At 41.7% G+C, this 144,179-nt stretch overlaps 3 long non-coding RNA genes across 3 annotated transcripts; 1 reads left to right on the forward strand and 2 right to left on the reverse strand.

The window, feature by feature from the left end:
- Nucleotides 1–35,777: 35,777 nt before the first annotated feature.
- LOC127007613 (uncharacterized) lies at nucleotides 35,778–38,191 on the reverse strand. Its single transcript, XR_007760306.1, has 3 exons — nucleotides 37,725–38,191; nucleotides 37,217–37,294; nucleotides 35,778–36,931 (listed from the first exon to the last, which is right to left on the reverse strand). It is a non-coding gene; the product is annotated as an uncharacterized LOC127007613 (long non-coding RNA).
- Nucleotides 38,192–53,870: 15,679 nt separating this feature from the next.
- LOC127007612 (uncharacterized) lies at nucleotides 53,871–84,724 on the reverse strand. Its single transcript, XR_007760305.1, has 3 exons — nucleotides 84,598–84,724; nucleotides 54,472–54,546; nucleotides 53,871–54,334 (listed from the first exon to the last, which is right to left on the reverse strand). It is a non-coding gene; the product is annotated as an uncharacterized LOC127007612 (long non-coding RNA).
- A 198-nt stretch (nucleotides 84,725–84,922) lies between these two features.
- Nucleotides 84,923–88,495, forward strand: LOC127007611 (uncharacterized). Its single transcript, XR_007760304.1, has 2 exons — nucleotides 84,923–85,010; nucleotides 87,688–88,495. It is a non-coding gene; the product is annotated as an uncharacterized LOC127007611 (long non-coding RNA).
- The last annotated feature ends 55,684 nt before the right edge of the window (nucleotides 88,496–144,179 follow it).

The raw sequence follows: 144,179 nt of genomic DNA on the forward strand, positions 1-144,179 counted from the left end.
AGTTGGTAGAGTTTGGTGAGAGATAAACAGCACAGATGTATTTAGTAATAGAGTAACAATGGAGTCTTAGCCAGATGGTGGAAAATTCAGAAGAGGCAAGGTCGTGGGCACGAGAGCAAGTGACGTGCGCAACATCCAGCTTTGGATTGAAATTTAAAATAGAGATAGTAAGAGGGAACAGAGTAGAGATTGCTGTCAGTAGCCTCAGAAACCTGTGTTTCAGTAAGGAAGAGAAGGTGAGGTTTAGAGGAGGAGAGATGATGTTCCACAGAATGAAAATTAGAGCGAAGACCGCGAATGTTGCAGAAATTGAGAAGAAAGAGGTTCGAGGAGTTCCTACTAAAAGAAGGAATAAACACCAGCAACACAAGAGGACACAGTAAAAATTTGAGGTAAGGAAGATGCTTGAGAGACATTAAGAAATATAGCTTCCCACAAAGAAATATAGAGGTTTGGAACAGACTAAGTGAGGATGTAGTATCGGCGAAGAGTGTGCAAAACTTTAAGGAAAAGTTGGACAAATACAGATATGGAGACGGGACCACACGAGCGTAAGCCCAGGCCCTGTAAAGCTACAACTAGGTAAATACACACACACACACAACTAAGAGGACACGTTAAGAAATTGAGAAAGGGGACTTGTTTGAAAGACCTAAAGAAGTTCAGTTTTCCATACAGGAGTGTGGATACATCAAATGGACTTAGCTAAGACATTGTTGAAGCGGGCAGTGTCCATAAACTGAAGGAAAAGCTGGACAAATACAGATTGGGAGACAGGACTGACTGAGCTTGAGCTCAGGCCCTGTATACTACAAATAGGTAAACACACACACACACACACACACAACTAGGTAAAACTAGGTAAACACACACACACACACACACACACACACACACACACACACACACACACACACACACGGAGGTTTGAGCCCCACTCAGGCCGGGATTTTTCCACTGACAAGAAGTGGTAACTGTTCCCCCTTAAGCAAGATGGGGTGTGCGGTGTGTGAGGGTCCTGGTGACGTGCCCAAATCAGTGCAGGCATCCTGATTTGTCCCAGGCAGAAGATTCTTACGTGCTTTTGTCTTATATGGGTATGTATGTTCTTAATATAAGTTGGTATTGGCAGAAAGTGTTTCACTAATGTCTGTGTCATGTGTTGGAGTTAAAAATGACCCAATAAACATGTTAACATGATTTATTTTTTATTTATTTTTTTATTTTTTATTTTTACAGCTAAAGAAACAGCTCAAGTGCAACAAAAAAAGGTGTAAAAAAAAGCCCATTAATCGCTGTTCCCTACATACTTCTTTTTATAAACTGTCACATGTATTCATTTTAATCGCCATGCATCGGCTTACATTGGCAGAAAGTGTTTCTCTGGTGATTGTGTGAAGTAATGGAACTAAAAAGGACTCGATAAACAGTAGTAGTTCATGAACAATAGCATGTCAATATGATACAGACTTCTTTTTAGAAACTGACACATTTATTAGGTTTAATCACCATGCATCGGCTTACATAGGCTGAAAGTCTTTCTCTGGTGTCTGTGTGATGTGTTGGAACTGAAAATGATCCAACATACAGTTGTGCAGTGGTACAGCTGTATGGAGGAGAGAGGTGGGCACCACGGGCCTGTCCTGGCTGGGGTATAATCAACCTGTCTGTCTTTGGCCTATTATGTCATGAGAACCTGTGCCAGGGTCTGATTAAAGATGTAGTCACCCCACTGTCGAGTTGAGGTTGGGTGAGAGGCTAGTTGGGTCTCTCATTTTTAACCTCCATACAGCGGGGGTGACGGCGGGCGCCATGCCTGTGGTTCGAGTCCTGGCTGGGATATAATCAACCTGTCTTTTTTTGGCCCATACATAATAATATTATGTGTATAGGATTACTTGTTTCTGAAAGCATGGGTATAGACAAGACACAAAGTTATAAGTTACTGAAATATCACTATCTAAAAGTTTTATGACTCTGGGCTGCCATTTTGGATTAACACCAATATATAGGTACTAGAGGTCATTAATTTTGCTTGCAATGTGTTTGATGAGTTAAAGTACCTGAGGGTAGACAACAAAATCAATATTCTAGGTGCAATAGTTCATTAAATAGGTGAACTTGCTAGTATTTTGCAATTAACCCCTTCACTATGGCCGGGTGAAAATGGCGCCCCCGCACCATATCTGGGCTGGCCGCGCGCGCCAAATTTCAAACGTCACTTATGCTTATAACAAGTTTTCAGCCATAAAATCAACATAATCATCATGTATTATATATAAAAACATGCAGAATTAAATGGTGCACATAAAGAAACAAATTATTTGATAATTATGAGATGTATGCATAAATATACAGAAATTTGCATTATTCGTAGATGATGTGTGTCTGCTGAATTTTATTTCCTTATGTTAGTTGTGATAAACAAATAGATTTGTGGAGAAAAGTGGAGGAAAGGGAAGGGAAGGACACAAACGTAAGTAAGATCATGGAAAATATCCACTGATTCACCGGCAATACACCGCACAGATATTACAGAGTAAAAGGGTGAAATGCCGTGTGTGTGTATGTATGTATGTGAGAGAGAGAGAGAGGGAGGGGGGGTCAAAAGATTGACACCTCAGTGATGCAAAGGGAGAGAGGGAGAGTAGCATTTTTCTCTCTCTCTCTCTCTCTCTCTCTCTCTCTCTCTCTCTCTCACACACACACACACACACACACACACATTTACCTAGACTTAATGAAGGCATTTGACAAAGTTCCACATTCAAGACTGCTGTGGAAACTAGAAAATAAAGGAGGATTGAGAGGGAAAATGAAGTGCTGGATGGAAAGCTACTTAAGAGGAAGAGAGATGAGAACCGTGGTTAAGGACACTAGATCAGAATGGAGAACGGTGGAAAGCGGAGTGCCCCAGGGGTCGGTTTTAGCACCAGTACTCTTCCTAGTCTATATTAATGATATGCCAGAGGGAATAAACAGCTACATGAGCCTGTTCGCGGATGATGCTAAACTGCAAAGACATATAAGAAACAGTGAAGACTGCAAGGAGCTGCAAGAAGACCTAAACAAGATTTGGAAATGGAGTCAGAAATGGGAGATGAAATTCAACGTGAAGAAATGTCATGTTATGGAAATGGGAAAAAGTGTAGAAAGACCAAAATGGACATATAAAATGGGAGATGGTGAAATATTAAAGAAAGTAAATGAAGAGAGAGACCTGGGAGTAATAATGCAAGATTATATGCAACCAGGGAGTCATATAAATCGGATCTTCGATGATACATATAACATGGTGAGAAATATAGGCATAGCATTCCACTACATGGACAAAGAAATGATGAAAAAATTAATTACTACTATAATCAGACCTAAACTAGAATATGAAGAAACATAATAAAACTAGAAAGAATACAGAGGATGGCAACAAAAATGGTTCCAGAACTGGAGGGACTGACATATGAAGAGAGACTAAAGGAAATGGACTTGCCAACACTAGAACAAAGAAGAGAAAGAGGAGACCTAATACAAATATATAGGCTATTGAGTAAAATGGAAGAAGCAGATAACGAGAAATTGCTACTAAAAGAGGAACCTTCCAGCAGGAATACTAGAGGACATAGTAAAAAGTTGAGGAAGGGAAGATGCTCAAGAGACATAAAGAAATATAGCTTCCCACAAAGAAATATAGAGGTTTGGAACAGATTAAGTGAAGAAATGGTATCGGCGAAGAGTGTGCAAAGTTTCAAGGAAAAGTTGGATAATTATAGATACGGAGACGGGACCACATGAGCGTAAGCCCAGGCCCTGTAAAATTACAACTAGGTAAATACACACACACACACACACACACTGAAGGGAGAAGGTATAAGGAAGAAAGTAAGGAAAAAATGAAGAACGAACGAGAATGGAGACAGTGGGATGAATATGAGGTGGAGGCAGGGAGGGGGAGACTGGAGCTCCCGCGTTGAGCCGAGGGGGCGGTGAGACAATGTAGCACTTGGCAACTTGAGGGAAGAGGAACTCCACACACATACAAATGTATCATTTCTTTCTTACTATTTTTGTTATTTTCAGTTGGAATTGATTGTTACCATTGAGTACAAATGCACGCAAAACACACTAACAGTATTACACAATAATAACAGTGAAAGTCAAATAAGACACCATATCATATCCGACCTATATCCTAAAAACAATCATACAATATCCGGGATGAAGTAACTCGTGTGCTGGCTAAAGCGAGCCAGGGCACAGTATACGCGTCCTTGAATATGCTACGGAGGACGCAAGGACGCCGCACACGCGTCCTTGTGTTGAAGGGATTAATAATAGTGGTTTGGCATCTATCTTGAATTGGGATTCTTAAAGACTTTTTTATTTCAATATGGTCCTTATGTAGGAATTTAGCTTAACCCCCAAAATTTGGTTTGAAATCCAAAAATAGGTGGATTGTCCATGATGCCCACATATAACAAACCAGGTAAAAGGTAACCCCACTCCATAGAAGAAAAACAGGCCTGATGTTTAATATTTGGGTAATACTTTTACTTATTACTCCCTTGGATAAATTGTTTTGTAGAAAGATTGTGAAACTACAGAGGGATGACACTTGAAGCTCTATTAAGTTTTGAGGATGTTTAGTTGTTAAAAACATGTTGTTTTGGATTTTTGGGGAATAGTCTTACTTTGTTGTCACAGAGATAACTTCAGCTTCAGATTCACTTATGTAGATTCCCTTCTGGTTGCTGCTCTACCTTTCTACACTTATGTTGCCACTTGGCCAGAAAACTCCTTCCAGAAAGCTTTGTGGAGCCACAGAATGCATTTGCAAAGTTTTGGTGGCTTTTCGAAGATCATATTTTTTGCTTCTTACAGTGAGTGTTCAAACAGGAGTAGAAAGGTAGTTCAATAAATATACAAAAATACCTACAAGCATAAAGTATCTTTTGAAGTGCTAAGGAAAAGCTACCAGTACTTTCTGATTAGACAGCAAGAATGAAGCAATTTTTTTTTTTTTATAGGGGCTCAGGCTACACAATGGCCCCCTTGGAGGTAATGCTGAGGACTTTCTACATCACCTTGAAGACAAAATTCACCCCCTGGAACACTGGTTGCCCCCACCCACATCCTCAGGTGCCCTAGCACTGCCCTGCCCTGACTCAGGACTCTATACAAGCCGAGGGATACTCACACCAGCAGCTGTGTCCTTTCCTTCACAGCAACTCTACCTTGGCACCACCAACATTGCTATATCCAGCCATCCAGAGCCTAACCCCAGTTCACTCTTCTGCTCCTATTGCTCCTTTATGCCACGGAATATCAGGGAACTTGTTACCCACCACCAGTCAAATCACTGGGGTGCCACACAGCCCAGGCAGCCTATACAGCTCAAGCTGCCTTCTGCTTCTTCGAGAATGCTCACGGAAGAGGAGCGTGACCAGCAGATGTTCAAGTGCCCCTACTGTGATGTGAAAGCCAAAGGAAGGCAGGCCATAGAGAATCATGTTATTAATCACTCAGCTGGGGAGGAAGGACATGAGCGGCTCTATTGGTGCTCCTTCTGTACTCTCAAGTGTAGGTCTGCCCCAGGACTCTCTTCCCACATGAAAAGACATGAATTACAAGGGGATTGTTAGCACTGGGTGTGCAGCTGCAGAAGGGGATTAAAATGACACTCCCAGGGGCTGTGTATGTGTATTTATCTAGTTGTGATGTAAGGAAAGGAGTTATGCTTGTATTCTGGATTCAGGGCATATTCCTCCCTCTCATCCCCCCTCTGACTCCATTATGCCTGTTATTAAAATTCTTAAGTGCGATGTTTTCTATGCCCTCTCTGGCCTCAATCATCAAAAGACTTATGGACCTGACGGAGTGCCTCCTATTGTCCTTAAAAACTGTGCTTCCATGTTGACACCCTGCCTGGTCAAACTCGTTCATCTCTGCCTTTCAACATTTCCAACATCCCAACATGACCCTAAGTGAATGACTCATGGGCTAAAACACGAGATAGGTGTAAAGAAGGGAATTTATAAGAAAATAAAGAATGGTGAAACACATCTCAGGGGCCGGTATGTCGAACTATCTACATTAGTGAAGAAAAACACCAGGGTAGCAAAAAGGAACTATGAGATTAAAATAGCAAAAGACTGGAAAAGTAATCCTAAGGGCTTCTTTCAGATCTATAGAACAAAAACAAGGGAGAAAATTGGACCACTGAAAGCAAACACAGGGGAGCTAGTGGAAAATTACGAAAATATGAGCACATTGTTGAACGACTACTTCCTTTTAGTATTCACACAAGAGGATCAAACAACTATTCTGGAAAGGGTTCAGGTGTATGAGGGCGGGGATGGCGACAAATTGGGGGATGTAATCATTACCAGGCAAGTAGTTCGGGATGAGATAGATAAGCTTAAGAAGAATAAGTCGCCAGATCCTGACGAGGTATTTCTGCAAGTGTTGAAGGAATACAAGGAGCTACTCAGTGACCCACTAACGGACATCTTTGAGATGTCGGTAAATGCACTGGCTATGTGCCCAGCCTATGGAAAGTACCTAATGTGATGCTGATTTTCAAAAAGGGGGACAGGTCAGCTGCTTCAAACTATCGCCCAATTAGCTTAACATCGGTTATAGGCAAGATATTGGAGTCCATAATAGCCAGGAACATTCGGGAGCATTTAGAGAAACATAGCTTAATTTACGACTCGCAGCATGGGTTCATGAAAGGTAGGTCATGCCTCACCAATCTCTTGTCCTTCTACAATAAAGTATTTGAGGCGGTAGACAGAAATGAAAATTATGACGTAACTTATCTTGGTCCTCTCTGTCCAAATGTCCTCTCCACTCCACTCGCCACCCTGTACACCGCTATCAGGTCTCTTTCTCTTCTTCTCTCCAGGGTTGTGAGCCCCATGCTATTGAGTCTCTCCTCATAAGTCTGATCTCGAAGTTCCGGTACCATCTTAGTTGCCACTCTGCACTCTTTCCAGCTTCCTTATATTTTTCTTTTCTTGAGGAGACCAGACCACTGCTGCACACTCTAATCTTGGCCTTATCATTGTGACTATTATTTTCATCATCTCCTCATCCAAGTATATAAATGCCGTCCTTATGTTCCTCAGCAAATTCAGAGTTTGTCCCGTTATCCTGTTGATGTGTTTGTCCGGTGACATGTTCTCTGAGACAGTCACTCCCAAATCTTTTTCTTCCACTCCTCTGCATATTATCTCACTTCCCATCTTATAATTATATTCACATCTTCTACCGCTCCTACCAAACTCCATTTTTTTACATTTCCCAAGGTTGAACTCCATCTGCCATGTACCACTCCACTCCCATATTCTACCCAGGTCCTTCTGCAATGCCTCACAGTCCTTCACATCATTCACTCGTCTCAATAGTTTTGCATCATCTGCAAACAAACTCACATAGCTGAACACTCCGTCCACCATATCATTTATATAAACAGCAAACATTATTGGCGCCAGCACCGAGCCTTGTGGGACCCCACTCATCACAGGGCACCAGTTGGAAACCTTGTCCCTGATTATCATCCTCATTTCCCAGTTAGTTAGGAAGTCCTCCAGCCACTTAATCTGTCCATCACCCACTCCACTCGTATTTTTAATTTTCCAAATTAGTCTTTTGTGCAGTACTTTGTCAAATGCCTTTTTCATATCCAGGTACACTCCATCCCACCAGCCTTCTCTCTCTTGTAATAAATCTGTCACCCTTGAGTAGTAACACAACAAGTTGGTGACACAAGATCTCCCTCTCCTGAATCCAAACTGGCAATCTGAGATACTAATTTTCTCACTTTCTAAGAAATCCGACCAACTCTCGCATATCTTTGCAACCACACTAGTGAGTGATACCGGTCTGTAATTTAATGGGTCCTCTCTCTTGCCTCCCTTAAAAATTGGTACTATGTTTGTTCTCTTCCAATCTTGCGGTAACTTTCCTTCACTCAGGGAGGCATTCATTATGGAATGCAGTTTCTCTGCAAGTTGTTCACTACATTCTTTCAAGATCCACCCTGATACTCCAGCCAGCCCCGTTGCCTTTCTCACATGCAGCTTGTTCAAACTTTCCTTGACCTCCTGCACCATTAACTGTATCTCTTGCATAACCCTTCCTCTTTCCTGGCCCGGGGGTTGTACAAATACTTTTTTTTCAGTTTATCGATTTTCTCTACTCTTTAACACATTCCATGTGACTTGACCCACCGGTGGGTCAGGTGGTTTATTCCCTCGTTGCGGCCTGACCCACTGGTGGTCATTTTGACTCTATTTACTATCCTCTTAATTATCCAATATAGTATCCACCTATTAATATTTTTTTGTATTAAAGATTCTCTTTCTATAGATAAGGCATTAAAGAAAGATAATCAATAAAAATAATATTGTTTGTTGACCATTAAACCATATCAATTTTACCTTGAATTGAGACTATTATGAAATATGGTAAATTACATTTAATTGGTCTTTTTTTAACTTGAGTGGTTCAAAATTATTTTTTTCTCAAATATCCCCCATAGCTTTCCATCATAGAGTATTAGAACCGAGGTTATGGCCAAAATGATGTTTTGTGCAACCTTGACCTTGACCTTTGACCTCTAACATCAGGCCATGCAAGGTGCATCATTTGGAAGCATTTGTTTTGCAATTTGATGAAAATCTGTTACTCTTGGAAACTGACCTTGGGTGAACTTTTCAAGGTTAAGGTCAAGGCCATGCAAGGTGCATCATATGGAAGCATCTGTTTTGAAATTTGATGAAATTCTATTTTTTGGAAACTTTGACCTTGGGCAAACTTTTCGAGTTCAAGGTCAAGGCCATGCAAGGTGCATCTTTCCATGAGCTGAAATATGAACCAGGTCGGAAGGCTCTACGATAATTAGAACCAAAAATATGGCCAAAATGACGTTTTGTGCGACCTTGACCTTTGACCTTTGACATCCGGCCATGCAATTTAGGTGCATCATATGGAAGCATTTGTTTCGAAATTTGATGAAAATAATTTTTTTGGAAATTTTGACCTTGGGCGAACTTTTCGAGGTCAAGGTTAAAGGTAAAGGTCAAGGCCATGCAAGGTGCTTCTTTCCATGAGCTAAAATATGAACCACGTCTGAAGGCTCTACGATGAGGAGAACCGAAGTTATGGCTAAAATGACGTTTTGTGCGACCTTGACCTTGCCTTTGACCTTTGACATATAAAATTTAATGGGTTCTATTCTGGATAGACATGAAGCTTCCCTGAAAAATTGGTTGAGATATCCGCAAAATTGTACACAGGAAACTGTTAATGAACAAACAAACAAATAAATAAATAAATAAATAAATAAATAAATAAATAAACATACCGACCCGACCGAAAGTATAACCTCCTCCAAATTCGTTGGCGGAGGTAATAAACAAAAGATGTTTTGAGTTCATTGTTCTCCCCTCACATATTAGCCATGATGTTTCACAGTGAAGCAATCCAGGCACATGAATGGACTGCCCTCACAGCCAGCACAAAAGGTTGACACTTCCTTTGCTATTTTTGCTACAATTTTCCATCCTTCATTCAATGAGGAGTCATAATTTGAAGATGGACTGTAGAATTCACAACAAGAATCTTCATCACCAAAGCCATATTCTGGAATGACACTCTTCGCCTTCTTCACGGTAGACAAATTGATGGGTTCCATTACCAGTAAAAAATACAAGTAGAATTGGTTAATTTGCTGTATTGTAAGGTAATCAGTTGAACAATTGTAATAACAAATCATAAACAGTAGCTTATATTCATATATATATGCACAGAAAAGCCATCTTGATGGCCTGCCCCAAAATGGCTCAGGCCACAACAGATTCATAAAACATAATATTGTTTCGGCCCGCCCCCATGTGGGTCAGGCTTTCTGCTGGCGCAGTTATGCTCTACAAGCCGCCAGCATAACACCCACCTCTTCTCTGTCCGGTGGCTACCGGCAAACTGGAGATATTCACATTCAAAATCATCGCAACATCGTGGTGGCGCAGTTGCTGCCAGCTGCAAGATATGTGTTAATTTGCCATTCACATGTCTATAGAATAGTTTGGGTTGGTCTTTGCACTTGTTGATTATATCTTTTTCATATTTCTTTTTTTCTTCTCTTCTAATCTTTGTACATTCATTCCTTGCTTGTTTGAAATCGTTCCACGAGTTGATTATTCTTCGTCTCCTCCATCCCTTCCAAGCTTCCTCTTCTCTCTTTCTAGCTGCCTCGTATCTTTTGTTAAACCACTCCTTTTTACCAACATCCTTTTTGGTTGCCTTGGGGACATCTATTTTTGGCTCCTTGTATAGCTTTAAATACTCCTCCCACTTATCCTGTGTACTCTTGGCTTTGTACAGCCCACTCCAATTCGCATTTTCAAAAAAGGTTCTCATAAGAACATAAGAACATAAGAATGCAGGAGTCTGCAAGAGGCCGGTAGGCCTGTACGAGGCAGCTCCTTTGACCCTAAGCTCCCGTGTATCTAACCCCACCTGCTCATGCTAGCAAAGTCTGCCTTACAGTAGTTGCTTCTCCCAATTTTGTGATCCTCTTTTTCCTGTGAACAAGATATTGGTTCATCTAGAACAGCGGTCGGCAACCTGCGGCTCTGGAGCCTCATGCAGCTCTTTCAAGAGACCTGTGTGGCTCCAGCCACCTACTTAAAAATGTCCAAATAATCGTAGAAAATAAGAGCAAATGCTCCAGACATCGAGCAGCTCTCCAATGAAGCTCAGGAGCAGAAGTCACGTTAAAATTTAACCCTTTCCATCCGTGATGCAGACGTCGGCGTCACAGTATGAAAAGGGTCAAGAGAAAATGGAAGAGGATTAATCCTCTTCTAAACCTCTCAATCCTCCTCTAAATTCCTCTTAATCCTCTTCCATTTCCTCTTAAGAGGATTAGAAGAGGATTAAGAGGAAATGGAAGAGGATTAAGGGGAAATGGAAGAGGATTAAGAGGTCTAGAAGAGGACTAACGGTGACACTGTCGGACGGTGGCGGATCTAGAAAATAATTTTGGGGGGGCACTTTTTTTTAATATATATCAGTGACAGCCATAACAAAATTTTCAATTAGATCACCGTTGGTCAGTTCATGGTGTATGCATAATTTTGCAAGCCCATTCAATCTCTCCTCACCCATAGTTGACCGTCTGTATGATTTATATGTTTAAGTGTACAAAAACTTTGTTCAGCTGTATACCAGATGGAATGGGCAAAGTGGCATAAATAAGTAAATAATTTCTTTGTAACAGGATAAAGTTGTGAGCACTGCTCATATGTATCAAGTACAGTATTTGGCAAGGAGCTTTTATGTACAGAAGACCAACGTGATCTCCACATTCTGAATTCAGTGACAATCATGTAAATCCTCCTGGCCCAGAATTGGATCATTTAAGAGGTAGTCTTTGTACACCAATAGCGACCAGCCGCAGCTCTCTGAACCTCTCTCCACCTTGTCCAGTACCCGCCCGATACGCGTACCTAACCAAGGTGCGTACCTACTAGACAAGTCAGCGAGGCAAAACTCCCAGAGCGTGAATAAACTGTGTAGATACTTGTTCTGGGGGAGTATTTCACGTTTTTTTCTTTTTAGCTTTAAAACATATGTTAACGCGAACTAGTAGATAAACATTCATTTATGCATTTTAATAATAATAATAATAATAATAATTATTATTATTATTATTATTATTATTATTATTATTATTATTATTATTAAAAATATAATATTTTATCTTGCGGGGGGGGGCACATGACCAGGTGTCCCCACCCTGGATCCGCCACTGCTGTTGGACGCCTGTTGGATGCCGGCGTTGGCGTCGCTGGAGTGAAGGGGTTAAACCCACCATGGTGACCTTGCAGAAATATTATGTACAGTTGGCATGTTGTTTAAAAGTATGTAATACCTGTGCAGTCATGGTAACAAACTATAAACGACTGACAATATGTTGGTGATATATTAAATTAAAGGAGGGGCATCATCAATATAATAGTTTATTTTATGACAGCTGCTATTATAATTATTATTATTATTATTATTATTATTATTATTATTATTATTATTATTATTATTATTATTTTAATGTAATTTACTACCTTGTCTTGTCTGTGGATATATTACCTAGCTCTCATATGGAGGAGGAAATATTAATGTTTCGTAATTTCCATTCACAAATTCACAATTTACACTGCGGCTCCAGAAGGACTGCTTTTCTGCCAAGTTTGAAGAAACTGTCTCTTTTCAAATTATGGATTGCTGACCTCTGATCTAGAACATCATGTATATCAGTGGAGATGTCAAGACTACGCTCAGCATGCAGACGACGAGCAGAAATTAAAGGAAGACCGCCGAAACAGATCGGCTGAGGGAACATAATTGCTCTGCAGACACCATGATGCGTAGGCAGGAATTGTAAACTATTTTTAGCGCGGAGTCGTCTGAGGGACAAAAGATGTGCCAGTTAGTCACTTAGCATCGACAGATACATAGTTACGCGCGCTGTTCAATTCAATTTTCCATCGTCATTATTAAGGGGTTAATCGGTCTATTTTTCCCTTCCTCATATTTCCTAGTTTTATCACCTCATCCACCTCCCCTGTCAGCTTCCTGGCTTCATCTAGGCTTGTCAGTATTTCTTTCACTTTAGTGATTTCATAGCTCTCTCTGTGCCCTCATTGGGATCTTCTCCTTAACACCCATGATTGTCACACTTTTCTTCTTTTCTGCCAATTCTCAAACCAAGTCTTCCTTATTTCTCATTACCTGTGTGTTGCCTTCAGCTTCGATCTTCTTTTTTTAATATCTTACTATCAAGTGTGCTTCCTGGTTGTTAGGGTTACGCAACACAAGGTTAAATTATTATGAAGTTTGTTCACATTCTGTTGGTGATGGTAGCGAGCTTACTGAAGTTAAGTAACAATATTATTGACAACTCATTATTCTGTTGGTAATGGTAGCAAACTTAATGAAGTTAAATAACAAGATTATTTACAATTCATCATTCTGTTGGTAATGGTAGCGAGCTTACTGACTTTAAGTAACAATCCTAATTATCACTCCTCACTCCTATTCACCGTACAAGGGCTCACTCATCTCTTCAGACTATTACAACTATATATTATATATGGTACACTGGCCATAGCTTAAACACCTAACCGTTGCTAAATAACAAGCTACCCTAATCATGGTTCAATGATACATAATTATTACAGAAAAATGTTTTCCTACCACCGATATGTGTTCACAGGGATGATCTTGGAAGCAAGGTAGTCGTGGGGGTTCAAGACACCAAGGTGGTCATGAATCCACACAAACATTGGAATATACAAAAGACACTAAAAATTTCTCCTTTTCTATTACTGAGTTAATCATGGGATGAGACATTTGTGCGGGTCTAGGATACCAGAGGGTGACCATAGATCGGCACAACAAAGGGAAATTTCACATACTTTACTACACAACAAGGGGGTAGCCGCTCAGTCAGTTGGGGACCTGCGTAGGGAGAGGCCAGAGCTCGTCTGAGTTTAACCGTTATAGGTATAATAATAACATTGTAACACACTAAATAATCACTGTCCGTAGGAGTTAATTTCACACGTACCTGCATAGGGAGAGGCCAGAGCTCATCTGATAGGCGGCTCTCAACGCCTTCCCTACTCGCCTCCTCCTCCCCCCTTTGGCGTGGCCGCCGGCTAAACTAGGATACTACCGGTGGTTGTAGTTACAGATACTTGGCTTGTTCTGCTAACTCAGGAGTTCAGAGACAGATGTTTCTCTCTTCCACGTGACTTAGTGAAAAATTCCTCCTTGTTGTTCCCCGTGATAAAAAAAAAAAAAACTAACTAACAATCATTCGGCACCTTCACGATGAGTCAGAATCACATGATGCTGACCCATCACTGGTTTGTCTGTCTGTCTGAATGTCTGCCCTGCCGCACCATCACATAATTCACAGTTAGTCAGTTAATACCTTAATTATTTAAGATGATCGATTGTTCTGGTTTTCCCCGCATTACACCTAGACTTCATCTCCACTCTTCTCTCCCTTTCCTGTTCCTCCAAGATTTCTTTGAAACTTCCTCTCTCCTTGTAACTAATTATTATAATTAGTGAGTAATCACCAAGAAAAGAATCAAAGGAAGTGGGTACCTTCAAACTTCTCCCATAAACTCCTATCCGGAACTAAGGCAAAACTAGCATTGGCCAATCCTATCTTGTAGATGAAGGTAACGCGGACACGGTTGCGTGACGGTAGGGTGGCCCTCGATAAAGAGAATAGAAGATAGGTTCACCAGGAGGGGGCAGGTACCTAAATTTGTCTCTTCTGCGCATTACGTCACGTGAAATATGACTGAGGGGTCCGGGCATGGAAGAGAGCTCAGTCTCGCGTGCACCAGCCTCCTGACCTGAGCTCCTCATTCACTCAATGGGAAACTTAGCTAAAGGAAACAGTAATACAGTTGTCCCTCAAATAGTACGGGGGTTAGGGACCCAGGACCCCCATACTATTAAAAAAATCTGTATAAAATTAGTGCCCCCCTAGAAACACTCCTGGTCACTCCTATGGCCTTGCTCAGCTGTTACCCGTGGGCCCAAGTTGCCAGTTATGCATTTTCTGCCACAGTCACAGTGCAGTGTCGAGGGCGGCGAAAGCCCCCTCGTTAGAGGTCAGGTTATTTAAAGTTTAGTTGGAGTAGTTTAATTAAATATGCTTCCCTTTACTATATAATATGGAGGCGTAATGTCGTATTTTGGAGGCGCGAAGTCAATCTCCACAATTACCGTTTAGTATCTTATTTCAAGTATGATTTAGAGAGCAATAGAAACTGTGGTAGAGAGTAAGAGAGAGTGTGAGTGTATGACAAGGCTTGCTTGCTGACCCCTGCAACAATAAACTATCAATCAATCAGGGAGCGCTGCCAATATGGCTCTGTTGCCAAGCGTGGTAACACTACAGCAGAAAATGCATAACAGGCAACTTTGGCCAGTGAGTAGAAGCTGAGCCAGTCGGGACCTGGATTCACGTGGTATGCTCTCCCTACCGCAACTGAACTCATACCAAAACGTAACTTCTCCTAAATCTGAATTTTTCTGCAAGGTGAATACCTTTCTCAAATGCTTTGGGGTGCTTTCAGCAAGTGTTTTGGCTTGTCTCTTAGGTCCCATGTTCATGTTATGTGGTAATGGAGAAGCGTAGCTCAGGTTATGCACACACACGGACTGAGGGAGAGCACATAGATTTCAATCTGGCAAAACAGTGTTCCTGATGTTGTGCACACACATGGACTGAGGAGATGCACATGGGTGGCAGTCTGGTAGAACAGTGTTGCCACCACGCCATGGCTACTTGGTGCGACAAGTGGGAAATTTAAAAATCCTAAAAAAATCTTCCATGACAATCTGTATAAAACCGAAACCGTACTATTGGAAACCGTACTATTTGAGGGATGACTGTATATGGTTTCATCGGCTGCCAAGATATTAAGAACTTAGAAAGAAATGGATGGAAAGATGCTGGAGCGTATAGGTTGGAGTCCTACCATTGCCGTTTCGATGTGAGTGTGTCCCGTGTTCTCTAATATTTTTTTTGTTTTTTGTTTTAATGCATATCTTTGTGAAAAATATATTTTTTCTGTAATAAATAATGGTTTTTCAACATTAATATTTTATAAACATCATCAAATTAGACATAGAAAAGAGAAAATAAATAAGATACAGTACCCTCACGAGTTTCGCGATCCATGAGTTTCGCGGTTAGTCCTAAATTCTTACCATCCCGACTTTCGCGCATTATCATCCCGAGTTTCACGCTGCTTTGACATGTACGAGTCACGTCTACTTACCATTGGCGTCACGCATGCTACCTTTAAAGGTAGTATCACAGTGGACGTTTTACTCCAAACATTGTGGCTATGGCAAGAAAGAGAGAGAGAGAGAGAGAGAGAGAGAGAGAGAGAGAGAGAGAGAGAGAGAGAGAGAGAGAGAGAGAGAGAGAGAGAGAGAGAAAACGGGTCGTTTTGAAGCCGCAGTTGAAGCTGGCTGCCTTACAATTGGCTGACATTTCTGAAAACACGCTTGTGATTCGCTGGGAGTCCGATGATGTCATCGCCGACGCTCACCCTATCAGCGGCTGCACTGCCTTAACCCCTAAAGGGCCGGCCTGGGTGGTCATCTACAACATCCACAGGACCGGCACCTCAGCACCAAACACCGAAAATAGCCTATATTCACACACTTGATTCTGCTGAACTACAATGCAATAACAAATTACATTGTCGTCATAGTCATCATCAACTCTTCTTCTTTTTAATTATTGCATGAAAACGTTTCTATGTGCTGTGGTTTTGGAGAAATATTGAGTTGAAGAGGAGAGACTTTTGGAGTTAGCGAGGCTCTTGCCCGCTCTGCGTTCGTTTCGCTTGTGTGGCCTTGACTAGTGCGTAATGGAAACGGATGCCCCCATGCTCTAATTCTTATATATAGTCAATACTCTAAGCTTTCTCTATGTAACACAGTCTTGTGATGTGTGGTTTGGGAGTCATTGTAGCATACTCTTCTCATTCTCGTGTTGCTCTGCTGGGCTCGGCAGGGTCTGGCAGGAAATCGGACGCGTCAGAATCCGTGTAAGTACGCCTGTCCATCGTGAGAGCGGGCAAGATTCTGAAGCAGTAGCCTAAACATATCTCTGGCAGTGTTGCCAACGAATGGTCATCGAAAATTACCGAAAAGTAGATAAATTTAGCGCGAAAAAAGCAAAGCGGCTATAACCGCCCCCGGCCCTTCCGTGGAAAAGCGGCTATAGCCGCCTCCGGCCCTTTAGGGGTTAAGGCAGTGTCACAATGGCCATTTTCGTCCAACCGTTGGAGCTACGGGCAACACCCGAGGTCAAGGTCTGTTGCCTGTAAGTTGGTGTCACACTGGGCTTTTTTCTTCCCACCGCGTTGGCGCCGGCTAGGGCAACCGGCAACTCCAACTTTTCCTGGTGTGCGTCTCACACAGCCAAGGTCGGTTGCCCGTATCCACATCCACAACGTCAACAAAGCACTTGCCCTGTATCAACATGGCGTCGTCTACTAAAGTAAGGGCTGTCGCGGCTTGTGCTGCCATTACCCAAGTTATGGACTTGTTGCTGAAGTTAAATGGAAGGAAGAAACAGTTGTGGGTGTGGCGTGCCTGTGGTTCCTCCATGCCAGTTCTCATTGTCACCACTGCGCATGCGCGGCCAACCCACCCATCTTGACTCAACCACATAAACACATGGATCGCATAACAACACACACACACACACACACACACGCACACACCAGACTCATTAGAAACCATTGCAGATGTTTCTGACAAACAGAAACGACTTCACCATTTCTTGAGTGTGTTAGAACGTATTTGGTGAGTGGCTCACATGAACCAAACCTAGCTCTTGGCAAGAAGAGAGCAGTCGTCTTTAACACTGCTCTCTTCTTGCCATTGGGTATGTTTGGTTTGTAGGAACCACTCACCAATTAAGTTCTTACACACTCTACGAAATGGCGAAGCTATTTTTGTTTGTGAGAAACATCTGCCATGGTTCATGATGAGTCTGGTGTGTGCGTGTGTGTGTGTGTATCTTTGTTGTTACTCGATGCACGTGTTTGTGGTCGGAGTCTAGATGGGTGGGCCGGCCGCTCACGCGCAATGGTGACAATGAGAACTGGGATGGAGAAACCACAGGCATGCTACACCCACAACAGCTTATTCCTTCCATTTAATTGCAGCAACAAGTCCATAACTTGGGTAATGGCAGCAAAAGCCGCGGCAGCCCTTACTTTAGCTGACGACGCCATGTTGATACAGGGCAAGTGCTTTGTTTACGTTGTGGATGTGGATACGGGCAACCGACCTTGGCCGTGTGTGACACACACCCGGAAAAGTTTGATTTGCCGGTTGCCCAAGCTGCCGCCAACGCGGTGGGAAGAAAAAGGCCCAGTGTGACACCAGCTTACGGACAACAGACAACTTGCTCCCGGATGGGCGCACGGGCGTTGCCAGTAGCCACAACGGTAAGAGGAAAACGGCCAGTGTGACACCACCCCAAGGCAGCGAGGCCGCTGACCGGGTGAGCTCTGGCGATGACATCATCGGACTCCCAGCGAATCACAAGAGTGTTTTCAGAGGGAAAAAAAGTGAGCTCCGGGGGACACCATGAGCCATTTATAATGGCGTCACTATAAACAGTTGTCTGCGCCATGACGGGCTCGGACCGACCATCAGGCCCAGATGAATAGCCTACCGGCGCCATTGCCCACATGTAAAAAATAAAAAAAATAAAAAAAAATTTAAAAAATCCACGGGTCGGAACAGATAAGCGCTTTTTCAGTGTTTTCGATACCTCGAGTTTCGTGATCCTCAAGTTTAGTGCTATACCTTTGGAACGAAGCGAGTGCGAAACTCGAGAGGGTACTGTATATATATATATATATATATATATATATATATATATATATATATATATATATATATATATATATATATATATATATATATATATATATATATATATATATATATTACATGGTACCTTATGATTCCTCTAATTCGAATGTGCGTCGAAATTCGAACACAAACAAACGGCTGCAGAGGAAGCCACCGTTGTAGCCAGGTCGGTGAATGTGATACCGTGGACTCCAGCCTCAAAAACCGTCAACCCGTGTCTGCCACTTTGTCCCGCACACTCCCTTGAAAAATTTCCCAATTGCGTGGGATAACAATGTGTATAACAGTAGTACTTACCATTACCTCATGTGAAATGACACCGATCAGGGAGCAAATTAAGTGACTTAATGCTTGTACCTAAACAAACTAGTGGATGGCTGTACATCAAACCTGACAACACGCGCAAGACACGCTATGTTTCCTAAATAGACAGGGATCATTGAGGTAAGACACATAAAACTGTTTTAACTTTGTTTGATTGATAAACACAAACAATTTATTGATACTACTGAAGAGATATTGAAAAGATTGGTTATTATTCTATATTTACAAGTGCCTGTTTTTCCATTTCGCACTTATCTTTTAACATTCTTTCTTTACATACGAGTTCAACAAACACTGAAGCACATTCAAGTTTGTAATATCACACTTTGTTAAGTTTTAAAAAATACACTACACCTTTTCACCTTCAAATTAAAAAAGTTGAAATTCAAATGAAAAAAGTTGCATTTCAAATTAAAAAGTTGAATTTCAAATTAAAGAAGTTGAATTTCAAATTTAAAAAGTTGAAATTCAAATTTAAAAAGTTGAAATTCAAATTAAAAAAAGATGAATTTCAAATTAAAAAAAGTTGAAATTCAAATTTAGAAAGTTGAATTTCAAATTAAAAAAGTTGAATTTCAAATTTAAAAAGTTGAAGTTCAAATTAATAGATGAATTGCAAGTCGTAGAAAGAGATATATGTACATACATACATACATAAATTCATACATCCACAAACTTATCATATATATATATATATATATATATATATATATATATATATATATATATATATATATATATATATATATATATATATATATATATATATATATATATAGTGTGGGGGGGCTCCACTCACACAGCTCTTCTGGACAGAGTGGAGGCTAAGGCTCTTCGTCTCATCAGCTCTCTTCCTCATACTGATAGTCTTCTACCTCTTAAATTCCGCCGCAATGTTGCCTCTCTTTCTATCTTCTATCGATATTTCCACGCTGACTGCTCTTCTGAACTTGCTAACTGCATGCCTCCCCCCTCCCGGCCCCGCTGCACTCGACTTTCTACTCATGCTCATCCCTATACTGTCCAAACCCTTATGCAAGAGTTAACCAGCATCTTCACTCTTTCATCCCTCACGCTGGTAAACTCTGGAACAATCTTCCTTCATCTGTATTTCCTCCTGCCTACGACTTAAACTCTTTCAAGAGGAGGGTATCAGGACACCTCTCCTCCCAAAGCTGACCTATCTTTCGCCACCTCTTTGGATTCTTTTTAGGAGCAGTGAGTAGCGGCTTTTTTTTCATTAATGTTTGCTTTTGTGTGCCCTTGAACTGTCTCCTTTGCTGTAAAAACAAAAAACCATATATCTCTATATATATATATATATATATATATATATATATATATATATATATATATATATATATATATATATATATATATATATATATATATATATATATATATATATATATATATATATTGTTATGCCGGACGTATTACTTGGGTTCCGTGTCGCCGTCACAACACTCCGTGGGAGGGAGATATGTAAACACTTTGCACAACATGGTATGAGTGCTTGTGGAATGAGTGCTTGTGGAATAAGTATTTGTGGAATGAGTGCGTGTGGAATAAGTATTTGTGGAATGAGTGCATGTGGAGTGAATATTTGTCGAATGAGTCTTTAAGGAATGAGTGCTTGTGGAATGAGTGTTTGTGGTATAAGTGAGTGTGGAATGAGTCCTTGTCGAATGAGTGCGTGTGGAGTGAATATTTGTGGAATGAGTGCGTGTGGAGTGAGTCTTTGAGGAATGAGTGCTTGTGGAATGAGTGCATGTGAAATGAGTGTTTGTGGAATGAGTGCGTGTGGAATGAGTGTGTGTGGAATGAGTGTTTGTGGAATGAGTGTTAGTGGAATGAATGCATGTGGAGTGAGGGGGTCTGGAATGAGTCCTGGGAATGAGCGAATGTGGAATGAGTGAGACAAAGAAAACAAAATAACTACAGAGTTCCCATTCAATTACTATGGTGGAGGCGCCGAGTGCGGGTCATTTAATATAGCGGCCGGCAGCCGAACGCTGACGGGGGAGATAACCCCTCCATGTGTATTAGAGCTCAGTGGGAGAGAGGCGCACTATTACGCTATGCGTAGCAACGTAAAAAATAATGAAACATAGAATACCTTCATATATATATATATATATATATATATATATATATATATATATATATATATATATATATATAAATATATATATATATATATATATATATATATATATAAGTTTGTGGATGTGTGCATTTATGCATGTAGACATGCACATATATCTTTCTATGACTTGCACTTCATCTATTAATTGAACCTCAACTTTTTTTATTTGAACTTCAACTTTTTAAATTTGAAATTCAACTTTTTTAATTTGAAATTCAACTTTTTAAATTTGAAATTCAACTTTTTAAATTTGAAATTCAACTTTTTATTTGAATTTCAACTTTTTAAATTTGAAATTCAACTTTTTAAATTTGAATTTCATCTTTTTTAATTTGAAATTCAACTTTTAATTTGAAATTCAACTTTTCAAATTTGAAATTCAACTTTTTAAATTTGAATTTCATCTTTTTTAATTTGAAATTCAACTTTTAATTTGAAATTCAACTTTTCAAATTTGAAATTCAACTTTTCAAATTTGAAATTCAACTTTTTTAATTTGAAATTTAACTTTTTAATTTGAATTTCAACTTTTTAAATTTGAATTTCAACTTTCTTAATTTGAAATTAAACTTTTTTAATTTGAGGGTGAAAAGGTGTAGAATGTTACAAGAACTAGACTTATGATGAAGAATAATAATAAAGAAATATGATGCATAAACTTTATACCCATTACCCCTCTGAATGTTCATGTCTCTGCCATGTTTGTTTACATCTCAAAGCAGTGCCATCGAGTCTATAAGACAGACCATTTTTGGTAGGTCCCAGCAAATATTAAGTGTTTTAAATGTATTTATCAGAGGTGGGCGCGGTACTGAAAAATCAGTAGTGCGGTTGCACTACAGGGACAATCTTAAGTGTGTCATTAACAACTCAATCAAGGAAGATAGTAATACAGAATCCCTCTGGGTAGAAACAATAGGTAGGAAGGAGAAGCTTGTCATCGGAGTACTATACAGACCGCCCAACCTTACCAGGGACAGTAGCCAACCCCTTTTACAAGAAATTAGTAGGGCGTCAAGATATAGGAATGTGTGTGTAATTGGGGATTTCAATTATAGGAACATAGAGTGGGATACTTTATCCGGAGACCAAGAGGCACAGGATTTGTTAGATGTGATACAGGATAGTTTCCTTAAGCAGTTAATTAGAACACCAACGAGGGAAGAAAATATTTTGGATTTGTTGTTAACTAAAAGAGAGGACATAATGAGCAACATTGAGGTTGGGGATTCATTAGGTAACAGTGATCATAAGGAAATTAGATTTAATATTAAATGGGAGGACAGAGTCAGCAGTAACAACACATTAATGCCTGACTTCAGGAAGGTAGACTATGAGGGGTTAAGAAAGCAGCTGCAGAAGCTTAGGGGAGTGAGATCAGAAGTAGGTCAGGACCCAGAGCAGGGAGGGGCAGTAATCTCTGGTGAGGTCAGTAGTCAGGTCAGTAGCTAGGAGGGTGAGTACAATAGTCTGGTCAGGGAGATTAAATTAGGACAGAAACAGTTTATACCTCACAGGGAAGTCAGGTCAACAGGTAATTACCCGAGATGGATGACAGACAGGCTAAAAACTGAAATAAGAAGGAAAAGAGGACTATATGTTAGAATTAAAAGGGGGGAAACTCACCTAAGGGATTGCTACAACGATTTAGCTAGAGCAGTAAAGAAAAACACACGTATGGCAAAACATAATTATGAGATTAGAATTGCCAGGGAAGCAAAGACCAATCCAAAGGGCTTCTTTCAGCTTTATAAGACCAAGGTTAGGGATAAGATAGGGCCGCTTAAGTCAGGAGAATCACTGATTGATAGAGATGAGGAAATGAGCGAGGCGTTAAATAGATATTTCTTAACTGTATTTACCAAAGAAAGATTAGATGATATACCTCAGGGAGAACAGATCTACAGGGGAGAAGAGGTAGAAGAATTAACCGACATCAACATAAGTAGGGAGCTCGTGATTAGACAGATAGATGGACTTAAAGTCACTAAGGCGCCAGGGCCAGATGAACTTTTCCCCAGGGCAATAAAGGAATGCGAAACAGAGATAAGTGGCCAGTTAACAGAAGTATTTAGGAATTCTCTAGACACAGGGGTGATGCCTGTTTCATGGAGGCAGGCACACGTTATTCCAATATTTAAGAAGGGAGACAAATCTATGGAAAACTATAGGCCGATTAGTTTGACGTCAGTTATAGGTAAAATGATTGAGTCAATAATAGCTGATAGTATTAGGGACCATATTAACAAACATAATTTAATTCACGACTCACAGCATGGGTTTACTAAAGGAAAGTCGTGCCTCACTAATCTTATATCCTTTTACAATAGAGTATACGAGGCAGCTGACAATGATGAGAGCTATGATGTGGTTTATCTTGATTTTAGTAAGGCCTTCGATAAGGTACCTCACCAGAGACTGTTAAATAAAGTCAGGGCTCATGGGATAAGAGGGAAGGTATTTGATTGGATTAAGGCGTGGATTAGCGACAGGAAACAGAGGGTTACCATTAACGGTAAAAAATCCGAATGGGGTAATGTTACCAGTGGGGCTCCTCAAGGTTCAGTTTTAGGCCCGCTTCTATTCATTATCTACATCAATGACATAGACAATGGGATAACTAGTGACATAGGTAAATTTGCAGATGACACCAAAATAGGATGCACTATTAGGACAGGGGAGGATGCTAGAGCACTGCAGGAGGATCTCAACAAACTGTCAGCTTGGTCAGTGAAATGACAGATGAATTTTAATATCACCAAGTGTAGCGTACTTAGTGTAGGAACACGCAACCCATTACACGGGTATAGTTTAGACTCCACAGCGATAGGCAGGTCTGAGTGTGAAAGGGATTTGGGAGTGTTAGTGAACTCTGACCTAAAACTAAGGAAGCAATGTATTAGTGCGAGGAATAGGGCTAACAGGCTATTAGGCTTTATTAACAGGACGGTAACCAACAGGAGTGCAGAGGTCATCCTTAGACTCTATTTAGCGTTAGTTAGGCCACACTTAGATTATGCTGTCCAGTTTTGGTGCCCACACTACAGAATGGACATTAACTTGCTAGAATCAGTTCAGAGGAGGATGACTAAGATGATTCAGGGGCTGAGGAACCTCCCATATCAAAATAGGCTGAAACATCTAAACTTACATTCACTAGAGAGACGAAGAGTGCGGGGTGATCTGATAGAAGTATTCAAATGGGTCAAGGATTACAACAACGGCGATATAAGTAAAGTACTGAGAATTAGCCAGCAGGATAGAACTCGCAGTAATGGATTTAAATTAGAAAAGTATAGATTTAGGAGAGATATAGGCAAGCATTGGTTCAGTAATAGGGTGGTGGGGGAATGGAATAGACTCAGCAATCACATAGTTAGTGCAGGGACGATAGCTTGTTTTAAGAGTAGACTGGATAGTTACATGGACGAGGACGACAGGTGGCAGTGAGGTGTGGGTGCAGTAAGGTGACGGGGTGCTGGATGCGTGCCTGGGTACCGCCGAAGTGATAGCGTACTGGACCCACATTCGCCGCGTGATGGACGACGCGGGTTCGAATCCTCACGCTACCACTCGGATTTTTCAGTCACCGCCGAGTGGCTTAAAACTACCCACATGCTGTCCTGAAGACCACCCATCAACCCGGACTCTAGAGGAAGCCGTCCAAGCGAATCAAGAACGAGTTCCGGGGGGCAGCATGAGCCAATGCAAGATGGCGCCACTATAAACACTCGCCTGCGCCAGAACGGGCTGGGCCGACCATCAGGCCCCACCTGGAAGAAGCCTTGGGCCGACCATCAGGCCCCACCGGGAAGATGCCTACCGGCGCAATAGGCAACAACGTAAAAAAAAAAAAAAAAAAAAAAAAAAAAAACCCTGTAACAGCACCTCACCCATCGTGAGTAGTGGGGGGGATTCTGGAGCTGCCCTGTGTAGGCCACCCGGCCTCTTGCAGTTTCCCTATGTTCTTATGTTCTTATGGTACTTTTTCCGGAGTAGTGCGGTCCCATTTTTTTTCTTTCCCAATGTGGTACGCGGTGTGTGGTACTGCGGTAGCGGTAGTCACTAGTCAATAAAAAAAAATACTTCAGTGCCTATCCTGGCTATCCATTGACTAACTAAAAACTTGATACAAAAAATAAAAAATAAAGGAGGACTGGGGGAGGGAGAGAGGGAGGTAAGGGAGGAGGAAGGGGGGGACAGGGGAGTAGAGGACGGGAAGGGGAGGAGGGGGAGGGAAGGGAATGCAACTTTCCGAGGGAGGAGGGAGGGGACAGGGAAGGGGGAGGAGGAGATCCGCGTCATGTGTGAGAGGAGGAAGTCGGGGGTGGGAAGGAAGGAAGGAAGGATGATGATGATTATTAGGGCGGTCTGTCTTGGCGCCGCAAATTCGGGGTCATTTGGGGCCGAAGGAAGGAAGGGTGCTGCGAGCTGCAGTAGCAACAGCTATGGAGGAATGATAGGGAGGATATGGGGGAGTGAAGGGGAAGGGGAGGAAAGGGAGGAATTCTCCAGCGTTCGAGCGAAAACGAAAGATTACTAATACAGTAAAACCTCACCATTTGCGCACTCACTATTTGCGCCTTCGCCATTTGCATGGCCTTAATTTGCGGCCATCTTCCCACCATTTGCGCAGGTGGTCTTGCCATTTGCGCACCTCGCCGCTATGGTATCAGTAGACTCTTTATGTGATTTAAAACCAATTCTGGGTCCCAAGTAGTATGATGTCGAGCAAGGGATGGCTTCTCCTGGAAGACTGCCTTCATGAACCTGCTAACTATGGGGTGCCTCCCTGCAGGCTGGTCATTGATACAGGCTATTGCTGAGATGGCTAACTGTATTGTGTTCATAGAGCTCTAAAAGCAGAAAATCTAACAAAATACTTAGAGATGGCGAAAAAGGATCAGTTTCCCTGCGGAAACAAAATGACACCCATCTTTCAATATGTTTCCCATACTGTAGTTTAGTATTTTATCTCCATGAGTTAAGTAAAAATCCAGCCACCTCCGGCAAAATGCCTTGGTTTTGGAAAGCTTGCCCGATAAGATCATTGCTGTGAGGATTAACCTTGGGGCCTGTGGGTGTACAAGAGATGGATTTTGTGGCAGGATTAGAGAATTTCAAGGAAGCAGTAGAGGAGTCTCTGCCAGTAAGTGGAGGGCTTTCGGGAACCATACCTGGGTTGGCCACAAAGGGAGGATTGTCATAATTGTTGCCTCATCGTCCTGGATTTTCTTTAGAACTCTGCCAATAACCATGAAAGGTGGGAAGGCGTATAAATCCCTATTGGCCCAATCGAGTGTAAATGCATTAACATACGTTGCCGAAGGGTCTGGTTTCCAGGAAACATAGATAGGCAGCTGAGCATTAAGTCTTGTGGCAAAGAGATCAATATCTGACATATCTGATAAAGTAATTTTTGGGGCGGAGCAGCTGGATGACGTTACTCGGAGCTAAAAAAAAATAAATAAATAAATAAATAAAAAAATAAATAAATAAAAAAATTAGAAAAAAGTCAAATACCCGCCAGTTCAGGGTGACTAAAGGTGGGGCCGTATGTGCACTCTGGATGTGCATTCTCGCCTTCTTTCACAGCGCGTTCAGGCAAGCCACTGACGAAAAATGTCTTTTTTTATTGTGCTATTGTGTGACTAATTCCAATGCCTACAAACGGTGGTGTGGGGTGTGAGGGAGGGCATGTTGAAGTGATTGATTTAAATTAGTCTGCCTTTCTTCGTTTTCTCTAAATCCCTGTTTCTACATTCTCTAGTTTGGCTCCAAGCAGTGACATCACGCATAAACCACGCCTCTGCCGTGTCTCCTCCCACAAAGTTGCGTATGACTTGACTTGGTGTATATAGACTTAGAGCATATGGGCGTTGCCCGTAGCCCCAACGGTTGGACGAAAACGGCCATTGTGACGTACACCGCCTTAGGGCAGTGAAGCTGCTGATAGGGTGAGCGTCGGCGATGACGTCATCGGACTCCCAGCGAATCACAAGCGTTTTCAGAACTGTCAGCAGCCGCCTTCAACTGCGGCTTCAAAATGACCCGTCCTCTCTCTCTCTCTCTCTCTCTCTCTTGCCATAGCCACAATGTTTGGAGTAAAACGTCCAGTGTGATACTACCTTTAAAGGTAGCGTGCGTGACGCCGATGGTAAGTAGACGTGATCCGTATGTGTCAAAGCAGCGCGAAACTCGGGGTGATAATGCGCAAAAGTCGGGATGGTAAGAATTTAGGACTAACCGCGAAACTCGTGGATCACGAAACTCGGATAGCGCGAAACTCGAGAGGGTACTGTATGTGTTTGTTTGGGCCGCCATATTTGCTTATGACGTCATCACAGCACGAAGGCGCTCCACCTCTCAAAGCCGGGAGCCAGCGGACGTGCCGAGTTGGCAACTCGTGCTGCCGCGTCACGCGTCTGAGATCACTCGGGACGTTCTGAGTCCCGATTCCCTCTCTCAAACGCAGCCCAGGAATGTTTTTAAGGGGGGCACTAATTTCATACGGATTTTCGAATAGTACAGGGATCCTGGGTCCCTAACCCCCGTACTATCTGAGGGACGACTGTAGTTCTTAATTCTAAAACATTGATGTTATCTAGTTCTGCATGAGCCCGATGACCTCTTGTCTTGGCGTCTCCTGCTGTTGCACCCCAACTGGTCATACAAGCATCAGAAAACATTTCTAGTTGGGGAGAACAATACCACAGTGATTAAGGGGAGGCGCCGCCAAAAATGGATATTTTTCACTATTTCAGCCAAATTTTAAAAGTTACTCCAAAACATAGCTGAACATGTCACACGTTCCCTGTGAAAGATTAGCAGCTGGACGATAATTCTTTCCCTTTCAAATAATTTGATTTGTATTACTAATTTCGTGGTCCCCTCCCTGCAGAAACCTCTGTTTTCTGTAGAATACTCATATATGTTACATTTTGCCTTTTTTTGTCCGATTTTTCCACTTTTTTCACGAAAAAGCATGTCATCATACATCTGGCAAAATTCTAGTGGCAGCCAGCAAGCCTTGGAGAGTGTGGGTAAGTAAATCAGTCAATCAGTTACTTAGTGTGTTGCGACTGCTCCTCAGAGGTACATTTGTACTTGTACTTTGGCAGGTTTGGACACCTAGGAAAAGAAATGAATCCCAAAAGAGAAAAAAGTGACGAAGGAGAAGTAACAGGAGGTATCCACAGATCACTACAGCCCAGGAGATGTCTAGTGCACACACACACACACACACACACACACACACACACACATATAGGTAAATACACACACACAGGTGCCAATTGTGATTGTTTTTTTATATCATTCATTGTCATTCATAAATATAACTGCATAGGTATCTAAGTTGTATTTTACCACTGTAAAATCCTCTAAAAATGATAACTTTATACGCTAACTGCACGTACATACAAAATAGCCGATATCTCAAAAGTGCAGTTTTTGTATTTTGGTGAATAATAATTCCATTAGTTGTGAAGATAATAAAAAAACTCAACCATATGCTGAAAGACGAGTGGATGGTAAAAAAATTGCCTGTCAGGTTTTTTTTATAAACAGAAAAGCACTACTGATATGATTTATTGAAGGTAAAAAAAGTGGTAGAATTATGGGACACATCAAATGGTGATTTTGGTAATTTTTTTGCCAGGAACAGTGAGACATTAAAAATTTGAACGGATAATTTTTAACTAGTGGTGCCATGAGTAAAACTACCCAATATCATACGTACTGAGTGAACATGCTGGCCCTCATTAACGTTTTTAGCTCTGCTTTTATTACAAGTAATAAATTTCGTTTGTAATTTTTTTCATACAGAGGCATGAAAACCATTATGCTGATACATGCAGATCTTATTGCATTTACCCAAGTCTTCAAAGAAAAAATACCTTAGAAAAATTGAAATAAAATGAATGTACCCTCCACTAATACTAGGCGGCGCCTCCCCTGAACTTGAGAGTCCATGTTGTGAACCCACCACTTTATGAAATCCCCGGCATGATAGTCCAAGGTAATTTTAGAGTGATAATTTCCATGGTTTCTAGCCAGTTCTCTGTTTCTAATAATCTCCAGATATTTATATCTCAGCGGGGTCAACTCTACGGCAGGGTCAGAGGCCACGGTCATACCAATAAATGAGGCTAGGTCGTGCAGCGTAACTACTCCCTTTGGTAATAACCTGCCTTGCTCTTTGATGTGCGCTTTCCTACGGATGCAATGTAGCAATCATATTGGTAGAATTCAAAATGATTCCCAGGAATTCCACCTCTTGGGTTGGTTCCAGCACTGACTTTTGTACATTAATTGTGAGCCCTAAGGAATCAAAAAGCTGCATAGCATAACTAATATTGGTCCTCAGTTCCTCTGCTGATGTTGCAATAAAAATGCAGTCATCTATATAACATGTCACAAGAACTCCAAGTTTCCTAAGGTGAGAGAGGGCTGGTTTTAGCAGTTTTGTAAAAATGCGAGGAGCTGAGGTAAGTCCCTGGGGGAGACATGTAAAACGAAAAAAGCTCGTTCCAAAAGAATTGAAGCCATTTTCTGTCATCTGGGTTTATGTACACAGAGAAATAAGCATCTTTGAGATCTATAGTCATGAAGAAACAATTGGGTTGAATTAAGTGAATCACATCCTTGATGGAATCCATTTTAAAATGTATATGAGGAATATGTTCATTTAGTTCTATCAAATTCACAATAACTCTGACTGTGCCATCTTTCTTAATAGTTGCAAACACGTTAGAGAAAAAAAGCCTGTTCCCCTGGCTCACATCTTTCTACTATCTTGTGTCTGATGAAATCAATCATAGCAGTATCCAGGGCTGTACAGTCAGCCACAGAAAAATGTAGAGAGGAAGGTATTTCCTTCTGCCTGGGTAAGGTAGTAAGTTCTAGAACTCTGCCATTCACAACATCATGGATCCATTTGTCCTTGGACAGAGCCCGCCATTGTGATTGGGCATCATGAATTTTCCCACCCACAAAATTGTTAGGAGTGTTTACCGGAGAGAAGTTTGAGTCGCTCACCAAAGGTCGGTTTACTGGGGAGTTGTTAGCCTGTGCGTCCCCCTCCCCTGGGACGGCCTCTGGCCTAAAAAAGGCCTTGCCTCGTTCCTTGGTCTTTCCTGTTGGGGGTGGGTGAGAATGCCTAGGTGACTGGTGGGTGCATGAGTGCTGAGGAGCTTGTCTGTGTTGGGTGTACCTCCTAGGGCCAGTTGTCTTATAGGGACAGAAGAAGGGCCTTCCTAACTTTGTTTTGTGAATTTCGTCACACTTTTTAACCACACTGAAAGGAAGGACGTCATCTTTCCCAACCTCACAGTCCCACTTGCAGAGTTCCGCCAGGGCTGAATCATGCACGTGGATACGCGCCACTTCTTTCCTCAGCTGGTTAATATAATTCACTGTAGAGGTCAAGAGTCTGAGGCTGTTAATTAGTTCTTGAAGGTAACTGTTGATGGTGTTGCCTTTCTTCTCCCCAATATCACTTATGCATTGGGCAATGGGTACCAGCGCTTTAGTAACCAAGCCATTTGTATGGGCAAGTCGGGTGTCGATAAGGTGACCCCCTACACTCATGGCTTTGGCAATGGCAGTGTTGGTTGACGGCAGTCATGTTTGGTACATTACTAGGAAGCTTGACGTGGGCCGCTGTCTCAGACTTGTATTAAGTATCGTAGCTAAACGCTCAGAGAGAGGGTCACCTTTAACTTCCTCACCGCAGAAGTGGCCTGAGAGTTCCTCAAGAGCCTTAAGGAAGTCAGAGTTGTCCTCGTTCGTATCAAGGTCAGGCTGCACGCAGCCGAACTTGCCCAGGTCATCCAAGCAGTCCGGTGCATGATCGGAGATTTCTCTTCTTCTTCTTCTTCTTCGTGGGTGTTTTATGGGGCTATTTAGGCTGTGGACCCACAGCCTCTAGAGCCCCGTCAGTGGTAGTTGTTATCAGGAGTTGTTGGTTGTGCTGGCCGTCCTGTCACCAGGGCGGGAGTTAGATCCTGTCGAGTTGCCCCGACTTCTGCAGGAAGGTTTGCGTGCACTTGAGGGCGTGGAAGGCAGTGGTGGGGCTGAGGGCGTCGCTGCCCAGCAGGTCCTCTAGGGTTGGCCTGTGAATACGGAGACTGGTTAAGGATGCTTTGAGGGTGGTGCGGAGGGAGTGGAATCTTGGGCAGTGGAGGAGGTGTTCTGGTGTGTCAGGTTGTGTGGGGCACCATGGGCAGTGTGGGTCTTGGACTATGTTCAGTCTGTGCAGGTGGGCATTGAGGCGGGTGTGTCCAATCCTGAGACGGGTGATGGCTGTGTCCAGGGGGCGAATGGGGGAGAAGGGGCGCCAGTGCTGGGCGGGGGAGTGTCTGTAGTGGCCGAGGGTGAGCTGTCTGAGGTCTATCGTTAGTCTGGTGGTCCAGTGGCTGTTGGAGGACTGTCGGAGGTGGATCTTGAGGTCACTGTGGTCCGGAGGGCTGTGAATTGGCTGGGGATGTGTGTGTGCCAGGTTGGCAGCTTGGTCCTCCTTCCTCATCCTCAGAAGGGGAAAGGTCTTGGAAGCCACTAAAGTTGGCGAAAGTGCCCCTCGAGACTTCTGTCTCTGGTCCCCTGTCAAGCTTGTCGATTAAACCACTCACTAATGCAGTCAGGCGATCGTACTTGTCATCCACAGGTGTGCTGTTGACATTACTAGGCCCCGCCACCGGCGATGGCGAAGCGCCCCCTACTGTCAGCCCAGCCTCCACCCTAGGGTGTGCACTGCAGGCTACAAGGCCATCCTTCCTCTTCTTAGCGTCCTTCTCAGGGGGAGCCTTCTCACGCCGTTTCCTATCTGAGGATGAGGAGGAGGAAGAGCAATGCCTTGGCGTCTCTGGTAACATCTCTCAGTCCGCCATCTTGATGTCCAGTGACCTGCAAGCGAGAGCATAACTCCAGGTCACGAAAAAGAGTTTAAGCACCAAAAAATTATCCTTGGATTATACAAACATTTATCTTCCACCAGGTAGCTAACAGCTTGCTGTAGCACCAGAAAAAACAGGTGAGGTGAAAGCTGACCAGGTCAAACTCCTTGGAGGATGCCAGTACCGAAACAAGTCGACGAAAAGGCAGGAGCCCTCACGGACGGCAATGTTGACGGTGCGAAGGCTAGGAGCGAACTGATGCGGGGCAAGCTGCGCGGGCATTTCATTGAATACCATGGTGATGTCAGCTAAAATGTTGTGAAGCTTTGACAAGGAGCAAGTCTCCATAACACTACATTGGACTGGCCACCCATTGGTGGCCTCTAATACGTTTATCGAGTTTTTAGAGGCAGGAGCGATGCCCAGAGGGCGGCAGAAGAGAAAGGAATGTATGAGACTGGTGTCTATTAATGTAAATGGTTTAGGTGGTGAGGAAAAGAGGAGAGTGATGATTGAAAATTTTGTAAATGGTAGAGTGGATGTGTTGGGAATGAGTGAAACACATATTCGAGAAACTGGTGTGAGTGATGGTAGAGAGGGCACGTGGGAGGGTGTGCCTGGGGGGGTTGTATGGACGGGGATAGATGAGAAGTATAGAGGCAGGAGTAAGGAAGGATGTGCTATTGTGATGTCTGAAAGAGTGTGGAATGGTGTGACTGATTATGGTTGGAAGGGATCAAGAATTGTGTGGGTGAAAAGAAAAGTATGTTTAGTAAAGTATGCATGGGTGTGTATTTATGCACCAGTAAATGTGAAAAGTTAAAAAGGACTGAGAGAAAGGAAAGCTTTTTGGGAGCGTGTTTGAAGAGTTTTGAGAAAGGAAACTTATTATGATGGGAGATATGAATGCTAAAGTGGGTGATGAATGTGTGATGGATGTGGTGGGAAAATGGGGGATACCTGGGAAGAATGAAAATGGAGAGTGCCTGGTGGATGTCTGTGCTGAGAGGGGAATGTTCCTAGTGAACACCTTCTTTCAGCACAAGAATATTCACCAATACACATGGAGGAGGGGAGAAGATAATGAGCAAAAAGGATTGATTGATTATGTGGCAGTAGATGAAAGGCTTAGAAAAGAAATTTGTGACGCAAAGGCAGTAAGAGGAATGTTCGATGGATCTGACCATCTTGCAGTGCTGGCAAAGTTAAAGCTGAAAGAAAAGTGGGTGTTTGAAAAGAAAGGTGAAGTAAAAAAGGAAATACTGAAGATAGAAAAGTTACAGGAAAAAGAAATAAAAGATGAGTATAACCGTGAAATGGCAGAGGCCTTAAGTGAAAAATGGGAAAGTGTAAAAGATAATACAAATATTGAAAAAGGTTTTGGAACATTTAAAGAAATAATGGTAACTACAACAAAAAAAGGGTTGGGGATGAAAATGGTGAGAGATGGAAAAAGGAAAGGAAATTCATGGTGGACAGAAGAGATAAGGAGGATAGTAAAAGAGAAAAGGGAACTTTTTAAGAAAACTCAAGAAAGAAATGTGGCTGAATAAGTATAAAGGGAAAGGAAAAAGAAATATAGAGAATGTACAATGAAATTAAAACAAGCAATAAAAGAAAGTAAGAAGAGAGTTGATGAAGACTTTGGAAAAAGACTAAGTGAAAAATATAAAGGGAACAGGAAATCATATTGGAAAGAAGTAAAAAATGAAAGAAATGCAGAAAATATCTCCTCAAGTAAAATAAATGAAGTTATGGATGAGAATGGAAAGATGTTGAAAGACGGGGAAGCTGTGAAAGAGAGATGGAGAGAATATTTAAAAAAACTTAATGAATTTTGAGGATGGACGTCCAGCAGCTGTAACAGCAGCAGTTTTGAGTAGAGGTAGAGGAGGAGTATATAAAGAAAGAAGTATAACATATGAAGAAGTAAATCAGGCAATAAAAAGAAAAAAAAATGGAAAGGCAGCAGGAATTGATGGAATCACAACAGAAATGTTGAAGTGTGGAGGAGATGTAGTTGTTAAATGGATGGTCAAGATATGTGAAGTAGCATGGGAGGGGGGGGGGGGGTGCCAGCAGACTGGATAAAAGCCATCATTGTCCCAGTTTATAAGGGGAAGGGCAGGAGAGGGAAATGTGGGAGCCCAGAAAGGTATATGGAAAAGTCATAATAGAGAGGGTGCAAAGACTTACAGAAGAGAAAATCAGTGAAGAGCAAGGAGGCTTCAGGAAGGGAAGGGGATGTGTGGATCAGATATTTGCCTTCAGGATGGTAGTAGAAAAAATATTAGCAAAAGGAAAGAAACTATACGCTGCCTTCATGGATTTGGAAAAAGCTTATGACAGAATCGATTGGATTGCATTGTGGGATGTTTTAAAGATTTATGGTGTGGGAGGAAAACTGCTTAGTGCAATAAAGTCTTTCTATGAGGATGCATCTGCATGTGTCAAAATTACTGGAGAAACAAGTGAACATTTTGAGATAAAAGTGGGCTTAAGACAAGGGTGCGTCATGTCACCATGGTTATTCAATATTTATATGGATGGTGTCATTAGAGAAATTAAGGGCAAAGTTGGAGAAGTTTGAGTAAGACTGTTCGATGAGGGAAGGAAGTGGGTACTGAATTCGATACTGTTTGCTGATGACACGGTGCTCATTGCAGAAAATGAAAGTGACCTACAAAATTTGGTCAGTGTTTTTGATAGTGTCTGTAACAGGAGAAAGCTGAAAGTAAATGTCAACAAAAGTAAAGTGATGGTTTGTGAGCGAAGTAGAAGTGAGGTTGTAGATTTTATATGCCCATATAGAGTGGGAATTGAATGTGAAAAAGAATGCAAAATAATTTTGAGTGGTGAAGAAATGGAGAAGGTCAATGAGTTAAAGTACCTTGGATCAGTTATGTGTAAGCATGGTGGTATGGAGGGAGATATAAGAGAAAGGGCATTGCAAGGAAGAAGGGTGGTAGGGTCTTTGGGATGAATCATGAATGGCAGAAGTGTGAGCATGGAGGTAAAGAGGGATTTGAGAAATACAATAATAGTACCAACCCTCACGTATGCAAGTGAAACGTGGGCCTGGAATGAAAGTCAGAGGTCTAGAGTGCAGGCAGTGGAAATGAGTTATTTGAGGAGTGCTTGTGGTGTGAGTAGAATGGATGGAATGAGTAATGAAAGTGTGTTTGAGCATTTTGGAATGTGTCACAGGGGTGAAGGGAAGAAGTGTGGAGTGGTGGAAGAAGTGAAGCGACAGACTTTAAAGTGGTTTGGCCACATGGAGTGAATGGAGGAGAGTAAGATGACCAGAAGGGTGTATGTGAGTGAGATAGAGGGAGGGAATGCTAGAGGACGACCTCCAGTGAAATGGAGGGATAGGGTGCAAGAGTACGTTAGGGAGAGGGGGGAAAGATCTTTGAGAAACTTTGAGCAGGCAAGGAGGGAGTGTCTGGATAGAGAAAGTTGGAAGCCCTTTTGCCATGGCTATCCCCTGGTGGGAGCTCCTAGGAGCAGGCGTCGATGAAATGAATGAATGAATGAATTAAATAATTCTTAAACAAACATGCATTTTTTTTTTTTTTTCTAAGAACATAAATATAAGAGATCCTTCAAGGCACTGCCTCAAACTAAAACCACATTAATTGACAGGAAAGAAAACTAATACATTTTTTTATTTTATTTGTAGTAAGAAAAACTCCTATTGCAATTTGACAGACCTGCTTGGAAATAAATAAATAAATAAATAAATAAATAAATATATATATATATATATATATATATATATATATATATATATATATATATATATATATATATATATATATATATATATATTTAAGTTATACAGAGAGAGAGAGAGAGAGAGAGAGAGAGAGAGAGAGAGAGAGAGAGAGAGAGAGAGAGAGAGAGAGAGAGAGAGAGAGAGAGAGTGTTTCCAACTTGCCATTTGGCTATCATTATCACCCCACCCTACCTATTTATAGATATGGTATTTCCTGCTGCCATGCAGTGCAAACAAAAAAGTCAGCAGAAAACTCCACACAGGTAGAATGATACATGCTGTTACACAACACTCTATCAAACTACCATCTTCATACTTGGGCCTCCTACACTTTAAACACAAATCCATAACATGATACTTGCTACTTGTAGGGGTAATGATAGAGGGAAAGACTGGGAAAGGTTCCAGTACCCACTTCTGAAAGCAGGATGCAAGGTGGCTCTTCATTTCTTTCTGAACAAAATTTTGAGTCGCAGGTTGGATGCCAAAACAAAGACTGGTAGCAAAACCAACAGCAAACAAACCACATTCTGAGTATCTCTCCTGCTGCTGAACTTTTATAACTTCTACTTTTACTTGTGAACTACAGTTCACTAGAGCAGCCAGCTGGCAACCAAATTTGTTTGTGATTTCCAACCTGCTGTTTAAGCTGTCATACACCTTGACAGTGTTATTATCACAATGAAGGTTACTTACTGTAAGCCAGTGACTTTTGCATACATGTAACATTTGGACAAAGGAACTACTGGGACTTTTAACATGTACACATTTTGGACTTTCAAAGACAACAGTAGACTAGAAACCCAAAACATGGAGGAAACTGTTGCCAAGCAAATGCTGTGCATGATCTATGTGGAGGTCACTCAGCCACTTCCCTTTCAATCAATATTTCCCTCTTCGCTTCACTTGGATTTCCATGGGCAGGGACCAGGGGAACCTCTCGTTGCAGGGAAGGAGCCAGGCGAGCTTCACACTGCTGCTGTCCCTCCGAGCTATTCAGCTCAGCAGGCAATCTTAGGAAGAGTGAATGTGTTAGGCTGTTTACCTTATTGTATCATGGCTCAGCTCATAAAGTTTTGCAGATGCAGTATGAACCCCTTTGTGCATTATATAGCAGTAATGTCCCTACAATCTAAAGTAGACAATATTGTCAGTTTTCCAACACCAAAAAATCTGACAGGAACAGTTCCACAGGTGATTCCTTGCTGTGCAGTGTTAGCTGATGACTGCACAGGTCCCTGAATGCTGGAGGGCTGCATTCCATATGTGTGCTTCAACAGGTGTCTGAAAGATGGTTCATAAAAAATTATAAATTCTAAATAAAGCCTTCCTCTCCTACCCTAAACCCCCCTGACAAGAGAGTAAAATGTTTAACGGCATACTTTCTTTTCCAAAAAGTTGGGCGTGAGGATAATACCTGGTTATCAAGTATGCCAGAAAGTTTAGACCATACCAACCTTACTGGTTTGCTTGCTTGTTTCCCTTAGTTTCATTCAAGCTTGGAAACATGGCTCAACAAATTACTGAGTCAGAAAAAAAAATCCACGAGTTCTATAGGTGATTCCTTACTGTGCAGTGTCAGCTGATGGCTGCACAGGTCCCTGAATGCTGGAGGGCTGCATTCCATTTGTGTGGTCCTACAGGTGTCTGAAAGATGGTTCATAAAAAAATCTAAATTCTAAATAAAGCCTTCCTCTACTACCCTGAACCACCCTGACAAGAGAGTAAGATGTGACTGATTTTCAATTATATATTGATTGCCTGGAAGAAAATAATCATCTATGAGGCATTACTGTAATTACACATTAGTACAAGCTATAAACAGTTAGTCAAACACAAAATTATAATAATTCCACCTGCTATCTTTACATATTCAAGGTTTTTAACATTTGTTACAAAAATGTTTAACATTACATGCAGACACAGCCATAAAGTACAACTAAGTTGAGAGCTTAAACCACACGCAACGAAAATGACTGAAAGTAAAACATAATAAGCATATGAAGTATGTAAATTTTCTTAAATACAAAAAGGAACACCAAACCACTACTGCACGACCGGTAATAGCTGTACACACCTGTCACAGTGCAACTGGCTCTGGAGGAATGGCCTCAGGTTGTTGTATGGAATACAGCTCCTGAGCTTCTTCCCATTCTTCACTGTCTCAAGTGCCACACGGTTTGAAGAGTCGATGTCAAGGACTCTGTTGAGTGGCAGTGGGTTACAGAAACTTCAATGAAAAAAATGAAAATGTTGCAATCAAAACCAGGCATTCCAAAAGCACAACCCAGAAAAGCCCTACCAAGACATCAAATTGGTATATAACCTGTCTCGTGACCTACAACACTAGCTATACATGGACAAGTGCATGTATGTAGGTATGCATGCATGCAGTAAAGCATGTTCATTAACTGCTGAATCCCTGTCAAAACTATTATTAATTTTTGTGATGTTTAAGTATAAAACTCAAACAAAAGTTATAAACGAGTGAGATAATTCCAAAACGTCCATTTCTTTTCCTATTTATTATGAATTATACTCTGAATCCTGCCAATTTTTTTCTACTTTGATAATAAATGTATCTCACTGGTACATATATGTATTTCCTTGCTTCTGTTTATAATTTACTACACTTTGAGATTTATGATTGCTGAAAGATGAAGTACAGAAAACCCTCGATATAATGAACTAATTGGGGGGAACTTAGTCTGTTAATGTCGAAAGTCCCTTATAAGCAGCGGAAATTTAAAAGTACATATAATAATACAGACAAACCTAATATATATATATATATATATATATATATATATATATATATATATATATATATATATATATATATATATATATATATATATATATATATATATATTTTTTACTGTGTATGTTGTCTGTACGTTGTATGCATAGCCGCACAGCACGCTTGGCAATGGACTGCGAGGCACTGAGGCTGCCAGGTTGGCAGTGGGGCCCTACAGGGGGGCTGTACTGTTACGGGTATGGATAAAATTTTACAAGTGCACCTATCTCGCACAGGCATACAAAACTTTTTTTTTTTGTTTGTTTGTTTTGTTTTTGGCATTATGAAATAATCTGCTAACTGTTTCTGTCACAAATCATTAAATGATTGACTTTTCAATGCCTGCTGTTCAGTGGCGTCGCTAGGTATTTATCATTCGGGGGGTACCTGGGGGGCACAACTGACTATGGGGGGGCACTAGATGAGCCGAACAAGCCCATACAGCTGGGGAGTTCGCTGGAGACTGGGGAGTGGGGACTTACTTTCACTTACAGTGCCAACCCCCCCAGCATATTTTGCATCCTGACCAATGATCATCTGAAGCCGTATAGGTTAAGATTCGTTTTAGGTCCGTGCCAGTATCTCATTACCTACCTTATGAAACATCAGTATCTCTTCATATATCTTTTCTACAAACCTTCAACAGTCATGGAAACGCTTCGAAAATCCAATTCAAGGACTTTTTTTTTACCCCTGAAAATATGGGATAATGTTTACGAAAGCGTGTCGCCTCCTCTGGCGACGGCCGCGGCGACGCTGCAGCCGGTGTTGCGAGAAATACCTCCTTGCTGAAATAAGTCACATATACATGTTGGGGATGGGTGCAGGGGGGGGCGTAGCCCCCCTGGTTAGAAGGGGGGGGGTCAAGGGGGGCGCAGCCCCCGTAAAGTTTGGTTGGAGTAGTTTAAATATGCTCCCCGACCCTAAACCCTCTGCGAGCTATTTTGCGGCTGCGGTGGCTGCAGCATCGCCGCGGCCGCCACCAGAGGAGGCGACGCGCTTTCATAAGCATTATCCCCTATTTACAGGAGTAAAAAAAAGTCCTTGAATTGGATTTTCAAAGCGTTTCCATGACTGTTGAAGGTTTGTAGAAAAGATATATTAAGAAATAGTGATGTTTCATAAAGTAGATTATGAGATACTGGCACGGACCTTAAATGAATCTTTACCGCCGTATGGATTATGGAAGGTTATTATATTTTATTCTAGGAATAAGATCAGATGCATTGTGAGTACTGTAGTAATCATCCAGTTGCTGATGGAGAAGGAGAACAAAATAAAAGTCATGGCCAAAAATGAAATGCATATATTACCACTTATACAAAAAAGGAAATATATATTAACATAATTGATACTGTAAATAAAGAAAAATGCAGAAGTTTTGAAGCATCAGGCAAAGTAATATGTTTTTTGCCACTGAGGAAATGAAAATACGGCAAAACTTAAGAATAACCACTCCAAACCAATATTCGTAGTAATTTAGCACGTGAAAGAATTATTATTATAATGCATTTTCGTATACGTTTTACCTTGGGGAGGGGCCAGGGGGGCAAGCCTCTTTAATTATAGAGTTAGGTGGCTTGGATTTTCTAAGTCCATTGTTATTGTTTCACAACTGCCTCTATACACAGACTGTGCCTCATACCTGCCTTGCAGTGCACCCTACAAACTAGTTCCTAAGTCAGTAATATCCAAAACGCGCATGGATTATAATGATTTCGGATTAAAAAAATGGTCTTTTAAGAGTTTTATGTTATTTTTTTTCTCTATATTAAAGCAACTAATGCCGCAGCTATTTGTATTTTCTAATACATTCGTAAAATGTTACTATGCGAGGGTTTCAGCGGCGGCACCTAACGGTTCCTGAAGTCATTTGTTTTCAAGCCGCCATAATGGATGGAGGGCCTGACACTCACTCCCTCAAAATATCTATCTACTTTACCTTTCAGTAAGTGTTAACTGAGTATTTAACCTCTTTATTGGTGTGCATGTAGGTTGACAAAAGGACCGATTACTATCCCAGTACCAGGTCCAACAAAGACACAGGCGTGTCAAGTGTCACGTTGTGTGACAAGCACGTGTCAGAAAACAAACGGATATTGTTCAATGCGCGATACTTATAGTGGAGTTTGAGTAAAATGGAGGCCAGGGTCATACGTAGCAGTCGGTAGGTCACTCCCACGTCAGTTAACAGCAGGAGCGTCAGTTCGATCTGGATGACAGCTGTCACAAATCTGTTTTATTTTGTACCTTAAACTGCTCGGTAAAAATGATCAAGCATCAACTCACAAGAAGTGGATGGGTTAACCGTCAGTATTGTACCATATGTAATTATGAAACATGACATTTCCCAAGAGTTGCTCGACTACGATTGGGGTGGTGGGGTGGGGGTTCAACTACGCTGACCATCCAATTACACGCCCTACACTCGTCAACAGACCCGCTGCGGTGGCTGCTACGTTATATAGGAATAGATTACAAGAGTATACGTTAGGGAATTTCCTTTCTTTAGAGACAAGGGATTTTTTTGTAGGGACATTTTGAAAGCCCATTTTTCAGTGATTTGGCCGTCCACCACCAAAACCACTGTTCCCTACAGGGATTAATCGAGCTAACGACCACCAAAACCACAGCTCCCTAAAGGGATTAATTGAGCTAACGCCGCCGCCGCAAAATAGCTCGCATTCATTACCTACCTTATGAAACATCACTAGGTCTTCATATATTTTTTTTCTACAAACGTTTGGTTAGTGACGGTACGCTTGGTTAGCAATGGTACGCTTGGTTAGCGATGGTACGCTTGGTTAGCGATGGTACGCTTGGTTAGCGATGGTACGCTTGGTTAGCGATGGTACGCTTGGTTAGCGATGGTACGCTTGGTTAGCGATGGTACGCTTGGTTAGCGATGGTACGCTTGGTTAGCGATGGTATGCTTGGTTAGCGGCTAGCCCACGCATGTGAGACCAGGTCCACCACGCGTGATTATTTTTTTTTTAGAACACGCAGCCCAACGGCTGCCGTGCTGAGGGCCGGGTATAGCCCGGGCCTGTTCAGCCCGAGTCCCGGATGACCTTGAGTCATGGCTCAGGGCTGTTTTGGGGTGGTTAGCGATGGTATGCTTGGTTAGTGATTAGCCCACGCATGTGAGTATACGGTAGGGATTTTCCTTACTTTCGAGACTAGGGAATTTTTCCTGATTTAGGGATTTTTCTCGGGAAATTTTAGAAAACCATTTTTCAGTGATATGGGCTCCCCCACCCCCCAATACCCCAGTTCCCCACAGTTCCCCAGGCTTGTCTTGGGGGAGAGGGGGGGCTGGGGTGGTGGAGGGGGTGGAGTGGTGATTCTTAAGATTTACCGAAAATACCTCACTTTAGCAAAATTCTTCTGTTCTTGTGATTCTCAGCAAACTTGTCAACAATATTTCTAAATCAAGGCTTTTAACTCGCCTGCTTTCAGTTGACAAGACAGCAAGATTACCTAATCTCTCATAACCCATTGTATTTCTCAGTGTAGTTTTGATTAATTTCAGAGCAGAGAAGCTTCTCTCTGCTGAAGCTGATGACACAGGTAGTACTACAGAAAGCCAGTCTGTAGAGTTCAGGAAATGCCTCCTCATATGGACCAAGAATTCTCACTAAATCTAACAGTGATTTGGGCTTTTCATTGTCACTTGAATCCTTATAGCGTCTCTCTAACATGCGTTTTGCAGAGTGCAGCGCACGGTTAAGATCTTCCTCATTAGCACGAAATGCATGAATAAGTACAGACATTTTCTCAGAAGATAAGAACTCAGTACTTTGTGGGTTCAGTGCCTGTAATGCTTTCATAAGTTCATTACATTACTGAAGCACCTTGTCATTTCTGTTAACATATGATCTAGAATAGGATAGAAGAAGTTAATTCATGTTGAATCCTTAACACTGAAATCAAAGTGTGTGCTCCCTGACTGTTTTCCAATAGAATCAGTAACAACAAAATCCTGCAATTGTGTAGACAGTGTTCGTTTCCTTGATGACCTAAACTCTGAAGTATCAAAACCATGAGCTGCTGAGTTTTTCTCAACTTCATCCCACAAAGCATAAAAAAAAGGCTGGGTCTGACTGCATCTCTTCAAGGTGGGCTCTTACAGTTTCAATTAATTCTACAGCTTTTACCAGGTCAAGGTTGGCCAATTGTAACAAATTTGATAACAGATTTATTTTGCCAAGAATGTATGTCATAATGACTAGCTTCATAGCAGACTGAGCATCTATTTGACCTAAAAGTCCTCTTGCATCAACAGCTCTGTCAGCACTGCAGTCATTTGCTAAACCTTCTAGAACACGGACAACTGCATGCAGTCTCTTTTTCATTACTTTGCAAGTATCATACCAGCAAGCCCATCTGGTATCTGAAAGTCATTTTAACTCTCTAGTTTGCTCATTGGGATACAGCTCCTCTTGCGCATCCAACCATTTTGAATGGACATAAGATCCACTGATGAATACATACAGTTTTTCCAGTAACGAGAAGAACCGTGCAGCATCTGTTAAGGATTTGACAACATCTATAAGAACAAGGTTTAGACGATGGGCATGACAGTGTACATAGAAAGCAAATGGTGCCTCTTGCTTTATGCGTGCTGCCACTTCTGTGTGTCTGCCACTCATCATTGAGGCACCATCATAGCCTTGACCTACTAAAGTGAAGATGATACCAATCAGAGCTGGGTGAGACCGAGATGTCAGAGCCGGGATGGCCGTTACCGTACGATCGGTCACTGACTCTGTGTTATGTCCAGAACGCGTACACTACAAGAGGGAGACACGTACAAACAGAAGGCATAATAAAAAAATTGTATGGATAACTGGTGTAATTTGGTTTGTTCATCGGTGTTAAGACTGACTAATAGAAAGCATATGCATTTAACTCAGAGGCATATTTCTTTCTTTCAAGCAGAGGAAAAATATTTATTGTATTTGAGGCTGAGGGTAAATTATCAGTAGAAATTATTTATAATACTGCATGGCTGTGCTCCCTCAGTCCTAGTGGGACACCACGGTTCCCACGCCACACAGCAGCCGTGGCCAGTGGGTGGGCACCTTGGGGGGCATGTGCCCACCCATGCCCCCCCGTAGCTACGCTACTGCTGCTGTTCACCCACTGCCGCCTGCAGCCGCAGCCGTAAAATAGCTTGCAGAGAGAGTTTTGACTGGCTTACTGTTTCTATATTTCACTCACCCCTCACAAAGATCACAAGTGGACAAACTAAATCAAAACCAGGCAAATTAATGTTTTCCCTGCTGTGTATTCCCCCTTGCGTGGTGGACAGCAGAGTGACTTATTTCTGTGAGGAGGTATTTCCCGCAACACCAGCCGGTGTAGTGTTCCACCCCCCTCCGCCACCCGGTCCCGTCCTGCGCTGCATATTTCCACCACCCTACACCGCGTGCTGAATAAATTTTAACTAACCAAATCTAACAACCTAACCTAACCTATCTAATGGCCACCCCTTAAGCTGTGCCAGTACCGGCACTCACAAACACTTGGTTATTTTCCATTACATATATGTCCTGAATTGATGCATAAGACATTCTTGTGGTGTAAAAACGTTCTTCATCTGAATGGGAACCACAAGGAGGAAAATATTTCATCAGATGGACTGAAAAAAAATACAGTAACCAAAGGATGGGACAGCAGATAAAGAGAGGAAGGCAAGGTGGCTTGCAGACCCTATTGTAGTTACCGGGCGCAGTTGGCTCAAAAACTATTCTCAGTCAGTCCCCATGGATTTCTGACCCTCTGACCTTTTCCGTTATATCCAAAATCTGTTATAAGCATTTATCTATTATAAGGGTTTACTGTATTTTATTCTCTATGTCATTGTAGATTCCTCCTCTTCCTGATGTAATCTTCATCATTTTACTTATCTTTTCCTTGGTGGACATTTCATAGCACAAAAGAGGCATCAGTTATCAAGTTTCAGCCATAGAAATATTAGAAAATATACATTTATGGTTCATAACAGATGAAAATGAGACTACATGAAAGAAATAGCCGTCTAATGCTGTATGGCCTAGAAAGAGAGGCCTAATCCAGATCTGAGACAGTAAATTGTGTTCAATATGCAGGAAAGCATCTACTGCATATAGCCTACATTTACTTAGAAAGTATCAGTATCAGTATGATAAGAAAGAGATGATTCATTGCAGAACGCCTGAAAACTGCTCCTCTGTCTTTTTTAGGAGGCTGCCCTGCTCTCCAGCCATTACTGCAAAACAATAGAGCACTTCCCAGCACCACAACCCTCAAGGCCTTATGGAAGCCCAAGTGCAGCCTCCAGCATGCTATCCATACACAGCAATCCTCAGTCATCTGTAACATCATCTGGGGAGTTGGATTCTCTCACAGTCACATTTGGATCCCACTCCAGTGGTGGAAGCTCAGCCCAAGAGGGAACAGCATCTTTGTTTACCTCAGCACTTTCTCCAGTGTTACCAACCAGCCAAGCACACTATTCTTGTCCCTGGTGTTGTCGAGAATTCTCCAAGAGTAGCAATCTTAAGCGTCATATCCTAACGCACACCGGGGAAAAGCCTTATGCCTGCCCCATATGTCCATACCGAGCCGTCCAGAAAGTCCAAGTTGTCCAGCACCTCAAAAGCAAACACAGTGCTGGTCAAGGCAAACCCATCTGCCTCTCCAAGCAGCAGCGATCAACGGAGAATATATGATAGACAAATAAATGCCTGTATTTTGAAGATGGTGGTATAGTAATGGATGTCTCAAGTTTCCAGATTTATTAGGATCTTTTCTGTTTTGTGGAGGGGTGAATGAGGATTGTGGAGGCTTTGGTTTCTGAACTTTATGGCAGGTTGTGCATGAGTAATGTGTTCCTAGTAGGCAGCACTGTAAATGTGATATGGTTGCAGTGTAAAGAGGGTATCATTTCAATTCTTTTTGTTGCTTGAAGCGACAAGGTTTCACATTGTAAGGATTCATCATTGTATTAGAGTAGATGCAGGAAAGCTAAGAATTTCACACATTTGTGATAATGAACTTCTCTATCAATACTGTGATAATATGAAAGGCTCTTCTACCATTAATTTGTTAACTGAGCCCTTTTGATTAGTAATGTATTGCCATGGAATTCAAAGATTAAAAAGAGGTTGCACCAAGGTTAAAGTCCCACATACCACATTTTTATAGGGATGCATTATTAAATGCAGTCATATTTTTTTACTGTCTAATTTCACAATCTTGTCATATAGCTTTTACATTGGGAATGTAAAAAAACATTTTGATTAGGAAACAAACACATGCATGTCATATTTTTGTTATCTAATGTAACTGATTATGACAGTTCTATGTTATAATTAGGTTAATATTATTACTCTGCCATAACTGAATATTCTGCAAATGTATCCTGCCACTGGGATGTATTTTCAGTTATATCTAATAGAAGAAAAGAAGCAAACATTGGAAGCTGAATGATGGGATCCACCACAAAATATCATAGTAGTATCTGTTCACCTTTTCTCTGGTGTTTGCTATTGCACTACTTGCAATAACTGAGCTTCAGCCTCATTGCTGCTGTTCCAGGATCAAAATGTTTCTACCTGCAAGACAATTATTTGTAGCAGAATGGCACCTTGCTATTTTTTTGGTCATGTTTCATGTAGTTAATATGGAAAGCAACTCCTAATTATTTTAAAGATGTCCCACAGTAAAACTGCATCCCCAGGAAACTTTTTATGACAAAAAAAGGTTTATGAATGAGAAGAAAGTGATACACAAGCAGAAATGCAGATGGAGGGCAGAATGTGTCTGTGTCACCTTTTGACTGTGGCTCTGGATCCTTAAATCCTGCCCTTCTATCTCTTCTAGGCCACTCGGCATGGCGCACACCAGCTCATGGGGCCACACCTCCAGCACCACTCAGACCCCCAACATGAACACCGCACCCTAAGCAGCAGGGACACATTCTCCCTTTTTCCAAATAAGAGAGGCACTACTTCCACCAATCCTCAGAGGAAAGGCATCCTGGTACAGTTAGATGACCACAATGACAGTGAGTCTGTCTTGCAAAATGCAGGCTTTCTGGTTGAAAGTCTTTCTTCTATCAATAGGCCATCAGCAGACTCTTCTCCTGCTGTGTACAAGATTCCACACCATCCTAAAGAAAGTGCTGATATTGTGTTCATGAGCACTGACTTACATGAAACAGCCAACAGCTCCCAGGGACTGCAGGTTACCCTAGCAGAAACTTGTTTGTTCACAGAAGGCTCATCCTTCAGATTTTGTCCTCCTCATGGTCCTATTGCTGGCCAGGCAGTGGAAGGCTTAACACTAACAGAAAAAACTGCAGGTGACTCCCAACATTTAAAAGCAACTGAAGGGGGTGGGTCAAATAGGTATATTTGTCAGTGGTGTGGCCGAAACTTTGATCGTGTATCCAACCTGAAACGTCACATGCTGCTTCACTCTGGTATCAAGCCATTCAAATGTTTATACTGTAACTACCGTGCCACACAGAAAGCTAATGTAGTACAGCACCTTGCCAGTCGACACAGAAGTGAAATGCGTGCACTGCTGCACAACAACATCAATGTGAATGACATACTGGTGCCATCTGGCCCAGCAAAGAGATAAAAATTTCCTTTAAGAAAACTGATGGTCAACTGCCTTTGACCTTGTACAAAATATGCATGTCAGAAAAAATATATATATAAAATTGTTCAGTATTCCTCTCATCTTCAACCTCTTGTCCTTTTTTTTTTCTTCTTTTTTCTTATAATGTACACACTTTACCCTATCTTGATAACACAGTAAAATCATTTGCACTCCTAAGGCCCCAGTCAAAGATACATACAGCACAAGCCTGTAGACTTTTCATATCGTGTAGATACTGTAAAAAAGATCCAACAGTTATAGGTTACTTGACTTACTTTAATCATCCCTCACCATTGCAGTACATTATTGTTGCCACCAAATAAAATCTTTGTCCCAGTGGTCTGTGATAATGCCTCATAACTGGGATTTTGTTTTTCAATGTAAAGTGGTTATATTGGATTGCAATTGATTACAAGTAAACTGTGTAATTAATTAGGCATGCTTGATGGATAAATCTCTTTGTGCCCAATCAGATGCATCCTTAATACAGTCATCTAGCAACATGTGGAGATAGGGGTGAGAAACAATGTTTATCCAAGAATAAAACAAATATCATGTTTAAGAATAAAGAAAAAGATGGGTTTCATTCAAGACATTTGAAGACTTTACTATGGTATGAAGCAGGGTTGTGATTTTACAACCTCATAAAGTTGGATGTTCTTTGTCATATACAAGTGTTAAAAAACATATGATTATATTTGAATGTATAAATGTTGTGAAATATAGCAGAACATATTATGATTATTTGGTGCTGAATAAATCATATTGTTACAACATGCTTATGAAATGATCCTACTCAATTGGGATGTTATAAATACTTGTAGGTTTTCTTGTACGCTTTGATTTTTTTCTGGAAGACTCACTTTTTAATGTGGTATATCTTATTTAAATCATGCTTCAGTTGAAACTGCCTTGCTTATTTTACTTAAATGCTGCAAGTTTTTAAGCTGCTTTTATGATGACCTGACTTAATTCCTTTTTCTTGGCACATTTCACTCCACAAATATCATCATATTGCTCTAATCTTAGAAGTTTGGAGACAGTATTTGTTACAGCCTGTGGTACGGTTCACAACCATGGCTTTCAAAGATGGCTCATCATCTTATGAAAAAAAATCTACTTCAAATTAATTTATCATGTAATTAACAATGATTTGTTGGAATGGTAAAATAAGAAAACCTGGAAAAGCAAAATGTTAAGTCAATCCAGTGAAACATTTCACTAGGAATATCTTTAATCCCTTCACTCCGGCGACGCTGACGTCGGCGTCCGACGGCGTCACTGTATGGAAAGGGTTAGTCCTCTTCGAAACCTCTTAATCCTCTTCCATTTCCTCTTAATCCTCTTCTAAACCTCTTAAGAGGAAATGGAAGAGGATTAAGAGGAATTTAGAGGAGGATTGAGAGGTTTAGAAGAGGATTAATCCTCTTCCATTTCCTCTTGACCCTTTCCATACTGTGACGCCGACGTCTGCATCATGGATGGAAAGGGTTAAAATGCAAAGTATTATGAACCAAACAATGGCATTTACATTAGCTGATTGTGACTTAGTCATTTCTTCCATGCAGTGTGTTTTACATCCAGATTTGAACTGCCTATTGGATGATTATCAGACATATTCACCCATCTCAATTGTCTGGTGTTGTATGAATCCTCAGAAGGGAGAAATGAAAGAATCATATGCTCACATTTTTTTCTTTATCCCTCAAATCACTTTCTCATTTATGGTACTTGAATGCAATGCTGTTGTTAGAGCAGGAATTGAGTGATTGAGATGGTAGTCATACATAGTAGACTGTGTCCTGAGTATGACAGGCTCCCCACAAGGCAGGTCAACAAATGTGTTTGTTCTCTTGTAGGATCGAAACGTGGGTGGCTCAGCGAGTTACCAAGCTAGACGACTTGTGGACATGGGCAGCACCTCCACCTGGCAAGGCTATGAGAGTAAGGGCGAGGCATCACCCACAGTGCCTCTCTTCACCCACACCTCACAGCCAGCATTGGTGTCACTTACTCCTCATGTCAGTCACGTGGACTCAAGCCAACAGAGAGGACAAGGAAGAGTGCTTATAGAGAGCATAGTGGAGCCTCAGTCAGGTACCTCTCCAAAGGGTGCAAGCCTTCTGGAGGGTAGAATGGGCTTAGGACATGAAGCTGCCAAGATGGGCACTACAACCAGCAATATCCCAAGAAGTAGGGAAGAGTCTGAGACAGAGAGACCCTTAATGCCCTCACAAATGCTCCTCCCTTTCCAGGACCCTCGGCAGTGCCCTTGGTGTCACAAGGTTCTGTCTAAAGCATCAAATCTTAAAGTACACATCCGGCGCCACACTGGGGAGAAGCCCTACCATTGCCTCTTCTGCCCATATATGGCTGCACAGAAAATTCAAGTAATAAACCACATGAATGCAAGGCACCAGACTGCCTCCAACACATTTTTTTAGTTTCATAAAGAAGGTAATCATGTTATAGTCATTACTAATACGGTTACTGCAGTTATTGTTTGTGTGACAAGTCTTGTTACTTTATGTCGTTTCCAGGGCCTATGGATTCCTCACAGTGGAGGAGGTGGTTTCAGTTCTATTAAGATGTGAGAAAGGATGATGGATGATCTTATTCCTTGTAAACTGGTGCTATAGATACAGAAAATAAACTAAAAAAAATATACATGGTGTGAAATACACGTGCCTGGTATTGTTTAGTACTGCTTCTTGATCTGCAGGAATTTTATGTGTGTAAGGCTTCACAAAGACTGATTAATTTATTTGGTTGCTCATCTAATTGATATACTTTAACATTTTTATTTTCAACATAAGTCAAGAAGAATGAAACACCAATAAAATATTTTTGAAGAATCTGTATTGATGTATACAAAGTGTTTTATAACTTTTTAAAAGAAAAAGAACACTCAAGCTAAACCCATAAATGTGGAAAATTTATTGCATATGCTAAACTGTAAAGGAAGTTATGACTGGTGTTCCTAAGGTAAATGTGGTGAATGTTTTATGTTCACATGAAGTTGAAAAGATGAAAACAAAGTTATGCTGCTCACAATAGAGCTGTTATCTGAGAAGGGAAATTTTCATGGATTATTTTGGTTTCAGCCTGAGATCCCACTTTCAATAAAGGAAACTTGTGTCTGCATTGACATTATTATTAATTGGGTCACAGCAAATCATTATTTTGAAAGGTATAGAAAATACTCATGATGAAAATTCTTGTTGCTAACCTTACAGTAAACTGCAAGAGCATATAGCAGATCTGTCATAAGAAGCATATATTTATGTAGATGTACTTAGGTAGTTGTGATATACAGAAAATGAGTTGCGCCTGTGGAGTTCCATCTCCTTGTTACAGTCGGTCAAACTTTGCTTTAAACTTTTTAATTTTTGGACTTGAGGATTTCTTGATTCAGGCTTCTCCAAAGTTCAGTGCCTCTATATCAGGGGTGGGCAACCTTTTTGAAGGGAGGACCAGATGAGACTTTCGAGAGCAGGCTGTGGGCCGGAGTGAGAAACAAGAACCCCAAAGTAATAAAAAGTGAAAAGTGAAAAACATACAGATCATTGAGACAATTTATGCTCCTTGCAATGAAGAAGTGTATCAATGTCCGACTCGGTGGACGAGGTTGATAACAGAATAATGTAACTGAGGTGGAGGCCCGAGAGTTGGGAGCAAAGTCAAGACTTCCAGTGTCCTTCATTTTGGAGAAGAGCAGCTCGTAACAGTAAATGCAGCAAGGCAAGGAAAATACACAGCTCAGTGGATAGAGTGTCTGCCTCACAACCAGAAGGACCGGGGTGCGATTCCGATTCCCCGGTCAGGTGAAGATAAATTGGGTTTATCTTCTTTCACGTGTAGCCCCTGTTCACCTAGCAGTGAGTAGGTACGCGACGTAAGGCAAGGAGTTGTGACCTCGTTGTCGCGGTGTGTTGTGTGTGAGTGGTCTCAGTCCTACCCAAAGATCGGTATAATGAGCTCTGTGCTCTTCCGTAGGGGAACAGCAGGCTGTCTCGAGAGAGACCTGCAGCAGACCAACTGAGCACATCTAAACATCAACCTTGAAGGCATTGATGTGTGCATGTATGCCTTGCAACTTAACATTGAGAGCGTTTGATGTGCAGTAATATCCGTGAGTAGGCACAGATGAGCGAGCCATTGCGGGGGAAGATTCTTCTGATTCTTCTCCTGCTGCAGTTCACACACACAGGACAGCATGGCCCCACCATTATTATTATTATTATTATTATTATTATTATTATTATAAGCTACCAAAGCGGTGCAGATACAAGTTGAACCACACAAATTACCAAAAGGTAACAAAATAGTTAAGAAACTGGCCAGGCAAAGCCAAAAGGAGGAAAAATAAAATCACCATTCAAAAAGACATTTACACGAGACTTATATGTAAAAATATCTGCAGAAAGGACAATCTCATTGGGTAACTGATTCCATAAATTTGTCAACGACGGAAGAAAACATCATGAGAATTGTATCGTACAAAAATTCATAGGATTAAAAGCAAAATTGTTTTGACTAAGAGCAAACCTCGTGACCTGGGCAAGAGGAAAAGGATCAGGCAAAGCATTGTGTAAGGGATGCCAATTATCCTGAAAAACTTTAAATAAAATGCTAAGGGCCAATGATCAAGATCAAGAACAAGTGCTGGAGAAATAAATTTAACTGAATTTATAGCTCTGTCAAATAACTTTAAATGGCAATTGGCAGCAGACATCCAAACAGGAGCACAATACTCAAAGTGGGGTAAAATGATTGCATAAAAAAATTTGATTACAGTTGAGTCACAAGCAAATGTTTTGAAGCACTTATGAAGTAAACCTTTCTTCTGTGCAATAGTGGAAGACATGGAACGGATGTGCTTCTCAATGTCAGTTTAGAATCAAGAGTGACTCCCAACAAGCGGATACTAGAAATATCCTTAATCTGTCGACCAAAAATATGCAAACAAGGATGAGGTGGATTCAAGGTACAGGATTTAATGATGGTAATGGAATGCATTTTATTAGCATTAAGCTTCATGCCCTAAAGTTGACACCAAGCGGTGATCATTGCCAAGTCCCTATTCAGAGATGCAGCAACTTCACCTCTTTTACTAGGAGAGTAAACAGAGGAGTATAGAGTTGTATCATCAGCATATGAAATAAGCTGATTTTTGAGGTTAATGCCCAAATCAGAAATAAACATGTTAAAAAAATAAAGGTCCAGGGACACTTCCCTGAGGAACACCAGAAACAACAGGCAGAAAAGCAGAGCAGGCACCATCAACAACCACACACTGTGATCGATTAGTTAAAAATTAAAAAAAATACTGAGAAGACTTCCACCAATACCAAGGAGTTTTAGTTTATAAATTAGACCCCTATGATTCACAACATCAAAAGCAGAACTAAAATTACTAGCAACAACTCAAGACTCATGCCCATGATCCAAAGAAGACTGCAGGTCATGAGACAGAGTCAAGAGAGCGTCACATGTTCCCAAACCTTAACGGAATCTGAACTGAGAATCAGGTAACTGACTGAATTTATCATTGTGTATGGAAAGCTGTTTAGCCAAGTCTCTCAAAGATCTTAGAGAGGATAGGAGTAATAGAAATTGGGCAGTACTCAATAGGAAAAGTTGAAGCTGAGGCTCGCTTTGAGATGGGAGTGATATTGGCCTTGCGCCAACAAGAAGGAAAACTACCAGACTTCAGCAGTAACCTAAATTTTGCAGCAAGTTTTGATGCTAAGAAAGTAACAATCTTCTTAACCCGTACAGTCCCGCTGACGTCTATAGCCGTCACCTCATTTGTACGCCAAGGACCCGCTGCCATCTATAGCCGACACCAAGTTCCTCACTTTGCCACGGCCAAACCATTCACTTTCTGAACTTCGAGTCTTTTGCATGTTCAAGAGGAGGGATTGGTGAGTCTATTGCTGTAACGTTCTATCTGATAGGTGCATGTACAGCTGCAAAATTACGGTACCCTCTCGAGTTTCGCGATCCTCGAGTTTAGCGCGGTCCTAAATTCTTACCATCCCGACTTTCGCGCATTCTTCCTACCATCAGCGTCATGCGTGCTGCCTTAAAAGGCGGTGTCCAACCATTGGGGCTATGGGCAACCGCAGTTGCCTGTATGCTCAACCGGGAGTGAGTTAATTGTTGGGTGTCCATATAAATGGAAAACGGTGGTGGGTATGAGCGTGGGTAAGTGGGTACCTCACGGCTGTATGTAAACAAACAGACGACGGCAGTGGCTGAGGAGTGAGGAGCAGTGGAAGATGGCCCACCAAAAGACTCGTAAAATGGACTGGCAGAGCTGGTTTGCTTACTACTTGTTTAACAAAATAAGAGAACACCCCCTGCTGTGGAACCACAGTCCAAAACACTTTCTCCAGTTTATGAAAACTGTAGAACTCTCTGCCCTTACTTTAGCAGACAACACCACGTGGATCACAAACGTGTTTTCTGAACTGCCAGCCAATATTGTAAGGCAGCCGCCTTCAACTATGGCTTCAAAGCGACCTATTCTCACTTCCCATTAGTTGCCTATTACCAAGGTACGTATTTTGAGATAACAAAGGAGTAAAGTCGAAAAAATTGTGATAACAAGGGAGTAAAGATGAAAAAAAGTTTTTTTTCCACGGGTCAGAACCAACAAGCGCTTTTTCTTGGATTTCAATACCTCGAGTTTCGCGATCCTCGAGTTTAGCGCCATACCTTCCGAATGAAGTAAGCGCGGAACTCGAGAGGGCACTGTACAATACATGATAATTATGTTTAGTTTTATGGCTGAAATCTAGGTACAGGTAACTCTCGATTTACGCGAGTATTGTGTCCTTGAAGAGGTCGCGTAAATCAAAGACAATGTAAGTCAAACAAGAGGTAGGTTTGTATACCTTTATTGCCTACTGTATCACTCTGACTCCTCTCCCTCTCGTGGTTCCTCCTCTGACTGCCCTTCCCCTCATGGTAGCACAGCAGCAAGGGTGTTGTTGTTGTTGAGTAGCGTGGCAGCGTGGGTACTGTATTGTTGTTCAAGTGGTGCGCGGGAAGAACTGAGCTCAGCTGTGTGGCCGCGGCGCCGTGTGAGACCAGTTGCGTGAGACATCTGGTGGCCACTCCACGGCAGCAAGGGTGTTGTTGTTGAGTAGTGTGGCAGCCTGGGTACTGTATTGTTGTTCAAGTGGCGCGCGGGAAGAACTGAGCTCAGCTGTGTGGCCGCAGTGCTATGTGAGTCCAGTTGCGTGAGACATCTGGTGGCCACTCCATAAAATATTGCATATGTGAAAAAAATCATGTAAATTAAACATTTATTTGGATTTTGGACCCAGCGTTATTTAAAAAACACGTAAACCAAACTCACGGTATTCCTGGATAAGCCTCAAGACATGCTCTCAGCCCAGCCATAGCAAAGGGGTTAACAGCAAAATCAAACATTCTGTTAAGGAGAGAAATTTATTTTACAGATTAAAGAAAAAGCAAAACATGCCCAAAAATATTAGACTTTGTCACGAAGCCAGGAAATGAGTCAAAAGATTAGTATGTCAGGCAAAGCATAGATATGAAAAAAACATTGCAGGCAACGGTTAAAAATAATCCAAAAATCTTTCTTCAGTTACATAAACAACAGCAAGGCAATCAGAAGTGGAATTGGACCCTTAATTGATGGTGACAGCAAATTAGTGACTGAAAGCCAATGCATTGTGAACTTGTTAAACAATTATTTTTCCTTGGTATTAAATTTTAATACTAGCAGTCTTCCCACTACAATACCCTCTCGAGTTTTGCGCTTGCTTCATTCCGAAGGTATAGTGCTAAACTCGAGGATCGCGAAACTCGAGGTATTGAAATACATGAAAAAGCGCTTATTGGCTGGAAAAAAAAAAAGGTTTTTTTTCCACTTGACTCCCTTGTTATCACAATTCTTTTCGAGTTTACTCTCTTGTTATCTCACAATACGTACCTTGGTAATAGGCAGAAAATGGAAAGTGATAACAGGTCGTTCTGAAGCCCCAGTTGCAGGCGGCTGCCTTACAATTGGCTGGCAGTTCTGAATACACGCTTGTGATCCACGTAGTGTCATCTGCTAATGAAAGGGCGGTCGCTCGCGGTCACCCGTGGTACAGTTGGACAAACCTATAGCTTCTGGTAGTTTTCTGTGTGTTATGGTATAATCTGCTAACTCTTTCTGTTATATATCATCAAATCACTAACATCATGATTGACTTTTCAATGCCTATTGAACGTGAACTGCCGCCACAATCGCAAAATAGCTCGCAGAGAGGTTCAACTTGCTTACTGCTTCCATATTTCCCTCACCGCTCACAAAGACCACAAGCGGACAAAAAAGAACAAATCCAGGCAAATTAACACTTTTAATGCTGTGTATTCCCACAGCGCGCATGCGTGGTGGACAGCAGAATGACTCATTTCAGCGGGAAGATATTTTTTGCAACACCGGCCAGTGTATAGTGGACCTTCTTCTTCTTCTTTTGACCTGTAATGCTTTGTATCGCTTCTTAGGTCCTCCTCCTCAACATTTTTATACTTCACAACATGCACTTAGGGCCGCCTTCACAGTCATTTTGTTTGTATTGATCGTTACCAATGGCGGCGATCGCCGCTCTAGTATTTCCACGTGAAACTGGCCGATGGGTAGTGATGTGATGTGATGGTGTCGGAGGTATTGCCTTTACAACGGCACCTCGTGGCGGCTTCGGGGTTAGCCTCGCCCCGCACCTTACCACACACTCTCAACACCTGTCGCTTTCTCTGCAGCCACCACTACCCCATAAGCCAATTTCATGTGGAAAACTATAGCGTTGATCGCCGCCATTGGTAACGATCAAAACAAACGGTGACTGAAAGCGGCCCTTATTTACTTCACAGTGCGCACTTATACACTTCACCCTGAACTTAGGTGTTTTTCTGTTCTTTTCTTTCCCTGATTTTGGTTTTCTATGCCCTTTTGCTATTTTCCACTGTTACTTTTCACTATTGCTGCCTTGCATTACAGGTCAAAAGAAGAAGAAGAAGAGGAAAACATCACTGGGAAATCTACAATTTTCATAGACTCGAGAAAAAAGTTTTTTGGACTGTGGTTCCACAGCAGGGGGTGTTCTCTTATCTTGTTAATCAAGTAGTAAGCAAAGCAGCTCTGCCAGTCCATTTTACGAGTCTCTTGGTGGGCCATCTTCCACTGCTCCTCACTCCTCAGCCACTGCCGTTATCTGTTTGTTTACAAACAGCCGTGAGGTACCCACGTACCCACGCTCATACTCACAACCGTTTCCCATTCATATGGACAACCAACAACTCGCTCTCGGTTGGGCATACGGGCAACCACGGTTCCCAATAGCCCCAATGCTTGGACACCGCCTTTTAAGGCAGCACGCATGACGGCGACGGTAGGTAGACGTGACCTGTACATATCAAAGGAGCGCGAAACTCGTGATGGTAAGAATTTAGGATTAAGCGCTAAACTCGAGGATCGCGAAACTCGGATAGTGCGAAACTTGAGAGGGTACTGTACTACCACCAACACCAGCGATGACAATAGTACTAAGGTATATCTCATTCATGCATTGCCTAACTTAGCAATAACTACTGATGAAGTCCTAAATGGTCTCCATTCTCATAAAACAAATAAAAGCCCAGGACCAGACAATGTACATGCTATATTCATCATCATCATCATTTCATCGACGCCTGCTCCTAGGAGCTCCCACCAGGGGATGACCACGGCAGAAGTTTCCAACTTTCTCTATCCAGACACTCCCTCCTTGCCTGGTCAATGTTTCTCAAAGATCTTTCCCCCCCTCCCTAACGTACTCTTGCACCCTATCCCTCCATTTCACTGGAGGTCGTCCTCTAGCATTCCCTCCCTCTATCTCACTCACACACACCCTTCTGCTCATCTTACTCTCCTCCATTCACTCCATGTGGCCAAACCACTTTAAAGTCTGTTGCTTCACTTCTTCCACCACTCCACACTTCTTCCCTTCACCCCTGTGACACATTCCAAAACGCTCGTACACACTTTCATCACTCATTCCATCCATTCTACTCACACCAAAAACACTCCTCAAATAACTCATTTCCACTGCCTGCACTCTAGACCTCTGACTCTCATTCCAGGCCCACGTTTCACTTGCATATGTGAGGGTTGGTACTATTATTGTATTTCTCAAATCCCTCTTTACCTCCATGCTCACACTTCTGCCATTCATGATTCATCCCAAAGACCCTACCACCCTTCTTCCTTGCAATGCCCTTTATCTTATCTCTCCCTTCGTACCACCATGCTTACACATAATTGATCCAAGGTACTTAAGAGTAGACTGGATAGCTACATGGACGAGGATGACAGGTGGTAATGGGGGGGAATCTGGAGCTGCCGTGTGTAAGCCATTTGGCCTCTTGCAGTCTCCCTTTGTTCTTATGTTTAAATCTAGTGCAGCAGCCAGAGGGGCCGCGGGAGAGTGGGAAGCATGCAGTTAGCAAGTTCAGAAGAGCAGTCCGAGTGAAAATGATTAGAATTTCCACATTATCATTATTTATATATATCACTTACCCCCATCTGGCATCTTTTCGGAATAAATGGAGCTTCACACCAGGCTGTGTCCTCTTTTTCACCACAAAGGGACATGATTGGAGGCTCCGGCTGGTAAACGTGGCGGCCGCGGCGGTGTTATGATATTTGAACGAGGCAGCGTTGCAATTGGAGCAGAGAAAAATATATACGCGAGTTTGGTTTACCCGTTTTTTAAATAATGCGGGGTCCAAAATCCAAATAAATGTTTAATTTACATGTTTTTTCACTTATATGCGATATTTTATGGAGTGGCCACCAGATGTCTCACGCAACTGGACTCACATGGTGCCGCGGCCACACAGCTGAGCTCAGTTGAACAACAATACAGTACCCATGCTGCCACGCTACTCAACAATAGGGGTGGGCAGGTACCGGTACCAGTACCGGTACTAACGGTATCAGCTATACGGTAAGGTACTAAATATACCAATACTAGCCAGTCGCTCATGGTGTCCCTCATTTCTTCCTCACACGAGTGAGGAGTGAGGCTGAAACCGAGTGCCTGAGTGGATATTTCGGTGATATGGATATTCTCTCTCTCTCTCTCTCTCTCTCTCTCTCTCTCTCTCTCTCTCTCTCCACTGAATGAAGTGAATATTTATTTTTCGATAGAAACCTACCTCTTGTTTGATTTACATTGTTTTTGATTTAAGCGACCTCTTCAAGGACACAATACTCGCGTAAATTGAGAGTTACCTGTATAATAAACAGTATAAGTTAGACCGAGATCATTTTATCCACCCACTCTTTCTCCCTACAAACCAATGATTCAATGTTAATCATTACTGATGGAAGTCAGCGTGCGTGCTAAAACAATGAGTTGGAAAAAAAAACATGATCATATGGTTTTGAAAGAACGGCAGTAGGGCTACAACCTTGGTTCATTCCAGTATGTATACAGAAAGGTTAAACACATAAAACACATCTAACCACTGCTAGCCTTCCACAAATGCAGAGAAAGTAATATAATTGCGGTACAATAATAGCATTAATTATGACATGCAGTCAAGCTATATCAACCTGGTAAATATATATAGTTGTTACTGTTCATTTTAATATTTATCTCCCAATACATATTTTTTTTTTATCTAAAATGGGAAATAACCAGACTGAAGAAAAAAAGTAGCAACATTTGCTGCTTGATCCCAGGTAGCAACACTGCTGGGGGTTGGGGTTGGGTGTCTGGAGGGTGGGAGGTGCTTGGATGTAAACAACGCTGCTCATGCCATCTGTTGGAACCGACATACACCACCACGGTCTCCCATAGAGGCCCCCTCTCCTGTACTATACAGTACCCTCTCGAGTTTCGCGGTATCCGAGTTTCGCGGTTAGTCCTAAATTCTTACCATCCCAACTTTCCTGCATTATCACCCCGAGTTCCGCGCTTTGACACGTATGGATCACATCTACTTACCATCAGCGTCAATCACGCTACTTTTAAAGGTAGTATCACACTGGACATTTTCCTCCAAGCATTGTGGCTATGGCAAGAGAGAGAGAGAGAGAGAGAGAGAGAGAGAGAGAGGTTGAAGGCGGCTGCCTTACGATTGGCTGACAGTTCTGAAAACACGCTCGTGATTCGCTGGGAGTCCGATGACGTCATCACCAACGCTCACCCTATCAGCGGCTTCACTGCCTTAAGGCGGTGTCATAATGGCCGTTTTCGTCCAACCGTTGGGACTACGGTCAACGCCCATACGCCCAATCGGGAGCGAGTTCACGGTTATCCATAAGCTGGTGTCACACAGGGCTTTTTTCTTCCCACCGCGTTGGCGACAGGGGCAACCGGCAACCGTTCAAGGTCGGTTGCCCGTATCCACATCCACAACGTAAACAAAGCACTTGCCCTGTAGCCTATCAACTTGGCGTCGTCTGCTAAAGTAAGGGCTGTCGCGGCTTGTGCTGCCATTACCCAAGTTATGGACTTGTTGCTGAAGTTAAATGGAAGGAAGAAACAGTTGTGGGTGTGGCATGCCTGTGGTTCCTCCATGCCAGTTCTCATTGTCACCACTGCGTGTGTGCGGCCAACACTCCCATCTTGATTCAACCACATAAACACATGGATCGAATAACAACACACACACACACACACACCAGACTCATTAGGAACCATTGCAGATGTTTCTGACAAACAGAAACAACTTCACCATTTCTTGAGTGTGTTAGAACGTATTTGGTGAGTGGCTCACATGAACCAAACCTAGCTCTTGGCAAGAATAGAGCAGTCGTCTTCAACACTGCTCTCAGCTTGCCATTGAGTATGTTTGGTTTGTATGAACCACTCACCAAATAAGTTCTAACACACTCTAGGAAATGGGGAAGCCATTTTTGTTTGTGAGGAACATCGGCCATGGTTCATGATGAGTCTGGTGTGTGCGTGCGTGTGTGTGTCCATAACTTGGGTAATAGCAGCTCAAGCCGCGACATCCCTTACTTTAGCAGACGACGCCATGTTGATACAGGGCAAGTGCTTTGTTTACGTTGTGGATGTGGATATGGGCAACCGACCTTGGCCGTGTGTGACGCCCAAGCTGCCGCCAACGCGGTGGGAAGAAAAAGGCCCAGTGTGACACCAGGTTACGGACAACCGACAACTCGCTCCCGGATGGGTGCACGGGCGTTGCCAGTAGCCACAACGGTTAGAAGAAAACGGACAGTGTGACACTGCCAGCGAGGCCGCTGACAAGGTGAGCTCCGGCGATGACGTCATCGGACTCCCAGTGAATCACAAGCGTGTTTTCAGAGCTCAGCCAATCATAAGGCTTCATCTGTGACTTTAAAACGACCCGTTCTCTCTTCCTGTTTTCTTCCTTTTTCCAAGGTACGTATTTTGGGATAACAAGGGATACAGTAAAGAAGGGAAAAAAATGAGCTCCGGGGGGCAGCATAAGCCAATTATTATAGCGCCACTATAAACAGTTGCCTGCACCATGACGGGCTCGGGGCCGACCATCAGGCCCAGATGGATAGTCTACCGGCGCCATAGCCCAAATGTAAAAAACAAAAAAAAAAGAAAAAAAAAAAAAGTCCACGGGTCGGAACAGATAAGTGCTTTTTCAGTGTTTTCAATACTTTGATTTTCACGATCCTCGAGTTTAGCGCAAGACCTTCGGAACGAAGCGAGTGCGAAACTCGAGAGGGTTGCCCATACGTCTGTCTTCCACCGCGTCTGGTCCGTGTGTGTGTGTAGTGACACGACTAGCCTGATGGGTGAGCCTCCCATAACTCCCTCTGCCAGAGGGGTACCTCTTTGGCCGACTGGTTAAGGAGTGGCTCTCCCGTTACACTGGTCGGGGGTTCGATCCCCAGCACCGGCAAAACTTTTCCTTGTTTGGATTAATTTCTCGTGTGTTTAGATACAGGCAGAGGTCGTGTGAGAGTGTAGTAAAGAACAAATCCTGGCATTTCACTGGTGGGAAGGCGGTGGTATCCTCTCCTGTGATTCTGTTGTGTCTCCCCGAAGGGGTAACAGGTAGAATGATGGTCCATGCTCTCCAAAGTTCATAGAAAATGGGAACTCCACACACAGAAATTAATATAAATAGGAATGGGAGCTGTGTAGTGACATGACTAGCCTGATGGGTGGGTCTCCCATAACTCCCTCTGCCAGTGGGGTACCTCTTTGGCCGACTGGTAAAGGAGTGGCTCTCCCGTTACGCTGGTCGCGGGTTCGATCCCCGGCGCCGGCAAACCTTTCCTTGTCTGGATTAATTTCTCGTGTGTTTTGTTACACGCAGTGGCCGTGTGGGAGTGTAGAAAAGAGAAAAATTCTGGCATTTCATGTGTGTGTGTGTGTGTGTGTGTGTGTATTTACCTATTTGTAGTATAGAGGGCCTGAGCTCAAGCATGGACAGTCTTGTTTCCCAATCTATATTTGTCTATTTTTTCCTTCATTTTATGGACACTGCCCGCTTCAACAATGTCTTTGCTAAATCCATTCCATGTATTCACACTCCTGTATGGAAAACTGAACTTTTTTTAAGTCTTTCAAGCAAGTCCCCTTTCTCAATTTCTTACTGTGTCCTCTTAGTTGCCTCCTCCCTTCCATCTTGATTAAATAATTTCTATCCAACATTTCCATTCCACTCATATTCCTGTACGTACAATGAAATCAGGTCCCCTCTTTCTCATCTTTCTTTTGGTGTTGGTAAGCCCAGTTCCTCTAATCTAGTCTCGTACGGCAGACTTGATAGTTCTGGTACCATCTTAGTCGCAATCCTTTGAATCCTTTCAAGTTTCCTTTTGTCCTTTTTCTTGTGTGGTGACCAGACAGCAGCTGCATACTCTAGCCTTGGTCTAATCAATGTAGTTATTATTTTCTTCATCATGTCCCCATCCATCCAAGAAATGTCACTCTAACATTTTGCAGCAGACTATTTGTTTCTCTGAATATCTTGTTTATGTGCCTCTCAGGTGTCAGTGTATCTTGTATTATAATTCCTAAGTCTTTTTCTTCCTTCACTGTGTCGATGATTGTCCCTCCTATCTTATACATTCCACGTGGTCTATTTTTACTCTTGCCCATTTTCATTGTGACACTTCATTGAACCCCATTTCCTATTTTTTACTCCATTTATGTAACTCATTTAAATCTTCCTGCAGTTTGTCACAATCATCCTCATCTCTTATTTTTCTAAGCAGTTTGGCATCATCTGCAAACATACTCATGTAACTCTTTAATTTTTCTTGCATATCATTTATATATATTAAAAACATTATAGGCGCTAACATGGATCCCTGTGGAACTCCACTTGTGACCGTTCTCCATTCTGATATCTCATCTTTCAATGTGGTTCTCATTTTCCTGTTTGCTAGGTAATTTTTCATCCATTCTGTCATTTTTCTCCGCAATCCTCCTCTATTTTCTAATTTCCACAGCAGTCTCTTATGTGGAACTTTATCAAATGCCTTTTTAGATCCAAAAATATGCAGTCCACCCATCCGTCTCTCTCCTGCATTATATCTATTACTCCTGAGTAAAAACATATTAGATTTGTGACACAAGATTTACTAAACTGACTTTCAGTTATTGTCTTCTCTCTTTCTAGATGGTCTACCCACTGTCTTTTAATTACCTTCTCACACAGCTTGTTAGAGAAACCAGTCTATAGTTCAGAGGCTCTTTTTTGTTTCCGCTCTTATATAATGGGACCACATGTGTCCTTTTCCACTGTACTGGGACTTCCCAGGTCTTGATTGAACAACTTAAAATATCATGAACTGGTTCTATTAACTGTTCCCTGCACTCATTTAGTACTTGCCCAGATATTCCATCTGGACTCATTGCCTTCTTACAATCTAGTGATTTTAAAAGCCCCAGTATCTCCTCTCTATCCACTTTTACGTTTTCATTCTCTTGACACCTCTCTCGTCATTCCTCTTTTCAAATTCTGTCTCTTGGGTAAATACTTTCTGAAAGTTTTCATTTAATATTTCACAGATTTCCATTGTATCTTCATAGACTTGGTCACCCACTTTGATTGCATTTACAGCTTCTTTTTCCTCAGTTTCTTATTTGTATGTTTATAAAAAAGTTTTGGGTCCTTACATTTTTCTGTTATATTCCTTTCAAACTTTCTCCTTCTCTCCTTACTTCTGTGTAATCATTTCTAGCTTGTCTGTAGCTTTCCCTGTTTATGGTATTCCTTCTCCTTTTTAAGTTTCTCCATGCTTTATCTTTCTTCTTCTTTGCTTCCAGACATCTTATATTAAACCACTCTTTTTCCCTCTTTTCCTTATTGCATAGTAGGGTACCCACTTTACCACACCTTTATTATTAGTCGTAAGGAAACAATCATATTTTTGCTGTACTTTTCTCAGCTTTTTTCTTTTCTGACGAATTTATACATCCAAAAAAAGCTCTCAATTCATTATACTTAGCTTTATTGTAATTCCTTCTTTTCTCTTTATGGTTTTCTGATCCAATCTCTTCACATTCTTTGTCAATTTCTATTCATAATACTTCATGGTCACTTTTTCCCAGTGGGCACTCAAGTTGCACTTCACTCAACAAGTCTCTTACTTTAGTCAAAATTAAGTCCAATCTTGCTGGTTCATCCTCTCCTCTAAATCTTGTCTCTTCCTCTACCAATTGTGTCATGAGGTTTTCTGTGGCCAATTTTGATTCTTTAGCTCCCCATGTATTTCCTTCACCTTCTGCTTCAAACTTTTCCCATTTGATTCTAACAGTCCCCTGTTAGAATTACATTCTTCCTATTTCTAATAATATCCTCTAACACTTTGCTTGTACCTTCAAACAGGTTGTTATAAATTTCATTAGTCCAGCTTGCTGTGTGTGGGGGCACATATGGTACCATTACTGTCAGTTTCTCACCAATTTTCAACGGTAACTGAACACTTAAAATTTCCATATTATCTGGTCCTGTTCTCACTTTTTACCCTTTTAAATTCGTTTTGACCAATATCATCATCCCTTCACCACTATTCCCTATTCTGTCTTTTCTATATATGTAATAATAGCACTGCTCTATTCCCACCAATTCTGTTCCTTTTGTTAGTTTTGTTTCAGTGATGCACATTACATCTCTGTTCAGGTAGTCTTTTAATTCCAGCTTCTTTTTATATAAGTCTGTCGACATTAGTGTATGTTAACCAAAGCTTTTTCATTCCCTTCTCTTCCTTATTGTTTTTGATATTTAATTGTTCTCCTCTTCCCTCTTCTTGATCCACCACTTCATCACTGTCGTTTCACACTAAAAAAACTTCTCTTTCTGACTCTGTTCTTTCTTCATTCCTGTGCTTTGCTTCGTTCTCAATTTCCCTCGTCTTAACTCTTTCTTCTATGCTCATATTTTTCCTTATATACGTATGTGTCTTTATATTGTTTATGCCTTTTAGTTTTCCATTCCAACTTATAATCATCTCGGTTGCCGCTTGTGACTTTAACTTTAGCTTAATCAGTCTATTCTTCCCTTCCTCATATTTTCTTAGGCTTGTCACCTTGTCCACCTCCTCTGTCAGCCTTCCGGCATCTTCATCTAGGCTTGTCAGTATTTCTTTTACTTTAGTAATTTCATATCTCTCTGTGCCCTCACTGGGATTTTTTCCTCCATAACACCCATGTGTGTATGTGTATACCTAATTGTGACATACGGGAAAAGAGCTATGCTCGCGCTGTGTGTGTGTGTGTGTGTGTGTGTGTGTGTGTGTGTGTAGTGGAACCCTAATAAGCCTGAAGTGATTTGAGATGGCAGGAAACAAAACAGTTTCTGAAATTTTACTACAGAAACCAGGAACACCCACACTCAAGCTGATTTTTCTTCTCTTCTAGGGATTCTGGGATGTCCTCATGCCTCTCACCACCACTACCACCATCACTACCACCTCCACCACTACCTCCACCACCATCCTTGCACTTCATCACCAACAACAGTTATGCAACCCCTACCCCCACCCCCTCCAGAAACCCCAGGCTACACACAAGCATCAGTGCCCCTTCTGCAGGATATCAATGAGCCACCGAAACAACATGAGGAAGCACATTCGCACCCACACAGGGGAGAAACCTTACTACTGCAAACTTTGTAACTACCGTGCGCCGAGGAAGGATATGGCTGAGAAGCATGTGTTCCTCAAGCACCCAGGCCAAGATATAGGGGTGGTAGCAAGTGATTACGAGTACTCTATACAGCACTGAAAAGACCCGCTTCAGCCTGCTTTTTGTTTCCTTCAGGTGCAAGCTGGATACTGTTGTCATAGTTGTAGTAATAATGATATTATTGGTAAAAATTATGGTGGCAGTGGTAGTGATGGTGGTGGTGTGTCCTTCAAAACAATGCACCTCTGGGTGTGGAGTGTTCTGTACTAGCTTCAAATGGATCTTTGGCATATAATGCAGAAAACCAAGGCTGCATTGGTTCTTTATGATGGTTAAAGGAAAGGGGACATATAAAGGTGGGGATTTTTTTATGTGTATGTGATGGACAATGAAAAAGTAATCAAGACAAAGTGAAACTTACTACATATTGGTGGCCAGTTCTTAGATCATACAGCATCATGTTGACTGATATGTTTGAGGTTTCACTGTAATTGTGGAAGTGCCTGCCTTTTCTAGAGTTGCTGTTATTTATTTTATTAGAGAGGACAAACATTGATACATGTCTGAAAAGTTGAAAATATGAAGATAAGAAATGTAAAAGTTCATCAGATTTAAAATGTAACACCCATGTATTTTGGGTTTGCCTTGGAAAAGATCAATGTTTTAAGTGCTGTGGATTTCATAATGGTGAAACTTTAATTCCTATGTTGCCAGTAACTATGAAGAGATGAGACTCATGTTCTCCATCATCTCAAAATATAAATACATCTGTAAAAGTAGCCAAGAGACAACAGTTATATTTATTAGTGAACTAACATGAAATTTTCTAGCTACTACAATCGATGATCGATGACACTTTGCGAACGAGGAACAATGGCATAAAACTCAAATGTAGACCAGTAAATTCAGACTGCACCAAATTTTTCTTCACCAACGTTGTAGTGCGAGAATGGAATAAGCTCCCACCTTCAGTGGTCCAGTGTAACACAATTGACTCCTTTAAAAACAAGCTCAACCGTCACTTCCTTGAACTTAATATTAACTAGAGTTGAAATGCAATGTTTTGGAGCCATCTGATTAATGTAGAATCACTTAGGTTTAGGGACAGACCACCTAGTTTGGACCATGGGGTCTGTGTGGTCTGATTTTCTATGTAAATCTATGTAAATACTCATATTTGGAGAGTCTGTCAGCTAAAATTAGTGTTTTCTCTTCTTTTTGAGAATACTAGATATACCTGATGTTAGAATATAAATGCAACCTCACCTGATTTTCTTATACCATGTAACAGAATATTTTAGATTTATTTTTGTATAGAAGAACTTACACACACACACACACACACACACACACACACACACACATACACACACACACACGGCCTGGTAGCTCAGTGGACAGAGCGTCTGCCTCACAACCAGAAGGACTGGGGCTCGATTCACCGGTCGGGTGAAGATAAGTTGGGTTTATCTTTTTTCACGTGTAGCCCCTGTTCACTTAGCAGTGAGTAGGTACGCGACGTCAGGCAAGGAGTTGTGACCTCGTTGTCGCAGTGTGTTGTGTGTGAGTGGTCTCAGGCCTACCCAAAGATCGGTACTATGAGCTCTGTGCTCTTTCGTAGGGGAACGGCAGGCTGTCTCGAGAGAGACCCGCAGCAGACCAAGAGGTGGATTACACACACACACACACAAAAAAAAAAAAAAATTTAAATAAATAAATAAAAAAAAAAAAAAAAAAAAAAATGGAACTATGATTAGACCAAAATTGGAATATGCAGAAACTATGTGGTCTCCCCATAAGAAGAAACACATAAAAAAACTAGAAAGACTACAAAGGATGGCAACGAAAATGGTTCCAGAACTGGAGGGATTGACATATGAAGAAATGTTAAAGGAAATGGACCGACCAACACTGGAACAAAGAAGAGAAAGGGGAGACCTAATACAAATTTAAAAATTATTGATTAAAATGGAAGAAGCAGACAATGAGGAGTTACTACTAAGAGAAGGAAGAAACACCAGCTACACAAGAGGACACAGTAAAAAATTGAGGAAAGGAAGATGCTTGAGAGACATAAAGAAATATAGCTTCCCGCAGAGAAACATTGAGGTTTGGAACAGACTAAGTGAGGCTGTAGTATCGGCGAACAGTGTGCATAACTTTAAGGAAAAGCTGGACAAATACAGATATGGAGACGGGACCACACGAGTGTTGCCCCAGGCCCTGTAGAACTACAACTAGGTAAATACACACACACACACACACACACACAACAGAAACCATATTAAATAGGTCATGGAAACTAAACGCCTCTGAAGAATACAAGCAAATATATGTGAGGAGAAATATGTCAGAGGATGAAAGAATGAAAGCAAGAGAAATGATAAATGAAGTGAAAAACAAGAATGATGAAAGATCAGAAGAAGAAGAATTTTTTTTGGAGAATGAAGAATGAAAAACTGATGAAGTGGTGGATAGGAGGAGAAAAGAGAGAGTAAGGGTGTTGATAGAAGGAGGGGAAAGGGAAAAGGGAAGAAAGGTTTAAGGATTGCGTACACTAACGTAGATGATCTTGTATCAAAGAAAATTGAACTAACTGATTATTTAAGGGAGAGTGATCTGGATATTATATGTATATAGTTGAAACAAAGCTTGTAAAAGAACTGGAACTTGTGCTGGAGGGAAAGAACAAGTACAACATTTGGAGGAAAGATAGGAAAGAAGGAAAGGGAGGAGGAGTGATGATAATGACAAAACAAAACTTGAAAGTGACTGAAGTGAGATATGGAAACGACAGTGCGGAGGTGATGGCTGTGCAGGTACTGGTAAAAGGTGGAGAGAAGAATAACTTAATAACAGCCAATGTGCCCCCTAAAACCAAAAGTTGTAATGAAGTAAGATATAACACTATGCTGGAAGATATAATACGGGCACTGACAGACAAAAAAAATAGTGAAAAGATAATATTAACAGGAGATTTCAATTGCAAAGAGGTGAAATGGGAAGATTATGCAACAGAGGGTGACGAAAATACCTGGGGAAGTAAACTATTGAAGCTGGTAACAGATAACTTGATGATGCAGTGGGTGCAAGGAGAAACAAGGTTGAGAGGGGATGACGAACCATCAAGACTTGACCTAATTTTCACAAAAAACGTGGAGTTAGATGAAGGAGTCAGTCTTGAGAGCCCCTTAGGAAAGAGCGACCATGAACTATTGGAGATGAAAACTTTGGAAGGATGTGAATATTGAGAAGAGGCTTATAAGGAAAAAAGGAAAAACTACGAGGCTGATTACGTTGGGCTCAAGACTTTCTTCGGTGGGGTAAACTGGACTTATATGAAGAGAAGTACTAATATGCAAGAGAAATATTACTTTTTTTATGAATATTTACAACAGAGGAATGGAGATGTATGTTCCATACTACACAGTAAAAACTAAAGGAGAGAAAACATGGTTTGGATGGAGGTGTGAAACAGCAAAAAGAAATAGAAATAAGACATGGAGGAATTTAAAGGAAAGACCAACTAAAAATAACAGCGACAAATATAAAAAAGCAAGAAATGAATATGTGAAAATAAGGAGAGAGGAGGAAGCTAAATTTGAAAGAAGAATAGTTTTTTAAATGTAAAGAAGAATTGAAAATGTTTTATAAATTCGTAAACAGGAAGTTAAAAAGAAATGAAGGAGTGGAAAGGCTAAAAGAAAAATGTATTCTACGAAAAGGATGAAAAAATTGCAGAAATATTAAATAAAAATTTTCATAAAGTGTTTACGAAAGAATCAGACTTTGACTGGGGTCTCAAAAATTGCAATGAAGGGAAACTAAATCAAGTAAAGGTTGAGAAAGGGGAACTGATACAGCTGATGAAAACCTTACATGGAAGGAAAGCTATGGGACCGGATGGAATCTCAGGACAAGTGCTAAAAAAGTGTAGAAATGAATTATTGGAGCCACTTTATGAAATAATAACATGCTCTATAAATACAGGAAAAGTGCCCATAGAGTGGAAGAGAGCGAACATTGTGCCAAGTTATAAAAGTGGAGATAAAACTGAACCACTAAATTATAGACCAGTCTCTTTGACAAGTGTAATGTGCAAGATTTGTGAAAGTATATTAAAAAAACAATGGGTTGAACATTTAGAAAAGGAAAACATGATTAATAAGGGACAGTTTAGATTTAGAAAAGGGAAATCGTGTGTCACCAACTTACTATGTTTCTACTCAAGAGCAATAGACGTGGTGCAAGAGAGAGAAGGATGGGCTGATTGTGTACATCTCGATTTGGAAAAAGCTTTTGACAAGGTTCCGCACAAAAAGTAAATCTGGAAACTACAGCAGTGGGGAGGAATAGGCGGAAAGGTTATCAAGTGGATGAAGGATTACTTAAGGGGTCTGACTAGGCCATAGTGAAGGAGTACTCTAGTTGTCATGAGACGTGCATGGTTTGATGTCAGTATCATACTGATTATTCAAAGGCAAATATCAAGATGATATCTCAAGACTTTTATTTTTAATAAATTTAAAACCATTTTTTTTCGTATCATCAGTACCATCGGTAAAATGAGATGAGATCCTGTGTTTTTCACCCAAATTCAATTTTCTTTAAATAGGATTGTAGAATGGACTTTCCTTTACATTGTCTTGCCACAGAATCCATGGATTCGAATAAGCATAATACTTACGAATTTTCAAACCAACGTACTCATTTTCCAAGTTTTTTTTTTTTTGTTTTTTTTTTTTTTGTTTCCCCCTTCGTGTGACTAACCTCTAAAACCTAGATGGAAAATCTGGCAAGACAATAAAGTTCTTTTAATGGTCTTTCCAAAACTGTAAACAGATCTAAAATCGGTTGAAAACTTTCCAATCTCAGGAATTTTGAAGTTAGGAAAATGACTTTTTGAGTTATGGGCATTTAAAGTTTTTACTTACTTTGCCACCCTTTCATCTTTTTCTAGGCGTTTCTTTTGGCCAACAAATATCATCATATCATTATTGATTGTATTTTACAGCAGTTTGGATGACAGCATTTGATTTTCGTACCTACTGGTCCCCTCCCCTTGATGAGGATACTATATAATCTGGCGTCCACCTCAATCACAAGACCAATACCTCAAGTCATCCAGGAGCCGTCATAGCTTATATCGATGTCCATCAGGCCATTATCCCTCTGCCCAAGCCTGGCATAATGTTCTCTTACGGCTTTCTGGACTTCCTTGATGGTAGTGTTGTAGAATTCTTGCATTTTCTCAGAGAGATACTGTGCATGGGACTCGTACCCCTTAGAATGTAGGCCTGGCAGTCTCATTGAAGCTGCCAATGCAGAGAAGACATTGTAGCCTTGGTTACTGACAATGGTGTGCAGTACTAGGGCCAGGCGTATGAAAAAAAAAAAAAAAAATAGGGAAAAGTAATATTTACTAAGAAAACGGGATATTCATATGACACGCGGTCCTTCAAATAAGCACGTGGGACGCAATTTAAAGGGCTTAAAACTGATCACCAAGGAAACATAAGTGTCCCAAGACACTCTACACTTTTATCTTATACCAAAATAAAAAAAATAAAACATTTTTCGAGGGTATACTGACCTAGTCAGACCCCTTAACAGGAAGAGAAATGAGGACGGTGATTAGGGAAGAGAAATCAAATTGAAGGAGAGTAGAAAGTGGAGTTCCTCAAGGCTCAATTCTGGCACCAATAATATTCATAATATATATAAATAATATGCCGAAGTGTATAAAAAGCTATATGAACCTTTTTGCAGATGATGCAAAGTTAATAAGAAAAGTGAGGACGGAGGAAGACTGTGAAGAACTGCAAAAAGACCTGGATAGAGTGTATAGATGGAGCCAGTTGTGGGAGATGGAATTTATTGCAAATAAATGCCATGTTATGGAAATGGGAAAAAGTAAAAAAAGACAGAGGAAAACATATAGGATGGGAGAAGAAAACCTAAAGAGACCGACCAAGGTGAAAAATGTGAAAAAATTTCAAATATGGGAAACTTCGTCACTGATCCCCCTTAGGGCATAGAGATTACATAGGCATAGGCATTACAGGGAGAGTTTTTACCGACCGAGTTTAAATGGTCGTTTAAATTGCCATTTAAAGGTCATGTGTGGCAGAAGATACCTTTAGAAAAAAATTTGTAAGAAAAACACTAGTATTTAGACACGAATAGTTTTCTCTCTGGTGGTGTCTGATACTTTCTCCTGTGCACGCGGGACAATACTGTCCCGTAGCCCTCACCAAAATTCATCAGTGCGTGTCCTTGTCATGCAGAGGATAGACGTTGGTGTGTACGCTCTTCCGCCACACTGCCTTTTTTTTTGCTGATGATGCTGGCTTCATCCAGTTCAAATGCCAAGAAGAAAGGCTGCCATTGTCAAGAGGATTGCCTGCTTGAGGGAGGCACGCCATGCTTGAGCACAAAATGAAAAGAGACAGACAGGCGTTCCGCATGGAGCAGCGAGGCCTGACTCTCCACCACCCACCGCTACTGCCTCACTCACCACCACCTCTCCCTCGCTCCCTGCTGCCACGACTGCTGTTCCTGATGCTTCTGCATCAACACCATCATTATCACGGCCTTCTACTTCAGTTTCAAGAGAGAAGAGCCCATCTCACCATACAACAACAACAACAACAAAAAAAAAAGTCAAAACAAAACCAAGACAAGGAAAGACAGAACTTCTGACAGATCATCACAACCAAGAAAGAAGATTAAAACAGAAAAGGTAGGAAGCAAATCCTACCAGCCAGGTAGTTAGTAACACCAAGCGATGCAAACAAAACCTGGCAACAATGAGGGAGGCGGTGGCTCCCTGACACCCTCACCTTTGAGTGAATAATACTTCAACAAGAAGGGGATCAGGTGCCATGTTCATGACTCAAGATCACCTAAAAAGCAAGACAACAACATTACAATACCTGGTACTAACAATATCTGGCACAGTGTGGCCATTCATGGATGAGGAACATCAATATGTACTTACGAAACTTTAAAGTCTCGTAACTCAAAACTAACTTTTTTACAATAAATTGGTAAATAACTCCTACATTTATTATTCGATTTTAATGAATAAAGTACTGGTGGAAAGAGCATTAAAATGACTTTTTTTTCTTTTGTCTCAGAATTTTAAAAATTTGCTTTGGAACTTTTATATTTTTGGAAATATAATTAAACAGGGGAAAATGGAATATCTTTTTTTGCTCATAAACTAAAGAGAAAATAAAAATTCTGCCACAACAGCTTTCTTACCTATGATGTAAACTACTGTCAGACAATTTCACAAGTAATTATAAAGGAAAACCTAGTCAGTATTCATCAATATTTTATATTTTTATATTTTGGCATTTTGATTAAAAAAAATGAAATATGGACCAAATTTGCTCAAACGTTCACTAAGATTCACTTATGCAAAACAAATCATCAAAAAATCCAATCTGCAATTTGGGTGATAAGGAAAGAAGACAGGATTTTACTCAGTCGGTCTCCTAAAAGGTAGTACATGAAAAAAAAATTGGGAGTAACGATGCAAGACACACTATCCTCGGAAAAGTACGTAAACAAGCTATTTGGAAAAACCTACAGGATGATGTAAAATATAAGGGTATCATTCCATTTTATGGAGAAAGAAATGAAGAAAATAATAACAACACTGATAAGACCAAAACTAGAATATGCTGCAATTGCTTGGTCGCCTCACAAAAAGGATATCAGAAAGTTGGAAAGGATACAGAGATTTGCATCTAAAATGGTCCCAAAACTCTTGAATATGACGTATGAAGACAGATTGAAGGAGATGGACTTGACGACACTGGAACAAAGAAGGGAGAGAGATCTGATCACGCTGTATAGGTTGGTAAATAAGTTTGATGAGGTGGATAGAGATGATCTCTTCTCAACTGTGAGAACGCAGGGGCTGAGAGGACATGCAAAGAAACTTAATAAAGGAATCTGTTTGAGTGACTTGAAAAAGTATTGTTTTCCATACTGAAGTGTTAACACATGGAACAGCTTGCAGGAATAGGTGGTGGAGGTGAGCAGTGTCCAACAAATGAAGGAAAGGGTGGATGAATGTAGATATGAAGACGGGACTATTAGAGCTTAGCTCGGGCCCGGTAGACTACAAATAGGTAAACACACACACACACACGTGTGTGTGTGAGTGGTCTCAGTCCTACCCAAAGATCGGTACTATGAGCTCTGTGCTCTTCCGTAGGGGAACAGCTGGCTGTCTCGAGAGACCCACAGCAGACCAAGAGGTGAATTACACACACACACATACACACACACACACACCTATATGTACTCATTGAAGTCAACAATAAACAAGGTCATCCCAAGGTAAAATACTTTAATAACTACTACTTAATCACCATCATCATTGTCGTTTAACGTCCATGTTTTCCCATTTAAAAGTGGGTTGGACGGGTGATGACTGTTCTCCACATCTCCCGATCTTGTGCCATATCTCCTCTATCCCCAAGATATTCATATCTTCCAACACACCTCCTCCACCTCCCTCTGCACCCCCTCCATCACTCTTTTCATATGTCCAAACCATCTTAGTTTTCTCTTCCTCAACTCAACGAAAAGGTTCTCAATCCCACACATCTCGGCTACTTTATTGCTAGACTTCCTGTCCTGCCACCTCACTCCTGCCATGTGTCTCATCATCCTGAGATCACAGCTGCGTAAAATGTCCATCGGTCTGCTCGTCAGTGTCCATGTTTCTGCCCCATACAAGAGAGCAGATCTCACACAGGCTTTGTATACACTTCCTCTGCACACTCAGCGCCCTGCCCTCACTCAAGAGGTCAAGCCACTCTCCTCTCCTGAGAAGTGGAAGTGAGATCCACGCTGCGGCTGCGATCGTACACAGCCTTGCTTGCGTGTTTCCTGTGATTTCCCTACGTGTGTTTTGAGTGTGTTGTGTGTTTTTGCCTGTGATTTGGCTGTGTTTCCGAGTGTTTCTGCGTGGGTTTCAGAGTGTTTTGAGTGTGTTGTTGTGTTTACCGTGTTTTTGCGAGTGACTTGGGGGTGTTGAATCTTGTGCTTATGCTTGAGTTTCTGAGTGTTTCTCGTGTGTTTCGAGTGTGTTGTTGTGTTGCCGAGTGTTTCCGGGTGTGATTTGGGTGTGTTGGGTGTTTTTGAGTGTATTTCTCATGTGTTTCTCGTGTGTTTCTCGAGTGTTTCTCATGTTGTCTCCAAGTGTTTTTGTGTTGTGCTTGCCGACACCTCACCCTTTGAATTCCCCTGAGGATTCAATCTGCTCCTCCTCACTACACTCTCTTTAAATCCCCTAGAGGATTAACCCTTCCTACCCCCCCTTTCCCTCACCTCACCTCCACATATTGACCTAAGCCCCCCCTCGCTCACCTCACCTTACATCCTTTTTACCCACCCCTTCACTCACCTCACCTCACCTCTTTCCTAACCCTCCTCTCACTCACCTCCTCTCTTTCCCCCTCTTTACTCACCTCACCTTCCTTCCTACTCCTCCTCTCACTCACCTTACCTCCTTTCCTAAACCCCCTCTCACTCACCTTACCTCCTTTCCTAAACCCCCTCTCACTCACCTTACCTCCTTTCCTAAACCCCCTCTCACTCACCTCCTTTCCTAAACCCCCTCTCACTCACCTCACCTCCTTTCCTAATCCCCTTCACTCTGTGTTTTTATCTCTTTCATTTCAGGCAATCATTAATCACTTTCAGCTAAGATGGCGCCTAAGAAGTGCAGTACTTGTAACGGTAGCTTCTCAGCTCACTTTTTTACAGGGCGTTCTGTTGTCTGTCGACTGTGTCTCTCCAGGCAGCATCTCGAGACAAGACTGCAGGAGCAAGAAGAAAAGATGGAAGCAGGTCAGAATAAAATAATAGAGCCTTCTCACACTGTTGCCTCCTTGCAGGAATTCATCCAGGCTAACGTTGCTGTGGTGCCAAACCCTTCTCCAACTGCCCCCTTGCCATCAGCGGTACCGTCGACACCAGCGGACAACACCACGCAGCGGGAGGGTGGTAGTGGCACTGCCCATGATGGCTTCACCGTCGTGAATGGAGGAGCCAAACCAGCCAGACAAGCAATTTATCTTGTTCATTGCTTCAACAGGTTTGCCAGTCTGGAGGAGGATGACGAGCAGGAGAGCACCTTCCTGGTGGGTGACTCCATGATTCGCCAGCAGGTCGTCGAGTTCTGCGGCAGAGTTCCTCGTCGAAGACGGAACTATTGCTATCCTGGTGCTGGGATCAACGATGTAACTGCTGTTCTTGAGAAGATCTCCCCCAGGCTACTAATGATTCACAGTTTGTTTTTCACACAGGTACAAACGATGTCACCACGACCCGGTCTGAGGAACTCCTGGACAAGTACCATAGGTTCATCCAGCAGTATAAGTCTAAATCCCCTAACATTTTGATTTCAGGAGTTCTACCACAGACGTGGGCAGAGAGCGACTTCTTCAGCAAGGCCTTCAGCCTCAACAACCGCTTACAGACTCTTTGCAGAGAGCTTGACATTGAGTTCTTCAACGCCTGAGACAATTTCTACGGACAAACCCCCATTTCCTTAAACTTCTAAAATTTCGTTTCGTAGGTCAACACACCACTGTGGTGTGCTAGCACCCGAAAGTTATGTTTCGATTTCTTAAACACTCGCAAACCCAGTAGTGTGTTGTTAGCTAGACAACCACACTCGTGACCTAGCATACCACAGAACTGCGGACGATTCGCAAAGGTTGGTAGCTCCCGCCCTAGTAGGTTGGCTGGCCTGTGTATCAGCATTCTTTGAAAATGGCTACAAGAGACAAGACCTCTCCACTTTCTTATTCACAGAAACTGTTTCTAGTGAATCAAATAAGAGACAACCCGGTCGTCCACAGGAAGCCATCAGACTACAGTGCTGTTTTGGCACGCAAAACAGCCACTCCAGCCCCCCCTACCCCACAACACAAGCCTGGGGACCTGTGGGGAACCGTGGTTATGGGGGGGAGGCAAAATCACCGAAAAATGGACTTCCAAAATTTCCCTAAAGAAATCCTTAAAAAACTTCTACGATCTTTTTCCCTAGGAGGTTATGATGTGGGGGGCTGTCGAAAATTATGCAGCGCGGGATGGATTTGGGCGGCGGTGGTGGGGGGGTGACACACCCGACACTCATCAACAGACCAGCTGCTAGGTTATGTTATAATAGATTACAAGAGTCCCCAGGGTTGTGTTGGGGGGTAGGGGGGCTGGAGTGGCAGAAGGGGAGGCGGACTTCTTGTAAAGAATTACCTCGTAGAATAACAGTTATAACACCCTTGCTGGCGGCTTGTGTGTGGCGAGACACTGCCTTATATCCCAGCTGGGCAGTGGTGTTGACAGGCAACCTAAGTCATACAAGCCCTAGCTGCTGCTTGCAAGCTGCTGAGAGCAGGGGGTTGCGTGAGTTTGAAGCTTTTGGTAAAGGGGTCGCAAGTGCTAAATAATTGGGAATCACTACTCTATATAATGAGGTAGGGGTAGGAATGTGTACCTGCGTGGGGCGAGAAGCTGAAATACTGTCAGTCTTTCAGTGGTTTCAGTATTTAACCGTGCAACAACACTCATGTATAACCATTTATTCGAACATTCCCTCTATGATGCTTCGTATTTTCACTATATTACATATACTTATATATCATATGTACCGTTATAACTAAGAATTTCTCAACTTCTTGTCCAACTCAGATGTTTGTTTTGATTGTGGCACCCTCAATACACGCGCGACCACGGGTTGTTTTAAAATCTTGTACTTGTTGTGATTACAGAGTTACTGATAGAAAAAGAGAAGTGAAATAATAACAGAAGTAGAATAATAGCATATTTATTGATTATTCATGTGTTTTAATATAATGAATACATTTCTTACATTTCATTTCTCTTTCGGGTGGGTATGGTCGCCCCATGTTGTGTGGTAGGTCAACACACGAATGTTCCAATAATGTGGGATCCTAGCCATACACAGAACGGTGCCAGATGCGTTTATGAAATCCATTTGTGTGTGTCTAGCTAACTAACAATGTGGTATCCTAGGTTTACACTGTTTAAGAAAACGGCCAAAAGTGAGCTCTTCCACAGGGACAGAATACACCTGTCCCCAATTGGGGCAGCCAGATTCGGAAGGCTCCTAAACGACGCAGTACGTGACACTCGATTAAAAAAAGACTCAGCCACGTTCCTCCACCCCGACCGTGTAAATAGACACCATGCATCGCAACAAACTCGTAACCGTGATCCCGCAAGTACCACCACCTCTATTACCAAGCCTCTTGATAACTTAAAAATCCTTAGTTTCAATGCGCGTAGCCTAAGAAACAAGTTTGATGAACTGAAATGTCTTGCTCTAACAGAAAATTTTGACATAATTGTTATAACCGAAACATTTATCAGCACCACAAATATTGATTTAAGTTCCGAATACAACATAGATGGCTACAGACTCTTCAACAAAGATGGTGTAAACTGTTAAGGCGGTGGCATCGCCCTTTTTGTCAAAATCTATTTGCAACCCACTGACAAAACACCAAGAGACAGTAACGTTGAACATTTGTGCGTGCGAGTAAACATTGCAAAAGTCAATTTAAATATATCTGTCACCTACAGGCCTCCCGGGCAATCACTGGATGACGATCTTGAAATGTACAGTGTTTTAAGGCAGTCACTTAATAACAATGACTCACTGATATTAGGAGACTTTAACCTCCCCCATTTCGACTGGGCAACACTGTCAGGTACAGAAGGCGAGTCACATAGAATGATCGAATTTTTAGAAAAAAACTATCCAAGCCAAATGGTTTCTGAACCAACTCGACAAAATAACATACTCGACCTTGTTATAACGACCCAAGATAACCTAGTCAGTAATGTCACAGTAGGAGAACACCTCGGTTCTTGCGATCATAAATTAGTGCGCATCGACATTAGAGCTCAAACATCAGTGACTGAAAATAAAATAAAGGTGCCCGATTTCAAAAGAGCTAACTTCGAAGAAATCCAACAAAAACTAACAGAAATACAACTCTCAGATGATGGCAATGTAGAGAAAGCCTGGCTAAGCTTTAAAAATCATTTACTCACTCAGCAGAACACATTCGTCCCCTTGTGCGAGAAGCGAATTAACACTAATAAAAGCCCACCTTGGTTTCATAGCGAAATTAAACACTCAGTCAAGGAGAGAAAACCGTTTTACAGGTTAAAGAAAGAATAAAGCACGCCCGAAAACATTAGACTTTATCATGATGCCAGGTGACGAGTAAAAAGATTAGTATGTCAGGCAAAGCGTAGATATGAAGAAAATAATGCAGCCAACTGTAAAAATAATCCGAAATCATTTTTCAGTTACATAAACAACAGAAAGGCGATCAGAAGTGGAATTGGACCTTTAACAAATAGCGACTGTGCACTAGTGTCTGACAGCCAACACATTGCAAGCCTCTTAAACAATTACTTTTCCTCGGTGTTTAACCCCTTCGCGTTGGATGTTCAAAAAGCCCGCCTGGCTGATATACGGCGTGCTCGGCCGCGCGCGCTTGTCGCCTTGTATCCCGTATTTGCAAAGCAGCATACACGACAAGTCAACATATACCTGCTATGTATAATATAAATTGCATCAACGCAAAATAAAGAAAGGGGAGAAAGGGGCAAGGGGGAAAGAAATAGAGAAAGCAGATGATTGTGTAGAGGAGGAAGAATGTCAAGAAATTATCAGCAAATACAACTCTGTTATCATCAGTCAGAGAGCTGCCAGATACTCCTTTGTCATCACAGACAATGTATGTGTGTACGTGTGTGTGTGTGTGTGTGTGTGTGTGTGTGTGTGTGTGAGAGAGAGAGAGAGAGAGAGAGAGAGAGAGAGAGAGAGAGAGAGAGAGAGAGAGAGAGAGAGAGAGAGACAAGGAGTGGTGGTGTTGGCACCTTGGTGTCTGAGAGAGAGAGAGAGAGAGAGAGAGAGAGAGAGAGAGAGAGAGAGAGAGAGAGAGAGAGAGAGAGAGAGAGAGAGAGAGAGAGAGAGAGAGAGAGAGAGAGAGAGAGAGAGAGAGAGAGAGAGAGAGAGAGAGAGAGTGCACACTGTAGCTCATTTTTTGTGATTGGTGGGAACAAGGATGGTGGGAGGAGCAAGAGGATTTCAAGGACAGCATACGGCGTCTTTACTTAGTAACCAACACAAAGTACGGGACACCTCAATAGAAGAAGAAACAGAATAGAAATATGACGCCTACGTAGGCGTCATCGTATATGCTACTGGGGCGTCATGACGCCTACGTAGGCGTCATTGTATTGAAAGGGTTAATACTAACAGTCTTCCTCCAACTACCACCAACACCAGTACTAATGTAAATCTCGAGCATGCATTGCCTAATTTTGAAATAACAACCGATGAAGTCCTTAAAGCTCTCCATTCACTTGAAACAAATAAAAGTCCCGGACCCGACAAAGTATATCCTATACTGCTTAAAGAAACAAAGAGCAAAATACTCTCCTCCCTCACAACCGTATTCAATATGTCCTTGCGACAAGGCATTGTCCCTTTGGATTGGAAAAAGGCTAACGTGACACCGATTTTTAAGAAAGGAGACAAAAAAATACCAGGTAACTACTGACCCATTAGTCTAACTTCAATTGTAGGTAAGCTACTTGAGAGCATAATTAGAGACAAAATTGTGAGTTACTCGAAAGCCACTCATTAATTGGGGATTCACAAAATGGCTTCCGTAACAAAAGATCCTGCCTATCAAACCTATTGACCTTTTATAACGGCCTCTTCTCAGTTTATGACGTAACCAAATCATTGGACGTAGTCTATCTTGATTTTCAGAAAGCGTTTGATAAAGTCCCACATCATAAATTACTTTATAAATTAAAAAAAATAGGTATTGATGGTCAAGTAAACGAATGGATCGCGAATTGGTTGAGCAACAGACAACAAAGAGTGGTGATTGACGGATTTAACTCAGAGTGGGCGCCGGTCGCTAGTGGCGTCCCTCAGGGCTCGGTTCTTGGCCCAGTGCTCTTCATTATTTACATCAACGATGTGGATGTTGGACTCAATAATCGCATTAGTAAATTTGCAGACGACACAAAGATTGGTAACTCGGTTCTCACTGACGAAGACAGGCAAAGCCTCCAAGCGGATTTGCATAAAATTTCAGCTTGGTCGGATAGATGGGAGATGCCCTTTAACGTACACAAGTGCCAGGTCCTTCAAGTTGGAACAAGAAATAAGAAGTTCGATTATGAAATGGGCGGCGTTAAACTCACAAGCATTCAATGCGTTAAGGACCTGGGGGTCAAAATCGCGTCAAACCTCAAATTCTCACATCAATGCATCGATGCAGCAAATAAAGCGAACAGAATGTTGGGCTTCATTAAAAGAAACTTTTTATTCAAGAATAAAGATGTAATACTTCCGCTCTACAACAGTTTAGTCAGACCCCACTTGGAATATGCGGTACAGTTTTGGTCTCCCCACCATGCAAAGGACATTGCTAAATTAGAAGGTGTTCAGCGTCGGGCAACAAAAATGATCCCTTCTTTGCGCAACAAATCCTACGAAGAAAGGCTTTCCACCCTTAACATGTTCTCACTTGAGAAACGTCGTCTCCGAGGAAAACTGATCGAATGTTTTAAAATACTTAATGGTTTCACGAATGTAGACAGAACAAAATTGTTTATGATCGCTGACACTTTGCGAACAAGGAACAATGGCATAAAACTCAAATGTAGATAAGTAGATTTAGACTGCACCAAATTTTTCTTCACCAACGTTGTAGTGCGAGAATGGAATAAGCTCCCACCTTCAGTGGTCCAGTGTAACACGATTGACTCCTTTAAAAACAAGCTCAACCGTCACCACCCTCATCTTCCCCCACACACCTTGAACACACAAAGTTTCGCACCCTTCGCAAATTTCTAAGCCCTGAGCATCGCCGATGACACCACTTGTTGCACTCTGTACACAATATAGAGTTTGCTCCCACTCCCATCCCTCAACATCCACAGGGCCACCTTCCCATCTGAATCCTTTCTCTTGCTTTACTTCCAGTCACCATCAATTTAAACTACTACTCACTACGTACTTAAATGCTTCATAAAAAAAAATAAGAGATTGAGATGGGTAAGAATATCCATATCCATGAATGCCTGGTATTTTCACTAATTGGGAAAAGAATGAGGAGGGGGCAGAGGACAAGGAAAAAAACTGAATGGGAAATATATGGAAAAAGAAGATGGAGAAAAGATGTAGTGCGGCGACTATGCCTGATGAACGAGCCTCCCATAACCCACTTAGCCAGTGGGGTACCTCTTTGGCCGACTCGTTAAGGAGTGGCTCTCCCGTCACGCTGGTCACGGGTTCAATCCCAGGCATATGGGGAATACCCTCACCTGGTCTTGATTAATTTCTCGTGTGTTTCAATACACGCAGAGGATGTGTAGGAAAATAGAGAAAATAGAAAATAAAACTTCCGGGGCATGACAGTGGTGGCATAGTGGTGGGCATCCTCTCCTGCAGTTCTGTTGAGTTTCCCCAAAGGGGTAACAGGTAGGATGGCCCATGCTCCAAGGGTAATAGAAAATGGGAAGTGTTGGAGGTATGTCTCTACGGGGACACTGTGAAATGTGCACCAAAATGGGTCACAGTCTAAAGGTCTCAACACACAGAAATTAATCTACATAGAGGGGAAAGTCGTGTAGTGCGGCGACTATGCCTGATGATTGAGCCTCCCATAACCCACTCAGCCAGGGGGGTACCTCTTTGGCCGACTCGGTAAGGAGTGGCTCTCCCGTCACGCTGGTCGCGGGTTCAATCCCAGGCAGCCGGGGAATACCCTCACCTTGTCTTGGTTAATCTCTCGTGTGTTTCGATACACGTAGAAGATGTGTAGGAAAATAGAGAAAATAGAAAATAAAACTTCCGGGGCATGACAAAGATACTGATAGTTATAGCATGACCTGAAAGTTGTTTACCTACTTACTGTCTGTATAACTGTGTAGCTGAGAGAAAGGAAAGGCAAATTACAGCATGACATAAATCCATTGGAATCACATGGCTACAATCTCAAATTTTAAAATGAGAAAACTATTGCTAAGGATAGGGTTGATCAAAGAGCACTGAAACTTTGGAAAATACTTAGAAATAAATCCTACAGCAGCGTATGTCATACAAGAATCTACATACGTAACATATCATCAAAATTTGGCGTAGTTTTGTGATTAAGTAGGATTAGAATGCACCCCACCCCAACTTGACCCTATGATATGCATCAGTGAGTAAGATATTTTGTTTTTTGTAATAAGGTTTTATAACACTAGTTATTGTTTTATACCTTATCCACTGACCTTATTATATAGCTATATAGTCAGCTTAGTCACCTGGAAATCATTGGTGAGAGAGGTGCATCACCTGTTGCAGCATTGATCCCACAGATACACAGTTCTAGCATATTTTACAAACATGACTAGGACTTCCAAATTATGCAAATCATCAACTGACTCGTTGATGCAAGAACTCAGAATGTTGCTCCAGTGGAATAGCATCTGAGAAAATGAGCCCAGAACTTATATGGGAACAATGCACTTCACCTGCTCACCACGGTAATATTTGGCACTCCACATCCCACATCCAGCCACAATTAATTCCACCTTCAGCACTACCACCTGCTACCACCACACCTTCTTCTGGCAGCTACAGCAAAACACCAGGCCAGTGCAATACAAGTTATCTTGCTCAAAAGGACAACAACCGAGGGAAAGGGCCCTGACAGTAATAATTAATGCACCATGCAACCCAATGGGCAGAGTACATGGAATTCAGTTTTTTTTCCAGTGAAAACCCGGGTTTTCACATGGAAAAGACCCGAACTCTATGTGCTGTGCCCACTTCTTACCTGGATTTCTTACCTGGATGGGGACACGCCCCAACCAAAAACTGTGCGTTGATCCAACCAAAACTGCAGCGGACGATTTTCATGAAGATGGTCAGATGGTTGGCTAATATGACATCGTGAGATGGCATGAACAATTACTATTTTCAAGACAAAGTCAACAACAATCCATAAAAACACCCAAAAGAACAACCAAACCACTAGAACAAATTAATCAAACTCGTATAATCAGATCAAGATGCTTGTCCAGCTGGCGTTTCAAGGAATTCACCGAGGTAATACTTTCTAAGAAGTCCGCCTCCCCCTCCACCACTCCAGCCCCCCCTACCCCCCAAGACAAGCCTGGGGAACTGTGGGGAACTGGGGTTTGAGGGGGAAGCCAAAATCACTGAAAAATGGGCTTCCAAAATTTCCCTAGAAAAATCCCTAAATGAAGGAAAATTCCCTAATCTCGAAAGCAAGGAAAGTCCTAACTTTATAACCTAACAGCCCCCCTCGCCCCCCTGCTAACCAAGGGGGGCTGCGCCCCCCTCCGGACCCCCCCACATGTATGATGTGCCGGAAAAATCTTTTTTTTTTTTTCTTTTGGTGGAGAGCATACTTAAACTACTCCAACCGAACTTTACGACCTGCTAACGAGGGGGCTTCGCCCCTCTCGACCCCCTCCTAACCAAGGGGGGCTGCACCCCTCCTGGACCCCCCCACATGTAGGGAATTTTCCTTAATTTAGGGATTTTTTCTAGGGAAATTTTGGAAGCCCATTTTTTAAGTGATTTTGGCTTCCCCCCCCAAACCCCGGTTCCCCACAGTTCCCCAGGCTTGTCTTGGGGGGGCTGGAGTGGCGGAGGGGGAGGCGGACTACTTAGAAAGTATTACCTTCACCGAAATGACAGAAACAACAGAATCCGGCAAGCTGTTCCCAATGTTACTTACTCTCAATGAGAAGAAGCGGGCTCTCACGTCAGTGTTACTGCGAGAAACATAAAGCGTTATAGGAGTGACCTCTAGTGTCCCTCTTGTGATTTCTCAATAGAAGATGATCAAGATCGGGGCAAAGTCCTTTTAAAACTTTAAACACCATAATAAGATCAGCTCTAATCAGTCTGCCTTTGATTGAGAAGACTCAATTGTGCGAGACGATCCCTTTAGGGTACGTACGTCACAGAACCCAATGATTTTCTTAGTCCACCTTCTCTGAACAGCTTCTAAATGTCTGACATCACCCAAATATCCAGTAAACCACACCACAGAAGCGTAGTTGAGGATTGCCACACCTACGTGGCCTTCGCTGACCGGTTGACAGGTTGGCTCGAGGTGGCCCATTTCCCCAACGGTGCCAGCTCCTACAAGATCCAGACGCAGCTTAGAAAGTACTTTACTCACTACGGAGCTCCTGAACACATGTTTATGGACGGAGGAACCAACCTGACAAGCGTGGGGATGGACACCTTCTACAGGAACTGGGGGGTCTCGGTGCGCCTGTCGTCTGCCATTCCTCAGTCTAATGGCAGGGCTGAGGCGGCAGTCAAGACAGCCAAGAGGATCATCAGGGACGAATCCACGCTTATTCGGACATTGGCTCATTTGGACCTTTAACTGGCTCATTCGGACCGGATTCGGACCTTTGTTGTGGCTGATTCGTACCCTTGTTGTGGCTGATTCGTACCCTTGTTGTGGCTGATTCGGACCCTCGTTGTGGCTGCTTCGCAGTGCATGAGGAAACTTTTCTCTGGTATAGATAATCAGTTGCCAGGCTGACCACACACCAAGATGAGCGACGTGCGGTGCACAGAGTGCAGAAAAACTGCGACAGGGCACCACCAGGCCATCGACAGTCGGTCAGTCATACCTGGTTGCAAAGTGAAGTTTGGAAAATAGAGAATTGGTCTGTATTCGGACGCAGTGTTGTAGTGACACGACTTGCCTGATGGGCGAGCCTCCCATAACCCACTTAGCCAGTGGGGTACCTCTTTGGCCCGAATTAAGGAGTGGCTCTCCCGTTACGCTGGTCGCGGGTTCGATCCCCGGCGCCGGCAAATCTTTCCTTGTCTGGATTAATTTCTCGTGTGTATCGTTACACGCAGTGGCCGTGTGGGAGTGTTGTAAAGAGAAAAATTCTGACATTCCAGTGTGAGGACAAATAATGATGTTGAAGGATGGCACCATAAGCTAAACAGAAGAGCAAAAAAGGGTAATCTTCCATTTTATCTCTTAATAACCCTTTTATACGCAGAGGCAAAAGACATCCCAGATTAATTAAAGCTGGTGAAAGAAGGAAAGCTAAAACGTTATCAACGTAAACACATAAAGCAGATCCAAGGACGCCTCGTGAAAATATGGGAGGACTATGCAGACAGGAAGATAACCACCAGCCAGTTGTTGCCCAAATGCTCAGTTATATATGCACCAATGTAAAACTGAAGCGGAAGGATGAGGATATGGCATTTACTTTTTATTATAGTTTTATAATTTCCTTTCAATGTAACCATGATTCACACACACTTGAGTCTTCTATTTTTAGAGTTTTCGCATTTTACTTTTTTTTCCTTGTTTTATAATTTTCTTTAAATGGATCGTATTGGCTATACAGGCAGCGCCACACGTGGCCACTCGATGAACTGTCAAAACCGTACTTTCCATAGAGTTCAAGTTATAGACTAAAGTACGTCTGAGGCTGGCTTCGGGATACACCGCCTTGATGCCGCCATCGCTCCAAGCCAACAGCTACATATATTTCACTCCTACCCGATTTCCTGACACTACAATTTGACATGAAGAAAAACTGAGATCAGCAATGTCTTCCTGAGGAAATTCTGCATTGGAATGGAATAAATTTGTAACTGTAAAGTAAGTAAAAATATACGAAACTGAGGGTTAAATGAAATGGTGTGAAAACACTGAAAGACGATGCTGGCCTCAGTTTTTCTTCATGTCAAATAGTACTTTAAGGCGGCTTTACACCTGGCAATTCTTGGCCGGTGTGGTGAGATATTTTGACCGATCTGAAAAGATCGTCAGCAGCCCGCCGTGATACGCGTATATCACAGGCTACGTGGGTTACTGACTGCCTATACTGAGACAGTGGTTGATCGTAAGGCTAATAACAATCTTCTGTCACCTTCTTACGGCACATTCCAACGGCTGGTGACCAAATTATGGTCATGTATAAGGGCGTAATGGTGGGTTGGCGATATCTGTTGATGTAGATACAAACTGTCTCTTATTTACTTTCCCAGAGCTCGTTGGCTGCTGGCTCCCTGCTGGCTGTTAGAGGAAGGTGTGCAGGTCTGACACAAGTGTGCTCAGTTTCAGTGGACGACCCGTATGGCTGTGAAACATAAATACAAAAGAGAGCGTGTGCTTGCGTTTGAAAAGCGCGGCGAAAGCAGGGCCAATAATGGCGTCCAAATCTTAGGTTGTCGGGACTCTCTCTAGCAAGGGACTCTAGTGGGGGTAATCCTCATCTGTCATGAAAATGTATTTTCCAGAATCTATGTAGTTATTCTTTTACTTTAATTTGAAATTTACGTGAGATGGTAATTTTGGGTCCCACTGAGTGAGTGCTTGCAAGTGAATTTACATGCAGTCTTCCTTGTGTTGCATATAGTGGTTAGTCAATCACCAAAAGTTCTCACTTTACTCAATTTTACATACCTGCTTTTCTGTATAGGTCACTGAAAATGGTGAGAGATAAGCAACAATTTTTTTTCAGCAATTTTTAAATATTAGGTGTAGTGGAAGTAATCCAAGGAGGATATTTGAGTCAGACAGAGTGCCCCAAAAACCTCTAAGCTTCACTGTAATTTTTTCATATACTGCAGTGATTTTTTGTACTGAAACTGTAGCAAGACGACTAAAATATATGTCATTCTACATATTATTATTATTATTATTATTATTATTATTATCATTATCATTATCATTATTATTATTATTATTATTATTATTATTATTATTATTATTATTATTATTGTAAGGATAAAAATGTTCTTAATCACACACATACTCCTTGATATCTTACATACAAGGGGCTCTTCCATAATTGTGAAATACCGGACTAAAAGTGTTTCCTTCACACTGGAAGAGAATGTCTATGTGACCAATAAAGTTGCATTAGATGTAACCTTTATTTTTATTTAGTGAGCATTCAATAATATTTTTTATTGAAAATGGAAGCCATGTTACAACAGGATGAATACATATTTGGCTGGTGACATCAAATGATATTGAGCTTTTGCTTTGTTGCTTTGGTGTTTAATTGTAAGTTCTGGAAACAAAAGGATTTTTCTTCAAATTATGTAAGAAGTTTCATAGTACATTTTGTATTATACATGTTTAGCATGAACTGCATTTCCTTTTAACAAGGTAAAAAAGAGTAGATTTAATTAAACATATAGTTGCCAATCCCTCTCCTAGGGCTTGGGTTGATTAAAGACACCATTGAGTAATACCCACATAAGTGGTGAGTCTGCATCATAAATAGAGGCTCAAAACATGTTTTCTTTCTCCCTTCAGGCAGACGGTGTACCCACAGCATCAAGCATGAACCTCCCACCAGCTCACCCTCTAGCCCAACACACCAATAAGACTTCCATAGGCAGCATCTCCTTTCCACAATTTATCCATGAAATGGCATCTCCAAGACATATCACAGGAGGAACTATTCCACCCTCAAACTTGTCAGGTGCATCAAGTAATTCTGTGTTTGCCTCATCTTTGAGTGGGAATACTGCAATCCAGACAACAAAAGAGGTAACTGATGGTCCACCTCAGGACTTCCTCTGCCCCATCCAGCAACTTGAAGGCCATGCAATGACAACAAATGATGGAAACTCACGACTTGTGTGTCCCTATTGTGGAAAAGTTAGCCGCTGCCTCAGTCACCTACAGACACACATTAGAGTGCACACAGGAGAACGACCGTATGTATGCTCTTACTGTAACTTCAGGACAACCCAGAAAGTGGCCTTAAAGGAGCACATTTATACTCATACTGGGGAGAAGCCTCATTCATGTCCATATTGTGACTTCAAGTGTGCTAAAAAGTGTAACCTGAACTCCCATATCAGACGACATCACAGCATGTTATCCTGGCACCTGTAAAGTTATGTTGTAACTTATATAATGTGTGAGCAATTGTTTTGATTTTTTTTTATAAATTTGTTTAGTGATGTCTTTGCCTGGGTGTGTTCCATTTTCCTGCCTCAGATCCTAGTTCAGGGAATGAGTCATGTAAATATAGGAACACAGTGGAACATCACCAATATAATGTCAATGATTTAATCAGGATGTACAAAAATGAAATGTAAGATATTAAAATTGAGGATTTTTTGACATAAAGCATGATAAATTCAGCACTTTTCATGCTTTTGTAATACTTTGTTCTAGAACAGCGACTTCGGGTGGACCGACCATCAGTATCCACCGGGAAGAAGCCTACCGGCGTAATAGGCCACGACGTAAAAAAGAAAAAAAAAAAGAAAAAAAACCAGATGAGTACCAACTGTAAACCTAAAACTCGTCATTACCACATCTCTATCTTATTTTAGTAATACTGGCTGGCATTGGTGTAGATGTGTTGTATGTGTTGTGTTGTGTTCCAGGAGAGAGACCCCTCTGTGTGTGCCCAGCGCATCACAGAGGTGATTGTCTCTGGAATGGAGGCATACATTCCACGTTCTTTCTCTACTCCTCATGCTAAAAAGCGTTGGTTTAATCATGCTTGTTCTCGTGCTATTAAGATAGAGAGGCAGCTAACAAAAGATTCCAGAGCCTTCGCACTCTTTCTAACCATGAACTGTACATTTCAGCCCGGAATTGTGGCATATCTATTCTCCGACTTACCAAAACCTCTTTCATCAATTGAAAATGTCAACACCTTGCTTCTTCTAATTCTTCCCGTGACTTCTGGCACCTAGCCAAAAATATCTCCACCAATTTCACTTCTTCCTCTTTCCCTCCTCTCGGGAGTACTTCCGTCCCATCAGACTGAACTCTTCGCTCAAACTTTCAGTAAGAACTCCACCCTGGACAATTCTGGGCATATTCCTCCTACTCATCCCCCCTCTGACTCTTTCATGCCTGTTATTAAGATTCTTAAGAATGATGTCATCTATGGCCTCTCTGGCCTCAACTCTCAGAAGGCTTATGGACCTGGTGGAGTGCCTTCTATTGTCCTTAAAAACTGTGCTTCCGTGCTGACACCCTGCCTGGTCAAACTCTTTCGTCTCTGCCTATCAACATCTACCTTTCCTTCCTGCTGGAAGTATGCCTTTGCACAGCCTGTGCCTAAGAAGGGTGACCGTTCCAATCCCTCAAACTACCGCCCTATAGCTTTACTTTCCTGTCTATCTAAAGCTTTGGAATCAATCCTTAACAGGAAGATTCAAAAGCACTTTTCCACTTCAAACCTTCTATCTGATCGCCAGTATGGGTTCCGCAAGGGGCGTTCTACTGTCGATCTTCTTGCTCTCTTAACTGACTCTTGGTCATCCTCTTTTAGCCGTTTCGGTGAAACTTTCTCAGTTGCGCTAGACATATCGAAAGCCTTCGATAGAGCCTAGCACAAGTCTTTGCTTTCTAAACTGCCTTCTTTTGGATTCTATCCCTCTCTCTGCTCCTTTATCTCCAGTTTCCTTTCCGGCCGTTCTATCTCTGCGGTGGTAGACGGTCACTGTTCTTCCCCTAAACCTATCAACAGTGGTGTTCCACAGGGCTTTGTCCTATCACCCACTCTCTTCCTGTTATTCATCAATGATCTTCTTTCCATAACAAACTGTCATGTCCACTCATACGCCGACGACTCCACTCTGCATTATTCAACTTCTTTCAAAAGAAGGCCATCCCAACAGGAAGTACACGACTCCAGACTGGAAGCTGCAGAACGCTTAACCTCAGACCTTGCTATCATGTCCGATTGGGGCAGAAGGAACATTGTGTCCTTCAATGCCTCAAAAACTCAATTTCTCCACCTATCAACTCGACACAATCTTCCAAACACCTATCCCCTATTCTTCGACAACACTCAGGTGTCACCTTCTTCACCACTAAATATCCTCGGTCTATTCTTAACTCAAAATCTCAACTGGAAACTTCATATCTCCTCTCTCGATAAATCAGCTTCCTCGAAGTTGGGCGTTCTGTATCGTCTCCACCAGTTCATCTCCCCCGTACAGTTGCTATCCATATACAGGGGCCTTGTCCACCCTCGTATGGAGTATGCATCTCACGTGTGGGGGGCTCCACTCACACAGCTCTTCTGGACAGAGTGGAATCTAAGGCTCTTCGTCTCATCAGCTCTCCTCCTCCTACTGATAGTCTTCTACCTCTAAAATTCCGTCGCGATGTTGCCTCTCTTTCTATCTTCTATCGCTATTTTCACGCTGACTGCTCTTCTGAACTTGTTGGTGGTAGCGAGTGTTCTAAGTGCTAATCGGTTCACGGATAGAGAAACTCATATCCCCCAGGGTTACTTTATTTGAAGAACATCACACAGGTCATGGACGCAAACAAAACACAAAGAAAAGGTGTTTGTGTGTGTATGCGTGTGTGTGGATGTTGTACTGTGAAGGTTGATATTTAAGTGTTGGTGTATATGTGGAACAATGTGTAAAAGTGGACAACGGGAGGACATGGACGGACAGTCAGAGATAAACGAGGAACAAGAAAAGTTAACAATGAAGACGCGACAGGACAGACAGGCTGACAAGTAGTGACAATAAACATACACTTAATGAGTTTGCGTTGCAGCGCCCATTTTCTTAGTGCCACTGAGGAGGAGGAACACGCAGTTTGAGCGGTGACTGCTACAGATACTCCCCCCCCCCCCCCCCCAGTGACGAGAAAGGAGGAACGAAATCTTCCCTGGTGCGGGGGCGCAGTGGCAGACGGTGTTGCGTTGCGGTGAGTAGCGCTGTGCGGTGAGTTGCGCTGAGTTGAGTTGAGGTGCACGGTAAGTTGCGCTGAGATGCATTGCGTTGAGTAGAGTTCAGCTACGGTGAGTCGAGCTGGGGTGAGTTGCGCGGTGAGGACAGCTACGGTAAGTCGAGCTGGGGTGAGTAGCGCGTAGAGGACAGCTACGGTGAGTCGAGCTGGAGTGAGTAGTGCAGTGACAACAGCTACGGTGAGTCGAGCTGGAGTGAGTAGTGCAGTGACAACAGCTACGGTGAGTCGAGCTGGAGTGAGTAGTGCAGTGACAACAGCTACGGTAAGTCGAGCTGGTGTGAGTAGTGCAGTGACAACAGCTACGGTGAGTCGAGCTGGAGTGAGTAGTGCAGTGACAACAGCTACGGTGAGTCGAGCTGGAGTGAGTAGTGCAGTGACAACAGCTACGGTGAGTCGAGCTGGAGTGCCCATTTTCTTAGTGTCACTGAGGAGGAGGAGCACGCAGTTTGAGCGGTGACTGCTACAAACTTGCTAACTGCATGCCTCCCCCCCCCCCCCCTCCCGCGGCCCCGCTGCACACGACTTTCTACTCATGCTCATCCCTATACTGTCCAAACCCCTTATGCAAGAGTTAACCAGCATCTACACTCTTTCATCCCACACGCTGGTAAACTCTGGAACAATCTTCCTTCATCTGTATTTCCTCCTTCCTACGACTTGAACTCTTTCAAGAGGAGGGTATCAGGACACCTCTCCTCCCGAAATTGACCTCTCTTTCAGCCACCTCTTTTGATTCTTTTTATAGGAGCAGCGAGTAGCGGGCTTTTTTTATTATTATTGTTTCCTTTTTTTGTGCCCTTGAGGTGTCCCCTTTGTTGTAAAAAAAAAAAAAAAATTGAGTAGGAGAGAAAAAATCGTTAATTTAGGGCAGTCATATTCACAGAAGATGGAGAGCGGTGAGATTGAGGAGGTAATACTGTAAGTTAAAAATAGGAGAGGTAAAGTTGGGGTCATCCACCTTAGCTGCATGTTGCCTTGGTGCTTGCATCCCATTGGCCTTAACCCCTGCCGCGTCCACACTAGGCCTCACGAGGCGACTCATGAGGCGACTCGTGCACCGTCTCTCCTCCTCATCCTGCCTCGCCAGTCATAATGTTTGTTGTTATAATGTTTGTTCTTCACTTGCCAGATGCAGGGGTGCTGCTTTAGAATATCAATAAGTAAAGAGTGTTGCACCGTGTCCACTCCATGTTGTCATCAACGTTTTCAGCCATGATACAGAGCAGCGCGCAGCCGACATCACCCCGTTCACGACTAATGAGTCTAGCCTCATGCCCCCAAAATGCCTCTCGCCAGAGTTTCGGGCAGCCGCCTCATGCACCTCCATTTTCAATTGTTTTTTTCTGAGTCCGGGTGCACGAGTCGCCTCATCAGTCGCCTCGTGAGGCCTAGTGTGGACCGTGTCCACACTAGGCCTCACGAGGCGATTCATGAGGCGACTCGTGTCTCGTGCACCGCCTCACGGGGGGGTGTCCACACTGTACCCCGTGAGGCGGTGCACGAGTCGCCTCATCAGTCGCCTCACCAGTCAATTTGTGAGCAGGCGAGGAGGATGGACGACGACGACACTCAGACTATTTTGTGGAGGATTGTGGCAGCGTGTGCAGTGAAGCTGAGAAAAAACGGAAAAAGAAGACATGGTGCAAGCAGTGGCTGTCTCGTCGTCAGCAAAGAGGAGGCTTCACCCAAATATATTGGCTGGAGTAGGTAGCAAGACACCTACCGAACGGGCGCACGCCCTTCCCGGTGAGGTATATATGGGAAGTGAGGAGGGTGCTGAAGCCCTCCAAAGACCCTTCCCATGTCCTCACTAACCGTTTCCCTATTGTCTCATCAACACCGGAGAGTAGTTCAGCATGCTCTCTATAGACAGATCCTCTCTCTATCCACACCACACTACATTCACACAACATACACACCTTTTCCCAAAATTCAAAATTTAAAATGGCGTACCAAAACAATGCCGACCTGAGAGGTGTCTTGATAACTCCTCGAACCTCTTTTTTTTATCAATTTCTGCAACATTCGCGGTCTTCGTTCTAATTTTCATTCTGTGGAACACCAATTCTCCTCCTCTAAACCTCACCTTCTCTTCCTCACCGAAACACAGGTTTCTGAGGCTACTGACAGCAATTTCTACTCTGTTCCCTCCTACTATCTCTATCCTAAATTTCAATCCAAAGCTGGATGTTGCGCCTACGTGCGCAACGACATCACTTGCTCTGGTGCCCACGACCTTGACTTTTCAGAATTTTCCACCATCTGGCTAAGACTTCATTGTCATTCTATTACTAAATACATCTGTGCTGTTTATTTCTCACCTAACTCTACTAACTATGTAAAATTCTTTGACTACCTAAACTCTAAAGTGGAGCACATCTTGACCCACTCTAATTTCGCTGAAATCTCCATCTTGGGAGATTTCAATGTTCACCACCAGCTTTGGCTTTCATCCTCTTTCACTGACCAGCCTGGTGAACAAGCCTACAACTTTGCTTTCCTCAACGATCTACGTAGAGCAGTTGGTTCAGCCAAGGCCAAGGCCTTGGTTCAGCACCCTACACGTATTCCCGACCATCTTGGAGACCGGCCCAACATACAAGACCTCTTCCTTACCTCTAACCCTTCTGCTTACTCTGTCAAACTGTTCTCTCCGTTGGGCTCCTCCGATCACAACCTTATTTCTGTATCCCGTCCTATTGCTCCTGTACACTCTCTGGACCCACCGAAGAGGCGATGTTTCTGGCATTTTGCTTCAACTCGGTGGGACGACCTGAGGATGTACTTTTTCGATTTCCCGTGGAATGATTACTGTTTACAGGATAGAGACCCCTCTGTGTGTGCCCAGCGCATCACAGAGATTATTGTCTCCGGAATGGAGGCATACATTCCACGTACTTTCTCTACTCCTCATGCTAAAAGGCCTTGGTTTAATCACGCTTGTTCTCGTGCTGTCAAAGATAGAGAGGCAGCTCACAAAAAGTATCAGAGCCTTCGAACTCCCGCTAACCATGATCTTTTATTTCTTGCTTGGAATCGTGCCGAATATTCTCCGACTTACAAAAAACTCCTTCATTGATAGAAAAAATGCAACCTTGCTTTTTTTTTTTCTCTTCTCCTGGGACTCTGAAAACCAAAAAAAAACTCCAAACTCACTTTCACTTCTTCTTTCCCTCTCCTCTCTGACCCTCTGACTATCATCTCCATCTCTCATCTATCTCAAACTCTCTTCTTCTTTCAAACTTTCTGGAAACTCCACTCCTTCTGGGATAATTCTACCCCTCTGACTCCTCCTCTCCCCCTCTGTCTCCTTTAATTAATGATGTTTTTCCTGCCTCTCTGCCTCCAATCCCCTCTCTGCTTTCAATCCTCAGAAGGCCTTTCTATTGTCTTTAAAACTGTGCTTCCTTTGCACCTACCCTGTCAAACTCTTTCTCTGCCTGCCTGGTCAAACAACACCTTCCTGCTTCCTTCCTGCCTTACTCCTGCCTTCATGCTGAGCCACAGGTTCCCTGCCTGTGCCTAAGAAACTGTTCCATTTGCTCTTTTCTTTTTCTAGCTTTTGGCTTCTTTTTGAATCAATCCCTTTTTGATTCAAAAGCAACCACTTCATCTTCATCTTGATCTTCTCTGATCTGTCTTCTGTCTTGAAGATTAGAAAGTGACGAAAGGTAAAGTCTATAAAATTTAAATGTGGGATAAAAAAGCTATTGATGAAAAAAAAAAAAGTTTTAATTTTAAAAAATAAATAAATTTAATGTTCTCATAAAAATATTGTTGTTCTTTCTCATCCATTACATCAATCTGCTTTACAAATAGTCAATTTTAAACTATCAACATAAATGAGTTTGGCCTGAAAAGGCAATTTTTCTTAAAAATGAAGGGTTGGGGAAAAAGGTGAAGGGAGTGGAGTCGTGGTGGTAAAGGGAGTGAAGTGTGATTTTTGGAGAGACACGAAGAAAAGGCTGGAAAATAACCTACTTGGAGATGCAAACACATTGTTAGCAGGAAATCGAAGGATGCTGCAGTGGACTGTGGATGACAGTGACAGAGTGAGAGGAAAAAGTTAAAAGTAAATGTAGTTACAAGAAAGGTAATGAGATTTGGAAAGTTAAAAAGAGCAGACTATTGATTTTGCAAAGCCATGCAAAGTTATGACAGAGAGGTTAACAGAGTGTAAGATCTAATTGACAGAAGAGAAGATAGAGGAAATTATTAAATTCAAATTTTTAGGGATGGTTCTATGCAAATATGGGAGCATGAAGGGATCAGTAAGGGAATGAGCAGTGACAGGCAGACAGGTAATATATGTGCTGAGGAGTTAAAAAAAAAAGAAGTGTGAGCATAGGAATAAAGAAAGGTATAAGATATATCATTATCCTATCAACTCTTGTGGTATACATCAGAAATTTGGACATAGAATGTAGCACAAAGTAGGCTATATAAGAGGTGCAAATGGTGTGTCAAGAGAGGATATGGAAAGTAATGAAGATATGTATTAGTTTTCATACTGGTGTAACAGCAAAGGGAGTGAATTGTTGAGTGGTTGAAGAGTGATAATGTGGTACTCTGAGATGATTTGGACATGTGATAGGAATGAATGAGAACATTGTCAAGAGAGTGCATGAGGGCAGGGTAGAGAGAGATGTTGGGGGTGACCTTCACTGAAATTGACCAACAGAGTGGATGATTATTGCAGAGAGTAGGCAGGGGAGGGATTTATTATGCCAAGACGGAGCACTGAAACAGGGATAATTTAAAACTCTTCTATCTTGGCTATCTCTTAGAGGGAAGTTCCCAAGAAGGGACAGGGTATCAGATATAGATAGATAATGATAGAGGTAAAGCATATTTTTATTGAGTACATTTTCTCTGGAGTTTAACATTATGTAATGGCGTGCACAACTTGACCAATATTATCACAAAACATTTATTTATTTTAGTTTCTGAGTGTTTGCTTGGAAATCAAACGTTATGAGTAATGAAAAATATTTTTCTTTTTTTTCATTTGTCTTAATAATACAATTTTTAATTGTTAAGAAAAATTCTACAAATATGTAAAACTATAGGAATAGTATTCATCTGCATGTTTTACTGGCATTGTATGAGGTAAATAATCAATTTGTGGGAAGCTGTCATGTGAAGGTTGACTTTTGGTAGAGGAATTTTAAGAAAATCGACCTAAAAAAGTAGCAGGAAGTCGAAACTTGGTACACTTGTAAACTGAACTTTACTGAGAAATATATTAAAGTTTCCAACAAATCCAGGTTGCGCTCTAGCCGCCATCTTTGAACATGGCTGCCGAATTTCATATTTTTTTCAAATACCTTTAGAACTATGAGTTACGAAAATTTGCAACGAGAGCAATATCATTCTACGTATAAGGACAAACATTTTCGATTCCCAACTTGTTTTTGTACGATCATAAACAAAAAAAGTTACGATTTTTTTCATTCTGTGAATCAATGCAATATGACATTCATACAGCCTGAGTGTAAAAAACACAAATATTTGTTGTGATTTATTATTTCAGAGCAATCCCAGTTCTTTATATTTATAGTATCATATAGCCCATACTCATTATTCAGTTCAAATGGATACTTTCGGCTTTATGTAATACTTTTTAAATATGGGTTAAATTTAACAATTAGTCTGCATATATATATATATATATATATATATATATATATATATATATATATATATATATATATATATATATATATATATATATATATATATATATATATATATATATATATATATATATATATATATATACATATATATATATATATATATATATATATATATATATACATATATATATATATATATATATATATACAGTGGCATCTCAAGTAATGGACGGCTTACTCTTTTGATTTTGCGGCGCCCTTGTCATTAAGCCGCGAATTTTGGAAAATCAACCGCTTTGGTCAAACTACATTGCCAAGAGGGGCTACATGACAAATTACAGCCTTCTAGAGGCAATAGCAAGGTCACACTAGACAAAAACGGCAAAGTGTCTGGAGTTCGTCAAAATCGTTCTCGACAGGGTTTACGTTTCGAGCTCTAGCGACGAAACTACTGGGAGATGGAAAATGTTATGAACCATATTGCAAAGCACATTTGCAGGGCTAAATCATTTGTTAAATAGGTGTTTTGATACTCTCAAAAAATGAGTGGGTTTCAAGGTTGGGAACTCAAAAATAGTTTTTTTTACAAGTTGTTTTTTGCGAATTTATTTGATTTGTTACCCTTTCGAGTCTGTTTTTGAACCCGGTCGCTGATTAACAAATATAGTCCTTTCATTTTGCCGTCTATTGATACCAAAAACTTTTACTGTAGCCCAAGAAATAAGGAGTTATGGTGATTCGCACCATAGCGGTTGATTTTCCAAAATTCACGGCTTAATGACAAGGCTGGGGCAAGTATCCGTTCCATAGTATAGGGTTCACTGATATATATATATATATATATATATATATATATATATATATATATATATATATATATATATATATATATATATATATATATATATATATATATATATATATATATATATATATATATATATATATATATATATATATATATATATATATATATATATATATATATATATATATATATATATATATATATATATATATATATATATATATATATATATATATATATATATATATATATATATATATATATATATATATATATATATATATATATATATATGATTTTCGAAAATTCGCGGCTTAAGACAAGGCTAAATATGAACTTTACATTTCTGCCCGAAATCGTGCCAAATCTATTCTCCGACTAACCAAAAATTCTTTCATTAATAGAAAATGCCAAAACCTTGCTTTCTCTAACTCTTCCCGTGACTTCTGGCATCTAGCCCAAAACATCTCCTCCAACTTCACTGCTTCATCTTTTCCTCCACTCCTCCGTCCTGACGGCAACACTGCCGTCTCATCTATCTCTAAGGCTGAACTCTTCCTCAAACTTTTCTAAAACTCAACTCTGGACTATTCTGGGCATATTCCTCTAACTAATACCCACTTTGACTCCTATATGCCTGTTATAAAGATTCTTCAAAATGATGTTTTCTAAGCCCTCTCTGGCCTCAATCCTCAGAAGGCTTATGGACCTGATGGAGTGCCTCCTATTGTCCTTAAAAACTGTGCCTCCGTGCTGTCACCCTGCCTGGTCAAACTCTTTCGCCTCTGCCTGTCAACATCTACCTTTCCTTCTTGCTGGAAGTATGCCTTCATACAGCCTGTACCTAAGAAGGGTGACCGCTCCAATCCCTCAAACTACCGTCCTATTGCTTTACTTTCTTGTCTATCTAAAGCTTTTGAATCAATCCTTAACCGGAAGATTCAAAAGCACCTTTCCACTTCTGACCTTTTATCTGATCGCCAGTATGGGTTCCGCAAGGGGCGTTCTACTGGTGATCTACTAGCCTTCTTAACTGACTCTTGGTCATCCTCTCTTAGCTGTTTCGGTGAAACCTTTGCTATTGCGCTGGACATATCAAAAGCTTTTGATAGGGTCTGGCACAAATCTTTGCTTTCCAAACTACCCTCCTACGGTTTCTATCCTTCTCTCTGTACCTTTATCTCCAGTTTCCTTTCTGACCGTTCTATTTCTGCCGTGGTAGACGGTCACTGTTCTTCCCCTAAATCTATTAACAGTGGTGTCCCACAGGGTTCTGTCCTATCTCCCACTCTTTTTATGTTGTTCATTGATGATCTTCTTTCCAAAACGAACTGTCCTATCCATTCCTACGCCGATGATTCCACTCTGCATTACTCAACTTCTTTTAATAGAAGACCCACCCAACAGGAACTTAACGACTCAAGGCTGGAGGCTGCAGAACGCTTAGCCTCAGACCTTACTATTATTTCCGATTGGGGCAAGAAGAACCTGGTGTCCTTCAACGCCTCAAAAACACAGTTTCTCCACCTATCCACTCGATACAATCTTCCAAACAACTATCCCCTATTCTTTGACAACACCCAGCTATCACCCTCCTCAACACTAAACATCCTCGGTCTATCCTTAACTCAAAATCTCAACTGGAAACTTCATATCTCATCTCTTACTAAATCAGCTTCCTCGAGGCTGGGCGTTCTGTACCGTCTCCGCCAGTTCTTCTCCCCTGCACAGTTGCTGTCCATATACAGGGGCCTTGTCCGCCCTCGTATGGAGTATGCATCTCATGTGTGGGGGGTTCCACTCACACAGCTCTTCTGGACAGAGTGGAGGCTAAGGCTCTTCGTCTCATCAGCTCTCCTCCTTATACTGATAGTCTTCTATCTCTTAAATTCCGCCGCAATGTTGCCTCTCTTTCTATCTTCTATCGATATTTCCATGCTGACTGCTCTTCTGAATTTGCTAACTGCATGCCTCCCCCCCTCCCGCGGCCCCGCTGCACTCGACTTTCTACTCATGCTCATCCCTATACTGTCCAAACCCCTTATGCAAGAGTTAACCAGCATCTTCACTCTTTCATCCCTCACGCTGGTAAACTCTGGAACAATCTTCCTTCATCTGTATTTCCTCCTGCCTACGACTTGAACTCTTTCAAGAGGAGGGTATCAGGACACCTCTCCTCCCGTATTTGATCTTGCTTTCGGCCACCTCTTTTGTTTCTTTTTTGGGAGCAGCGAGTGGCGGGCTTTATTTTTTATTATTGTTTTCTTTTTTTGTGTGCCCTTGAGCTGCCTCCTTTGTTGTAAAAAAAAAAAAAAAAAAAAAAATCCGTTCCATAGTATAGGGTTCACTGATATATATATGTATATCTGTATGTATATATATATATATATATATATATATATATATATATATATATATATATATATATATATATATATATATATATATATATACACGAGGTGTGACAATAAAGTAACGAGACTGTGGTCGCCAGGCCAATGACTGAATGCCAATTGGCTAACCGCTACACAATACACAATATCTCACCAGTATTCTGATATAATTTTTGTTCACTCACACTTTGTTCTTTATTTTTAGGCTGTTGTTTAGCAGACTTTTTTTTACGCTCTGTCAGAAAACTGGATGTGGTACAAACATGGAACAAAGAATCAATTTGAAATTCCTGGTTAAACTTGGAAAGGGCCCAACGGAGTGTTTTAGTCTTCTTCAAAAGGCTGAAGGAGTTAAGGAGAACATGCGATATCGCGGCCGAGAGTCTTGGAGTGGCACAAACGTTTCAAGGGTGGCTGTGAGACGGTGGATGATGTCACCAGGTCAGTACGGCCTTCCACGACGATAACGGCTGAGAACATTAACTGAGTGAACCAGTTAGTGAGGAGTGATCGCAGATTGACTTTGCGGATGATTGCGGAGTAACTCAGCCTGAACAAGCGGGCTCTGTGGAGAGACAAGTCATGGTTGCTCCACAACGACGACACGCCCGCACACACATCGTTAAGTGTGAGGAAGTTCTGGGCTAAAAAAAATAGATCACAGCCCCTGACCACCCTCCTTATTCACCAGATCTCGCACCGTGTGACTTCTGGCTAAAGACAGTGCTAAAAAGAACACATTTCGTCTCTGTAGATGAAATCAAAGACACTGTGAAGAAGGAGCTAAAAAAAAATAAAGTAGGGGGACTTTGCCGAATGCATCAAGGGGTGGCAGAATCGAATGCAGAAGTGCATTAACCGTGGAGGTTGAAGGCCTCAATGTGTAATTTCCCCGTAGAGTTTGTAATAAAGCATTTTTGAGAAAAGTCTCGTTACTCCTTTGTATATATATATATATATATATATATATATATATATATATATATATATATATATATATATATATATATATATAGTTTTTTTTCACATCTTCGCCTGTGGCGCCGGTAGGCTTGTTTTTTTTGGAGTGGCCTGATGGTATGGCCCAGCCCGTTGTGGCGCAGGCCAGAGTTTATAGTGGCGCCATCCTGCATTGGTTCATGCTGCCCTCCCGGAGCTCATCTTTAATCGTAGAATCTAAGAGTCCGGGTTGATAGGTGGTCTTCTGGACAGCATTGGGTAGTTTTAAGCCACTCGGCGGCAGCTGAAATATCCCAGCTTGGTGGCACCGGGCGAGGATTGAACTCGCGTCGTCCTGATCGCGGCGCCGTCACGCTGTCGACTCAGCCACCGCCTCCCCATATATATATATATATATATATATATATATCTATATATATATATATATATATATATATATATATATATATATATATATATATATATGTATATATCTGGCTAAGACTTCATTGTTATTCTTTTACTAAATACATCTATGCTGTTTATCTCTCACCTAACTCTACTAACTATGTAAAATTCTTTGACTACTTGATCTCTAAAGTGGAGCACATCTTGACTCACTCTCCCTTCGCTGAAATCTCCATCTTGGTAGATTTCAATATTCATCACCAGCTTTGGCTTTCATCCTCTTTTACTGACCAGCCTGGTGAACAAGCCTACAACTTTGCTCTCCTCAACGACCTAGAGCAGTTGGTTCAGCACCCTACACATATTCCTGACCGTGTTGGAGACCGTTCCAACATACTAGACCTCTTCCTTACATCTAACCCTTCTGCTTACTCTGTCAAACTGTTCTCTCCGTTGGGCTCCTCCGATTACAACCTGATTTCTGTATCCTGTCCTGTCGCTCTTGTACATCCTCAGAGACAGAGGCATAGAGAGAGACAGAGAGAGGCAGAGAGAGCAAAAGACAGAGGCTGAGAGAAAGGCAGAGCGGCAGAGATAGAGGTAGATTTACATAGATTTACATAGAAAATCAGACCACACAGACCCCATGGTCCAGACTTGGTGGTCTGTCCTTAAACCTAAGTGATTTTACATTAATCAGAAGACTCCAAAACGTTGCATTTCTACTCTAGTTGATATTAAGTTGAAGGAAGTGACGGTCGAGCTTATTTTTGAAGGAGTCAATCGTGTTACACTGGACCACTGATGGTGGAAGCTTATTCCATTCTCGCACTATAACGTTGGTGAAGAAAAATTTGGTGCAGTCTGAATTTACTTGTCTACATCTGAGTTTTACGCAATTGTTCCTCGTGCACAAAGTGTCATCGATCATAAACAATGTTGATCTGTCTACATTCGTGAAACCATTAAGTATTTTAAAACATTCGATCAGTTTTCCTCGGAGGCGACGTTTCTCAAGAGAGAACATGTTAAGGGTGGAAAGCCTTTCTTCGTAGGATTTGTTGCGCAAGGAAGGGATCATTTTCGTTGCCCGACGCTGAACACCTTCTAATTTAGCAATATCCTTTGCATGGTGGGGAGACCAAAACTGTACCGCATATTCCAAGTGGGGTCTGACTAAACTGTTGTAGAGCGGGAGTATTACATCTTTATTCTTGAATACAAAGTTTCTTTTAATGAAGCCCAACTTTCTGTTCGCTTTATTTGCTGCATCGATGCATTGCTGTGAGAATTTGAGGTTTGACGCGATTTTGACCCCCAACTCCTTGACGCATTGAACGCTTTTGAGTTCAACGCCGCGCATTTCGTATTCGAACTTCTTATTCCTCGTTCCAATTTGAAGGACCTGGCGCTTGTCTACGTTAAAGGGCATCTCCCATCTATCCGACCAAGCTGAAATTTTGTGCAAATCCTCTTGGAGGCTTTGCCTGTCTTCGTCAGTCAGAACCGAGTTACCAATCTTTGTGTCGTCTGCAAATTTACTAATGCGGTTATTGAGTCCAACATCCACGTCGTTGATGTATATAATGAAGAGCACTGGGCCAAGGACCGAGCCCTGTGGGACGCCACTAGTGACAGGCGCCCACTCTGAGTTAAATCCGTCAATCACTACTCTTTGTTGTCTGTTGCTCAACCAATTCGCGATCCATTGGTTTACTTGACCGTCAACACCTATTTGCTTTAATTTGTAAAGTAATTTATGATGCGGGACTTTATCAAACGCTTTCTGGAAATCAAGATAGACTACGTCCAGTGATTTGGTAACGTCATAAACAGTGAAGAGGTCGTTATAAAAGGTTAATAGGTTTGATAGGCAGGATCTTTTGTTTCGGAAGCCATGTTGTGAGTCCCCAATCAATGAGTGGCTTTCAAGGTAACTCACAATTTTGTGTCTAATTATGCCCTCAAGTAGCTTACCTACAACCGAAGTTAGACTAATGGGCCTGTAATTACCTGGTACTTTTTTGTCTCCTTTCTTAAAAATCGGTGTCACGTTAGCTTTTTTCCAATCTGAAGGGACGATGCCTTGTCGCAAGGACATATTGAATACGGTTGTGAGGGAGGAGAGTATTTCGCTCTTTGTTTCTTTCAGCAGAGTTGGATATACTTTGTCAGGTCCAGGACTTTTATTTGTTTTAAGTGATTTGAGGGCTTTAAGGACTTCATCGGGTTTTATTTCAAAGTTAGACAATACATGCTCGGGATTTACATTAGTACTGGTGTTGGTGGTGGTGGCGGGAGGACTGTTATTATTAAACACCGAGGAAAAGTAATTGTTTAATAGGTTTGCAACGTGTTGGCTGTCAGTCACTAGTGCACCGTCGCTGTTTGTTAAAGGTCCAATTCCACTTCTGATCGCCTTTCTGTTGTTTATGTAACTGAAAAAGGATTTCGGATTATTTTTACAGTTGGCTGCAATATTTTCTTCATATCTACGCTTTGCCTGACGCACTAATCTGTTAACTCGTCGCCTGGCATCATTATAGAGTCTAATGTTTTCGGGCGTGCTTTGCTCTTTCTTTAGCCTGTAAGACAATTTTCTCTCCTTGACTAAGTGTTTAATTTCGCTATTAAACCAAGGTGGACTTTTATTAGTGTTAATTCGCTTCTCGCACAAGGGAACAAATGTGTCCTGCTGAGTGAGTAAGTGATTTTTAAAGCTTAGCCAGGCGTCCTCTACATTGCCGTCATCTGATAGTTGCATATCTATTAGTTTTCGTCGGATTTCTACGAAGTTGGCTCTTTTGAAATTGGGCACCTTTACTTTATTTTCATTCACCGATGTTTGAGCTCTAATGTCAACGCGCACTAGTTTATGATCGCAGGAACCGAGGTGTTCTCCTACCGTGACATTACTGACTAGGTTATCTTGGGTCGCTATAACAAGGTCAAGTATGTTATTTTGTCGAGTTGGTTCAGAAACCATTTGGCTTAGATAATTTTCCTCTAGAAATTCGATCATTCTGTGGGACTCACCTTCTGTACCCGACAGTGTCGCCCAGTCGATATGGGGGAGGTTAAAGTCTCCTAGTATCAGTGAGTCGCTGTTATTAAGTGACTGCCTTAAGACGCTGTACATTTTAAGATCGGCATCGAGTGATTGCCCCGGAGGCCTGTAAGTGACAGATATATTTAAATTGACTTTTGCAGTGTTTACTCGCACGCACAAATGTTCAACGTTACTGTTTCTTGGTGTTTTGTCAGTGGGTTGCAAGTAGCTTTTGACAAAAAGGGCGACAGAGAGGGAGAGAGAGAGGCAGAGACAGAGGCAGCAGAGACAGAGGCAGAGACAGAGGCAGAGAGACAGGCAGAGAGAGATTGAAACAGAGGCGGAGAGAGAGAGGTAGAGACAAAAGCAGAGAGAGAGAGGCAGAGAGGCAGAGGCAGAGAGAAAGGCAGAGAGAAGCAGAGACAGAGGGAGAGAGGCAAAGAGAGAAGCAGAGACAGATGCAGAGACAAAGGCAGAGACAGAGGCAGAGAGAGAGGCAGAAAAAGAGGCAGAGAGAGAGGCAGAGAAAGAGGCAGAGTGAGAAAGAGACAGAGGCAGAAAGAGGCAGAGAGAAGCATGCAAAAAGTCAGAGAGAGAGGCAGAGACAGAGGCAGAAAGTCAGAGAGAGAGGCAGAGACAGAGGCAGAAAGTCAGAGAGAGAGGCAGAGTGAGGAAGAAACAGAGGCAGAGAGGCAAAAAAGGCACAGAGAGGCAGAGAGAAAGGCAGAGAGAGAGAGAGAGAGAGAGAGAGAGAGAGAGAGAGAGAGAGAGAGAGAGAGAGAGAGACGAGACAGACAAAGGCAGAAAGAGAGATTTAGAGACAGAGGCAAAGAGAGAGATTTAGAGACAGAGGCAGAGAGGCAGAGAGTGAGCCAGAGAGAGAGGCAGAAAGAGAGGCAGAGAGGCACATGGACAGAGAGAGGCAGAGGCAGACGCAGAGAGAGACGCAGAGACAGAGGCAGAGAGAGACGCAGAGTGAGAGGCAGAGAGACAGAGAAAGAGGCAGAGAAAGAGCCAGAGAGAGAGACAGACAGTCAGAGAGAGAGGCACAGAGAGAGACAGAGAGAGAGAGAGAGGCAGAGAGAGACGCAGGGAAAGACGCAGAGACAGAGGCAGAGAGAGAGGCAGAGACAGAGGCAGAGAGAGAGGCGGAGACAGAGGCAGAGAGAGAGGCAGAGACAGAGGCAGAGAGAGAGGCGGAGACAGAGGCAGAGAGAGAGGCGGAGACAGAGACAGAGAGAGAGGCGGAGACAGAGACAGAGAGAGGCGGAGACATAGGCAGAGAGAGAGGCGGAGACAGAGGCAGAGAGAGAGGCGGAGACAGAGACAGAGAGAGAGGCGGAGACAGAGGCAGAGACAGGCAGAAAGGCAGAGAGAGAGGCAGAGACAGAGGCAGAGAGAGAGGCAGAGACAGAGGCAGAGAGAGAGGCGGAGACAGAGGCAGAGAGAGAGGCGGAGACAGAGGCAGAGAGAGGCGGAGACAGAGGCAGATTTACATAGATTTACATAGAAAATCAGACCACACAGACCCCATGGTCCAGACTAGGTGGTCTGTCCTTAAACCTAAGAGATTTTACATTAATCAGATGGCTCCAAAACGTTGCTTTTCTACTCTAGTTAATATTAAGTTCAAGGAAGTGACGGTCGAGCTTGTTCTTAAAGGAGTCAATCGTGTTACACTGGACCACTGATGGTGGGAGTTTATTCCATTCTCGCACTACAACGTTTGTGAAGAAAAATTTGGTGCAGTCTGAATTTACTTGTCTACATTTGAGTTTTGTGCCATTGTTCCTCGTTCGCAAAGTGTCATCGATCATAAGCAATTTTGTTCTGTCTACATTCTTGAAACCATTAAGTATTTTAAAACATTCGATCAGTTTTCCTCGGAGGCGACGTTTCTCAAGAGAGAACATGTTAAGGGTGGAAAGTCTTTCTTCGTAGGATTTGTTGCGCAAGGAAGGGATCATTTTTGTTGCTCGACGCTGAACACCTTCTAGTTTAGCAATGTCCTTTGCATGGTGGGGAGACCAAAACTGTACCGCATATTCCAAGTGGGGTCTGACTAAACTATTGTAGAGCGGAAGTATTACATCTTTATTCTTGAATAAAAAGTTTCTTTTAATGAAGCCCAACATTCTGTTCGCTTTATTTGCTGCATCGATGCATTGATGTGAGAATTTGAGGTTAGACGCGATTTTAATCCCTAGGTCCTTAACGCATTGAACGCTTTTGAGTTTAACGCCGCGTATTTCGTAATCGAACTTCTTATTTTTTTTATCCAACTTGAAGGACCTGGCACTTGTCTACGTTAAAGGGCATCTCTCATTTATCCGACCAAGCTGAAATTTTATGCAAATCCTCTTGGAGGCTTTGCCTGTCTTCGTCAGTGAGAACCGAGTTACCAATCTTTGTGTCGTCTGCAAATTTACTAATGCGATTATTGAGTCCAACATCCACGTCGTTGATGTAAATAATGAAGAGCACTGGGCCAAGAACCGAGCCCTGAGGGACGCCACTAGCGACCGGCGCCCACTCTGAGTTAAATCCGTCAATCACAACTCTTTGTTGTCTGTTGCTCAACCAATTCGCGATCCATTGGTTTACTTGACCGTCAATGCCTATTTGCTTTAATTTATAAAGTAATTTATGATGTGGGACTTTATCAAACGCTTTCTGGAAATCAAGATAGACTACGTCCACTGATTTGGTTACGTCATAAATTGAGAAGAGATCGTTATAAAACGTCAGTAGGTTTGACAGGCAGGATCTTTTGTTACGGAAGCCATGTTGCGAATCCCCAATTAATGAGTGGCTTTCGAGGTAACTCACAATTTTGTCTCTAATTATGCTCTCGAGTAGCTTACCTACAATTGAAGTTAGACTAATGGGTCGGTAGTTACCTGGTATTTTTTTGTCTCCTTTCTTAAAAATCGGTGTCACGTTAGCCTTTTTCCAATCCGAAGGGACGATGCCTTGTCGCAAGGACATATTGAATACGGTAGTGAGGGAGGAGAGTATTTCGCTCTTTGTTTCTTTAAGCAGTATAGGATATACTTTGTCGGGTCCGGGAATTTTATTTGTTTTAAGTGAATGGAGAGAGAGAGAGAGAGAGAGAGAGAGAGAGAGAGAGAGAGAGAGAGAGAGAGAGAGAGAGATTCAGAACTTATGGTCTAGAGTCTCTAGACTCTAGAGCTAGACTAGGCTATCTGTCAGTCTGTACATCAAACACCTAACCACCTGCTCTGGTCACCTACTATAGAATGGATATCAAGATGTTAGAATCTGTACAGAGGAGGATGACAAAAAATTTCAAGACGTGAGAAACTTACTGTATGAGGATAGACTGAAGTATTTAAATCTACACTCTAGAAAAGCGAAGGTTAAGAGGAGACATGATTGAGGTTTATAAATGGATGAAGGGCTTTAATAAAGGGGATGTTAATAGGGTTTTGGTTGTAAAAGAGCCAGGTAGAACACGTAACAACGGTTTTAGGTTCGCTAAATTCAGATTCAATAAAGACATAAGCAAAAACTGGTGTACCAATAGATTGATGGATGAGTGGAACAGGCTTGGCAGTCATGAAAAGGTAGGATAAATTAAGGGATAGTGAGGTGAGGTGGGGTTAGGCTTACATGAGTTGCCTTGTATAGGCCAACCGACCTCTTGCAGAATCCATACGTTCTTATGTTCTCCTATTCTTGTGTAGTCATTGTAGATGATGCGGGAAGGAGGGATATATATATATATATATATATATATATATATATATATATATATATATATATATATATATATATATATATATATATATTGAAGGAGGAGTATTCGTGGGAAAGGAAGGGAAGGTCAGGGAAGGGACGGAAAATTTTGGGAAGGGGAGGTGAGGGAATTATGTAAATTCCCAGAGAAAGAGGTTGTATGCCAAGCAGGGGCGTTCCTAGACATTTTGGGGCCCGGGGGGCTCATTCCCATTTGGGGCCCCTCTTATGGGGTGAGAGGCGAGCACAATGAGCCAAAGCAGCTGCGGGGTTTAGTGGGGTGCTGTTAGCCCCCACCCCCCCACCCCGGGAAATTTTTTAGAATATGAGCAATTGTAGAATCATTTTAAAGGCACTTGTAAATGCAAATTTCAGACATTTTATTTCTTAAAACTAGGTGCACACTGAATAATTGAAGATCCACTGAATCCAGTTAAGCATAATGATATAATGATATAATGAATTTAGCTTGTCCTCCTGCCATAGCAGCAATGGTTAAATTTCGCATTTTGGGGCCCCCCTCACTTTGGGGCCCGGGGGGCGATTTCAAACAGCCCCCCCTCGCCCCCCCCCCTCAGGAACGCCACTGATGCCAAGGAGATGGAAGTTAATGGGAAATGGATGTAAGGGGAGGGAAGTTAACCGAAGGTAATTGAGGTTGGCAAGAGAGAAGAGTGAGATAGGTAGAGAGGCAAAGGACGTAAAGAAAATGCGAGTTGTGCAGTGGGAATGTGAGGAGAGACAGATGCGGGACGAGAGGGGAGGCAGGCGGAGGTAGTGCAGACGCAGGCAGAGGCGGGACGGGACTGAGAATGAGCTAAGCACTCAGTGTTGCTCCAGATCTCAGCGAGTGAGGTAATACCTTACCCGCCTGTATCATTCCCTGTGAACCTAGTCTGTACCAGTTGTGTTGTCACTGCTGTTGCGGTTACTTCTGTCAGCTGGTGAGTACTGGTGGGTTCGGCTTGGTGTGTGTGTGTGTGTGTGTGTGTGTGTGTGTGTGAAATTCACCATGGTCTGATCACGGTCGGTGTGAACTCTAGATCGCCAGCCAGCACCCTCTCCGAATGTGTGTGTGTGTGTGTGTGTGTGTGTGTTCATCCTTTTCGGTGATCATCATTGATTATGATCATCGTCACTGAATCCTAAAGCTAATAACCTGGAAAACTTACATGTTGGCCCACAGATACTATGTCCATCTATTATCTATTTGTTTTTCTGGCTCCCTGTGTTTACCCATATTGACATTGCATATCTGTCTATAAATATACTATCTGTATATAAACGTATGTTATTACACGTTAATTTAATCTCTCTCTCTCTCTCTCTCTCTCTCTCTCTCTCTCTCTCTCTCTCTCTCTCTCTCTCTCTCTCTCTCTCAATGGGACAATCAATCAATCTGTGTTTATTTACAAGTTTGTGATTTTTCCTAGTTGTTTTGCTTCTTGTGTATATTTTATTTCGATATCCAAAGGTCCATGTATGCATCTTATTTGAGTGATTAATTTAACTTATATATTATCTGTCCTGGTCTGGTTTCCCCTAGAATGGTAGAAACAGTATTGGTAGTGATATATGGCGAACTACATCTTCCACCACTACCTCTGCGTCCAAGTAAAAGTTAAAATAAATGTGTTGATGTATATGTTGATATTCTTACCAGTTGATAGTGGTGGTAATGATGATTGCAGTTGAGGTAATCTTGCATTCACTAGAGGCTTGAAATTTAAGTGACGCCACAAATTGGCCCTTTCAAGGCTGTGGTTCATTCTCTCTCTCTCTCTCTCTCTCTCTCTCTCTCTCTCTCTCTCTCTCTCTCTCTCTCTCTCTCTCTTATAAGCATAATTTATAACTGAATGAAGGAGAGGTGTGTCGATGCCTTTGCTACCAAGTGCCCTCACAGGATCAGGGGGTATCGCTGGAATGACTTCGTGGCGAAACAGCGACTACTTGATGAAACTGAATCGAGGCTTGTTACCACCTTAGTCCATGAACACCAATCCCTGCTATACTATATGGGCATCTGGAACGCTCCCCGAACGTCAATCCTCTTCATAGGGGTGTCTCGGTACTACAAAACCGTGTGTGGAGGAGACTGAGGGGACACCCACGTAACTCAAGACTAGGGCAAGTTGATCGATCCTGCCGAAATGGGAAGGGTAGCTGCGCGGGGGCTTGCTCGGGGGACCGTCAGGGGCGTAGGCGTCGAGTGAGTGAAGCGATGCACTGCACCCCATTGCGTATGTTCCCCGTTAGTTAATCGTATTTTTTTTCTCTGCCTGTCTCTGTAACTTTCTCTCTCTCTCTCTCTCTCTCTCTCTCTCTCTCTCTCTCTCTCTCTCTCTCTCTCTCTCTCTCTCTCCTATTGTCTTAAGAAAAAAAAGAATGAGCATTGCCTAACAAATTAACAGACAAAAACGGTTAACAGAAAGGCTAACAAAAGAGGACTTTTACACACACACACACACACACACACACACACACAAGCAATGTCAAATCCAGTCAGACTTAATATCGTGCATTCAAGAGGCGAGAAAAAGTTGAACGGGAGAGAGAAAAAAAGAAAGCTGCGTCGATTTCGTGACCAGCCCAACCCAGATACACCTCAGTTCCTCACCCGAAATCCAGCCCCTAAGCCAGTCTAACAGCAGCAGCATCACAAGTAGTAGTAGTAGTAGTAGTAGTAGTAGTAGTAAAAATAACCCACACCTAAATACAGCCAACTCACCGAACCCCACCCACCCAAACAATAAATTGTATTTCCTGCAGACTGGCTTTTGCCCGTCAGTTAAGTATGGATACCCTTGACATTTACAATGAACAAGCCCAAGAAGGTATACTTTTGTGGTTCCTAGAGCTGATACCTTTAGCCAACCTCTCTTCTACTTCCTTCCTTAACTCCATTTATGTGTTCATTTTCTTTATCGTAACATAGTTTTCTTGTGTTTTATTGTTTCATTCTATAGTAACTCTCTCTCTCTCTCTCTCTCTCTCTCTCTCTCTCTCTCTCTCTCTCTCTCTCTCTCTCTCTCTCTCTCTCTCTCTCTCTCTCTCCTCGCCTTATTTATTTCCTTTTCTTTTCCCCCTCCTTTTTTGTTTCTCTTTTCTCTTCCTTTACATTTATATTGTGTCTGTTTTCTTCTTGAATGTGTCTTTTCCTATACACCCTTCATATCTTGCCTCGTATCATTCGAGAAGTTCTAACTTAATTGCCCTCACTTTGATTCCTCTTTTTCCTTCCTCATTCATTTTCTTCTCTTTACATTTCGAATGCTCTTATTCTTTTTTCGTTTGTATCTTCTCTTTTTTTCTAAGCGTCTTTTATCATATTTTGATAATTTTTCTTCTTTCTCTCGAGTTATATCCTCTACATATTCCTCATTCAGTTCTTTCCACCCCCCCATTCTCCTCCTCCTCCTCCACCTCCTCAGATAATTCTAATACCGGTTTGGCTTGGCAAGGCCACACCATTTGGTGTGATAATTATGTGATGTGATATGATGTGATGTGTGTGTGTGTGTGTGTGTGTGTGTGTGTGTGTGTGTGTGTGTTGTTCTCATCTTGTCTTCCTGGTTCGTGATGTTTGTGTCGGTCAGTTGACGTCCCGCAGGCGAGGCGTGGTCAGTGGAAGTATCAAGGGTGAAGAAAACGGGGAGGGAGGGGTAGAGAGAGGGGGAAAGGGATCATGGTGCAGGTGGGAGACGATCGAGAAAATAAAGGTTGAAAGCTGGTGAAGGTTGAAAAGGAGGAGGAGGATTAGGTTTAGGAGGAGGAGAAAAGAAGTCGAAAAGAAACGGATGGAGATGAAGTTAGCTGAAGTGTTAGAACTTGTAGTGTTGCCAATTTGATGATTATCCAGCTATATTTGGATTCTTTTTTATTTTTTTTGCAAAACATATTGTGTGTGTCGTCTAGCGACTAGCTGGAAATGTCAGCGGAATGGTAAGCTTGTCTGGCGGTTTTGTAGCGGGGTGGCATATTAAATCTGAACATTGTTACTCATTAACAATGTAGCACCTGAAATATAAAAAAAATGCTAAAACAATGATGAAAAGCTATTTGGTTGCTAATAAAAGTATATGGGTTTTGGGAAGTGGTTACACAATCCTGATCTAAAAAGTTGGCTGATTGTAAAGAAAGAGCACAAGGCGAAAGTGTTCCCTATTGGAAATTTTGTCAAAGCCTCGTGTCTCCCAAAATATGCCATCTTAAATCTTATGCCTGAACTACTACTGCTACTACTACTACTACTACTACTACTACTACTACTACTACTACTACTACTACTACTACTACTACTACTACTTCTACTACTACTACTAGTACAACTACTACTACTACTACTAGCAAATGCTGAACCATTTTCTGCTGCGAGACAGCCTGCTTTGCTTTTTCAGCCTGTGAGAAAAAAACAACAAACTAAAAACTAGCAACCTGAGGATTCCGAGTATGATCCCATACAACTGCTTATTGAAGAGCTTCGTCATAATAGTCATTATCTAGTCAAAATTCGTGTTACTTTAGATAACTTGTTAGTCATCAAGAGAAAATGTGGTTCGTCTAATGTAGAAAGTTTTGAAAATTCTAGCAGTTTTGGACAGTGTGGTTTAGGGTTCAATCTAGAGAGGTTTTGAGTCGTTTAGCGGGATTGTAAAATTACATTTGGCAACACTGATAAGAAGGCAAAGTTCTGTAGTATAGGGAGTGAGGTACATGGTTGATGATGCTGATGGTGATTGCAGCTGTAGTAGGAAGGATAATGGCAATGTCTAATTATAATATACTAAATGTGATAGTGGTATCAGTGATGGTGGTAATGGTACTTATGGAGGTGGTGGTGGTAGAGGATGACCAGCTGTGGGGGAAAGGGAAAGTAAAGGGAAATAACAAACACAAACAAAAAATAAATTGTTTTGAGTCTTGTGATAAATAGATAAAGAAAACGAAGAGCGGCAAGAAATAAGGAATTAGAAAGAAGGGAGGGGAGGAATAAACCATAAAGAAGAACAAACTTGTACATGCATAAAATTTACAAGCACACACACACACACACACACACACACACACACACACGCTCACTTTCCTTATGAACTTCACAGAATTTTTTTTGTCGAGATAAGTCGTCCAGGAAGGGGGGATGAGGAGGATGAGGAGGAATGGAGACGAGGGAGAACGAAGGGAAGGAGATAGAGGGGAAAACTGAGGTGGGGATGTTGTTATACGCGTTTTTTTGCTGTGTGAGTGGTCAGCCTTGGGGAGTCCGCTTCAACAGTTATTCTTTGCCAATAAATGACCACATGGACAACTGGGTAGCCAGGGCAACTGTTTTATATACACCTCCCCATCCCTTCCTCTTCTTTTTCTGCCCCCTCTCACTTACCCGTTTAACCTGTGTTTGATTTCATAATGCATTTGGAATGAATTAAGAAAGGTTCTCTCTCTCTCTCTCTCTCTCTCTCTCTCTCTCTCTCTCTCTCTCTCTCTCTCTCTCTCTCTCTCATTTGTCTCTGAGGAAAATTAGCAAGTGTGTGTGTGTGTGTGTGTGTGTGTGTGTGTGTGTGTGTGTGTGTGTGTGATGACGTCACATTTGTCATCCATCAACCAATTCTCTCTCTCTCTCTCTCTCTCTCTCTCTCTCTCTCCTCCTCCTCCTCCTCCTCCTCGATATAACCCTAAATACAAATGCAACCACACCCTCTCCTTTGTCGAACAGAGTCAAGAGGAGGAGGGGGAGTTGAAGAAGGAGGAGGAGGAGGAGGAATAGGAGGAGGGAAAACACACGTCTCATGGTTTACGCCTTAGCCACACCCTTTTATTTCCCACAAGTCCTTCTCTCTACGCTCTGCAGCGACTGAATTTAGTGATAGTGGTGATGGTGATGATGGATTTGCAAATTTAATGAGGGACAGAATGAAGATGATGAAAATGTATATTTAATGAGGAACAGATTATTGTAAAAAAAAAAAGCATTATTATTTATTTTCATCAACAATCGCCCTTACAACTCACCATAACATAAAGTTATGTGTGTGTGTGTGTGTGTGTGTGTGTGTGTGTGTGTGTGTGTGTGTGTGTGTGTGTGTGTGTGTGTGTGTAATCATTAGATTTATAATATTGATAACAACAACAATAACAACAACAACAACAACAACAATAATAATCATAGTCATGATAATAATAATAATAATAATAATAATAATAATAATAATAATAATAATAATAATAATAATAATAATAAAATAATGAATGTTACCCAACACCGGCATCGAACCAATGCGTTGGCGTCGTTGTCCGCCTCTCCACCTGAGGGTTGATAAAGGCGGCTTTACACCTGGCAATTCCTAGTCGGCAATACGGGCTTGGCTGCATTTTTGGTCTGGGTCTGGGTCTGGGAGCCCTTCTCGCGGCAAGTTTTCTGCAGCTGAGCGCGTCCGTCTTGTATTGCCGACTGGCGGTTGAGTACAACATGTCAGCGCCAATAAAACAAGAAATGACAGATACAGACAACAAGATTTGGAGCCGGGAGGCCGAGGCGGCATTGCTAGAAGTGAGGCAGCATAGATACTTGTGGGACCCACAAGATAAGCTGTACGAGAAGCTGAGTCTACGCAAAACAACTTTTGAGAGAGTGGCAGCAATATTACGATAAATGTTTATCTCTTTGCGAGTATCGAAGGAGGTAAGGAACGATTATTTTCGTGTATTATATAATCACACTATGCAATGCCTGGGGGTTGCGATGGCATGTTCCTCCCTTCTCCTTTGTTGTTAAATGCAACAATGAAAAATCAATCTATCAATCAATACTATTTATGATAAAATTCGTTTACTTAAAGTATTTCTACAATATTAGGCTAATGGACCAAACTCATTGTGGTTTTAAGATATGGTAGTAGCCTTTTGGGGTGTCTGGGATGAATTCATGCCCTTGCATTTACTAGCAGTTTACGTCTTGATGCTCCCGGCGGCTCCTCCCACGTGTGAACGTACTTGCTCCCGAGAGCACCCAGCTGGTCTAGCCGCTAGATCGTCGCGGCTGTATTGCCGACTAGGAATTGCCAGGTGTAAAGCCGCATTAAGAAAGGCGGCAACTCACTCTGTTGCCTTCCCTCCCCTATCTGATTCGGTGGGGGTACCTCTGCCCATACTCTATCGAGTCTATCCGATGGGGGATGGTGATGTACAAGTCAAGAACAAGACAAGTTAAATGTTACCCAGCATTGGAAGCTAGCCATTAAATACCGGTGCTAGGTAACTTTCAATTTGTCTTGTTCTGGAATAATAATAATAATAATAATAATAATAATAATAATAATAATAGTAAAAAAAAATCTAATAAATGATAATGGATATATAAACAAAAAAAGAATAAAAGCAACAATAATGTTATTGATTATACCCCAGCCAGGTATCGAACCACAACTGTGGCGCCCGCTGCCATCTCCGCATATTATTATTATTATTATTATTATTATTATTATTATTATTATTATTATTATTATTATTACAAATATCATATTATTATTATTACAAATATTATCATTATTATTATTTTTATTATTGTTATTGATATTATTATTATTATTATTATTATTATTATTATTATTATTATTATTATTATTATTATTATTATTATTATTATTATTATTATTATTATTATTATTATTATTATTATTATTATTATTATTATTATTATTATTATTATTATAATTATTATTATTGTTATATATATATATATATATATATATATATATATATATATATATATATATATATATATATATATATATATATATATATATATATATATATATATATATATATATATATATATATATATATATATATATATATATATATATATATATATATATATATATGAGTGGAGTAGGTAGAAAAGCACTTACCGAGACGGGCGCAAGCCACTCCCGGTGAGGTATAAATATGGGAAGTGAGGAGGGTGCTAAAGCCCTCCTAAGACCCTTCCCATGTCCTCACTATCCGTTTCCCTATTGTCTCATCAGCACCAGAGAATAGTTCAGCATGCTCTCTAATAATAATGGATTAGGGCGTGGATTAGCAATTGGATTAGGGCGTGGATTAGCAACAAGAAACAGAGGGTTACCATTAACGGTAAAAAATCCGAATGGGGTAATGTTACCAGTGGGGTTCCTCAAGGCTCAGTTTTAGGCCCGCTTTTATTTATTATTTACATCAATGACATAGACAATGGGATAACGAGTGACATAGGTAAATTTGGAGATGACATCAAAATAGGACGCACTGTTAGGACAAGGGAGGATGCTAGAGCACTGCAGGAGGATCTCAACAAACTGTCAGCTTGGTCAGAGAAATGGCAGATGAATTTTAATATCACCAAGTGTAGCGTACTAAGTGTAGGAACTCGCAACCCATTACACGGATATAGTTTGGACTCCACAGCGATAGGCAGGTCTGAGTGTGAAAGGGATTCGGGAGTGTTAGTTAACTCGGGCTAACAGTGTATTAGGTTTTATTAACAGGACGGTAACCAGCAAAAGTGCAGAGGTCATCCTCAGACTCTATTTAGCGTTAATTAGGCCACACTTAGATTATGCTGTCCAGTTTTGGTGCCCACACTACAGAATGGACATCAACTTGCTAGAATCAGTTCAGAGGAGGATGACGAAGATGATTCAGGGGCTTAGGAAACTCCCATATGAATATATAAACATCTCAACTTACATTCACTAGCCCGAGAACGGCGACTGACCTCAATTGAGGCTTGCCGAAGAGAGACGACACACCTCAGTTGAGCGCGATTTTTGAACGCGTACAGAAACCGTGCCAGTAGGTCTAGATGGCTGAAAATTGGAACGGATCATGTAATATATGGCAACACTCAGTAGGACTACCCGCTATCCCCACGTCATTCATTTCGCCCACGTCAGTCATCTTGCCTCGTCTTGTAGCACGTCTTATTTATAAATTATTGATAAACTAAAAAAAAATAAGATATAGATGAGGTGTATATTAGTAGTTACAAATATGTGTACGTGGTACTTGTCATTTACGCTCACGTCCCTCGTCTTGCCTAGTCGCGCGTAGTTCCCCCTCGCACTTCCCAGAGTTTGCCAGCGCTTGGCTAAATCCCATTTATTGACTGCTGCCACAGCCATACAAATAGGTTTAGAACGTTTTGGTTTTCACTGTCCTATGCGCTCCCACATTCCAAAGGGACTGAGGTACTGCTTTTCCAATTCTGAGAGACTCGATTTTTTGGTCAACCAGTTGCCTGACAATGGCTCTCTCCAACCCTGAGATCGCTTTTCTTGGGCTAGAAAGGCGAAGAGTGCGGGGAGATCTGATTAAAGTATTCAAATGGGTCAAGGGTTACAACAAAGGCGATATAAGTAAAATACTGAGAATTAGCCAGCAGGATAGAACACGCAGTAATGGATTTAAATTAGAAAAGTATAGATGTAGGAGGGAAATAGGCAGCCATTGGTTTAGTAATAGGGTGGTGGGGGATTGGAATAGACTCAGCAATCACATAGTGAGTGCAGCAGAGACGATAGCTTGTTTTAAGAGTAGACTTGATAGCTACATGGACGAGGATGGCAGGTGGTAGTGGGAGGGAATCTGGAGCTGCCCCTTGGCCTCTTGCTGTCTCCTTATGTTCTTATGTAAAGAAAGATCCTCTCTCTTTCCACACCACACTACATTCACATATGGGAAGGCGGTGGCTGAGTGGTTAGCGTGACGGCCCCGTGTTCAGGAGCTCCAGGAGAGACACGGGTTTGAATCCTGGCCACCGCACAGCTGAAGTTTTTCAGTCACCGCCGAGTGGCTTAAAACTACCCACATGCTGCCCTGAAGTTTACCCATCAACCCGGGCTCTTGATGACCTTTCCAAAGAGAGGCTCAGAGATGAGTTCCGGGGTGCAGCATGAGCCAACACAAGATGGCGCCACTATAGACACTCGCCTGCGCCAGAACGGGCTGGGCAAACCATCAGGCCCCACCGGGAACAAGCCTACTAGCGCACCTGGTCGCGACGTAAAAAAAACCACCCATCTTTTCCCAAAATTCAAAATGGCGTGCCATAGTAGTGCCTCGGAGTCCCCGCCTGGGGGGGGGGGGGGGGGCACAAATTCCCCCAGGGAGGACTCCCCTTCTGGCTGCCGACTTGAGAAGTGTCTTGATAACTCCTCGAACCTCTTTTTTTTTTTTAACAATTTCTGAAATATTCGCGGTCTTCGCTCTAATTTTCATTCTGTGGAGCACCATCTCTCCTCTAAGCCTCACTTTTCCTTCCTCACCGAAACACAGGTTTCTGAGGTTACTAACAGCAATCTCTACACTGTTTCCTCCTACTATCTCTATTCTAATTTTTTTATTTTTTTTAAATTTTTTTTACGTTGCCTATTGCGCCGGTAGGCATCTTCCCAGTGGGGCCTGATGGTCGGCCCAAGGCTTCTTCCAGGTGGGGCCTGATGGTCGGCCCAGCCCGTTCTGGCGCAGGCGAGTGTTTTATAGTGGCGCCATCTTGCGTTGGCTCATGCTGCCCCCCGGAACTCGTTCTTGATTCGCTTGGACGGCTTCCTCTAGAGTCCGGGTTGATGGGTGGTCTTCAGGACAGCATGTGGGTAGTTTTAAGCCACTCGGCGGTGACTGAAAAATCCGAGTGGTAGCGTGGGGATTCGAACCCGCGTCGTCCATCACGCGGCGAATGTGGGTCCAGTACGCTATCACTTCGGCCACCGCCTACCCGCCTACGTGCGCAACGACATCACTTGCTCTCGTGCCCACGACCATGACTCTTCTGAATTTTCCATCATCTGGCTATGACTTCATTGTCATTCTATTACTAAATACATCTGTGCTGTTTATCTCTCACCTAACTCTACTAACTATGTAAAATTCTTTAACTATTTGAACTCTAAAGTGGAGTACATCTTGACTCACTCTCCCTCCGCTGAAATCTCCATCTTGGGAGATTTCATTGTACACCACCAGCTTTGGCTTTCATCCTCTTTCACTGACCAATCTGGTGAACAAGCCTACAACTTTGCTCTCCTCAACGATCTATAGCAGTTGGTTCAGCACCCTACACGTATTCCCGACTGACTTGGAGACAGGCCCAACATACTAGACCTCTTCCTTACCTCTAACCATTCTGATTACTCTGTCAAACTGTTCTCCGTTGGGCTCCTCCGATACCAACCTTATTTCTGTATCTTGTCCTATCGCTCCTGTACATCCTCTGGACCCACCGAAGAGGCGATGCTTCTGGCATTTTGCTTCAGCTCGGTGGGACGACCTGAGGATGTACTTTTCCGATTTCCCGTGGAATGATTACTGCTTCCTCCTGTGTGTGCCCAGCGCATCACAGAGGTGATTGTCTCTGGAATGGAGGCATACATTCCACGTACTTTCTCTACTCTTCATGCTAAAAAGCCTTGGTTTAATCACGCCTGTTCTCGTTCTGTCAAAGATAGAGAGGCAGCTCACAAAAGGTACCAGAGCCTTCGAACTCCCGCTAACCATGATCTTTACATTTCTGCCCGGAATCGTGCCAAATCTTTTCTTCGACTTACCAAAAGCTCTTACATCCGTAGCAAATGTCAAAACCTTGCTTTTTCTAATTCTTCCAAAGACTTCTGGCACCTAGCCAAAAATATCTCCTCCAACTTCACTTCTTCTTTCCCTCCTCTCCTTAGCCCTGACGGCACCACTGTCGTCTCATCTATCTCTAAGGCTGAACTCTTCGCTCAAACTTTCTGTAACAACTCCACCCTGGACGATTCTGGGCATATTCCTCCTACTCATCCCCCCCTGACTCCTTTATGCCGGTTATTAAGATTCTTCAGAATGATGTTTTCTATGCCCTCTCTGGCCTCAACTCTCAGAAGGCTTATGGACCTGATGGAGTGCCTCCTATTGTCCTTAAAAACTGTGCCTCCGTGCTGACACCCTGCCTAGTCAAACTCTTTCGCCTCTGCCTGTCAACATCTACCTTTCCTTTCTGGTGGAAGTATGCCTTCATACAGCCTGTGCCTAAGAAGGGGGACCGATCCAATCCCTCAAACTACCGCCCTATAGCTTTACTTTCCTGTCTATCTAAAGCTTTTGAATCAGTCCTTAATCGGAAGATTCAAAAGCACCTTTCCACTTCTGACCTACCTGATCGCCAGTATGGGTTCCGCAAGCAACGTTCTACTGGCGATTTTCTTACTCTTAACTGATTCTTGGTCATCCTCTCAGGACCTGTCTTAGTCGTTTCGGTGAAACTTTCTTAGTTGCGCTAGACATATCGAAAGCTTTCGATAGAGTCTGGCACAAATCTTTGCTTTCTAAACTGCCCTCTTTTGGATTCTATTCCTCTCTCTGTTCCTTTATCTCCAGTTTCCTTTCCGGCCGTTCTATCTCTGCTGTGGTAGACGGTCACTGTTCTTCCCATAAACATATCATAAGGGGTGTTTCACAGGGCTTTGTCCTATCACCCACTCTCTTCCTGTTATTCATCAATGATCTTCTTTCCATGACAAACTGTTCTATCCACTCATACGCTGACGACTCCACTCTGTATTATTCAACTTCTTTCAACAGGAATTATATGACTCCAAACTGGAGGCTTCAGAACGCTTAACCTCAGACCTTGCTATCATTTCCGATTGGGGTAAAAGGAACCGTGTGTCCTTCAGTGCCTCAAAAACCTAATTTCTTCACCTATCAACTCGACACAATCTTCCAAGCACCTATCCCCTGTTCTTCGACAACACTCAGCTGTCACCTTTTTCAACACTAAACATCCTCGGTCTATCCTTAACTCAAAGTCTTAATTGGAACCTTCACATCTACTCGAGGTTGGCTTTCTGTATCGGCTCCACCAGTTCTTCTCCCCCGCGCAGTTGCTATCCATATACAGGGGCCTTGTCCGCCCTTGTATGGAGTATGCATCTAACGTGTGGGGGGGCTCCACTCAAACAGTCCTCTTGGACAGAGTGAAGTCTAAGGCTCTTCGTCTCATCAACTCTGCTCCTCTTACTGACAGCCTTCTACCTCTTAAATTCCGCCGCCATGTTGCTTCTCTTTCTATCTTCTATCGATATTTTCACGCTGACTGCTCTTCTGAACTTGCTAACTGCATGCCTCCCCCCCTCCCGCGGCCTCGCCACACCCGATTTTCTACTCAAGCTCATCCCTTTACTGTCCAAATCCCTTACGCACGAGTTAACCAGCATCTTCACCCTTTCATCCCTCACGCTGGTTAAAATCTGGAACAATCTTCCTTCATATGTATTTCCTCCTGCCAACGACTTAAACTCTTTCAAGAGGAGGGTATCAGGACACCTCTTCTCCCGAAAATTAACCTATCTTTTGGCCACTCTAACTTTTTAGGAGCAGTAAGTAGTAGGCTTTTTTTCATTATTGTTTCCTTTTTTATGGCCATGAGCTGACTCCTATGCTGTAAAAAAAAAATAATAATAATAAAAAATATATATATATATATATATAGATATATATATATATATATATATATATATATATATATATATATATATATATATATATATATATATATATATATATAAATATATATATATATATATATATATATATATATATATATATATTGCTATTATCATGACTTATTACTGTTATTAAAACTATAATTATTATTAATATCATCATTACTTGGTATTATTATTTTTTTTTCTTGTTCTTGTTCTTTTTATTATTATTATTATTATTATTATTATTATTATTATTATTATTATTATTATTATTATTATTATTGTTATTATTATTAATATTATTATTATTATCATTATTATTATTATTATTATTATTATTATTATTATTATTATTATTATTATTATTATTATTATTATTATTATTATTATTATTATTATTATTATTATTATTATTATTATTATTATTATCATTATCATTATTATTATTATTATTATTATTATTATTATTATTATTATTATTATTATTATTATTATTGAATTAATATTATTATTATTATTATTATTATTATTATTATTATTATTATTATTATTATTATTATTAATACTATTATTATTATTACTACTACTACTACTACTACTACTACTACTACTACTATTATTATTATTATTATTATTATTATTATTATTATTATTATTATTATTATTATTATTATTATTATTATTATCATCATAATTATTGTTTCTGTTATTATAATCAACATTTATTATTATTATTATTATTATTATTATTATTATTATTATTATTATTATTATTATTATTATTGTTACTATCATTATTATTATCATTATTATTTTTACTGTTATTACTGATATCATCATTATTTGGTATTAATTTTCTTCTTCTTCTTCTTTTTCTTTTTCTTCTTCTTCTTATTATTATTATTATATTTATTATTACTAGAGTAGTAATAGTAGTAGCAGTAGTAGTAGTAGTAGTAGTAGTAGTAGTAGTACCAGTATTTGTAGTAAATTTTTTTTTAATCCTCCATGACTAGTGCACGATAGCTATAATGTGAGAAGGATGCTCGCTCTCGTGATAAAGCCTAGTGAAAAACGGCAAATATCCCAACTTCTAGACTACAATGTGTCTAGGCTGCACTAGAAAAATGAAGTAATAATGCGTGGAACAGTCGAATGAAGCGATCGAGAAGGGCGTTAGCAGCGCCTGTTCACAGGTAGAGAAAGGTGTATGAAGCCCCATACCTCATTCTTTCTAGCCGCCTCGCTCCGTGTAGACGCTCTTCCCCGCTTTGCTCAGCACTACTCTCCCTACCAGACCGGCGCCCACTTCTCTCCGTCTCACCGGACGAGATGGGCGGCCGTGCTCGTGATGTCTCCTAGCGCCCACGGGCTGCTTTTCATCTCCTGAAGTGTGGGTCCACGATCCCCTCCCATACTGGGGCCCACTTCTCCCCGTCTCACCGGGCGAGATGGGCGGCCGTGTTTGTGACGATTCCTAGCCCCCACGGGCTGCTTTTCGTCCCCGGAGGTGCTATTCCATGATCACCTCCCATACCGGCGCCCACTTCCCGTGTCACCGGGTAAGATAGACGGCCAGGCTCGTGATGAATCCTTGGCGCCCACTGGCTGCCTTTCGTCCCAGGTGGCGCGGGTCCTTGACCCCATCCCGAACCGGCGTCCACTTCTCCCCGCCTCACCGGGTGAGATGGGCGGCCGAGTTTGTGATGAGTGGTTAGCGTCCATTTTGTTCGCTTACCTCCCTGGAGACCGGTACCCTCTCTCCCCGCGTTACGGGTGTGAGGAACGACTGTGTTGTGAACCCCGCTCCCCGTATCATACCCCCGCTTGGACCGCGGGCGCGGCGAGCTGCCGTGTTCGATACGTGCGTCGACATTCTGAGGATAGTGACTGCGGATGGATGTCCGGGCCACGCACCCCGTGCTCACGATGTCTGGGATGCTGCTGCATCCCTGGCCTTCGCTCGGACCCATTCTCTATACGACTCCCGTTACCAGCGTCTGTGTCTGTGACAAATGCTGACCATACATGTGGTGTACCGCCCGTACCAAGGGCACGGGTGTACGCCTCCCGCGTTACCAGCGTCTGCGTCTGTGACAAGTGCTAACCATACATGTGGTGTACTGCCCGTCCCAAGGACACGGGTGTACGCCTCCCGCGTTACCAGCGTCTGCGTCGGTGACGAGTACTTACCATACATGTGGTGTGCTGCCCGTCCCGAGGACACGGGTGTACGCCTCCCGCGTTACCAGCGTCTGCGTCGGTGACGAGTACTTACCATACATGTGGTGTACCGCCCGTACCAAGGGCACGGGTGTACGCCTCCCGCGTTACCAGCGTCTGCGTCGGTGACGAGTACTTACCATACATGTGGTGTACTGCCCGTCCCGAGGACACGGGTGTACGCCTACCGCACTACCAGCGCTGTGTCTGTGACGATTGTTTCGCTTCCATATGGTGTACTGCCCGTCCCGAAGGCACGGGTGTACGCCTACCGCGTTACCAGCGGCTGCGTCTGTGACGTGTAATTACCTTCTATATGTTGTACTGCCCGTCCCGAGGGCACGGGTGTACGCCTACCGCGTTACCAGCGTCTGCGTCTGTGACGAGTGATTAACTTCCATATGGTGTACTGCCCGTCCCGAGGGCACTTCTCGGGAGATGAGGTCTTTCCTCCTTGCCCCCACGATGAGTAATCACGACCTCCCTATCCAGGCTTCGGACGTGCGGGAGGCAACTTTTAAAAAGGATTTCCTGGCACGGCGGACAGTGACTACGTTCGCTTCATCGGTGTCTTACCTGTTTTTCATACCTGGCTGAGTGAACACTCTTGCCTCAAACCACCTTGGAGTTTTATTCTGCTGGTATTCCTCCTCTCGGGTAACGGAGTGGATTACGCAACATTGTACACTACGGCAAGTTCGGGCGACCTCAGTCGCTTCTACGCTTACTAACTTGGCGGGACGCATAAGTAGACTCAAGCATATGTCACTTCGATGGAGTTCCTTTCTCCCCTGCTGTAAGTGGGAGTTAGCTATCGTGCACTAGTCATGAAGGGTTCCCAAAACTGTTTTGATCTCTGAAAAACTTATTTTTGGGAACCCGGAATGACTAGTACATATTCCTTATTCCCCCCCTCCTTCCCTACAGAAGGTTCCTCCAGCCTCCGTCGAAGCGCCTTGAAAGAATGAGCCATGGGGCTTCCGGCACCTTCCTCTACCTGTGTCCAGGCTCTGCTATCGCCCTTCTCGATCGCTTCATTCGACTGTTCCACGCGTTATTACTTCATTTTTCTAGTGCAGCCTAGACACATTGTAGTCTAGAAGTTGGGATATTTGCCGTTTTTCTCTAGGCTTTATCGCGAGAGCGAGCATCCCTCTCACATTATAGCTATCGTGCACTATAGTCGGTCCAAATTAGCTTGGCCAATTTGCACCGAGAGGCCCCTCCCCCATTCTGGCTAAGCTCCGCCCCCCTTTCACCTGGTTGGCTGTTGATGACATCATAGATTGTATCAAAGACACGTACCAAATATATATGATTGGGATAATCTAGCTTCTTTCATGATTAAAAAATATTCGAAACTTAATTGAATAACGACACTCTACTTAAACAATCAATGACATCACTTAAGAAACAAATTACAATCGTAATACTGCAAGTTTTCAAGGGAGAACGGGCCCTGCAAAACGAGCACTGAAGGCGATGATATTTATTTGTTTGTTTGTTTGTTCGTTAACAGTCTTCTGTGCACAATTTTGAGGATATCTCAACCAATTTTTCAGGGAAGCTTCGTGTCCATTCAGAATAGGACTCATTAAATTTAACTTCGGTTCTCCTCATCGTAGAGATTTCAGACTTAGTTCATATTTTAGCTCATGGAAAGACGCACCTTGCATGGCCTTGACCTTGACCTTTGACCTTGACCTCAAAAAGTTCTCCCAAGCTCAAAATAAAAAAAAAGAATTTCATCAAATTTTGAAACAAATCTTCCATATGATGCACCTTGGATGGCCTTGACCTTGACCTCGAAAAGTTCGCCCAAGGTCAAAGTTTCAAAAAAAAAAAAAAATCATTAAATTTCGTAGCAAATGCTTCCATATGATGCATAGGATCACAGTTGATGGCCATACCAATTTTCAGGACGATCTTTGGCGGAGGTGTGCACTCTCCAAGTGCTATGCGTCTAGTTATTATTGTTATTATTGTTATTATTATTATTATTATTATTATTATTATTATCATTATCATTATCATTATCATTATTATTATTATTAGAATTAGAATTAGAATCATTATTATTATTATCATTATCATTATCATTATTATCATTATCATTATCATTATTAGCAGCAGCCGCATCATCAGCATCATTATTATTGTAATTAATAATAATAATAATAATAATAATAATAATAATAATAATAATAATAATAATAATAATAATAATTTTATTATTATTATTATTATTATTATTATTATTATAATTATTATTACATTTAGTATTTAGTACCATTTTCATTATTTATTAGCATTCTTATTATTGATATTATTATTGTTATTATTATTATTATTATTATTATTATTATTATTATTATTATTATTATTATTATTATTATTATTTTATCATTATTATTTTATCATTATTATTATTATTATTATTATTATTATTATTATTATTATTATTATTATTATTATTATTATTATTATTACTACAGATATCATAAAAGACCTTTTGCTGTAAGAAAATCTTTATTTGATAATAAATTTTCTTGTATTTTCAACATAGAAAAAATAAATTATTAGAGTGTAATCCTTTTTTCATCGCACATACTAAGGCTAAATAAAATTATATTATCAATAAATTATTAATATGAAATAACGAAAAAATCTTTACCGCATGCTAAATTAATAAAGGTAGAATTGGGGGCATATGCTATAGAATAGATGCATGTGGCCTAAGTACTTATCTCCATCTTATTGGCCCTAGAGCTGATTGTTGGTAAGAACTAATTATCCTTGGACATGGCTAGTGTGACAAGAGAGTTATCAGTTTACTTTCCCCAGGTTTTCCCAAATATCCATTTCTTTAAGTCCAGAAACAATTCCCCCTGCTTTATTTCTTACTGTTTTCTGATTAATAATACTCAATACCACTATAATTTGAAGAAAATATACAAGTATTTCAATACAAGTAATAAATAAGATTAACTAATCTAAGCAAACCTAACAACCCTGCCAGCACTGTCAGTGCACTGCAGTGGTTAGGTTTGGTTATGTTACGTCTGCTTAGGCTAGTTACTTACAATATACGCCTTCATATTATGGTTAAAAAGCATGCATTTTTGCCCTTGGCCCACAGCTTGGAAGAGTACATGATATTTTGAATTGGCAGGGCTAAACTATTTACCAAAAACTTTGTAAATCTTCGTCCATTGGGTGTTTTTATCCTCTACTCCCCCTTTTTTTATCACACTGAAAGGAGAATGAACAGCTGGGTGGGCTGCACGTCAAAAATGCCCAAGAGAGGATTAAAAAGAAACACTGGTGCATTGGCTAGCATGTTCAGCAGCAAATCCGTGTGTCCGTGTATGAATCTCAGCTTGATCAGTCGACACGCAGCTCACCCAGCTGTTCATGCACCCTTTTGGGCTGACTAACTAATGGGTATCTAGAGAACTATGGGAAGATAAACTGTGGGTAGCAGAAATGTCACACTGGCCCTGTCATTATTATTATTACCCACCACAGACTCAAGGACAAGTGAGACGGACAAACACAGAGGCCACACGCAGCTTTGAGGCATGCCCACAACTCTCCCTGGAGACGAGGTAATCCTGAAACCTCGGCCGACCAATTATACTAACATTGCCGACGATTTAGGTTGGGTTCGGCCCGTTCGGCTGTGGTTGGGGAGACGGGCACCTGGCTCTCGTACTCCAGCCCTAAGTCTATATATACCAAGTCAAGTCACTCTGCTTCAAAACTGAGACCAGTACGCGCAGGGGGCGGTTTGGGGGCGGAGCAGCGGGATGACGTCACTTGAAGGTAAAAAAAAAATACCCACCAGTCCAGGGGTGACTAAAGTTGCGGCCGTGTGTGCACTTTGGATGTGCACGCACAGCGCGTTCAGGCAAGCCACTGACGAGAAAAATATGCCTTTTTATTGTGCTATTGCGTGATTGTAATTCCAATGCCTGGAAACGGCAGTGTGGGGTGTGAGGGAGGGCATGTTGAAGTGATTGATTTGAATTAGTCCGCCTTTCTTAGTGTTCTCTAAATCCCTGTTTCCACATTCTCTAGTTTGGCTCCAAGCAGTGTCACGCATAAACAACGCCTCTGCCCTCCTCCCACAAAGCTGCGTATGACTTGACTTAGTATTATAGACTTAGCGCCAGCCAACGAACCTGGTGAGCGTTTTCGTTTTGCCGCTCCCGAAAGGACTGTAAGACCGGCCGTAAGACCGGCCCTATATTTCCCGATGTCTGTCTGTCTGTCTGATTGTCGCTGTATGTTTCTGTGTGTTAGATTAAAACATCTGTTCACCCTCTCTCCTTTCCCCCCCTACCCCCCCCCCCTCTCTCTCTCTCTCTCTGATGGCGAATTAGTGACTGATGGCAAACGCGGTACACACTTATTAAACAATTTTTTTTCTCGGTATTTAATACTAGCAGTCTTACCGCCACTACCACCAACACCAGCGACGACAATAGTACTAACGTAAATCTCATTCATGCATTGCCTAACTTTGTAATAACTACCGACGAAGTCCTAAATGCTTTCCAATCCTTTAACCCACTAAACCGCGGGCTTGAAGTGGACATTGCTACACCCCACCCCGGGCATTTTTCCCATTTTTTTTCTTCTAAATTGGTAAGAAATGCCCTGAAAAATATGAAAAACTGTATAAAACCCTTAACTCCCCAACAGCATTTGGAGGTCACCTTTCAGGTCTGGTGTTTCAAACTTGGCGCGCTCGGGCTGTCAGTGGCGGGCCGCTAGCCGTTGCCACGTCATTGTAGTGGTATGTCTGGTCAAAAGATGCAACGAGATAATAACCGGCAGCCGGACATGTAAATGGGTTCTCAGAAACGCGGTAATTGAACAAATAAAAGCTCAGGGCCAGACATTGTATATCCTATATTACTTACATAAACAAAGAGCGAAATAGTCTCCTCTCTCACAACCGTATTCAATATGTCCTTGCAACAAGGCATCATCGCTTCGGATTGGAAAAAAAAAGCTAACGTAACACTGATTTTTAAGGAAGAAGGAAAAAATGCAGGATAATTACAGAACCATTAGTCTAACTTCAGTAGTATGTAAGCTACTCGAGAGCAAAATTAGAGACAATATTGTGGGTTACCTTGAAAGCCACTCGTTAATTAAGGATTCACAACATGGCTTCCGTAACAAGAGATCCTGCCTTTCAAACCTACTGACTTTTTATAACGACCTCTTTTCAGTTTATGACGTAACCAAATCACTGGGCGTAGTATATCTTGATTTCTAGAAAGCGTTTGATGACGTTCCACGCCGTAAATTAGATATCGACGATAAAGTACACCAATGGATCGCATATGATGTCTTCTATGCCAGTGTTGTCCAAACTGGGGTCCGCGTACGCAGCATAGATCAAAGAGGTACGTGAAAAGACGAAGAACACACACACACACACACACACACACACACACACACACACACACACAGCAGAAACTTCCCATGTTCTATGAAGGAAAAGAGAAACGGAGGGATCGACGGCCCCGACGGGTAACTAGGAAGGACGCGTAATGTACGTGTATCTAAATATAATATAATATAATATAAATACAATATAATATTATTGAGTTTAATCAGCCACGGGGGGTACGTAACAGTAGAAGGTAATAAAGGGTACAATAGGCGAACACGTTTGGACAGCACTGTACTATGCCTTATCTGGCCTCAACTCAACTGTACTTTCGTGCTGACACCCTGCCTGGTCAAACTCTTTCGTCTGCTACATGAGCTGGAGGTGGGCGGAGAGCTAGGAAATCGTGACCACAGAACGGTTCGTTTTAGCTTAGACTGAGCGGTAACCCGCGAACCAAACCCAGTGTTAGTGCCAGATTTTAGAAGAGCAAATTACGAGGGGCTTCGAAGATATCTTGAAGGGATAAACTGGGATAATTTAGGGATACATGAGGGCCAGAACTCCGGTTTGGAGAGCCAGGAGAATCAAGTAGAAATGTCTTACAATAATTTAGTTAGAGTATTAGTAGAGGGGCAAGGACAGCATATACCACAGCGAACACTTAGAAAAGAAAACAATGACCTCAAGTGGATGACTCGTGGACTAAAACACGAGATAGGGTTAAAGAAGAGAATTTATCAGAAAATAAAGAATGGTAAGACACATCTCGGGGGCCGGTATGTCGAACTATCTAGATTAGTGAAGAAAAACACCAGGATAGCAAAAAGGAATTATGAGATCAAAGTAGCAAATAAGGCGAAAAGTAATCCTAAGGGCTTCTTTCAGATGTATAGAACAAAAACACGGGAGAAAATTGGACCGCTGAAAACAAACACAGGGGAGCTAGTAGAAAATTACGAAAATATGAGCACATTGTTGAACGACTACTTCCTTTCAGTATTCACACAAGAGGATCAAACGACTATTCCGGGAAGGGTTCAAGTGTACGAGGGCGGGGATGGCGATAAATTGAGGGATATAATCATTACCAGGCAAATAGTTCAGGATGAGATAGATAAGCTTAAGAAGAACAAGTCGCCAGGTCCTGACGGAATATTTCCGAGGGTTTTAAAGGAATCAGGTAATGTAATCAGTGGCCCAACCGACATCTTTAAGATGTCGGTAAATACTGGCTATGTGCCCAGCTTATGGAAAGTAGCTAATGTGACGCCGATTTTAAAAAAGGGGGACAGGTCGGCTGCTTCAAACTATCGCCCAATTAGCTTAACATTGGTTATAGGCAAGATGCTGGAGTCCATAATAGCCAGGAACATTCGGGAGCATCTAGAAAAACACAGCTTAATTCATGACTCGCAGCATGGGTTCACGAAAGGTAGGTCATGCCTCACTAATCTCTTGTCCGTCTACAGTAAAGTATTTGAGGCGGCAGACAGAGATGAAAACTATGATGTAATCTATCTTGATTTTAGTAAAGCTTTTGATAAAGTTCCTCACCAACGACTGTTGCTTAAATTACAGGCTCACGGTGTAGAGGGTAAGGTTTTGAACTGGGTCAAGGCGTGGCTTAGCAATAGGAAGCAAAGAGTGCAAATCAATGGTAAAAGATCTGACTGGGGAGACGTTACGAGTGGGGTCCCACAAGGTTCGGTATCAGGTCCACTCTTGTTTATTATTTATATCAATGAATGATTTAGTTACAGGAATTAGTAGTGATGTCAGTAAGTTTGCAGATGATACCTTGCAGATGATACCAAGATCGGTAGAGTAATTGAGTCGGATCAGGACGCTAGTATTCTCCAGGATGAACTAAACAGATTGTATGACTGGGCGGATAAATGGCAGATGGAGTTCAGTGTAGGGAAGTGCAGTATTCTGAGTGTAGGTAGGAACAACCCCTCTCACAACTATTGCTTTAATGACACTCTCATAAGCAGGTCTGGGTGCGAGAGAGATTTAGGGGTCTTAGTGAGCTCTGATCTCCGTCCAGGGGCACAATGCATTCAAGCTAGAAATCGAGCAAATAGGGTACTGGGATTTATTTCAAGGAGCGTAAGCAACAGAAGCGCCGAAGTCTTCCTCAAACTATATTTAGCATTAGTTAGACCTCATCTTGACTATGCGGTTCACTTCTGGTCACCTTACTACAGAATGGATATCAAAATGTTAGAATCAGTGCAGAGGAGGATGACTAAGATGATTCAGGGGTTGAGAAACTTGTCATACGAGGAAAGACTCAAACAGTTAAACTTGCATTCTCTAGAAAGGCGAAGGGTGCGTGGAGACATGATCGAGGTTTATAAATGGATGAAGGGCTTTAATAAGTGAGATATTCATAAGGTTTTGTTGGTAAGAGAACCGGGTAGGACACGAAGTAATGGGTTTAAACTGGATAAATTCAGATTCAACAGGGACATAGGCAAAAATTGGTTTACCAACAGGGTTGTGGATGAGTGGAATAGGCTTAGCAGTCATGTGGTGAGTGCCAATACAATTGTCACATTAAAAAATAGATTAGATAAATTCATGGACAGCGATACTAGGTGGGGTTAGATACACGGGAGCTTAGGGTCAAAGGAACTGCCTTGTATAGGCCTACCGGCCTCTTGCAGATTCCAACGTTCTTATGTTCTTATGTCTCTGCCTGTCAACATCTACCTTTCCTTCCTGCTGAAAATACGGCTACATACAGCCTGTGCCTAAGAAGGGTGACCACTCCAATCCCTCAAACTACCGTCCTATAGCTTTATTTTCCTGTCTTCTTAAAGCTTTTGAATCGATCCTTAACCGGAAGATTCATAAGCATCTATCCATTTCTGACCTTCTGTCTGATCGCCAGTATGGGTTCCGCAAGGGGCATTCTACTTGTGATCTTCTTGCTTTCTTAACTGACTCTTGGTCATCCTCTCTTAGCCAATTCGGTGAAACTTTCTCAGTTGCGGTAGACATATCGAAAGCTTTCGATATGTCTGTATGTTCGATAGAGTCTGGCACAACTTTTTGCTTTATAAACTGCCCTCATACGGATTATATCCCTCTCTCTGTACCTTCATCTCCAGTTTCCTTTCCGGCCGTTTTATCTCTGCTCTTTTTCTGATATTCCTTAATGATCATCTTTCTACAACAACCTGTCCTATCCACTCATATGCCGATGACTCTACTTTGCATTTTTCAACTTCTTTCAACAGAAGACCCTCTCAACAGGAATTTCAAGACTCCAGACTGGACGCTGCTATCCTTGCTATCCTTGCTATTATTTCCGATTGGGGCAGAAGGAGCCTGGAGTCCTTCAACGCTTCAAGAACTCAATTTCTCCACCTATCAACTCGACACAATCTTCTAAACACATATCCCCTATTCTTCGACAACACTCAGCTGTCACCTTCTTCTACACTAAAGATCCTCTGTCTATCCTTAACTTTAAATCTTAACTGGAAACTTCACATCTCTTTTCTCACTAAATCAGCTTCCTCGAGGTTGGGCGTTCTGTATCGTCTCCGCCAGTTCTCCCGTGCACAGTTGCTATCCATATACAAGGGCCTTGTACGCCCTCGTATGGAGTATGCATCTCATGTGTGGGGGGCCTCCACACACACAGCTCTTCGACAGAGTCTAAGGCTCTTCGTCTCATCACCTCCTCTCCTTTTACTGACAGTGTCCTACTTCTTAAATCCCGCCGCCATGTTGCCTCTCTTTCTATCTTTTATCGATATTTTCACGCTGACTGCTCTTCTGAACTTGTTAACTGTATGCCTCCCCCATCCCGTGGCCCTGCTGCACTCGACTTTCTACTCAAGCTCATCCCTATACTGTCCAAACCCCTTTTGCAAGAGTTAACCAGCATCTTCACTCTTTCGTTCCTCACGCTGGTAAACTCTGGAACAATCTTCATTCATCTGTATTTCCTTCTGCCCTTTTTTTTTATAACAAAGGAGACAGCTCAAGGGCACAAAAAAAAGGAAACAAAGGTAAAAAAAAAAAAAAAAAGAGGTGGCCGAAAGAGAGGTCAATTTCGGGAGGAGAGGTGTCCTGATACCCTCCTCTTCAAAGAGTTCAAGTCGTAGGCAGGAGGAAATACAGATGAAGGAAGATTGTTCCAGAGTTTACCAGCGAGAGGGATGAAAGAGTGAAGATGCTGGTTAACTCTTGCATAAGGGGTTTGGACAGTATAGGGATGAGCATGAGTAGAAAATCGTGTGCAGTGGGGCCGCGGGAGAGGGGGAGGTATGCAGTTAGCAAGTTCAGAAGAGCAGTCAGCGTGAAAACAGCGATAGAAGATAGAAAGAGAGGCAACATCGCGACGGAATTTTAGAGGTAGAAGACTATCAGTAGGAGGAGGAGAGCTGATGAGACAAAGAGCCTTAGATTCCACTCTGTCCAATAGAGCCGTGTGAGTGGAGCCCCCCCCACACGTGAGATGCATACTCCATACGAGGGCGGACAAGACCCCTGTATATGGATAGCAACTGTGCGGGGGAGAAGAACTGGTGGAGACGATACAGAACGCCCAACCTCGAGGAAGCTGATTTTGAGTTAAGGATAGACCGAGGATATTTAGTGTTGAAGAAGGTGACAGCTGAGTGTTGTCGAAGAATAGGGGATAGGTGTTTGGAAGATTGTGTCGAGTTGATAGGTGGAGAAATTGAGTTTTTGAGGCACTGAAGGACAAGGTTCCTTCTGGCCCAATCGGAAATGATAGCAAGGTCTGAGGTTAAGCGTTCTGCAGCTTCCAGTCTGGAGTCGTGTACTTCCTGTTGGGATGGTCTTCTATTGAAAGAAGTTGAATAATGCGGAGTGGAGTCGTCGGCGTATGAGTGGACAGGACAGTTTGTTATGGAAAGAAGATCATTGATGAATAACAGGAAGAGAGTGGGTGATAGGACAGAGCCCTGTGGGTCACCACTGTTGATAGGTTTAGGGGAAGAACAGTGACCGTCTACCACAGCAGAGATAGAACGGCCGGAAAGGAAACTGGAGATAAAGGAACAGAGAGAGGGATAGAATCCGAAAGAGGGCAGTTTAGAAAGCAAAGACTTGTGCCAGACTCTATCGAAGGCTTTCGATATGTCTAGCGCAACTGAGAAAGTTTCACCGAAACGGCTAAGAGAGGATGACCAAGAATCAGTTAAGAGAGCAAGAAGATCGCCAGTAGAACGCCTCTTGTGGAACCCATACTGGGGATCAGATAGAAGGTTAGAAGTGGAAAGGTGCTTTTGAATCTTCCTGTTAAGGATTGATTCAAAAGCTTTAGATAGACAGGAAAGTAAAGCTATAGGGCGGTAGTTTGAGGGATTGGAACGGTCACCCTTCTTAAGCACAGGCTGTACAAAGGCATACTTCCAGCAGGAAGGAAAGGTAGATGTTGATAGGCAGAGGCGAAAGAGTTTGACCAGGCAGGGTGTCAGCACGGAAGCACAGTTTTTAAGGACAATAGGAGGCACTCCATCAGGTCCATAAGCCTTCTGAGAGTTGAGGCCAGAGAGGGCATAGAAAACATCATTTGGTAGAATCTTAATAACAGGTATAAAGGAGTCAGAGGGGGGATGAGTAGGAGGAATATGCCCAGAATCGTCCAGGGTGGAGTTCTTACAGAAAGTTTGAGCGAAGAGTTCACTTAGAGATAGATGAGACGGCAGTACTCCCGTCAGGGTTAAGGGGAGGAAGGAAAGAGGAAGAAGTGAAATTAGTGGAGATATTTTTGGCTAGGTGCCAGAAGTCACGGGAAGAATTAGAAGAAGCAAGGTGTTGACATTTTCTATTGATGAAAGAGGTTTTAGTAAGTCGGAGAATAGATTTGGCACGATTCCGGGCTCTTTCAAGAGCAGCTCCTCCTGAACTTGATCTCTTTTCGATCACTCCTCTTTACTCTTTTATGTAGCGAGCGTTTTTTCATTGTTTTTTTTTTTTTTTCCTTGAGCTGCTTCCTTTGCTTAAAAAAAAAAAACCGAAAAAGAAAAAAAGGTTGAACAACGGACAGCAAAGAGTGGTGATCGACGATTTAATTCAGAGTGAGCGACTGTCACTATTGGTGTCCCTCAGAGTTCGGTTCTTGGCTCGGTGCTGTTCATTATTTACATCAATGATGTTTACGTTGGACTCATAATCTCATTAATAAATTTGCAGACGACACAAAGATTGGCAATTCGGTCCTCACTGACGAAGAGAGACAAATCCTCCAAGAAGATTTCCATAAAATTTCAGCTTGGTTTGATAGATGGGAGATGCCCTTTAACATAGATAAGTGCAAGGTTCTTCAAGTTCGAACAAGAAATAAGAGGTTCGATTACAAAATGAGTGGCGTTAAACTCAAAATCGTTGACTGTGCCAAGGACTTGGGTACTAAAATCGCGTCAAACCTCAAATACTCACAGCAATACATTGACGCAGGAAATAAAGCGAATAGAATGCTGGGCTTCTTTTAGATAAACTTTTAATAAAAAAATAAAGATGTAATACTCCCGCTTTACAGTAATTTCGTTAAATCCCACTTGGAATATGCGGTTCAGTTTTGGTCTGTCCACCATGCAAAGGACATTGCTAAATTAGGTGTTCAACGTCGGGCAACAAAAATGATCTCTTCCTCGCGCAACAAACCTTACGACGAAAGGCTTTCAACCTTTAAAATGTTCTCTTTTGAGAAACGTCACCTCCGAGGAAAACTGATCGAATGTTTTAAAATACTTACTTAAAAATACTTACGAATGTGGACAAATCAAAATTGTTTATCATCGATGACACTGCGAACGAGAAATACTGACAAAATTTGAATGTAAGCAAGTAGATTCAGACGGCACCAAATTTTTCCTCACCAACGTTGCAGTGAGAGAAAGGAATAAGTTCTCACCTTCAGTGGTCCAGTACACTATTGACTCCTTTAAAAACAAGCTCAACCGACACTTCCTTCAACTTAATATTTACTTAAGTAGAAACAGGGTCTGTGCAGTCTCTCTCTCTCTCTCTCTCTCTCTCTCTCTCTCTCTCTCTCTCTCTCTCTCTCTCTCTCTCTCTCTCTCTCTCTCTCTCTCTCTCTCTCTCTCTCTCTCTCTCTCTCTCTCTGTGTGTGTGTGTGTGTGTGTGTGTGTGTGTGTGTGAAGCTCTCTATCAGCGTGACTGCGGGATCATGTCCGTGTATCTCTGGGTCTGTGTTTGGCTTGCTCTCAAAATTTCGTTGTTTGTTTCTCTATGTTGGATCCAAATGTCTATTTACACGCTTTTCTCTCTCTTTCTCTGTCCGTTTATCTGTTTATCTCTCTCTCTCTCTCTCTCTCTCTCTCTCTCTCTCTCTCTCTCTCTCTCTCTCTCTCTCTCTATTTTTGTGTGCCCGGGAATCTTACAAAGGGCAAAAAATACACGACTTAAACTTGTTGCGCAGACCTTGACCTTTCGAATATAAGAAAGGAATGGGGCGACGTAGAGAGAGAGAGAGAGAGAGATGCGAAAGTTCTTTAATACTGTAAACTTTTCGTGCTTCTTTTTCAAATATTTGAGCTGTCGTAAATGGAGATGAAACTAATTTATTCATCTGGCTGAGTTTCTTTCTCATTAGTACCAATAAAACTTTGATTTATGATCACACACATACACACACACACACACACACTGACGTGCGCATGAGCAGTTGCCCGTACGTTGAACTCCAGGTGAAAAAAGATAATTAGCAACAGCGGGCGAGTGAGCGAGTGAGCAAGAGAGAGAGAGAGAGAGAGAGAGAGAGAGAGAGAGAGAATTTCTAATACTTAAAACATCGAAAGAATAGATATTGCAGTATCAGTTTATTAATATTATTATTATTATTATTATTATTATTATTATTATTATTATTATTATTATTATTATTATTATTGTTATTGTTATTATTATTATTATTATTATTATTATTATTATTATTATTATTATTATTATTATTATTATTATTATTATTATTATTATTATTATTAATATTAATATTATTATTATTATTATTATTATTATTATTATTATTATTACCATTATTATCATTATTATTTTAATTATTATTATTATTATTATTATTATTATTATTATTATTATTATTGTTATTATTATTCTTCTTCTTATTATTATTATGATTATTATTATTATTATTATTATTATTATTATTATTATTGTAATTATAACTATTATTTTTATCATTATCAATACGATTTCCTTCTATCTGTAATCATGAAACAAATGAATATAACGATAGTCAGTAGAAAAAAAACAAGTATATATTATATGAAGCCTGTATACGAACACATGCTTGTGTTACTGATTTGGGAAACTGATGTCAACATATCGAGGCTAACCTGTACATCATTTCATAATATCTTTACCCGTTATCATCTATAACTGACAAAACATATTGTATTGAAGGAGGAACTTGAATTAGTAAATAAATCTCGATTTACATTATCCGGTAATTTTTTCAAATAAAATGACCTATTCGGACAGAGACGGATTAATGGCTGGTATTGTCTGTTCAGAGCATGAAGGCGGTTCAGGGTGGAGCTGGTATCGTCGTTTACCTATAGCCATTCTGCCAAATCAACCTCCGTACATGCGTCTCTCTTATTTCCCTTCCATGTGCTATTTGAAAGTGATATTTTATATATTCTGTTTATAGTAGAGGAAGCTACATAGTACAATGAGTATCGATGTTTAGGATTATAACAGCGATTTGTATAAATTCTATGACATATGGCAGCGATTTTTCCCATGTTGCCACGTTGTGGTGGTGGTAGTGGTGGTGGTGGTGGTGGTGGTCGGCGTGTCCCCTTAGGTCCCTCCCCCCGGATCGAGAGGGAGAGAGAGGGAGAGAGAGATAAACAGATGGGGTGGGGGAGGGTAGGTAGGGAGATAGTGCTAATCTAATAATTGGCGGTTGAACTGGCAGGCCGCACTCATGGGAATTCCGGAATCTGCCACACCTTGAACCGCATGCTCTGAACAGACTATAATAAGGGCTGGATTGGCTGCCTCACACTGGCGATTTCTCCGTGAAACTGATTTAAGGGCTATCACCTGATAAATCCGCGAACGCCAATTCAGGCTAATCGGAAATGCATCCATGTGCGCGCTACCTAGTAGCCGTCCTTGCGCACCGGAATGTTTCTGTAAATAACAATCACGAGAGGAAGAGGCCAAAGGGATGCCCGAAGAATTCGTGAATTGGGCAAGACGATAGATCCGGCGATGACATACATATAATGGGAAGGGAGCCTTCATAGAAACTTGCCTGGAGTAACCCCGGGTTTGGCGTCGTAAAGGGGGCGTGGCGATGTGCCTTCCGCCGTATTCCCGCATTGATTGATTGATAGGGGAAAATTAGAAGATCGACCAAATCCTTTTAAGCACTCGTTAGAGAATCCAGCAGAATTGCAGGATTTTCAGGAATCCAGAGCTCTTTACAACTGATCATAGTTTTTTTTAAATTATTTTATGGTGAAGCACTTAACCCTTTAAGCCCCGAGGATGGCCAAATCTGGCCACCCCTCAGGCACTTCGATCAAAACGATACACTTTTTTTTTATTATCAAGTGTAAAAGAAAAACAGTCCTTCAGAAAAACGCAGAAAATACCCAAGATTAACGTGTGATATCAATAACAAGCATATGAATCTTCGTTATTTTGCTACGCACGAATATTTCGAGAAACCGACGGCAATCATTTTGAAACACAGTCGATAAATTTTGGAACGGGTTGAAACGGCTGCCGACTGCCAGATGTACAATAACCTATACGATACGACGATACTATTACTGTTACAAGTATATATACCTGTGTTGTATACTGCATTTTTTGCATTTTTGTTTATAAAGCTTTAGCTGATACACTAAACAGACCAACAAACCAACTGGCTGTGGTAACTATAATGAAGGAAACCTATAGGCTATATCCGCCATTGGTAGCGTGCATTCTAGGTGTGTCCTAGCAAGGCCCTCTCTAGATGATATTAATTCTAGCGGCGGGCGGCGCTGCAGGCGACACAAGCTTGTGATTGATGATTGATTGATAGTTTATTGTTGCAAGTAAACAACAATAGAGAAGGGAGGAACATGCCATCCCAACTCCCAGGCAGTACAGAGTGTGATGATACAACTAGTAATACATGGGGGGTAGTACGACGAAACGAAAAAGACAATGGCAGGAGTAAATGCACAAGGAAGGAGGGCGGTACCTCCCCGTATGTATGCGTTCTAGCCTTCCTTTTCTCCTTCCCTCCCTCCCTCCCTTACCTCCTTCTTACCTTCTTCCTGTCCCTACCCACCCCCTCTTCTGGAGCCCAGGAAACAGGGAAACAAGCGCGAGGGAGAGAGACATGGGAAGGAGGGAGGGAGGTAAAACATATGGATTATTTTGCTAATTCAGGACGAAATGGAAAGCGAAATAGTAATAATGAAAGAAATACTCTCATGAGATGAAGGAAGAGGTGTGGCAACCACTCTCTCTCTCTCTCTCTCTCTCTCTCTCTCTCTCTCTCTCTCTCTCTCTCTCTCTCCTGCAGCAGGAAGTAATAATAAGGAAATAATGAAAAACTGGTAACGTTTCAAGGGACAAATTTCAGCCTGACTTTTATCCATGTGAACGAAAATAATGACTAACTTTTTCCTCTTCTTTTTGAACATTTTAATTGCCTCTGTTTTACCATCGAGGAAGTTAAGATACAGAAATAGTGGAAAAGAAGTAAGAACAGTTCAAGTGACGCAGAGGGGCGAAGAAAAGAAAAAATATACGAAGTACTGGCCATTCTTCTTCCCCCCACTTCCTCAAACCTTCTAAATGACTATCTTTGCTGTCGAGGAAGTAGCCTAATATTGAAAACATAATGAAAACTAAGTACTCTACGGTTTCAGAGCTGCTTATCCTTCCGCTTTTTTCTCCCCATAATGGAAAAGAGAAATTAAGATATATATATGATAAGTTAACCAGACATTTACTGGTACGATTTTGATGGGGTGATTTTTTTTTCTTGAATGTCAAAACGAGGTTATAGAAATGGAAATGCAAGTTGACTGATTGATTGTGTCTTAGTCTCTGTCTTTCCTGCCCTGGTTATTTAGGTATTTATTTATTATCACGATGTAACGAATCGTTCTTCTAAGGGTATTTGCAATGTCTGTAGTGTAATATTTGTGATTCTTATCTCCGTATAAAAGCTCTCGCTGTCCCCGCCGCGCCGCGCCGCCCCAGCAATGGATAAAATTGTTTCCGGTCAGCCTGTTTCCACCCCCTTGACGTATCAGAAACTTACTAATATAAAAAAAAAAAAAAAAGGTATTTCAAAGGCTCCCCACCATGGATGTATCCGTGTGTGTGTCTTACGTCATTGGCAAATCTCTCTCTCTCTCTCTCTCTCTCTCTCTCTCTCTCTCTCTCTCTCTCTCTCTCTCTCTCTCTCTCTCTCTCTCAGACACACTTGTTCGTATCTCTTATCATCATCGCTGTCTATTTTGTGCTGATTTTTCCTGAATAATAAAATCAACAGGGAGGTAGCTACATACATGATGCGTGTGTACGACATTTGTTTGCCAAGTGGAGATGTCTCCATTCTTCCTCCAAGCCTGTGACGAGCGACAGAGGGAGGGAGGGAAGGAGGGAGGAAGGTAGGTAGAGAGAGAGAGAGAGAGAGAGAGAGAGAGAGAGAGAGAGAGAGAGAGAGAGAGAGAGTTACCTCCGTTTTTTATACCCTTTTTCTTTTTACTTTCCACTAGCTTTTCATTCATTATTCATTATTGTTTTACACTATTGATTCGGTACCAGTACTTAGTGTTCATGAGCGTTATCGTTGTTCAGATAAATGAGTACGATGCTCGGTGTTACGAGCGCGAAAATTTGAAAACGTCGGGGTTTATAGGGTTAAGCTTAATGTCTATAAATATAGTCAAGAAGAATTTAGAGGACGCTGTGTTTCATCTAGAAAGACTGAGACTTGGAATTTGGTTATGAGTATGAAGTGGGAGTCACAAATTATTTCAGTGTGTTCAGCACACTTGAGGACCTTGTAGATTGATGGGATACCTTCAAACGCGGTCTTCAAGCTGCAAAGGATTGCATTGAAGAGAGCCTGAGATCAAGGAGAGGTTTTGCCTCTGGCGAGATACTGGAAAATATCGAGAAGAGTAACTCTGCTATGCTTGCTGGTAATCACTACCAGTATGGGCCTATGTCGCGTAGTACTACAGCTCTAGTGAAGAGAAACAAGGAGAGGTATGTCATGATTTTCGCTGAGGATGTCAAGTCCCATTTCATTGCAAATGGCCTTCAGTCTGCTTATCGAGTTTCGAAAAAACTCCGCTCACACCATCTCTCTCAGGTGAGCGCCATCCGAACATTAGATGGTTGCCTTTTGTCAGTCATGGATCCATAGAGGGCTCGTTGGGCTTACTACTTTAATAAGCAGTTGTACATGGCGTACCCTTCGAGTGGGCAGCTACCAACCGCTAGGTTGAAAATGATGGATGCTGATCCACCCATTGACGAAACCTCATCTTTTCTTGACGAAGGCAGAGAGACTGACAAAATTGAGTGGTGTAAAGGTATTTGTATCATTTGTGTGAAGCTGCTCAAATCTGGGGGTGAGGCCATGATTCGCGGGTTTCATGCGGTCTTTACTCTCGCAAGACAATCTGGTACCATTTCTTGAAGCTGGTGGAGGGGGCTGGTCGTCCTTATCTGAAAAGGAAAATGAGACCGTCACGACTGCAACAACTACCGTGGTATCACACTGCTCACTGTGCTAGGCAATGTGCTTGTAGAACCTTACTTATGACACAAAATAACGGAGCTAATCACAGCACGTCCCCTCCCTACGCCTACTCTACTACTACTACTACTACTACCACTAATTCTATGTACTTTTTATTATTTATTTTTTATTTATTTTTTACGTCTACGCCTATAGCGCCGGTAGGCTTGCTTGAGGGGCCTGGATGGTGTTCGGCCCCAGCCCGTCATGGCGCAGGCAAGTGTTTATAGTGGCACCATCTTTACTACTACTACTACTACTACTACTACTACTACTACTGCTACTACTACTATTTCTATAATATTACTGCTACTACTACTACTACTACTACTACTACTACTGCTACTACTACTACTATTACTACTACTACTACTTTTCATAATAATAATAATAATAATAATAATAATAATAATAATAATAATAATAATAATAATAATAACAATAATAATAATTATAATAATAATAGTAATAGTAATAATAATAATAATAATAATAATAATAATAATAATAATAATAATAATAATAATAATAATAACAAAAAGATAATAATATCAATGATAAAAACAATGATAATAATAATAATGACAATAATAATAATAAAAAATAATAATAGTAGAGATAATAAATTATTAATAATAATAATGATAATAATAATGGTAATAATAATGTAAATAAAAATTATAAAATAATAATAATAATGATATTATTATTATTATTATTATTATTATTATTATTATGAATAACAAAATATTAATAACAATGATATTTACTACTACTACTACTACTACTACTACTACTACTACCAATAATAATAATAATAATAATAATAATAATAATAATAATAATAATAATAATAATAATAATAATAATGATAACAATAATGATACTGATAATAATAATAATTACAATAATTCTACACATATTGTTTTTACTATTGTTCATCAAAAAAAAAAAAAATGAAATAATGAATTCCGATTGTGTTAGTGTACGTCTCGATGTTAAAATATGTTGAGGGTCAAAGTTGCCTCGATGCATAAGTTGTGCCGTGAAGAGGTTAATTCACTTGTGCATTTCATTACCCAGATCTACCGGAGTACCGGTCTTGACAGCAGAGGCTGTTGAAGCAGAGTTCTGATCGACAGTCCGCCATCACGACACAAATATGTCTCGAGGCAAATTTGGCATATTATATATTTTTACGTAGGGAGGTAATCTACATCAACAAAATCAGAGAAGCGTGTAGATTTAATATCCGCGCTTAAAAAAAAAGTGATGCGATGAAAAACATCTGAGCACTAAGGAGTTGAAATTAAATAAGTGCAAGAAAATGTTTATGCACTACTTTATTTAAACCTCATTTTTACATATTTGTTTTTACATTATAATTACAAATTTATGCTAGTGTGATACAGACTTTTCTTAGGTAGACGATGTTAGCCTCAGTTTTTCTTAGTAGTTAATGGTGGTCAGGAAACCTGATTGGAATGAGTTATGTGAAGTCGTCGGCTTTGGATGAACTGGGCACACTCACAGCCGCCGGCCCTGTTCCAGAGGCAACACCTGCATTGCCCACTGATTTCAATATATATTGGTTGGTTAACTCACGCGTGCAAATCTGGAAGCCTGCCACCGCCAGCTTTAGATTCCTTCAGACTGAGGTATTAATGAAGAAAAATTCAGGCATCAGCGCTCGCTTTGTGGCAGCAGGACATGATAAAACACTTCCTTACAAGTTTATTGAATTTTTTAATGCCCTAACTTTAGCTTTTCATTCGTTTATGTAAATAATAACCTCTCGTTACCTGTTTCCATACTTTGCACATAAATAGCATACATTAATATATGTTATATTTTAAAGTATTACTGGATCTGGTTGGGGAAGAATAAATGCTGCAAACTACAAGAAAAAAAAATAATGTTACTGCGTGTAACATATTTTGGTTGCCCATTAAACGCCCCGGGTTCATATAACAAAACGGTCAAGATGTAGTCTGAGACCGACTCAATACTATTATATGACATACACTCACCCTGACGCTGTTAATTCTCCTCTGTGCGATGGTGACATTCGTTTTCTGGGAAAATGTTTAGTTTTAAAGTTACACGGATATTAAGATATAGGAATGAGGCGATA

The sequence above is a fragment of the Eriocheir sinensis genome, chromosome 36, assembly GCF_024679095.1.
Source record: "Eriocheir sinensis breed Jianghai 21 chromosome 36, ASM2467909v1, whole genome shotgun sequence".
In the NCBI taxonomy this organism is placed as follows: domain Eukaryota; kingdom Metazoa; phylum Arthropoda; class Malacostraca; order Decapoda; family Varunidae; genus Eriocheir; species Eriocheir sinensis.